Genomic DNA, 144,179 nt, shown 5'->3' with positions numbered 1-144,179 from the left:
AAAACTTTTCAAACCCCCCAACCAAAATCAAACACAAAAGAATCAACAAAATTCAAATCCATCCCAAAATTTAAATAAAAATCAAACCCAAACCCAAACCCAAAATAAATAAAAATAAATAAACAATAAGTATATTAATAATAATTTTCCTTGAAGTTTAAACCAAAAGAATACACCACTTTATATGCCTACTCGGAAAGCCTTCGTGTTGCATTATAATTTTTTATCGTGCTTCATTGTGTGAGCCCACTTGTTCGTATCCCATTTATTAAGATTCTGCATTGCATATTGAATTTCAAATAAAAAGAATACGCAATTATATAGAGTAAAAATTAATACTAACCAACTTCTTTGCCGTCTTCATGAACGAGCATTATCCCCCGGTATGCATCGACTGTGAGTTATTTGCTAAATTGCCCTCGTGTCTGTTACTCTTGACAGTCTTTGACTTTTTTTTGGTATCATTGGAGCTCCAAGCCCTTTTCTACGCATTGAACACCGTAATAGAAATGATCTTATGTGTGATTTTATCTCGCCCACCTCGAATATCGTTCATCCACTTGTTATAGGCCTTTTGTGCCCTAGTATTAAGATTCTTTAAGACCTTTTCCTCATGAGTAGGATCCCACATGATGTACTTCTGCATTGATTAAAATACACAATATAAAAAGATTACCACTACTTCAAAAAATTATCTATCCCAATAATGAAATCCCTATCTAGAATACCATTTTGCATTCTATTGCACATCTAAGATCGGGTAGCAGTACTCATGTTGCAATTATGCTTTGCAGTACTCATGTCACACTTATATTCTACAAAAAGTATAAATTTCTAGAAAAAAATTCAAAAACATACAACACAGCCATTATAAGCAAAAGTTAAAATAAATTTAAACCATTTTAACCATTAAAACAAATTGAAAAAATAATTATGCAAGTTGTATTAAAAAGATCAGTAAGAATTTATTTAGAATGCATTTATTGTTATAAGAGAAAATACCAAGCAATTAAAATTTCACAAAACCATGGAGAATCTCCCGTTTGAATGCAATTAAAGTGAGCAACACCTTACATAGATAACTTGAGCAGCAATCACACTGACACATGGAACATTATCAAGGAAACAAACAATGAGCTATTATACCTCACATACCAGTTTTCTCACTATAGGTTATGAGATCATTGCATGCTTCCATCAGATTAGCATGTGTTCCAATTAAACTAGTTACCTGACACAAATAAGGTGCTTCATAGATTAGCTTGCCGACAAAGGAGAATACAAATATAACTTAAACAACTAAATCTCATTATGAGTTTCAACAAGAAGCATGGATTAACCTTCTTACAGTAAGATATACTGTGACTATTTTTGTTTACTAATTGTTAGAGAATAAGGATCATATTTCCATTGAAATCCATACAACACTCATTGGTTTCATAGAATGCAATCATAGCAAAATAAATGAAAAAGAAAATAATGGGCCTAACAAACTTATGTTTAACCCTACAAGTTAATATTATCAAAAACATATTGAACTAAAAAACAGTGGATAGCATACCCGAGTAAGATAAGAAATTGTTTTTGGCCATTATTTTAACAACGTTATCCACAAAATATTTATTTTCAAAAACTTAAAGATAGAAATGAGCTAGCCACAAGATATTTCACATGGAATGATAATATTGGAATCAACAGTTAATATAAATGAAATTGCCCGATACTCTGCTTTTCTATTACTGCAATACAAACTTAAGTTGTGTAATTAATTAATTAATCAATCAATCAGAGGTATTATTACAACAATTGATTATCAACAACTACTACTACAGGTTCAATTACAAGATAGATGGACCTGGAGGGAGTGAGGGAGAATGACATGACATGCCTACTGATATGAATGCATATCTATTTCCTAAACTATTGCTATTGCATAATAAAAAGATATTTGTAGCTTGTGGGTGAATCGTTGAATATAGATGTCCTAATTTACCTAAATAATTTACTGTAATTTGACTGTATTTTAAAATACTATAGGATATGAATTGTCCCATTGAAATCTTGTAAGTAGAGCTGATTGATTGATTCTACATGAATATTGTTTTTAAGCACAACAGGCACATCAATATCCATCTCAATTCATGATCAAATTTACAGAGATGCATGTTGCGCATATATCCACAAATAAATATACTAAAAGAAAACAATAACAAGATAAAAATGAAGTGACAAACTTTTAATTTGACGTATTTCATTAAACACAAATTTATTTTTTATTAAACCCTGTATTCATTTCCCTCATATCATATTTCATATTTAGCAAACATCAATATCAATTTTAATAATTAGTATAATAATAAAATTGAGTTTCAGTTTTCCATTAAATGTAAAAGTAGTTTCATAATTGGATGATAATTTCTCTTTTGTGCTGCGAAATATTGAAAACGATATTAAATTAGAAACATATGATAAGAAGTTTGTAATGTATGAGTCAAAATTGTTCAAAAGTGTGTAGTTGTAAAGTAAAGACTATAACTAAACTGACCACAATAAATAGAGTTTTAGAGACCATCACCTACTCAGCAATGCTGAGGATCCCCACCACTATAACAAAGGATGAACTCTGCGAAACCGTCGAAAATATCATAACAAAGATGGACCTTCAACACTGTGTTAATCATCCCCTCGACAACTGGCATCTAGAGGAATACGTGGCAACAAAAAGAAAAGGCTCAACATCGTCTTAGCCTTTTAGTTATGTAGAACACCAACACTAACTACCAAGGACAATAACTAACAGAGTCAAATAGCAAAACACTTTATCAACAATGCTTCATTACTTAGAATTTCACATAAACCTTATCAATCGCTTCCCCAGTTGGAAGTACACAAAATTAGAACTCTCCCTCATGTACCAAAACACATGCCATGGACGAAAATAATAATAATAATAAATAAAGAATACATATCACAAATCCGAAACAACACTCCGCTCACAAATCTAAGTTCCTCTAAAAACGTAACCAGTCACCACACTCCCATTCTATATCAAATATAACAAAATAAATCAAAAAAATCGAAAATAAAATAAAATAAAAGTATCTTCAAACTTGACCATTGCAGCAGAAAAGCTGTAATCATTAAACATAAAAATGGTATGTGCGCAAAAACAGATTGTCATATTGTAGGCAATGCAGAGCTTCATAAAGGGACAACTTCCTGATAATTTCGTCCACAATGAGATGGTGGCCATACTCTGTGCAGTATCCAAGGAGTGTCACGATGTTAGGGTGCCTCGAGCACGATGCTTTTCGGATCACATCCAAAAACTGTTGCTCTTCAATGATGGACAGAGGGACTGTTCTAATGTTCTTCAAGGCTAAGACCTGTCAAAAGGTGAAGTATATGATCAAGGACTTCCCCTCCTCACAATTTCAGTATTTGAATTACAAAATTTTATTTTGTGTCATGTCATGATGATACCATGCAATCAGGAACTCTGCTCTGTAAACAGAACCAAGGGATCCCTCACCGATGAGATGTTCTTCGCTAAAACTATTTAATAGCAATTTGAAGCTCTGCCACAGTATATATTTTGGTATCTATCGGCACTCTATTCTTGGTGAAACTTTTTTTCTGAGATATCCATATTGTTTTAGTCCGACTTTACTTCTACAAAACATCTTTACTTGACCATTGCAGCAGAAAAAGCTATAATCACTAGACTTAAAAATGGTATTTGCGCAAAAATAGATTGTCAGATTTCTATGTCAAATGCAATTGGACTAGTATATATATATATATATACATGTATTCGGCAGTTGTAGTTTTGTTCAATAAAAATACACTTAGGTTTGAGTTGAGAGTGACATAAACTATAAGTAATGAAAAGTGTTGGAAATGCCAAATGGAAACAAACTTCATTTGAATTCTCTGCACCTCTTGATTAAGTTGCAAATATTATTGATTGACTGTCATTGGGTAGGTTAGGGTCTGAGAGAACAAAGCCAAAATGAATTTGTGCACAGCTTCCTCCTTCCATCATCCAATCCCAATGAAACCTCATTTATTATTACTACTACCCGCCATAGTGGGGGAACCCAGCCAAAATATCTATTTGCTCTGATATTTCCCACCCTATTACTTGTTATCCATTCAAATTCAAGTGCATATGTTAGATCTTTAATTATGCTATTTCCCACCCTATTATGCTAGAAATATTCAAGGAATGGTCATTTATATTGATGATATACACATATGTACGAAAAACAGTAGAACATATAGCTCTACTACTTAAGTATCCCTATAGACGAAATAAAATCTAAGTCTGAGCGGGTGATCCAATTCTTAGAAAAACGTATGCTTCTGACTTACGAAATTCATACACATACGCATATAACCTTTCACTGCACTACACAAAAGAGAATGCTCAAAACAAATTATTTTCCAAAATTAAGTTTCTGACTTATGAAATAAAAACCCATACGCATAGAAGCTTACACATAAGCCCTTAAAATTCCATCAAGTTCTAAAAAACACCAAAAGTTACTATCGGATAAACTATTGGAGAACTTACCCGAATGCACGCTGTCGTCGAGCTTCAGCCATTGCTGCCGAAGGGATAATCGCAGTTTCCGTCGCCATCTAGAAGGGAATCACAGTCGCCGTCACTGTCGCCACCAAGAAGAGAATCAAAATCGCCGTTGCCGTCGAGGAAAGATTTGCAAATCGTCGAATTGGGGAAATAAAAACGGGGGTAGGGTTTGATTTAAATAGAGTTTTGAGAAGAAATATAAATCCTCGTCAAATTCCTTTGCTAATAATGAGGATTTGAGCGCAAAAAGATATTTCACAAAATTCCTTCGCAAACCAACTATTTGCTGGCAACTTAAATTAACACACGCACACGCTGAGACTAATCCTTCATAAAAAATTTGTATCATCATCACTTGCAACATACTGTCTACTGTCTAGAACATAACTATTTCCCAAAACAATCAAACATATACAATTCAAAGACAAAAAATAGCAACAAACATATAAAAGAAAGTAGAATATTCAGCAAGTTTAACCAATGGAAAGAATAAAATTCCGCTACAAATTAACATTTTTTTTCAGCAAGTTCAACCAATGGAAAAAATGAAATTCCGCTACAAATTAACATTTCTTTTATAGTGAATTAAGTTAAACTAATATTTGAATAAACTAACTGGTCATTAAACTAAACACTTTATCAACCTAATCAACTAACATAACCAAAGGCCGAACTATGTTGGGAGCAAGAGGAGCCTGCCCCCCACCCTTCCCCAAAATATATAATGTGTATATATATATACTACATTTTATTAATAATATAAATAAAAAAATTCAACCAAATTATTGCTGCGTACTGCCAGTTTTATTTTTTTTTATTTTTTTCATTTTTACTATTATATATATGATTATGTTATAAATATATAAAAGATAATCTAAATTATATGTTTAACAGTCTGTTCAGTTTTTTTTTTTCAATTTTTGTTTCTTCTCTTTCTAGTTTTTTTTCTTCATCCTAATTTGGTGTTGGATACTTTAAAAGTGAGAATCCTCAGTAAGATTCATCTTTATTTTCTAAATTTACTTAAAAAATGTTTTTTTGTTTTAAATTAATTTTGTTTTATTATATAGCAACGCAAAAAAATGATGCAGGATTCCACCGACCCAGCACCTGGCGTCGATTGGAGATGTCCTAACATACTATGGAAGAATATCCATCAGTTAAAGTGGTGATTAACCCCCTAATATATTATGTAGAATAATATTATAGTGACACATGACATTTATTGATACCTAAAATATGTGTCACAGCACTAACTTGTACACACAAATTTTTTTTTTCTTTTTATTTTAGTGGCGCACATTTTTCTCGTATTAAGTCTATCGCATTAAAAATATACGTGAAAAGTGACAGAAAAATCGTAATGGACTTTTTTTTTTTAATTATAAACACTCTCACGTATGGGTTACTAAACTTACTATTAGAAAATCAGAATACACTATCGTTATTTAGGAGCAAGGGTTTGACAACATCTTCTAGTTCAGGTTTGACAACATCCTCCTAGGGTTTCAGGGTTTGGCAATATCCTCTTAGGGTTTCAGGATTTGACAATATCTTCCCAGGTTCCAACCTACTAATTACTCGAAGAGGAAGATCTGAAGCACATATTTAATTTTAACAATGGCTGAAGATTTATTTAATTATTCTATTCACTTCCACTAACATATCTTGCTTTGAATCATATTCATATCCAATTCTTGATCAATATCCGATCCAACATTTGAGAAAATCTTATTATTATTATTATTAGTGTGTGAATAAGAATTCAATTATTATTATTAAATGCAATTACCTTCGTGTATGCAATTAATTGAGAAGGTGGATCAAATTCTTGCTGCGGATACTTTATTCATTTATTCTTATTATTATTATTATTATTTATTTCTTATAAACACAAAAATAAATAAATAAATAAACAAGTAAATAAACTTTATTTATTCCTATCCATTTTTGTCTGCTGCAAACATTTAGCTCACTAAATTAATTGCGTTGAACATACATTATTGTTACCGTAAATCCTCCTAGTATGCAGTATAGGTAATTGAGGGGTGTAGAATTATTATTATTATTTTATTATATTCTTAACTAAGCACGTTGCTGGTATTAATATGATTTTATTATACCTCTATTTATTTATGTGAATTTCAGATTATATATTTATGATGTTTGTGATTTATTTTAAATTTTAATTAATTGAAATTAGCCACAGAATCCTTGATTAATTACAATTTATTTATGATTTATTTGAAATTAGGTTAGTAGACATCAATTGTAATTATCATGTATAGTGTGATGAGATCTACCTACATGAGTCTTGTTATATTTATATGATTAATTAGAATAAAATATCAAATTGTATTTCTTAATCTACCCACATGAATTAAAAAAAAGGAACACAATTTCATAATTTTATTGTTAGGTTTTGTTTGAGTGTAATTGAGTAAAACTTTAACCCACAGACAAGTTTTGTGTCTTTAGATTCATGTCTTAACATGTTTACATTGGTAGAACATGTAATTTATTTGTCTCGTTTATTGATGAGCATGTATATTTAATTTTACAGCGTTTAATCCTATGAATTTCTCAGATATTAAGTGCGATATTCCCGAATTGACTTATGATAATTACAAAATCTGGAAGGAGAGGATTCTCCTTTATTTAGGATGGACATTGATTATGCTATTCGGAATGACGAGCCGCCGGGCATTACTGAAACCAGCGAGCCAAATGTTGTGGATCTTTATGAGCGATGAGAGATATCTAACCGTCTTTCCATGATGCTCATAAAGACCAAGAAATTTGCGGGTATCTGTGCATCTTTCGATCAGCATAATAATGTCAGAGAGCTTTTGAAGGCTATTGACGAACAATTCGTCAAGTCTGATAAGGCTCTTGCCAGCACGATGATGATTAAGTTATCCACCATGAGATTCACGGGTGTGAGAGGTGTGCGCGAGCACATAATGCGCATGCGGGATATTGCGGCGCAGCTGAGAAGCTTAAAGGTGACCATGTCTGAGTCCTTTATTGTCTTTTATATTTTGTGCACTTTACCTCATCAATACGGTCCATTTAAGATATCCTACAACACATATAAAGATAAATGGTCCATCAATGAATTGATGGTCATGTGTGTTCAAGAGGAGGAGAGATTGTTGATGGAGGAAGGTGAGAAAGTGAACCTAACGGTTCATGGCAAGAAAAGAAAGCATGATGCAAAGAGGAAGAGACTTATGCCAGCCGAGCGGCTTATAAAGAAGGAGTTTATGTGTTTCTTTGTAAAAAGAAAGGACACATGAAGAAGAGTGCATTAAGTTCAAAACCTGGCTTGAAAAGAAAGATATCTCTTCTGCATTTGTCTGTTATGAATCTAATATGGTTAATATTAATTATAACACATGGTGGATTGATTATGGTTCTACAATTCATGTTTCCAATACCTTGCAGGGTATGAAAAGCCTAAAGAAACCAATGAGAGGTGAACAGTTCATATATTCCGGTAGTCGGATGCATTCACCTGTGGAAGCCATTGGGACGTGCAGTTTAGTGCTTCGTAGTGGTTTTGTTTTGACGTACGAAAAGACTTTTTATGTTCCAGGTTTTCCAAAAATTTAATTTCTATGTCAAGATTAGTATGTTTGGGTTTTTCGTTTCACTTCATGGGTTCTAGTTTTTTTTTTTGGATTTTGAATCTAGAACCGTTGGTTGTGGTGAAATAAATGATGATCTTTATTCGATTAAATTGCAAAACGACACTACTTTTGATTCATTGCATGTCACAGCTGGTTTAAAGCGGTGTGTTATCAATGAGAACTCATATATGTTATGACACCATCAATTGGGACATATCTCAATTGACAGACTTAAGAATGAAGGGATACTTAGTACCCTGGATTACACTTATTTTGAGACTTGTGTGAATTGCATTAAAGGCAAGCAAACTAACAAGTCCATAAAGGGTGCAAAGAGTTCGAATCTTTTGGAAATTACTCATACAGACATTTGTTGTCTAGACATGGATACAAGTGGTCCAAGATACTTCATCACCTTTATTGACGATTATTCACGGTACATGTATCTCTACTTACTTCATTATAAGGATGAAGCCTTAGAAACCTTTAAAGTTTTCAATGCTGAAGTAGAGAAACAATGTGGAAAGCAAATCAAAATCGTCAGATCTGATAGAGGTGGTGAGTACTACGAAAGATACACAAAAAATGGACAAACTTCCGGTCCATTTGCGAGGTTTCTTCAAGAGAATGGGATTGTTGCCCAATACACTATGCTTGGTTCTCCGGACCAGAATGGTGTTTCAGAACGAAAAAACCGAACATTAAAGGACATGGTGAGGAGTATGGGGAGTAATGTGAAACTTTCTCAATTCTTGTGGACTGAAGCACTGGAGACGGCTGCGTATTTATTGAACCGGGTACCAACCAAGGTTGTTTCAAAGACACCTTTTGAATTATTCAAGGGTTGAAAACCGAGTTTACGACATATACGTGTTTGGGGATGCCCGTCTGAGGTGAGAATTTATAATCCACAAGAAAAGAAGCTAGATCTGAGGACTATTAATGGGTATTTCATTGGATATGCCAAAAAGTTTAAAGGATATAGATTTTATTTTACATCTCATTGCGTTAGAATTGTGAAATCGAGAAATGCTAAATTTCTCGAGAATGACTTGATTAGTGGGAGTGATCATTTTCAAGATACTCATTCTGAAAGAGATCACTATAAAGATCAACCTACTGAATCGGGTGATAGATTGATTGTCTTCCACACTCTTCAAGTTCCAATGCGTATTAGACGATCAACTAATGAAGTTCCACAAGCTTCTGAAAATGATCACGTAGATCGAGTTGTTAATGAAGAACATTAAGAAAATCTTGAACAAAATGATGATGAATCAATTGGTCAGCAAGTTCTTCGTGATAATGATGAGACAACATTGAGAAGATCTACACGAGTCAGAAAACCAGCTATTTCTAGTGACTTTATGGTGTATCTTCAAGAATCGGATTACAATATAGAAGCCGCAAATGATCCTGAAATGTTTTCACAGGCCATGAATTCTAAAGAATCCAATTTGTAGCACGATGTTATGAAAGACGAGATGGACTATATAGTATCAAACAAAGTCTGAGATCTTGTCGAGTTGCTTAATGGTGTAAAAGTCATCGGATGCAGATGAGTTTTCAAAACCAAAAGAGACTCTAATGGCAACATCGAAAGACATAAAGCAAGACTTTTGTTGCCAAATGATTCACTCATAGGGAAGGAATCGATCACACCGAGATATTTTCTCGAGTATCAAAGAAATATTCCCTCTGTGTGATCATGGCATTAGTAGCTCAATTTGATTTTGAATTACATCAAATGGACGTGAAAACGACATTCCTAAATGGTGATCTAGAGGAAAAGGTGTATATAAAACAACTTGAAGGATTTACCACTAGTGGTAGAGAAAATTTAGTTTGTAAGCTTAATAAATCCATATGGATTGAAGCAAGCCTCCCGCCAATGGTATTTGAAATTTCATGATGTTATCTCTTCATTCAACTTTGAAGAAAACGTCACGGATCACTGTATATACCAGAAGGTTAGCGGGAGTTGTATTTGCTTCCTTGTGTTGTACGTAGATGATATTTTACTTGCGACTAATGATAAATAGATGTTATATGAGGTGAAACAATTTCTCTCAAAGAATTTTGATATGAAAGATACGAGAGAGACATCTTATGTCATTGGCATTAAGAGAGATAGAAATCAAGACATTTTGGATTTATCTCAAGAAGCCTATATCAAGAAAGTTCTAGAAAGATTTAATATGAAAGATTGTTCACTGAATGTAGCTCCCATTGTGAAGGGTGACAGACTCGATTTGAGTCAGTGTCAGAAAAATAATTTTGAAAGAGAATACATGAGAGATATTCCTTATGCTTCAGCAGTCGGAAGTCTTATGTATGCTCAGGTTTGCACCAAGCCTGATATAGCTAGTATATGCTGTTGGAGTATTGTTGAGATATCAGAGTAAAATTAGGACTTAGAAGGTTGTTTAAAAAAAATAAATTTTAATGAATGAAAAATAAATTGAATAGTTTTTAGATTTGTCTTTTTTTTTTAAATATATATATATATATATATAGCTTTAGCCAAATAATAACATTACAAAGACATACAGACATTTATATATTAAAAAAGGCACACCTACATTCACTATTTCTTTATTCAAAATAAAATTACACAAATAACATATTCCCTCCAACCCGTATTTATATATTCATTTACTTTTTGTACGGAGTTTTAAATATATTAATATTATATTGGAATGTAGTAGAAGTAAAGATAAAAAGACTAAATTACCCTTATTAGTATTGTATGATATAAATATAATGACATTTGTATAATATATTGTAAATTGGAAGGATATTTGCAATGTTAGGTAAATAGTACCGTTACTAAAAAAGAAAATGGATACTTTGTTATGGAACGAACGAAAATGAAAAAATAGATAGATTGTTAAAGGACGGAGGGAAATATATTCAAAATAAATATATATGTATTTATTTTTATATTATGTTTTACTCTACCTTATTTTAACTATGTCATAATAATAGAATACATATATATATATATAATTAAATTATAGGTTTGTTTTTTTTAGACGTATGCATGTTTTTGAAAAAAGAGGAACAAGGGGAGACGAGTCTATTTGGCTTTTATTGATTATAATAAGATGTTTATTGATGATTGGTTTATAATAGCAATATAATTCTTCGTTCGTTTTGCTATAGATGATTCATCTTAAATATATTTAATAAATATAAATTAATTTAATTAAATTTTTAATCTCTTATATGTAGGACACAAATATAAATCAATTTAATTAAATTTTTAATCTTTTATATGTAGCACGCACTCAAAATCTTTTTATTTTCATCTATAATCAATAAATAAATATTACTATTATCTATATTTAAAACTCCTAATTTTTTATAAGATTAGTTTAAATTAATTATAAATAAATAAATATTTAATTTTATTTATTTATATAATATAAAATTTCATTATTTATAAAATAATACTTATATATATTTTATTGAGATATAATGTTAAAAATATTTAAACATATATTCTAAATTTTTTTAATCATATATATTAATTAATATTTTAAAAATATCAACTATAATACTCATATAAAAAATAATATAAATAATATCATATTTTATTATTAATAATTTATTAATATATACTATTTAAAATATTGTGTCATCTTACCTAAAATTGTGAGAATATATATTTTTTTGTTAATAAAAAATTTCAAAATATAATATCCTAAAAATTTTAAAGAAAGTGTATCTATTTGAAATGAAAAAGGTCAAACAAAACCAAAATTGAAAATACAATAAAACCACAAAACAAACAACAAACACTTCCTTAGAATTTGAATTGAATCACCGCAGATTCTATATATTTCATATTTCCAAACAAGAAACTATCCGGCCCGACAACGATTTACAGTTTCTTCCCAACAACGAACAATTCTTCCAAAAAAAGAAAAAAAAAAAAAACATTGATATTAGAAAGGTTAAATTATATAATACCCTCTTATATTTTAGTAAAAATGCACAAAAAAAACTATGTGTTTTATTTATTGCGTAAAATTATTTGTGTTAATATAAAGTTTGTACCAAATACCCTCATTATCAAAAATTGATATTTGATTCTAAATAAAGACCTAAATTACGTAAGTTTTATATAAATAAAAAACACAAAATATCTTAAATGATTTTTTTGAATAAAATAAATAATTGATCAAGATTGATCAATTATTTATTTTATTCAAAAAAAATCATTTAATTGATCAATTATTTATTTTATTCAAAAAAATCATTTAAGATATTTTACTTTTTTTATTGAAAAATAAAACTTGTGTACTTTAAGTTTTTATTTAGAACCAAATATTCATTTTGGACAAGAAAGGTGTTTCGTGCAAGCTTTATATTAAGACAAGGGCTTTCACGCAATAAATAAAACACATGGTTTATACATTTTTACTATAATACAAAAGACTGTTATATAATTTACCCTACTTTGAATTAACGAAAGAGTAAACTAATTTTTTTTGTCCCAAACTCATTTATCATTTTAATCTTATAATTGAACTTTTTCACAAACTAGTCCTATAAGTAAAATATTTTTGCAATTTTAGTCATCTGGCACCGGAGATGTTTACGTGGCATCCGTGTAACTCGCTAGAGGACCCGTGTCCGCCAGATTAATCATACTTGATTTTTTTTTTAAATTTTAATTTTCAATTTCTTTTTTGAAAATTTTAAATTTTTTAAAAAAGACAAAATAAATAAATTAAAAAAAGTCAACATGTTCGTCTTGCGTCGCCGACCTGGCGGACACGTGTCCTCTGGCGAGTCATGCGGTTGCCATATGGGCATCTCCGGCATCGGAGAACTAAAAGTGCAAAATTTTTTCATTTATGTGATTAATTTGCGACAGACTCTAGTTACAAGACTCAAATGATAAAAAATTCAGTTATTGGACTAAAAAATCAATTTACCCCTAGATGGTGTTTGTTTGGGGGATTGGATTAAATTTTTACTATTCATCTCATTTTTTCCCTCCAAAAATATCAAATCAAACACCTATTTTTCATTTTTTATATTATACTAAAAATCAATTTTATATTCAAAACATCACATCAACACCTATTTATATCACATCATACAACTATTCAAATTCAAAATTTTTACTATTCAAATCTCAACTCAAAATCCAAACTCCCAAACAAACACACCCAATCGTTCCCTTAATGTAATGTAACATAAGAGACTTAGATAAAAATAAATATAAATTAAATTAAATTGGTCAGCTAATTACTTGAACTGAATCCGGATCATGGAGCTGAGTTGTGGATCGGGTTAGGCCATCTCCAACCACGAATTCTATTTATGCAGTTTTATCTTTTAAACTACTTTTTATATTTACAATTAATATTATCTTTAAAAAAATAAAAAAATAAAAAAAATTAATTAATTAATATATAAAAAAATTTTAAATTAAAAAAAAATAAAAATAATAATAGTAACACCAAAAATGGCGACACCAATTATGGTGATGGTTGGAGGAAGTCATCTCCATTTCATGCCACCAATCACTATCATTGGTGCAGGTTGGAGATGGCCTTATAAGTCAGGTCAAATAAACAATATGCTAGTTTCAAGTCAAAAATCAACATATCTTTATATTTTTATCCATTCATTTTCATCAGAATTTCATCACTATCGAGTTTTGTTCCTCTACTTATGCAATGTACTATTAGCACATATAAGTATTCATTGGATGATGTTTAAGGTAACGATATTTAATTAGTTAATAGAAATAAATTATGATATTATTTTACTTTATCGGTCCCACAAAGAGATTATCATTTTTTATTTCTCTCCATCCCAAAATAAAGATGTTGTTTCTTAATGTAATAATTAATTATTTACTTAACATAATAAATATTCTTACAACTTACAATATATTAAACGAATATCATTATTTTTATATTACACAATACTAATAGGGTAATGTTTGTCTTTTTATTTTTACAACAAACTAATATAACATTAATATTACAAATTTTACGTGCAAAAAGTAAACGATACGCTTTTAATGGGACGGAGGGAGTATTATTTTTTATATAAATGATATTGTTAATAATTTTAAAATAAGAATTAATATATATATATGATAAAAAAATTTTAAAATATGTATTTAAATAATTTAAGAATTATATCTTCATAAAATATATATAATATGACTATTTGTAAAAAATTAAATTTTATATAATAAAAAAATAAAAAAAATTATTTATTTATTTATTTACGATTAACCTAAACTAATTTTGTAAAAGATAGAGAGTTTAAATGTAATTTTGTTTTTTTATTGAGAAGAAAAATAAAACTAAAGAGATTTTAAGTGTATCTTATGATATTATATGTTATAAGGATTAATTTGATTTATATTTGTTAAATATATTTTAAATTAATGAATTTTATCAAATACAAAATATATTAGAATAAACTAAAATAAAAAAAAATATTATTTGTTATGAAACATAAGGAGTATTATTTTAATGTATTCCTAAAGCAATGTACATTTGATACTTGATACTTCGAAAGTACACTTTGTTTGTTTGGAGGTTTGAATTTTGGATCGAAATTTGAATCGTAAAAAATTTGAATAAAAATAGATGTATGATGTGATATAAATAAGTATTGATGTGATATTTTAAATCTAAAATTAATTTCTAATATGATATATAAAATGAAAAATATATGTTTAATTTGATGTTTATAGTGTTAGTTTAATTAATTAATTAATCATATTTGAATTTTGATTATTTTGAATTATCTTATATAATTAAACTAACCTAAAATTGTGGCCCACTTTTCTCCCATTAAGTCTATCACATTCAAAACATACGTGAGAAGTGGCAGAAAAATCGTTATGGACGTTTTCTCTTTTTTATTATAAATACTCTCACATACGGGTTACTAAACCTACTCTCAGAAAATCAGAATACACCATCGCTATTTGAGAGCCAGGGTTTGACAACATCATCCTAGGATTCCAGGATCTGGCAATATCTTCACATGGTTTCAAAGTTTGGCAACATCCTCCAAGAATTCCAAAGTTTGGCAACGCCATCTTCCTACGGTTCCAATCTACCATTTGCTTGAAGAAGAGAATATCGAGAATAACTTTAATTTTAGCAATGGCTGGAGGTTTGTTTAAATTCCGCTTCCGCTAACATATTTGATTATATGTTTATTTTTCTAACATTTGGTATCAGAGCAATTATTGCCTCTACCTTACTTTGAATTTTCTTCTCGTCAAATTTTTTATCAAGATTCGCTTTAATTTTTTATTTGGAAATATTTTGGTTTTTTATTTTCAACAATTGCTTTGCGATATTTCTTGATCAAGATCCGATCCTGCGATTTGAGAAAATTTCATTGTGTTTTGAAGAAAAATTTTGAATTTTATTTTGAAATTAATTTATGCAAAATATTAAATTTTTGAGTTTTTTATGTGTTTTGATGGAGTGTTCAGATTCTTTTGTAATGTCTTCTGTGCACTTCATATCTTTGTCAACCCGTATGCACAATTAATTACCTTAAGGAAGTGATTCGGTGTTGAATTTTTATGTAAGAAATGAATTAATCTGCAATCGGAATCTGATTTGTGTAGTTCATGGTCGATCGATTGTCGTTTTTTTTTTTTTATGCAACCGACTTTTACTGCGTGCATGTTTATCAATTTAGTGAAATCAAACATGAATCATAAGCATTAAGGTCTTTGCTGCTTTGATGTCTAGATCTTGAATGATACCCACCTGCAATCATTCGGACATAAATATATATATAGATATAAATATCATGAGACGTTTTGATCAGATTGGATGGAAGTTCAATTAAAAAATCAGAATATTAAATTTAATTTTGAATCATCTATGTCTGTTCGGGTTGGGTGCAATATATATATATATATGAATTCCTTGCTATTATGCCCAAGAAGTATTATTAGTTTGAAGTATGTGGGCAGCCTCTTTCTATGAATTTCAGACTTCGATAAGTTCCTCAATATAATTGCTGGATTTATGTGATTCACGTTAAAATGCTTTGTTTACACATATATTATAATTTGAATTAGATGCATGTGTTTGTTGACACCAAAATAAATTATATAGGGGTGTCTATTTATTTATACATTTAATATTTGCATCTATGTTTATTTGACTGCAATCAATTGTATTTGGTGAGCAATTGCGAATTAATGACTATTATTTATTTATATATTTTGGAATCAAGGATTATGTCTTAATCTCTATACCAATTTTGGCATTATGATTAGATTAATTTATTTATTTAATCGATTGTTTGGGTCGAGATTGATGTTTATTTGATATACATGCATTCAATTTAATGATTGCATAATTTATTAATTAATGTGCGTATGATACTGTATCTGCAATTAGATTTAATACGTGCAGAATTTGTTTATTTATTCATTATTACCGAATTATTTTTATGAAATTCAGATTATTTGCACTAGTACAGACCATATTTATTTAATTTATTTCTGATCAGATTAATTTTGATCCATTTGAGGATTAAATTAAATTTGGAATAGAGTAACATGTATTTTCGATAATACTTATTTGTGCAAATTCGACTATAAATATTCATTATATTAAATTTATAGTCTGTTTGGGTGACATATTTTTGTCTGTGTGATTCCGTTGCATTTAGTATTTTCTGGACTATTTAATTATTTTGATGAGTCCATAAATTAATTGTTGTTGTTATAGCTTTCATATGTATTGGATATACATAGTTTATTTTAAAGTGAATTTAATTAGCAATAAAGAGCATAATGTATTTTATGAATTGATTGAAACAGTAATGTTGCCAAAGCAGTCTCTGCTGTGTAGATCGGTTTATTTTATATGTTAGAAGGTTGTGTATGTAATTTATAAAGCTGCTGATTGACCCAAAGGCAAGTTAGCAATTAAGTAGTTACATGTATGTTTAATGACATTGAATGTGGTGATAATAATTTGGTTATTTGTGTGTAAACAATAGATTTGTCCAAAGATGGAGTATTGTTCGACACACTACTTTATTGTCAACTTTCGATTGTCAAAACAAATTTATCACTGGCGAGTCAGTAATTTGTCTAAAGACAATTTCTGATGTTGTTCGATGACTTGTAATAAGATTGCTAATTTATATTATAAATTCACATACGGATGACTCAATAGCTTATATACATGTTTACTTCATATTATATATTCATGATGTCTGTGATTTTTTTAAAATTTTATTTAATTGGGGAATAGCCACAGCATCCTCGATTAATTAAAATTTTATTTATGATTTATTTAAAATCACATTAATAGACATCGATTGTAATTATCATGTACGATGTGATGAGATCTACCCACATGAGTCTTGTTATATTTGTATGAATAATTAGGATAAAATATCGAGTTGTATTTCTTAATTTACCCACAGGAATTGAGAAAAGGAATGCAATTTGATAGTTTTATTGTAAAGTTTTTGATGAAATCTAATTGAATAAAACTTTAGCCCACAGGCAAGTCTTATGTCTTTAGATTCATATCTTAATATGTTTACATTGGTAGAACATGTAATTTACTTGTCTCGTTCATTTATGAGCATGAATATTTAATTTTGGAGCGTTTAATCCTATGAATTTCTCTGACATTAAGTGTGATGTCCTCGAATTGACTGGTGATAATTACGAAATCTGGAAGAATGGATCCTCCTTCATTTAGGTTGGATGGACATTGATTATGCCAGTCATTCAGTTCTCCACCATGAGATTCACGGGTGTGAGGGGTGTGCGCGAGCACATAATGCGGATGCGGGACATTATCCTACAATACACATAAAGATAAATGGTCCATCAATGAATTGATGACTATGTGTGTTCAAGAGGATGAAAGACTATTAATGGAGGAATGTGATAAAATTTAGTCTGTAAGCTTAATAAATCCATATATGGATTGAAGCAAGCCTCCCCAATGGTATTTGAAATTTCATGATGTTATCTCTTCATTCGGTTTTGAAGAAAACGTCATAGATCATTATATATACCAGAAGGTTAGTGGGAGTCGTATTTGCTTCCTTGAGTTGTACTTGGATGATATTTTGCTTGCAACTAATGATAAAGGGATGTTATATGAGGTACCTTCAAGGTACGAAGGATTCCATGCTCATGTATAGACAAACTGATGTCTTGGAAGTGATTGGCTACTCTGATTCGGACTACGCTGGCTGCATTGACACTTGGAAGTCCACATCGGGTTATGTGTTCATGTTGGCTGGTGGAGCTATCTCTTGGAGAAGTGCAAAGCAGTCTATCACTGCTACTTCCACTATGGAGGTTGAGTTTGTTTCATGTTTCGAGGCTAGCTCGCATGGTGTATGGTTGAAGAGTTTCATATCCGAGCTTAGAGTCATTGACTCTATTTCTAGACCGATCAAGTTTTACTGTGACAACTCTGCTGCGGTGTTTATGGTTAAAAGCAATAAGAGTGGGAGTCGAAGTAAACACATCGACATCAAGTATTTAACCTTAAGATAACGTGTCAAGGAAAATAAGGTGGTAATTGAACACGTTAATACAGAGTTGATGCTTGCTGATCCCTTGACTAAAAGAATGCCACTAAAGAGTTTCAGGGATCACGTAGCATGTATGGGACTTGATTCTACAATGTAGTTTATTTGCACACATTGTTATTTGAGACTCTTATTCAGTTTGATGTTTTCTCGCTTTATTGTGCACATATTTGTTTATTATTGAGAAAACTCGCTTATGTTTAACCAGGAATAAATATATGATTTATTCATTAAGATTGTGAATTTAGTTTGAGATGGTTGACATATCGTGATACATGGAAGGTAACATTCGTTTATAGAAGACCTACCGCCATGATTCATATGTAAGGTTTCTCGTTATGTTGTGATGGTTTGAGTGGACCAAGTGGGAGAATGTTAGTTTAATTAATTAATTAATCATATTTGAATTTTGATTATTTTTTAATTATCTTATATAATTAAACTAACCTAAAATTGTGGCCCACTTTTCTCCCATTAATTCTATCACATTCAAAACATACGTGAGAAATGGCAGAAAAATCGTGATGGACGGTTTCTCTTTTTTATTATAAATACTCTCACATACGGGTTACTAAACCTACTCTCAGAAAATCAGAATACACCATCGCTATTTGAGAGCCAGGGTTTGGCAACATCATCCTAGGGTTCCAGGATTTGGCAATATCTTCACAGGGTTCCAAAGTTTGGCAACATCCTCCCAAGAATTCCAGAGTTTGGCAACACCATCTTCCTACGGTTCCAATCTACCGTTTGCTTGAAGAAGAGAATATCAAGAATAACTTTAATTTTTAGCAATGGCTGGAGGTTTGTTTAAATTCCACTTCCGCTAACATATTTGATTATATGTTTATTTTTCTAACATATAGGAGAAAATTTTTGTGTAAGTACTAGATTTCCCCGAAAATCCTTCAAACAAATCCATTCTTATAATTACACAAATTATTTGTCTAAACAACAAAGACACATAGAGAACATATTCATTTTAATTTTAATTTTTTTATGACGTGGGAATCCGCTGTTATCCGAAAATGCGCACTGGTAAATTCCGATCGAACCTAATATCTTAAAAATTAGGCCCGACAAGACAAGTTACACTAGGTGAACTATGTGTGGCAGATGAATTTGGAGGCGTCAAGGTTTGGACTCATGACCTTACAGTCACAAATTCACTTTCCGCACCACCAGAGTATCCTTACCGGACAATATATTCATTTTAATTCATGTATCAGAAGCTAGCTTTAGCACATAGTTCAACATATAAAATATATATTTTATTCAACACCAATAAAAAATACTATCTCTGCCCACTAAATATAGTCCATTTGGGTCTAGTATGAAAAAATAAATATTTTATTGAAAAAATATAGGTAGTTGGAGTTATTTTTGAAAATTTAGTTAGAAATTAAAGTAAATGAAGAAAGAGAATGTAATAAAGTTAGTAGTATTTGTTGTAAATAAGTGTTGAATGAAGGGTAATAATTAAGTGTTAATTTGTTGACTTCACCAAAATTAGTAATGTGATAAATTTTGCGGACGAATAAAAAAAAATAGTGAGAATAAATTTGACGGATAAAAAAAATACAACTTTCAAGCACACAAATTTGCACACATCAATACATGATTTTTCCAGGACACAACTATTACAAACACCAAAGTAATCACGTTAGCATATACAATGCACGGTTCTTACAAAATAAGATCTCCACATTGCTTATGCCACCTAGGGGGTGTTTGGGAAAAAGCCTTTTGAAAAACTTTTAACTTATTAAACAATTTTTAGTTGTTTGATCAGTCAAAAAATTAATTTACGTGTTTGGTAAATTAGCTTTTCGAAAGAGCTTTTTGGATTCGAAAAAATTAATTTCTAAAAATCTAATATGCCCAACGTTTTGGACGAGTTTTTTCACTTTAATTATGCTCTAATTTTTTTTTACATTATTAAATTTTTTTAAAAAATAAAAAGAATATTTTGAGTTACTGCAGTGTGAAACTCAACTAAACCTTCCTATTTTTTATTTTGTATTTATTTATTTATTAATTTTTGAATTATATAAAATTTTATTTTCTACAAAATGGTATATATTGATATATTTTTATTTAAATCCATTTTTAAAAATAAATTATGTTGATATATAAATAAATATATATGTAATATATTTTTGAGATGAAAAAAAAGAGATGATAATATGGAAGTAGAGAGAAACTTTGAGTCGGTTTCTTTGATGCAGATCATCTATATATTATATACTAGTGTTGGGACATTAATTGTTGAAATAATATTAAAAAAATAATTAATTACATTCAAATATTTTGTAGAAAAATACAAATATTCTTAAAATTAATCAACAATTAATAGTAAGTTTACTATGTGACAATTTTTTTTATTATGTCCAGGAAGATATAGTTAGTATTTGTATACACCCAAAGAATTAATTGGGGTTGACTCAGCGTAGGTGCAGTCCAAGGACATTCGCGGCCCAACATACAACCCAAAGTAGCAGACGGACCTTTTGATCCGTCTAGCCCATCGTTCAAGGAGGTCCAGCTCAACTTGGAAGCAGTACAACGGAGGCATGAAGGTCAAAGAAGTGGTTAGAAAGTTGTTGAAATTGTTAGAGAAAAAAGTTGGATAAGATCTTATTCAAACAAATTCAAAAAAAAATTAACTATTTAAAGAAGATCCAAGAGAGCAAAAAAGAAAATGACGTCATTCACCATCTGATCTTCTTCTTCTGCAATTTTTCCATTATTGTAATTTTTTCAAACTTTTACAGTTTTCTTCAATTAATTCCAATTTAATTTCTAGCTTTCGTTCCTGTTTTACTTTTTTCTTTCTTCGTCAATTTTTCGGTTATCGCGAGATAGCCCGGATCCTTTCTTGAAGAGGCCGGGGAACCTTACGATTAAATCAATTTTGACAGGCTTTTCCGATTAAACCGTCGGTGGCAACTTTTTTACGACAACAAATTGACATGCCTGGTGGGACACCGACGTCTCGCGACTTTTACATGCAATTTTGGAAAAAAATTGATGCCGCCGCCGACTGCAGAGATGTTTTAAAAAAAAGGATCGTGGGCGATTCGTTATCGCGCCGTGCACAGCAAGCTACCCCACGCGACGAGGCTTTTGCGGCTGGTGGAAGGCCGGGTCAGATAATTAATCTTTCAGCCAACGTCCTTCATGAGCATATTCATTAGGAAATTCGGTCATCCATTCACGGATCCACCCTGAATCTATCGCGGTACATTACCAACGTTCTGAAACCCGCCATTCAGAATGAGTTTGCGATGCTTCTGGAGAAAGAAACTCGAAAAAGCAAGGCTCAGAAGGTTGATTCCAGCTAGCCAGAGATTTGGCCTCCCGGAGGCCTTACAGCCAGCTTCGCAGCAGATCCGACCTCCCAAACACTTAAGTATGGAGATGTTACTCTGTTAGGTAGGGGTTCCGGATCTGAAGGACCTCCGATCACCATCCAAAAGGTCGGAGAATCTCAGGCGTCGGCAGGCAGGCTTTCTTTGGGCCGCCTCCAACCGACGGATTTGGGATGACCTTCGGGTCAGTCCCATCAACACCACATGGGCAAAATAATCCCCTCTTTGCTGGAACTACTTTCAGCACCCTAGTCCCCACTCCAGGCCTTCGAAGAAACCCAATGGCCGGAAAAGAGATTTTCACTGCATGGGGGTAGGGCGGACAACGATTCCATCACCTTCCTTGGTCCCAAAGCCTTCTGGAATGACTTGGGAAGCAGATGGACCAGTCCCAACACCATCCCGATACACTGGGGGGCAAGGAGCTGCTGGGGAAAGTCGATTTGCTGCTGGTTACGGGGTACAACAGCATTACGAATTTTCTGCCCAAACAGACCCCGCAAATCCACTATTCCAGCAGGTTCCAGTCTTCAGAGAGGTTGCGAAAGGCTCTCGAGAATATTTCCCACAACGGGGACCTGTTCATCAGGCCTTCTTGCAGCCTACAGTGCTCAATCTGTCGCCCGTTCAGGCAACTCCCGAACAGCCTGGGGGGCAGGCAGAAGTGCTGCCACCACCGCCTCCAATTATAAATCCTCAAGCGATCGAGGAGGCAATTCGAAGAATTTATGGTGATCTCATCCGCATACCGGTAAAGCCACACTACCAAAGGCCTTTTCCGGAGTATATTCCCTTGGATCACCCGTTGCCCTATAATGCTAGGATGCCCGAATTCACGCTATTTTCAGGGGAAGATTCCCGCTCCACTGTCGAGCATGTCAGCCGATTTACGGCTCAATGCGGAGGAGAGTACAATAACAATAATTTGTATAAACTGCAATTTTTTCATTATCTTTGACAGGTTTAGTTTTTTCGTAGTACACTTCGCTACCTCCAAATTCCATCCACACATGGGCAGACATGGAGAGGGCCTTCAACGAGCGCTTTTACAGCCCTCTTCTAGAGGTGACCGTCTCAAATTTGACAAAATTACGTCAGTGCAGTGACGAATCTATGGAGCAGTTCTTGGAACTCTTCAGGAGGTCGAAAAGTAGGTGCGAAGTTCGCATACCGGAGAACCAGGTGGTGAACATAGCAATTGACAACATGACGCATTAGCTGCGTGAGAAATTGACCCTCCAAGAGTACCATCACTTCCGGAAGCTAACGTCCAAAGCTGCGAAGGCCGAACAGCTCATAAAAGAGGCACAAGAAGCTTGGATTCATAATTTTCAGTGTGGGAATCACCCTACTCATTCCCAAGAAGAAGGTTCCGAAGCCGAGGATGAACCGAATGAGACTTTTCTGGCTGAATCCTGGAGGGAAGTCATCAAGGAAGGCCGCCAACAACTGGTCGAGAAGAATAAAATGAAGATTGATACTGAACTATTTCCCGTAGCAATAAACACTGTCAGAATACGTCCAACAGGGCCTGGAAGGTCGGAATCAAGATCTAAAAAAATAATATAAAGACGGAACCTAAAAAACCAGTGTTTGAAAGGCTTTGAAGGTCGATCAAACCTCCGAGAAGAAGTTCGGTGTAGGACAGACTTTCCCTCACGAATACGATCGAGGAAGTAAGATTTGAAAAGAGATGCGAGGTTTGGTGAGTAACCTCTGTAGATCAGGTGGTAATCACATCCCATCAGACCCGCCATCATGGGAAGGCTCCAGACGACAGGAGTTGGACAAGGAACCAGAAGGAGCAGATGATGCGACCTCCTACTATGACTCAAAAAAGAAGGATGCAGCAACAACGTTTGGCCGCTCGCCTTTCCCAAGAGAACCAGGCTGGGGGGCAGCAGGCTGATGATCACGACGGTCAGGCCGAAGGGCAGCAGACCCAGGGATCAGAAGGAGTTGTCTCTGGAAGGCTGAAGCTTGGTCGGAAAGACCTTCGTCACCAGCTTCAGGCCCGAAAGAAATGGAGACCAAAAGGAGTTCTTGCAAGAGTTGAACACCCTAACGAACCTTACTTTACTGTGACACTCGGGGAAGACCAGATTCCGGAAGGTAAGCGGATAATCGGTGCCCTCGATTGTAATAAGGCGACGGAGGCTAGCTTAGACATTATTGCCTCCGACCTCGAACGAGCTTCGTGCTGTGAAGGAGATCTCAAGGTCAACATAATAGGGATGCTACCTCGGGAATACGAAGCCCCTCAGGTCCAACCTGATTATCTTCAGAGGGGTGTGATGTTGGAAGGAGCTGGTCCATTATATTGGGTAGAGCAGGATTCCGACATTTTGAAAGAAGGTCCGGAACCAGTAATTTTTCAGGAGTTGGCGGATGAAAATACGCGCCACTTGAAACCTTTATTCCTCATGGTACATTTTGATGGGCGGATGATCAACAAGGTCCTAGTCGATCGAGGAGCTTCCTTCAACGTTATGACCTTGTCTACTCTAAGAAAAATTAATAAAAACAAAAAATATCTCATCCCAAAAATCATGCGAATGATCGACTTCACCAGAAATGTGCATATGACAACATGCGTGTTGGTGGAGAAATCGACGGTCAGAACAAGGACAGACCAGAAGGCTTTCTTCATCAGCGAAGGAAAACCAATTTATTCAGCCATTCTCGGGAGGGATTGGATCCACACTACCCAGTGCATCCCTTCGACATTGCACCAAACATTTATACTTTGGAACAGAGACCAAATCGAGACGGTAGAGGCCGAGGCTGATCCAGCTATGGAGGTGTATTCTGCAGAGGCTGTTTATTATTCCCTCTATGTACACCCGTTGTCCATGATGCTGAAGGACGTTGGAATGAGAAAATATACAATCTAACCATGAAGTGGTTCGAAATTAAAGTCGAGGCCGACGCAAGGCCTAATAACTCAAGTATTTATCATGTCTGACATCTTGATTTTATAAGATTTGGAGGCGAGAGCAAGCAGGTCTGACTGTACATTTATATGGACCGGAAATCATGCCGCCCAACCTCTTGACGGGCAGACGGGGACATCCTCCTAGCCACCTAATTCACCGATTCGAAGAGTTGCTCCACATTTCGAAGCGCAGGACCCGTTGGAGAAGATTAACCTGGGGATGAGGCAACCTCTCGGATGACGCAGATCAGCACCCGGCTGAATGTGAAGAAGAAGGAGCAGGGCCTGCCCCATGAGCTTAATGCCCTGCCCGAAGAGAGACTACACGCATTTGAACGCACTCGACATCAAAAGAATAAGGCCGAATCGACCTTCCAGAAGCGTGTGAGGTCCTAGACTTTTCTGAAATGTGACATGGTATGGAAGGCCACAAAGATGCGAAGTTAGGGAGATGGTCTCCCGCATGGGAAGGACCATTTATTGTATCAGCCAAGTCATCCAATGGCGTGTATAGATGGAAAGCATCTTAAAAGATTTTATCCTTCTCTTTGAGAGCTGAAAGGAACGCATGGTCAGCCGGTCGTCGAATGCGATCTTGCGGAAGGAAGAAAAGCAGATGGACAAGCCGAGTAACTTTTAACAAAATTATCCGTACTACAAGTTAACTTTTGTCCAAATAATTTTGTAGGGGGAATTCGTATAAATCCAAACAATTAATTGGGGCTGACTCAGCGTAGGTGCAGTCCAAGGACATTCACGGCCCAACATACAGCCCAAAGTAGCAAACGGACATTCTAACCCGTCTAGCCCATTGTTCAAAGAGGTCAAGTTGAACTTGGAAGTAATCCAACGAAGGCAAGAAGGTCAAAGAAGTAGTTAGAAAGTTGTTGGAACTGTTTGAGAAAAAAAGTTGTATAAGATCTTATTCAAACAAATTCAAAAAAAAATTAACTATTTAAAGAAGAAAAAAAACGTCATTCACCATGTGATCTTCTTCTTCTTCATTATTTTCTCTGCAATTTTTTCATTCTCGTAATTTTTCCAAATTTTTACAATTTTGTTCAATTAATTCCAATTTAATTTATAGCTTTCTTTCATGTTTTACCTTCTTCTTTCTTGGTCAAATTTTTCGGTTATCGCGATATAGTCCGGATCCTTTCTCGAGGAGGCAGAGGAATACTAAGATTAAATCAATTCCGACAGGCTTTTCCGATTAAGCCGTCGGTGGTGATTTTTTTACGACAACAGTACGATACATATATAAACACAATTTATAAAATGTGTCAATTATATATTTAAACGTGTAAAATATGTCTAATTTTGTAAATTTTTAAAATAGAATAGTTGACATCAAAAAATAAATTGAGATTGTTTCTATGACAAATTTAAATTCATACTTACGGTATCGTCTTTTATTGTCAAATTAGCATCATACCCACATTAAAATTTTTATATAAAATATAAATAAAAAATTGTGATGTATTTATAGTTATATAAGTATACAATTTTTATAAAATTAGTTTCACTTCAAATATTTTTAACATCAATATGGTTCATTCGTCCAATAATACGGAAAACTTAATATTCATATAAAAAAAATTAAAAATTAAAATTTTAAATTGAAAAAATTAATTATAAAGTAACTATATGTTGTGCTATAATTATATAACAATAACATACAATTTTTGTAAAATTAGTTTCAATTCAAATATTTTTGAATAAAAATATGGTTAATTTATCCGGTAATAAGTAAAACTTAATATTCATATGAAAAAATTAAAAAAATTAAAAAAATATAATAATAAGTTGAAAAAAGTAATTATAAAGTAAGTATATACTGTACGATAATTATGAAAAAAGTAATTACACAATTTTCTATACCTCAAATAAAAAATATTTCTTCAAACCATTTTATAAAACACACGCCCAAATGGTCTGACAACCAATAATATTTTGTTTGTCTCACATAATTTGTCATTTTATTTTTTGAATACACTTTAATCACATTTTAAATTTCATAATTCATTATTTTCTTAATTTTAATTACTCTCTTTAATTATCATAATATTAATCTAAAATTATTATTTTAAATAATAATTATTTTTAGTAATACATTTTTAATTACTTACTAATTATATTTACATAAATTATCGTGTTTATAGTAATGCGCCCAACCTATGTCAATCAGATAGTATATTGTTGTTTCATAGATAAGATTATTTAACAATTATTGAGGGTGTTTTTTTTATCAAATAAAAATGTATAAATAATTTTCTATCATAAGAATGCTAATTTATTAAAAAAGATTATTTCAAATATTTTAAAGAATTGATAGTATATTTTTTCATTTGTTTTATTTTTTTTTTAAAATTATTTATTTGATTAAATTCTTAGAAAATTTCATACCGACATAATAAATTATTTGATGCATAAAAATTAATATAGTTTTTAAATTATATAATTGATTTATATTTTTATAATTTTATTAATTTATTATTAAAATAAATATTAAACGAATACGTACATCTAATGTGATAATTTTTTTCAATTTTTAATTTTAATTTACTTAAATTGATTTCAATGCAATTTTATTTTAAAATATATTTTCTTTATTATTGAAATTTATATAAATTATAAGAAGAATTTTTTTTTTTTTTTTTTAATATCAAATCCACCTCCATTCCAGTTACAATAAAATATTGAGTTTAATTCATAGTTTAATAAGAAGAATGCTTTTATATCATCCCTTCATCTTCTTCATCTTCCATTCTACTTCTTTATCTTTTCTTTTCCTCTTTCGATGTTGGTTTCATTAAATACAATAAAATATTCATTGTATTCTTTTATCTTTATGCTTATATAATATTGAAGGAGAAATTTAATCCAAACATTCTAATAGAAAGAATATATATAGACATTTTTTTCTTTTCCAAATATTCCTTTAAAATTTTCTATTATAATTATTGAACTTAAATTTTAGTTAAATTTATATTCAAATTAGATTTTTTAATTTTCTTTTGTAATTATGAAATACAAGGAATAAGACTGTAGAGGTTAGCATTACTAATTACATTCAAATATATTTATAGAATAATATTAAGTAATTAAAGAAAAGTAAGAACAAAAATAATGAATTGATATAGATTTAATATGCAATAAATAAATTGCAAACTCATATAAAAATATTATTGGATTACAATTTTAAAAAAATAACATAATTTTTTTAAAAAAATAACATAATTTTTTTAAAAATACCTAAACCCAAGATGCAAACTAAAATATCATGTGCCTCCTTTTGTCTTTTCCACGTCATGCGCCCTCGACATCCTCTTCGTCTTCTCCACATGCATAGCTCTCATCCACCTTGACCGATGGAAACAAATGACTCTCCTACAAAGCAAACGGCGGTGGAAAATCGTACTCAAATCGTTGAAGCCTATATTTGAACCTAAAACAGCCTTTTGTGCCAGCACCTGCCTACAGTTTCCTGGGCAGTTGAGGGAGATACGGTCCAGCGGACAGGGATTAGAGCCAGGGGTCGTCGATACAATACAGAAGGAAGACATGGTCGCTCAGTAAAACAAACTGCCTCCACCTGCTGGCAGCTAAAAAATCAAATATGCAATTGTATAAATAGATGGATAATGATTACGCCTCTTCTTATTCTATATCTAAAAAATTCAATTATTTTTGTATATTTTTCTTCCTCAATTTATTATTGGTGAAAAATGAAACGACGTTCCAATGATGAACAATATTTAGCGTAATCTATTACTATTAATTTACCTATTATGATTTTAACTTGATATTAAATAAAATAACTCTTCATATTCTTTATATAGTAAAAATCATTTAATATAACCCAGTATCATTAATAATAAAACTTTCTTATTATTAAATAATTTCATTGACATATTTATAACAATGTATTATTAAAAATAAAAAACTTTCTTATACATTAACAAATAAAAATATATATATTGAAAATATTGATAATATATTTTCACAACTTCATAATAATATATTAAAATACTACATATATTTTTATTATAAATTACTTTTAATCTTTAACAATATTTTCAAATTTATTTTTTATCGATAAATTAATTTAAAATAGCGTACGACATATATATAATCTATGTTACGTTTTTAATACTATATATATGATAATAAAAATTATTTTTCCAAAAAACAATTGTACCATTAAATTTAATTTTAAATATATTATATATAAAAAGAAATATAAATTAAATAGACCATTTATTTCATAAATATATATAATAAATAATTAATAACATTTAGTGATAATTGGATTTAAATCCCTTTGCACTAAATAACTTGTGATTCAGTCCCTATTATAAATTTATCATACTGCAACCCTTACTTTTACATTTCAATTGCAAATTACTCCCCATTCTTTATTTTTTTATTATTATCCTTGATTGTGTGAAAAGTCTTTTATATCCTCATCTCTTTCATTTAAATGTATTGAAAGGAATCCCGGTGCTTATCATAGCAATCTAATCTAGCCTATGAAAAATATTTAAATGAACCCACCAATCCTGAAGACAACGTATTGTCGATCTGTTAAATATCGAAGAGACGACAACAAGCTGCCAGAGACGAACAATCCAACGTTGATGGAGCCTAAAATTGTCCGCCTGAAGATGCGCCAGAGTACCGCGGTAAACCGTTGGGCTGGACAATCTTCGTCATCGGTTGTCTTCGATATCATCGATTAAAATATATGCAATCGTAAATGAAATATTTTTCTATTTATTTATTATTTTTGTTTCTTGGTTTTTTTAAAAAATATAAAACTTATATAAGTTCTAATGGAATACATTAACATGTAGCTACAAAACTTATTTGATGAAATTCCTTAGTAGATTGTGTCATTGATTTGCGGCTTGTTCGATTTGTTTGATGTATATAAAATTTGATGCTTTTATCTATGCCAATATAAGTTAGTCTTAAGTTAATTCGATTATGAGTTGGATAGATTTATACATATGGCTATTAATATTTGGCAAGAATAGCAAACAACCAGTACATGCGACTTGTTGCCCTGTTAATTTTTTTATATCTGTCTAAGCTTAGAGTGGTCATCTTCATAATTTTTACATCGATTGAATTGGTTTAAAGTTCCCAAATTGATGATGTTAGAAGAAAATTAGGTAAACTTTTGGTGAATTTGCATGAGAGATTTCAGTCATAGATAATTTTCCACTGACATTAATTTGTTTCGAAAACTATTGAATTAAAATTTTGTTGCAACTGTGATTGTAATTGTTCATATTGATTTTCTTTATAAATTGTAACTATATAGCACTCTCACCTTTGTTGCAGGTAAGGACTTTCTAAACAATATTCGTGTGAAGTTGGATCTTATTTTCCCGGCATGCTTGGCAATATCTGATGGTATTGCATTAGGTCGACTTGAGGGTTGTTGAAATTCATCCACCAAAATCAGTGGATGCCTTTCCAGGAATTGTTTTCAACAATTCCAATGTTATTATGGTCTACTGTGCTTCTCTATGAAATATGTTTGTATGTGTTGGAGTTCACGTTTGTTTTTTGTAGTCATTTAACTATTATTTGTAAGTATATTGATATATTAAGGTGGTTACTATCGAGCAAATAGAGGTTTATGAAATATTTATAAAGGAATGTACAATTATGACATACATATATAAAATTTAAATGGAAGTATATGAACAATGAACAAGAGTATATAGAATCATACAAGTTTTGACATATATAAATTTCATTGTTTTTTACATTATTATCGTAATTTTCAATCAATACACGATATATAGTTTTTGAGCTACGTAGATGACCTTATATGCCAATAGATTGGATCTCAAATTGAAGAATGAATAACCCATGCCAATAGATTATCCACCCAAAGATGTGATGACAAAGGAAAGACAATCACTTGTTACATTTAAATTGTGTAAGTGCATCTATACATAAATAAATTAGCCGAGTCATGCCTCATGCAAATATGCTCATGACCGAATATTGTTGTGTGTGCTATAATGTGAATTACTATGTAATATGTCTAAATATTTTTAATTTGTGGTAGCAATCATGTAATCTAACAATCAGCATAACTCAACTTAGTCATTTATGACTTGTTTAACCATCTACAAATTGAGGTTGAAACTATGATTGTACATATATCATACAATTTAACTAACTTGTTTAGCCATATATACTAAATATGTGTTTTTTTACCTTTTCAAACAATTCAGGGTGTCGTGAAAATACTATCATGATGAATTCATCATTGGTTACCTATAGTAAACGAATACTTCAAACCGAAAATGGTCAGTTTCCCAAGCACAGGTTATCAGATATACTCATTACTTAAGCATATGACACCAATATTATAGGTACGTAAGATTTGCGCCAAGGTATGTCGATATTTGATGCAGGTATGTAAGTATGTACTCTAAATATAAACACCAACATTCAAGGTATGAATGGTGGTTGTTTAGATATTATCCGTGTAGTAGCAGATATCCATAAATGTGGTTGATTTCATTCGATACTTTGACGGAGGGGCCACGTCACAAACTAAAATTTAATAGTAGATTACAACTTGTTGTTTCAAGTAAATACTACATTTGTCTTGCGTTACTTCGTCAATGTGAATTTAGATTGCATCAACTATTTATTAATTTCATAGCAACACGAATGTAGCTTAATAATGAAAAATATTTTAAACAAGTTCTTTATAACATTTATTGTGTATATATGATAATATTCCCCATTTTTTTTTTGTAAATGTGTGGTGTTTGTCATTTCATACTTTCCTGGAAGTTGCAAGAATACTATCATGTTGAATTAATCATCAATTACCGTTTACAAGTGAGTATATGATACTCAATACGATCGATTTTTTTAGTAGAGGTTACTAAGGTATAAGTACGTATTTTCGGAGTATTTGATATCATAATACAGGTACACAACAAATAAACAACGACATGTTGATAGTGTATGTAGTTACATAACTATGCATACTGGGTATAAACACTGACAATAGAGGTATATATAATTGTTTCTAAGGTATTATGTGTCAAGTACTAGGTATCTTTGAGTGTAATTGATTTCTCACAGAGGCAGTCAATTCTCTAAAAATGGAGGGTATAAAGGAACTCGATGAGGGCACACCCTTTTTTTTCCTCTATTATACTTTGTTGAAAAGTTCAAGCATTACGTATATATTCAACAAATCATGCCACACTTTCCATGAGATTGCCGTCGAAATTGTAAGACTATTAATACTTATCTTTTAAGTCCATTACATCTAACTTAGCTTTAGGTATGGATAAAGTTAAACCATCATAAAATATTAATTTACCACCTCAAAGCAGTGTGTGTCATTAAAATTTGGATTGTGGAACAATCATAAACGAACGCACGCTTGATGAGTACATTGACAATATGTATGAACATATATATTTTATTTGGGGGTATTTTCATGCATATTATGCCGGTATATATATTTTTATTGAAAGTACATCATGAGCATTCAGTTATATTTAATCGAATTTATAAAAACTCCAAGAACAATTCTAACTATTCACATGAGCATTAGGAAATAAAATAGGAGAACCACCGTAACCTACAGACAAATATGAACGACAATACTCAGTTTATTTCCCCCAATTCAATCCCAACAACCGAGATAGTTCCAAAAAAGTAACTGGGATCATCAATTCCGCTTAAAAACGTTACATACAAATACAAATTACGAAATGAAGTCTACGTTTTAGATGGTGGACCTTTTAAAATTCAGTCAGCAATTTTACCGTGATAAGTTTTCACATCATTGTAGTCGTTACCTAAGCCCCTTTAAAGATGAACCGTCAGGTTTGCATGAGCGTAACACTAGACAAACATTTAGACCAAAGGATCGTAATATAGCGTGTTACTTTGATGGCGTCATCTTATGGATTCAAGATCATCTCTCACCATGAGCCAGAGATGAGCTGCGTTCAGGTATATGTAAGGTCATCTACGTAGCTCAACAGAAATATAAGAATAACATAAAGAAACACACCTTTTATGATTATATTGACAAACACGTATGAGCGTATACATTTTAATTAGGGGTATTTTCATGAATATTATGACGGTATATATACTCTTATTGGGAGTATATCGTGAGCAACCCATTATACTTTCGGCGAATTTATAAAAACTCCATGCATAACTCTAACTATTTGCAGAATTATTAAGAAATAACATTGGAGAACTACCATAACCTATAGACAGAAATAAACAACATGTACTCTATTTACTTCCTCCAATTTAATCCCAAAAACCTAGACAATTCCGAATAAAGTTACTAAGATCATCAATTCCACATATAAAATTTAAATATTGCAGTATTATTTACTCTAAAATATGCCAAAGTATAAAATCCAACTTTAATAATATAGGCATACATTACCAAAATGGAAATTAACACACAACTATGAACAAACATACATATTGCAATATTCTATTGAATCATGAAAATATTCTACTATTCGATTCGATATGCGATTTGTTTCGAATCTTAAAATGATATATGTATTCGATTCTAAATAATTTTTAAATTACTCCGAATATTCAATTTGATTTCAATATTAAATATTTAATTTAAGATGTGATTCATTTTTGTCTCATCCGATTCGATTCAAAGCTATTCGATTTAGATTTTTAAATTAAAAATATAACAATAATATTAAGACAACTTGATAATAAAATACAAAATTTTATATTGACACATAAAAGATTTTCGTACTTTAACATAAATATAAATATCATGATATAATTTTAATTATATTATTTATTTATTTATATAAAATTTTAAAATTATTATACTTAATAAATTTAGTTTTTAATACATATATGTATGCTACATTTTATACTATGTATGTATTTTTTTCATTATTGAATTGAATATTTACGAATATGGAATCGAATATTAAAATTTTTATCTGTATTCCATTCATATTTGAATCGAATAAAATAAATCTATTCAAATTCGAATCATAAATTTGAATCAAATATCAAATCTAACAAAATTATTTGATTTATTTACAATCTTAGCACGAAAAAGAGGTATAATTTTCCGTCTTACTCCACAATAAAATGTGATTGTAATTGTAATTTTTTTTATCTTTATTTTAATTATTTTAAAATACACAAACAAAAGTATACATAACGTAAACAGAAGTATACCGGTGGAACAACTTAGGTAGAGCGAAATGTAGCATATGTAGAGTGGAATATATTATAAGTATATAAAATAATTTTGAGAGTATTTGAATATATTTTAAAGGTATATCAAATATATACTAGGCTGACAAATGGAAAAATAAAAAATAGATACTGAAATTAAACCAATATTAAAAAGAAGGAAGTGCAGGTCAATTTTTTAGTAATAGAGATTGAATTTAAATCCAATACTACTTACAGGGACTGAAAATCAACTCTCCCTAAAATTTAAATGTTTATATTTAATATATATACACAAATAAAAAATTATGTTGCTCCACAAATATCTAACAACCAATCATTTTTTTAAAAAAAAATAAAATAAAATTTTTATTTTACAAAGCGGACAGTAAATTCAAATATATACATATAATATATATAAGATAAGATAAAATATGTTTTCATTTTATTTTATTATAAAACCGTATGTATAATGTAAATCCTATTTGATTATTAACAATAATTCATTAATTTTAAAATTTATCTATTAATCTTTTATTTGAACGCTTCAAACTGAATAAATATATTATTATTTTTATATGAATTTTTAATTATTGCATGTTATTAGATAAACACAAATAAATAAAAATAAATATATCATAAGTTATAAAGCTTAAAAAATATATACTTATACTTTAAAACAAATAATTAATTACCTATATGTTTAATATAATATAATTTACAAAAATGTTGACATATTAATCATTTATATAAATATAATATAAATTATTTATATAAAATAAATAATAACGTATATCACATATGTTATAATAATTAATTCAAATCTTATACTAATTAATAATTTTATATATAATTCTTAAATTTGAAATATATTAAAAAATAAATATTAATTAATAATAAATTTATAATATTAATATTCTGCACTATAAATATATATTAAATGTATTAAAAATATATTGAAGAAAATAAATTTATAAAGAAACGATCAATAATCAATTAAATTGTATAATTAATTAAAAAATACAAAATATAAAATAATTAAACCAATCAAAGTATACAATCAATAAAAAAAAATACAAAATAACTTCAACCAATCAAATTGCACAACCAATGAAAAACATATTGTCCCACAATGCTTTAACTAATCAAATGATATAACCAATCAAAAGTTAAAGAAAAAAAATTCAAAATTGCTCTAAATTCATGCTTTACATTATGGTGGGAGCCACAATGAGTTCAAATATATATATACTAGTGTGAATCACGTGCTACGCACGGTGGTGAGGTTATGTCGTATATATTGTAACATAGTTATATACAAATATAAATAAAAGTTAAAAAAAACAAAAAAAAAAAATCAAAAAGAAACAAGAAGAAGCTATACAAAATAGTACTCATGCAATGACATAAATTTATAAATCATAAAATTTAAATAAAAGTCATTTTTATAAACTACCATCAAATCTTAAAAGTGCCAAGATAGAAAAATAAAAGAGTTATAATTATAGAAATCATTTTATAGTGCTACGCACGGTGGTAAAGTTATGTCGTATATATTGTAACATAGTTATATACAAATATAAGTAAAAGTTAAAAAATAAAAATAAAAAAGAAAGAAGAATAAGCTATACAAAATAGTACACATGCAACGATATAAATTTATAAATCATAAAATTTAAATAAAAGTCATTTTTATAAACTACCATCAAATCTTAAAAGTGCCAAGACAAAGAAAAATAAAAGAGTTATAATTATGGAAATCGTTTTATAATATGTGCATATTCTTCACACCAAATCTACTTTCATAACTTGAAACACCTGAGATGGAGCATCGGGTCTTGCAAATGTTGGAGGTACACGAACAATGAATGTGAATGCGCGGTCAATAAATATAGTCAAATAATTTTTTAGCATTGTCTTCCCATTTATCTGAAAATATAATAAAACATATAAAATATGTTGACAAATGGATCTTCAACATAAAATATATATTTGAGATGTCTGTCGAATAACTTGAATTTCATTGTCCTACTACTATCATACGTCTTTATGTAAATTTGATATACATAATTAGTTAAAAAGTTCCACATGCTATCAACATCAATTTCTTGGACACGAACAATCATTCAGAAAAATTTTACCTGCAAAAAAAATAGAGTAATTACTTTAAATAATATTAAACATATAGTCGAAGATATATTTAAAATTATACATCCAACCCTATCTTGATGTTTGAAGTCATGTATCCGAATTCGTTTGGCATTTGATATTTTCAATAAGTCTGATATTGAAAATATTTTTGACCTAAATAATGACATCAACTTCTTCGCACAACAATTGCCTCTGAACCTAAATAAAATAGTTAAAATCAATTACAATTAGAAGATTAGGAAAAAAATATATTTGATATAAATATTAAATTTAATTACTCACCAATTATGAACAAGTTTCGCTAAAGTTCGTCGGTGGATTTATATACATTTTAGTATAATGATGTGTGTAAATAAACGTACCTATAAAATTTTGTAAACAATAAGTATGTAAATAAAAAAAATTACAATTTAACATAATCAATGTAAAGATAACAATATAATTTAAATAAAAATATAATAGAAAATTAATTATATATCTTCAAAATTCTTTATCATAACACCACATGCCCATAGAGTAATATTTTTTTAAAATATATTCTTTAGCGTTTCACCGTCATCCATAGCATATTTGATACGTAGAATCATGCGAACGACTGTCATACTTATTTATATATATATATATATATAAAGGCAACAAAAGTAAATTAGTACTAAAATATACTTTAAAAAAACGAAAATAAAAAGAAAACAAAATAAAAATAAAAATAGAAAGTAACAATTTACCTTGTATCAAGAAGAATAATCTCACGCATGGGATAACCATTCTCCGATAAGTACCAATCATCCAAGTAAACAACCAGTCTGAATACATCTGCACAACAATGTAAAAAAATAAATTATAAATTTAAGATTAGCAAACTATTACATATATATATACACGCTTATAGTTCAATATACCAATGAGTTGGTTTTTTCTATTCACATGAGAATCTAATTCATTTAGAGGGACAATGTTGTGGAATTCGCACAGAAAATCTTCGTCGGAATCACGTGAATCTTCGATGGTCACATTATGACGCAATATTAGTTGGTAACGATGAGGTACTAATCTGTATATTTTATCTGCTATTATCACTTGTGCGTTATGAGTATTATAAATAGTCCCTTCTGTAAGACATGAACTGAATCGATCAATATTAATCCCATGAACTATGCCTTGCATGACAAATCTCTGCAGTGATAATTGTCGTAAGAAACAATTATAAATTATTACAATAAAAAAATAATATCAAAACTGTAGATATCTAACTATAGAATGCAATTGCAAATATATATATATATACTTACATAAGCATCAACAAACAACATCTTCAAAACTCTTACATTAGATTTTGGATTTCGCACATCCAATAATCTAATTAATCTAACTTTAATACTAATATTGCCACACTCTGGCGTTAAATTTTTCAATCCATGAACAATTGCATCTGCATCATCGAAATAATTACATGTCTATTGTAAGTTATAAATAAATTTATAGTAGTATCAAACAATAAAATAGCTCAGGTAATTAATAAAGCCGTAACTTATCGCAAATGCGCACAACATTAGCTACATGGTATTATCAAAGATAGAGAAGAAAATGAAGAATAATTACGAAAACAATCAAGTACTTTTGGATACATTATATTCCTGGTAAAATTGAAAGGAATACCACTTCTATTCCAGATGACAATTTTTAATCCAGATGGGTTTGTCACCCGCGACAATGCAACATAAAGCATACTATGAGCAAAAACAGGATTTTGTAGGTATAACCCGACACTATCAAGTGTTTGACCCTGACTTTTGTTTATTGTCATCTCAAATGTAGTGAAAATATTTAACAATTTCTTTATTTTTATTATTATTTTTTTTATAATACCTCTATCTCCGTGACTATTCATGTGCACAATATCTAATCCTTCGTTACCGATGACATGAAAATTCATGCCTGTAAATATATAAAATATATGAAAAAAATTACACAATATATTGTTATAGAAATTATTTATTTTAAGTATATAAATTAGACAAAAGCTGACCGAATAGTTCCATATCTAAAAGGTTGGATATGAATTAATATAATATTAAAATACCCAAATTTAAATTACTCTTAATAAACTTTATAATTTATCAATTCGTAAATAAAATTTTTAATTAAATGTATTTAAATACAAACAGTAAATAAATTTAATATAGTACTACCTTGATTTATATTTACTATCATGTCATTTGCATTTTCTTCTTCACGATGCTCACTACAAAAAAATAGTATATTAGTAACGGAATTTCGTCTCTAAAGTTCACGTAGTTAATGCAATTCCCTCTCTAATTCCGTCTCTAATGTCATTAGTAACGGAAAAATTGAATTTAGGGATGAAAAAATCTTGTTACAAAATTGATATTTTCTTGTTGTAGCTCTTCAATAGACAATGAGATTACTTATCTTAAAAAACAATAATTATAATTAATAAAATAATAATTATATGTGAAGGAATATATAATCTAAATTAAATACCTTCGTGATCATGATCATGATCAATCATATATATCATTTGATTCACTATCATTAACTTCGCGAAAGTGAGTTGAATCACCTATAAAAATAATAATATATGTAACTAATTTGAACAATATATTCTTATGTCAATTAAAATATATTTTTAAAGCAATGATGTAACTAAAATAAAAAATGTAAAACTAATTTAATCTTCTCCAAATAAAATGAACCGTAAAGTTCAATAAATTATATAATTGCATTTAAAATAATAAATAAATTTAATATATTATTACATTGATTTGTATTTGCTATCCCGTCATTTAAATTTTTTTTCTTGACGATGCACTTCAATAGAAGATGGTATTATCTCTTCATCTTAAAAGTAATGATTATAATTAGTAAAAAAAATCATATCTAAATAAAATATATAACTTAGATTAAATACCTACGACTTTAAGGTTAGTCATATGCATATCATTTGATTCACCATCATTGACGTCACAAAAGTTCACTGAATTACCTATAAATTTACATAATATATGTAACTAATTTAAACAATATATTCTTATTATATTAATAAAAATAAATAAATAAATAAACAATGTTAATTTTGAATATGGTATATACCATTTTGCCTACGATTTTGTGGTTGCCAATTTAAACCACGGGTCATTCTTTGTGCCTTTTTGGGTGGTGGTAGATCAGGGTAGAATGGAGTTTCATTCGTAATATTATAAGCAGTACAAATTGAACGAAATTCTAATTCGATGTGTTGAATAACTGCCCTCAACTCGGGATTTTTTCCCTTGTTGTACTGCTTCATTCGCATATGCTTCCGGCATCTTAATCGAGCAAATTTTTTTAAAACTTGATCGTTATCCATCTATCAAAAATAAAAATAAAAAGTTAGTAAATATGAATATAAATATATTCATAAAATATATTTTGATTATGAACAAATTAAATCGATATTAGTAATTTTTTAAATTATATTATAGAAAAAATTAATTTATTTAAAATAATCAAAATAAATAAAATGAAAGAGAGTAATAATTTATAATATTTATTTCCAACTATGTTTATGTCATATATTGGGAACTCATATATATATATATATACACTTTTTATGTTTGTGTCCAACTTTGAACGCATCACATAGCATTTATATATAAAAATTTGCTTTTTTAAAGAAATATTTATATCACTTAACATATTGATCAATTTATTCTTTAGTTAATACTAAATAAATTTATACTTATTATTATAATAAAGATTTTCATTCTTAAATAAATATTATCAATAAAAATTTTGAGTTTAGACTTATTTAACCATTATATAAATAAAAAAGGATACACATTTAAAATGAATATTACAAACAAATTGATTTAGAAATATATTAAATTTAAGGGTAAACTATTTTTTTTAAGTACCGTAACTGAACTCCCTTATCATTTTAGTCTTGTAAGTTGAGTTTGTCGCAAACTAGTCTCATAAGTGAAATATTTTCGTTGTTTTAGTCCTCCGGCGCCGGAGACGCCCGCGTGGCTCGCCGGAAGCCACGTGTTCGCCAGGTGTCCTACCAGGTCAGGGATACCTGGCAGACACATGGATTTTATTTTATTTTATTATTATTTTTTATTTTTTGTAAGTTTTTTTTAATTGGACCAAATAAAAAAAATAAAATAAGACAAATAAAATTTAAAATAAATTTAAAATAAATTTTTTAAAAATTTAAAAAAATGAAAAAAGATAATAAAATCCACGTGTCCGCCAAAATTTTTCACTTATGGGACTAATTTGCGACAAACTCCACTTACGGAACTAAAATGATAAGGGGGTCCAGTTACAAGACAAAAAAACACTTTACTCTAAATTTAAATATATAACACGAACAAACTTAATTTAGAAATATATTAAATTTAAATATATAACACGAACAAACTTAATTAAACTTATTTCTTCAAAACGCCCCACTGCTAATAGTTTTCAAAATCAATTAACTTACCAAACAAATCTCATAAAAGAATATACAAATTTGATTTTGAATAATACAGATCAAAACCGAATGGAATTGAAATGAATTTATAATTAGTACCAAAGACATCGACGGTCTCCAACTGAAGACAAAGACACGCGGGCGAAGGTGGCAATCCACGGTGCCTATAGACCGCAGTTCACACAACTATATTTTGACGTAAACCAATAGCACATCCAAAACACTGACAACTTACTTATCCCGGCGATTCAACGGAAGACGAACTGTGGCGGTGAGCGGTAACTCGGCAAAGGACGGCGGCCCCGAGCTTCACTCCCGAACAATGTCCAACTCCTCCGGTTCCGAACAGATTGGACTCCAACGACTCCGAACGGTTCCAAAGCGCACAGGAAACTGAGGAGAGATGAGAGCTTTAAAAATGGATGCACTTTTTTTATTTGCATACACTTCTTGTATATAAATATTTTATTTGGTAAATAAAGAATCATAGGAAAAATAGAAAATGAAGTATTGCATCGTAAAATGGAAGAGGTGTGCAAAATACGAATGGTTGCCTGCAATACTCATAATTACTTAATATAAATTATAAATAAATTTATAAATCATGAATTAATAATATAAAAAAATATATTTATGACATATACCAATTATGAATCATGAATAAATTTATGACATATATCAATTATTAATATAATACAGAGTATAAAAAAGAAAACAATTTTTTATATAAAATAAAATAAAATATAAATATCTTTTATATATATATACATATAAGATCTTTACATACTAATATAAATTTCTTAATATTTGTACTTAATTCATAATACTTAATATATATTAATATACATATAAAAAATCATTAGAAATAATAATTTATTTAAAATATATATTAAATAAAAAAAGACATAATGATTAATTTTCTAATTGTCAATCAATTATTACAATCAATCATTTTTTTTTTTTTCTAAAAAAACCCCAATATATATATATATAAGATATAAGATAAGATATAAATTTAATTTTGAAAATATTTAAGATAAGATAAGATATATAAAATTGCAATATTGTTTTAAATAATTCAGCTAAATATCAATATTTATATTATAATATAAAGTTAATATGTTAAATTTTTAACAATATTTAATAATAAATTTAAATTTCATTTAAAGCTAATTTAGTAAATTAATTAAAATTATATATTATTTTTATTTTTTAGATATAGTTATACATTGGAATATTTTTTATATTTTTAATAAAAAAAAAAGAATTTTATGAATATTTAAATAGATTAATAAAATCATTTTATCAAATAAAAAATAATTATTAAATTAAAATATATATTTATATTAAAATTGCATATATAAAAAATTATTGGCTCACATTCGTATATAAATAAGAAAAATAACTTTATGGATGTTTAAATAAATTGATAAAATCATTTTATGAAACAATAAAAATAATAATTATTAAATTGTATGTTTATTTAAATTGTATAAAATAAAATAACATAAAATATAATAAATAATCAAATCTATTATAAAAATATTTAAATATATTAAAAAAAATACTATATCAAACAATCAATAAATAATAATTATTAAAAATAAATCATTTATATTTAAATTACAGAATATTATATTATATCTTATAACCAATAAAATAAATATAAAAAAAATCAAAACTATTACCAAAAAAATACAATGACCAATCAAAAATTTTAAAAAGAAATTTAAAACCCCTAAAAATTCTTGTTTTACATTGTGGTAGGAGCCACAATGAGTTCAAATATATATATATATAATAATCATAATAATAATAATAATACAGTATAATAATCCCCAAAACTTTTCTCTGAAAATATCATATCAAACACATATTTTTTATTTTTTATATTATATTAAAAATTAATTTTACATTCAAAACATCACATCAACTCCTATTCATACCACATCATATAACTATTACAATTCAAATTTTTTACTATTCAAAAACTTAGAATCAATACCCCTAATTAAACAAACACACCCTATATATATTTGTATCAATAATTTTATGAAAATATTAATGTATGAACTATGATAAGATTGTATCCATCCGGATATAATTATTTTTGCTACATATGTTTTTCATTACTTTATTCTTTCATTGAGAAAAAGTATTAGAATTTTTTAATGAAGTTAATTATTTTTTATTTTTGAAGTATTCAGATAATTTTTAATAATTTTCAGATAATTCCTGTTAGTCGAAAAAAAAAACATATTTACTATATTTAAAAACTTTCGAATTATTTATATATATATATATATATTTATATTTATTTTAAAATTTTTAGAAAGCTCTATTTTCACAAATATCGATGTTGTATTGTGTTAAAAGTGTTAATTACTTAAATTTGAACTCACATGGGCATATACAACTCTCTCCATTTCAATACAATAGTCATGTTTACTATTTTTGTCCGTCTTAAACTATAGTCTCATTTTCATAAATAACCATATCACTATAAAACTACCCTTAATTTTTCATTATTATTACACAATTGCCATTACTTTTTACACTAATACACTCATAAGGGCAAAAAAGACTTTTACCCGTACTTTTTACCCATCTCATGTCAAACACAACCCAGACTATAGTTCTGGGACGGAGGTAGTATAATTTTTACAAATAAAAATATTATATTTTATTTTGTATTTATAGTTTTTAAATTTTACTTTAAAAAAAAATAAATTTGAGTAAATGTAGTTGATATTTGTTGTAATATTAGTATAATATTAACCAATAAAAATATTAATAATTTGTACCGCTAACCACTATTTTATATATCGTATATAATATATAATATATAATATATGTAATAGGTATATATATATATACTAGAACACGCTCTTGCGTGGTATACCGCGCGACTATTCTATAATGTAATGTAGTGAAACATTATTTATTTGAAATATAAACTGTAAAACAAAAATACAATCGAATTATTTGCGCTCAGGTCGGTTGGTCCTCGGTCGGTTGGTCTGGTCGGTTGGTCAGGTGGGTTGGTTAGCTGTCGGATAGGCAGGTCGGAAGGTCCTCGGTCGGTTGGTCTGGTCGGTTGGTCCTCGGTCGGTTGGTTAGCGGTGGGATAGACAGGTCGGAAGGTCCTCGGTTGGTTGGTCTGGTCGGATGGTTGGCGGTCGGACAGACAGGTCTGATGGTCAGCAGGTCGGACAGACAGGTCTGATGGTCTGCGGTCGGATAAAGTAGGTCGGCTGGTCTGCGGTCGGATAAGCAAGTCAGCTGGTCCGCAGGCGGATAGATTGAGATAAGAAGGGTGACCCTGCATCTCTAGTTTTGAAATGTCAAAAATAGCAAAGATATTTCAACTTTGATAATTGTTACGCACAAATAATAATAATAATAATAAAAATAAGGATAGCAGGATCTTAAAGAAAGTTAGATACAAAGTCGGGTGGAAATGGAGAAAAATTTGCGCTCAGGTTGGTTGGTCGGATGGTCAGATGGGTTGGTTAGCGGTCGGATAGGCAGGTCGGAAGGTCCTCGGTCGGTTGGTCTGGTCGGTCGGTTAGCGGTGGGATAGGCAGGTCGGAAGGTCCTCGGTCGGATTGTTAGCGGTCGGACAGACAGGTCTGATGATCTGCGGTCGGATAAAGTAGGTCGGCTGGTCTGCGGTCGGATAAAGTAGGTCGGCTGGTCTGCGGTCGGATAAAGTAGGTCGGCTAGTCTGCGGTCGGATAGGCAAGTCAGTTGGTCCGCAGACGGATAGATTGAAATAAGAAGAGTGACCCTGCATCTCTTTATGAGTTTTGAAATGTCAAAAATAGCAACGATATTTTAACTCTGATAATTGTTACGCACAAAAAATAATGATAATAATAAAAATAAGGATAGCAGGATCTTAAAGAAAGTTAGACATGAAGTCGGGTGAAAAAGGAGAAAAATTTGTGCTTAAGTCGGTTGGTCAGGTGGGTTGGTCGGATGGTCAGGTGGGTTGGTTAGCGGTCGGATAGGCAGGTCGGAAGGTCCTTGGTCGGATGATCAGGTCGGTTGGTTAGCGGTGGGATAGGCAGGTCAGAAGGTCCTTGGTCAGTTGGTCCTCGGTCGGATGGTTAGCGGTCGGACAGACATGTCTCATGGTCTGCGGTCGGATAAAGTAGGTCGGCTGGTCTACGATCGGATAGGCAAGTCAGCTGGTCCGCAGGCGGATAGACTGAGATAAGAAGGTGACCCTGCATCTCTTTATGAGTTTTGAAATGTCAAAAATAGCAAGGATATTTCAACTTTGATAATTGTTACACACAAAAAATAATAATAATAAAAATAAAAATAAGGATAGCAGGATCTTAAAGGAAGTTAGACACGAAGTCGGGTGGAAAAGGAGAAAAATTTGCGCTCAGGTCGGAAGGTCCTCGGTCGGTTGATCCTCGGTCGGATGATCAGGTCGGTTGGTTAGCGGTCGGATAGGCAGATCAGAAGGTCCTCGGTCGGTTGGTATGGTCGGCTGGTCCTCGGTAGGATGGTTAGCGGTCGGACAGACAGGTCTGATGGTGGTCTGCAGTCGGATAGGCAAGTCAGCTGGTCCGCAGGCGGATAGACTGAGATAAGAAGGGTGACCCTGCATCTCTTTATGAGTTTTGAAATGTCAAAAATAGCAATGATATTTCAACTTTGATAATTGTTACGCACAAATAATAATAATAATAATAATAATAATAATAATAATAATAATAATAATAATAATAATAATAATAATAATAATAATAATAATAAGGATAACAGGATCTTAAAGGAAGTTAGACACGAAGTCGGGTGGAAAAGGAGAAAAATTTGCGCTCAGGTCGGTTGGTCGGATGGTCAGGTAGGTTGGTTAGCGGTCGGATAGGCAGGTTGGAAGGTCCTCGGTCGGTTGGTCTGGTCAGTTGGTCCTCGGTCGGATGATCAAGTCGGTTTGTTAGCGGTCGGATAGGCAAGTCGGAAGGTCCTCGATCGGTTGATCTGGTCGGTTGGTCCTCGGTCGGATGGTTAGCGTTCGGACAGATAGGTCTGATGGTCAGAAGGTCGGACAGACATTTCTGATGGTCTGCGGTCGGATAAAGTAGGTCGGCTGGTCTGCGGTCGCAAAGGCAAGTCAGCTGGTCTGCAGGCGGATAGACAGGTCGCTTGGTGGGTGCGGCCAAGGAGTCTTTTGGTCCACCGATTGGTCTCTGGATTGGTTGGGTGGACTATTTGAGTTCTGGAACTGGTGGAGGCGTTTGGCGAGGCGGTTGATGTAACTGACCTGACGACGTTCCAAAACGTTTCGTCTTGGACGGTTGACGACGGTTCCAAAACGTCTTTTCAAGCTAGTACAAAGATAGGTTAATGGCTAAATTGTCATTTTTGAAATGAGGGGTAAGATAGACTTTTCAAGTGGCAGATCCGTACAAACTCGTATTTATAGGATATAATATGTATGCAGCCGTATATATAGGTTAATATATATGTTGTGCTATATATATATATAATAAGTATATGGGTGTATCTATAAGTATTAAATAATGAGATGTATGTGTAATTAATTAAGAGAGAGGAAATGGCGTGGTGAGACGAAGAAGTAGAGTAATTGTGAGATTGATTTACCTTGTGCGCATATAATGTATAAATGTTAATTTATACCTTGTGCCCCCCCCCCCCCCCCCCCTCCCCAGCCCATACCAATTTTATTTATTTATTTATTAAATTTTATGTATTTTTTATATAAATATATATAATATAGAGAAAATGGATAAATAAAAAAATTCTAAAAGTTTGTATATTTTATCTGAATAAAAAAGAATGCAAAAAAAATATTTATAATACATTGTATAACTATTATTATTGTTATAGTTCGTTATTTGTATTTATTTTTTTCAAAATATAATAATTAGAATGATAATTTTTTGGGATAACAAATAAATATTTATAAATAAAATATATTATTTTATAAATTTTAAAATTAACCTCCCCTCGAATATAATCCTGGATCCGCCACTACACACAACCCTAAACCCTCTGCACACAACACATACGGATTAGCTAGTGAGACATCCACATATTTGCTACATGTTGTATACGTAGCTACATAACAATATTTTCATTTATAATAATTATAAATTCTAATGTGTGTATTATTTTCAATCATTATAAATTCTAATTTGTGTATTTAATTCACTTTTGCTTCTTTATTAATACTCTATCCGTCCCACGTACCATGTCCATATTGCCGTTTCTGTCCGTCCCACGTACCATGTCCACATTGCCGTTTCTGTTTGTCCCACATTCCATGTCACTTTCATTTTTTTGGAAAATGATTACACACTTTAATCTCATTTTAAACTTTTTAATTTTTTTTAAAATTTTAATTAAACTAATTAGTTATTTTAATCTTAATTTATAATTATTTATATTATAGAATAATTATTTTAACTAATACATTCTTAATTATCTACCGTGTAGCAGACACTGTATATAAAATGGAGGGAGGGAGTATCAAATAACAAATTAATATAATTAATTATTTACTTATTTTAAAAAGATTGAAAATAGATTTTAAAAAATAATTTTATTTTATTTTATTTAATAGTTGTTCTAATTTGTATAAATAAATTAATATTGATTTTATTTTTTTGTATATTTAGAAAGTTGATTTATTAAGTTTAATACTTTAGTATTATGTTTATATTCATTCTGTTTATATTTTTACTTATAAAGTATATGTAACAATTTATTATTTTTCTAATTTAATACATATTTGGTTCTGGAACAAATTTTGAAAATTTGGCTGAACATGAAAAACTCATATTCATCGTAGATTTGTAGAGCCAACAACCAACGTGATTGTTTTATCCTGATTTTCAATTAGTGCTAAAACTTCAATTGATTTTTAAGAAAATTTCATTACAAAACTATTATTATTCTAACGATAATTATAATAAAATATATTATCTATTTATTTTATATACAAATGGATACTATATAAGCAAAACAAAAAGTTGCTCGATTACGACGGAAGAAACAGTTTCGTTTGAAGCAACAGAGATATCGACCAATTCAAAATTTGGATTTGATCAGCTACAACATTGATGCCGAATGTTTGAGGTTTTGTTATACCTATAGACTTTTGAATAACCCTTCTCTTATTGTATCGGGAATGAAGACTCTTCAACAAATATTGCATTGCCACCAATTCCTTTTTTAGTAAAATTAAATCTCATATAAATATAAATATACTCTTATTTTAATATCATATTATTATTTTTACACAAAAAAAACTTAAATAAGAAGATTATTAGTGGACGAAACGAGTATAAGATATATACATTTTTATGTGTCATTATTTGATAGTAATATCTTTGGCATGATTTATTTAGAATATACAACGTTATTTTTCTAACATAATAGATTATTTATTTAATATTATTTCAATAATTCATACAAACCATGCAAAATACCGATATACTACTAGTTTTGGTATTATTTAACATCATTCATAAAGAAGAGATTAATATGCTACTATACAATTTATTCGGACTATAATAATATATAGTAAATATATTATTAAATTTGATAAAATAATATTATTTATCATAATCAATCAAGTTCTAAATATATTTATGTATAGTTTTTATATATTTTTTAATTTAATATTATTCATAATAAATTAAATTACTATTTTGATATTTATATTATTTTAATTATATTTCATATTTTATTCCAAGTATATAAGGTAAATCATAATTTATATTATTAGATATTCAATTTGAAGTTTTTAAAATTATTTTTTTTAAAAATTAATTTTAAATGGCAATGTTTTTATAAAAAAGTATTAATTTTTTTAAATTTAATTATTACTATTTTTTATAAAAAATTTATTATTCTTAAGCTTATTAAAATATTTATTTGAAAATAAAAATAAAATTAATAAAACTTCTATAATATAGTAATATATTTTAAAATAATTAATATATATTTTTTTATTGATTGTACAGTATTTAATATGGACATTCCCCTCAATATACTCTTACATTAAAACATTCTTTCTCTTCCATTATGATTTATTTGTTTTTTAAAATTATATTTGTATAATATATTATAAAGATAAATATATTTTTAATATTGAATATAATAATTTAAATAAATAAATACTATATTATTATGAAACAAAAATATATATTTTCTTCAATTTAAAGTATTATTTTTACTATTTTCATATATTTCATTTAAAATATTAATTTTTTATTTTAATAAAAATAATAATACATTAATATCAAATATTTTTAATTTTTATTTAAATTACAAATATATTATTACACATATAATTATTTTATATGTAAAACTAAAAGATAAAAATATCAAACCTCTTATACATTTTCATTAATTAATAAATTATTATTATTTGATAATTTATTATAAAACTCCCAAAAAAATATCCATCAGTCTTATTTCAATTGTCTTATTTTTCTTTTTTGTCGGTCCATTTCAATTGATATATTTTTATTTTTAATAGAATTTACTAAAGATATACATACTTAATAAATATATATCAATTTAATTAACTTAATAAAATATTACATATTAACATTTTTGTTTTTATCTCTCTCCACAATAAACAAATTTTTTTTTATCTACGTTTAAAACTTTTGCCTTTTTATTAATTATAAACTAATAAATATATAATTTTTATTTATTTATATTATTTAAAATTTTATTCCTTATAAAATAATATCTATATTGCATATATTTTATTGAGAAATAATATTTAAAATATTTAAACACATATTCTAAATTATTTTAATCATATACTCCCTCTGTCCTAAACACCGTGCAACATTTGTGTTGGACACATGAATTTAGGTGGGGAGTATTAAGTATGATAATTTGAGATAATTTGGATATTAAGCTATGTGTTTGGAGAGATAAATGATTATTTGTTTTTTTTTATTTGAGTGATGTGATGAGATTTATAAGTGAAATGTATATTAATATATGTATAAAATATTATTAATTATTTCTAAATTTGGAAATGTTGCAGTGAGTTTGAGACAAAAAAAAAATGTTACATGGTATTTGGGACGGAGGGAGTATATTAAAACTATCAGTACTATATTACTCAAATAAAAATATAATAAAATAATATTGCCTCCGTCCGGCTCTAAGAGTCTCATTTACTTTTTACGTATTTATCTTTGAATATTAATTATTATATCGAAATATAGTACAAATTAAAAAAATACTTCCATTAGTATTTTATAATACTAATAAAATAATATTTATAAATATATATACAAATATAAAAATATTTTTAATATTAAATAAAATAATCGTTAGAGACGAATGAAAAAAAAATATATATATAATTCAATATATTAAGTTAATCATTATTTTAACTTACATACATTCTAATAACAGTACGGATAAAGTAAATGTTATGAGAAAGCGAGAAAGAAAGCAAATAAAGAACACAGAGGTTTTACGTGGTTCGGTGACGGTGTGTCAACCTACGTCCACGGGCAGGAACCGGAGAGATTTTATTATACTGATTCAGAGATTTACAATGTGTCATCCGACTAAGAACCATAGTTGTCTATTTATAAGCACCCCAAAACACCCTAAACCCTAAGCCTATTTGTTATTAATTAGGATAAGCCCAAAAGGAACCCTGCCAATTGAAACAGCCCTTTCGCTTTGGTTTAGGGTCGGGTAGACCGCTAAATCCAAGTCACGTTTCAACAATCTCCACCTTGACTTGGAGTTTCTCCAACCGCCAAAGGTTCGTCAGTATCTCTCAGTCGTCTCCTTCCTGCCAGATGCCCCGAGAGGGCTTTACCTCCTACGAATATTCACCAAGTTCAAGCAGTGCTCAAACTTCTCCGTCGGTAGCGCCTTTGTCAACATATCAGCTGGATTGTGTTCTGTAGCTATTTTCTGAATAGAAAACTTGTCTTCTTCCAGAACATCACGGATAAAATTCAACCTTACATCAATATGTTTGGTTCTCTCATGATACACTGGATTTTTAGCCAAACTCAAAGCACTTTGACTATCACAGAATAACACCGGTTTTTCCACCTTCAGACCCAAACTCTGTACCAGACCATATAACCAGATACCCTCCTTAATACCTTCAGTCATTGACATGTATTCCGCCTCAGTCGTCGACAATGCAACCGTAGGTTGTAAAGTAGACTTCCAACTGACTGCACATCCAAACAGAGTGAAGAAAAAACAAGTTAGTGATCTTCGTTTCACCAAGTCACCCCCGTAATCAGAGTCTGCATAGCCAACAACACCATCACCATGGCCTTTATCATCATATACCAGACAAATATCAGACGCTCCTTTCAAATATCGCAAGATCCACTTTACAGCTCCCCAGTGAGCTTTACCCGGATTAGCCATAAACCTGCTCACCACACTAACCGCATAAGCGAGATCCGGTCTCGTACATACCATCGCATACATAAGACTTCCAACTGCACTTGAATATGGAACCGTCTTCATATAATTAACCTCTTCATCTGTAGCCGGTATAGTGTTTCGATCAAGTTTAAAGTGTGCCGCCAAAGGGGTACTTACCGGTTTGGACTGATCAACAGAGAATGCCTGCAAAACTTTCTCAATATACTTTTCTTGAGAAACCCACAACCGTCTTGCTTCTCTATCACGCCAGATCTCCATACCAAGTATTTTCTTTGCCGCACCCAAATCCTTCATCTCAAACTCACCCTTTAGTAGAGCCTTCAAGTCATTAATTACAGCCATATTTTTAGCTGCAATTAACATATCATCCACATACAACAGCAGATACACAAAGGAATCAGTAGAAACTTTCTTCGAGTAAACACAGTTATCAAACTGATTACGAGTATAACCATTAGACACCATGAATGAGTCAAATCTCTTGTACCATTGCCTCGGAGACTGCTTCAAGCCATACAGAGATTTCTTTAACAAGCATACCTGGTCCCCTTTAGAACTGTAGAACCCCTCCGGTTGAGACATGTAAATCTGTTCTTCTAGATTACCATGAAGGAATGCTGTTTTTACATCAAGCCGCTCCAGCTCCAGATCAAAAGCACCCACCATTGCCAAAAGAACCCGAATGGTTTTGTGTTTCACCACAGGAGAAAAGACTTCATGGTAATCGATTCCTTCCTTCTGTGAAAACCCTTTTGCCACCAGTCTCGCCTTGAACCTAGCAGGTTCAACACCAGGAATTTCCTCATTTCTTTTAAAGACCCACTTGCATCCCACTGGCTTCACCCCTTTTGGTAGTGCAACAAGATCCCAAGTCTTGTTCTTTTCAAGAGACTGCATCTCTTCATTCATTGCCATAATCCAGGTTTCTGCATCTTTACTCGCCACAGCTTCTTTATATGTCTTTGGCTCATCAGAGCAAAGATCATCACCAACCGCTAGTGCATAAGCAACAGAATCCATGTCACACGTATTGACACATCCTGCAAACCTAGCTGGTTTCTGAATATTTCTCTTTCCCTTTCTTGCTGCTATGGAATCTTCAACTCCCGTACCAGCGTCATCAGCTTCCCCCTCAACCGGTTTCCCTTGAGGTTTTGACTGATCTGGTTGATCGGATTGATCAGTAGTATTATCCTGCTGCTTTTCCTCTAACACAACTCTGTCAAGAGTCTCAAACTCCACCTTCTGGTTAGCACCACAATCTTTTGTACCTGCAATACTTTCACAACCTCTACTCTGATCAAGCATAGCAGATTCATCAAAGGTTACATCTCTGCTAATAAGAAATTTACCAGGATTTTTACCTTCTGTACACCACAGTCGATAACCTTTTACTCCTGTTGCATACCCTAGAAATATGCATTTTACCGCCCTCGGCTCCAACTTACCATCATTCACATGAGCGTATGCAGGGCATCCAAATATTCTTAGATTAGAGTAATCAGAGGGTTTACCGGACCATACCTCTTGAGGAGTCTTTAAGTCAATTGCAGTTGATGGAGATCTATTAACCAGATAGCTAGTAGTGTTTACTGCTTCAGCCCAGAATTGCTTAGACAAGCCAGCAAATATGCGCATACACCTAGCACGCGCTATGAGGGTTTGATTCATTCGCTCTGCAACTCCATTTTGCTGTGGTGTGTGTCGTACAGTGCGGTGCCTCACTATACCTTCTTTCTTGCAGAAATCATCAAATGGAGCGTTGCAGAACTCCAACCCATTATCAGTTCTTAGAGTCTTGACCTGTTTACCCGTCCGTTTTTCAACCATGGTCTTCCACTCCTTGAACTTCCCAAACACCTCATCTTTAGTCTTTAGAAAGTACAACCAGACTTTTCTCGAATAATCATCTATGAAAGTGACAAAGTAAGAACATCCGCCCTGCGATTTCACCGGAGAGGGACCCCATAGATCTGAATGAACATACTCCAGAATTTCTTTTGAAGTGTGATGACCGGTACTAAACCTCACCCTGCGTTGCTTCCCTTTTACACAAGCCTCACAGAATTGAATTTTACCTATCACATCCCCACCAAATAAACCCTGCTTGCTCAAGACAGACAACCCTAGCTCACTCATGTGACCTAATCGCCGGTGCCACAAATTTGTCCTGTCATCATGTTTATCCAAGGACTGAGATACCGCCGCCGTTCCCATCACTGAACTGCCCTGTAGAAAATAAATTCCATGCTGCAGTTTTCCCTTCATCATTACTAGCGCACCTTTCAGGACTTTCACCCACTCACCTTCACCATGATATTTTAAACCATTCTTGGCTAAGGTCCCAAGAGAAATCAAATTCTTTCTGAGTTCAGGAACATACCAACAGTCAAATTTCCTGACAGTACCGTCATGCAATTTTATCTGCACTACCCCGCTCCCTTTTATGGCTAGAACCCCATCATCACCTAACTTCACTGTTCCATTCCACTCCTTAAAAGAAGTGAGTAGATCACGAGAGAACGTCATATGGTGAGAAGCACCGGTGTCCATAATCCAGGAATCAGCAGTACTAGCACTACACGCTGTCAGAACTTCACCAAAGTCCCCATCATCAGAACTGTCTTGTACCACAGCAGCACTGCTGCCACTGTTACTAGAATCAACTTTTATATTTCCCTTCTTTTGTGGACAATCCCTTTTAACGTGCTCTTTCTCCTTGCAAAGATAACACTTAACTTTGCTAGAGGATTTTGATTTTGAACGCGACCTCCCATTCCCGCTACCCCTCTCATGTGGTCTTCCCCTACCTGCAAACAGACCTGAACCAGAACCCTCTTCCAGAGAAACCTTTCTTTTCAATTCTTTGGACATAAGGGCATCTTTCACATCATTAACAGAAATTGTAGTTCTACCATATAGCATAGTATCTGCAAAATTCTCATATGAACCAGGTAGTGAACACAATAAAATTAGGGCTTGGTCTTCATCATCTACTTTAACCTCAACTCCTTGAAGATCAAGAATGATACGGTTAAAGGTATCAAGATGATCCTTTACCTGAGTACTTTCGGACATCCGGAGGGTGTAAAGACGTTGCTTCTGATATAGCCTGTTCGTGAGGGAGTTGTTTTGGTACTTCTCACACAGTTTATTCCATAACCCAAAAGCCGTTGTCTGATCTACAACCTCCCGTAACACCTCATCAGTAACTGACAACAAGATCGCGGAATGAGCCCTTGCCAAAATCTCCTTATTTACCTCCTCCTTCGTGTCTTTAGGAAACTTGTCTTCTCCCTCCAACGCAGCCGCACATCCTTGTTGAACCAGAAGTGCCCTCATCTTGACCTTCCAGAGCGTGAAGTCATTCGACCCATTAAACTTCTCCAGATCAAATTTATACGAGGACATTTTCAATCAATGGGATATGACTCTGATACCACTTGTTATGAGAAAGCGAGAAAGAAAGCAAATAAAGAACACAGAGGTTTTACGTGGTTCGGTGACGGTGTGTCAACCTACGTCCACGGGCAGGAACCGGAGAGATTTTATTATACTGATTCAGAGATTTACAATGTGTCATCCGACTAAGAACCATAGTTGTCTATTTATAAGCACCCCAAAACACCCTAAACCCTAAGCCTATTTGTTATTAATTAGGATAAGCCCAAAAGGAACCCTGCCAATTGAAACAGCCCTTTCGCTTTGGTTTAGGGTCGGATAGACCGCTAAATCCAAGTCACGTTTCAACAGTAAATGTTTTAAAAATGTTATACTTAATAATATGATCCCCTGATGATCATCAAAAACAAGAGCGAAAGGATCCTATAAAGTGGGTCACTCAAGGGCATAACATAATATCGACACGTGTCCATCAATTAATGCGCAGAGCAGACCAAGTACGAAGTTGTCAAGCTTCATTCTTCCACGAAACTCACCTTCATTCCACGAACTTGGACAAGTTGTACACCATTTCAACTAATTAAATCCAATATACTTTTTATATTTATATATAAAAATTGAGATTAAGTGCACCAAAACTTTAAATTTACACTATTCACCAATAATATTTCTTTTGTTATTTTCCCTTAAATACATCTATTAATGACTCAAGTTTAGTTACAACAACTCACAAAAATATTACTGCAAATCCCCTCGAAAGCAGAATTTACGAAACAGCCCCTATCAAAAATCGCCGCGAAACATTGTTGACATTTCCCGCCATTGCCACGTCACAAGAATGCCGACCAATCACGAGAGGCCACAGCCGACAAGGATGACGTCACCTGAGGTCATTGATGAAGTCATCAATGTCGAGCTCGCCGAACTCATCGGCGTAATTGTTGCCGGCGGAGGCGAAAGTTAACGCCCAGTCCACTTCCGACCCAGCGACGTCGTACAACCTCCCGTCGGACGGCGGCGCCGCCTCGTCGTCGTACCGCAGGACGGACGTCGGCGACAAGACAGCGTCGGAGAAGCCGTCGCTCTCCGCCGTAGTCACGGATTCCGTCGCCGCCGCGGCTCTCGGGAAGTTTGTGACGGCGTCGGGGCCTTTCAGTCTCACTGCGGCTCCGTCGTAAACGGCGGCGGCCTCCTCGGGCGTGTCGTAAGTACCCAGCCAGACCCGTTTTCCCCGGGTCGGGTCGCGAATCTCCGCCGCCCACCTCCCCCAGGGCCGCTGCCTCACGCCGCGGAATTTTTTCCGGCGGGGGGCCTCGTCGTCGGCGTCGGCCGCCGATTTCCACTGCCGTTTTCCGGCCGGAACCAGCCTCGCCGGCGGATCGTTGAACTTGATTTCTGCCACGTGTCTCCTGACTCGGCGCACGGCGCCGTCCGACTCGTCGCCGGACGAATCAGTGGCGTCGGCGTCGGCGATTATTATTCTGACGACTTTGCGGCGACGGCCGCCGGACCTCCGGCGGTCGGCGAGCTTATCTGTTGTGACGACATGCTCGGAGATTTTGACAAAGTTGTGTCCTAATTCTTCCATAAATGAATTAAGAAAAAAGATGAATAGAGAATTGGATGAAAATTTTGTGAGGATCAGTAAAGAGCAGAGCTGCTGCTGCTTCACTGAAGCTCACAAATGGCAGAATCAAATTAAATCGAGGCGTGAGAAAATGAGCAGACTTTAAAAAGAAAGGGGGGCAGAGTGAAGGGATGACTTTGACTTGTGTCTGGGGTCCACACTGCCACGTGGACTTGGCGGGAAACATCAGTCAACAGTGCAGCTGTTCCAATTTTTTATATATATGAAATACTTTGGACTTAGTTCTGTTCTGTCATATATCATGACATGGATATGTTTTTTCTATGTATAATTTTAAATAATGATGGAGGTGTGGAGAGTGGGGAACTTGTGCTGTGTGTACACTTGAATTAATTAATTTTGTAAATAAACATACGATGCGATGGTAGGCAATGATGACTGAACTTTGAAATACTGTGCATGGCTGCATGCTCTATATGTGTGTGATGACGTGGCAGTCACGATCAATTGCCAATGATACATAATATTTGCCAATTTGGTGTAGAGTTGAAAACTCCTCACTATATCTTTTCACCAAACCAGACCAATAATTACCTACTACTGCAATAAACTCAAACTTTGTTCAATCTGTTTATTGCATAATTTAACTCAACGATAAATAACCAATTGCTGGAATCGCTGTGACATTTCTTCCAAATAGAAAATATGGAAACATGAAAACTTTTCCATGTAAACGATATATACATATGTTTATGTAAGATAAATATATATATATATATGTAATATGTTTATATAAGATAAAAATAAAAAAAGAAAAGACCCCACTATAATAAAGTCAATAGGTAATGGATTGACCAATGACTTGAAGGACAAGCAAAGGAATCATTGGTCCACCACCACATGCTAGTACTATTAAACAATATTGCTTGAAAATCAAGGGATCATTATAATATATTCAAGGCCAGGCCAGGCCACCCTATAGTCATTTCCGACTTAATTTTTAATCCCCTAATTGGCAAAAAGATGACATCTAGATCCTAAGACACATATGTTACCTTGAAATGATCACATCCAAGTTCCAACAGTTATTTTTCACTGAAAATGTTATCTAAGAAATCTGATTCTATATTCAAAACAAAAAATCCAAACAACTGTTCAATCAAAAATAAAGTTTCAAAGAAACCACAGCGCTGTTTAATATTCAAAGTTTTTTATAATTCTTACTCTTAACATTTCCATAAATCAAAGCAATTCCAAAACATATATAAACGGGCCGGAAAAACATATCAACACATAAAGAAAGAATTCAAAGTGAAGGAAAGAAAGTAGAAACGTGTAACACATGTACACAAACATAAATTGCAAACAATCAAACAAAACCTGGAATGGATAATCACAGCTCAAAAGTAGAGCGCAAAAGATGCTGCTTAATTTTAACACACTGGCACAAAATGTCAGAATCAAACAGCTGCTAATAATAAGAGATGGATGGAAAATGACCACGTAACTAAGCATATATTTAACAGAGTCGACATTTAGACAAATATTTAGTGAAAGTTGCGCACCAGAATAAGGGAATCATCGCGTGGGGTTTCCTTACGAGTTTAATGTGGCAAGGGTGAGAAGCAGGAGATTATGAGTATGCTAGAAAACTCACTGGATCTCATCAAAATCACTTGTAGAACTCAAAGTCAGTGTCGGGCTTCTTGACATTGGATCTGTACCCCTTCTCGAAATCTTTTGGAAGTATAACGTACCTATTCTTTCTTACTGCGTGCATGCCTGCTTCTTGGCAAATAGCTGCAATCTGCAAGAGTTAAACCATCGATTGGCTTAAATTAATATTGCTTGCCTACTGCACAACAAGCACCAAATAACTAACTACACAAGTAGAAGAGACGGAACAACAACCAAACAAAAACACAGACCTCAGCTGCACTGATTTTATCAGGCCGAGAAACATAGTCCTCCAAATCTACCTCATCGCTCAAATTCATTTTAGCTGTGCACACCTGTATGCCACCAATTTTGATCAACAACCAAAGGGAAAAAAGAAAATGCAGAGAAGTATACAACAGATTCGCAGAGATATAAGCATCGATTTGCATTTGGCTTAGTAACTTCTTCACTTAATTGTTTGTGTTAATGCTTCTCCACTTCGCCCACAAAGGTAGTCCGTTTCTTCTTCAGGTTTATTTTTGAAGGTTAGACATATGTTGGCAGACTAAACAATAGCGGTTTATTGAGAAGGAATGTAACAAAGAGAAAAAATCTGCATCTTTGAAGGTTACCTGAAAGACGAGCCTCTTTTGACGCCTATCTGGCAAAGGAAACTCAATTTTACGGTCAAGCCTTCCTGGACGGAGAAGAGCTGGATCCAATGTATCAGCTCGGTTAGTTGCCATGATTACCTTCACGTTAACAGTCTGGTCAAATCCATCCATCTGCAAATACCAGGAGCATGAGAAAGTCCATAATTTTGAATCAGCACACATATTGAATAAAAGGAAAAACAAAAGAGAATGTAATCTTCATTTTCATGTTCATTTTGTTCCTCTTCAATTTGATGTGAAGCTCTCTGTACCTGATTCAACAGTTCCATGAGAATACGCTGAACCTCTCGATCGGCTCCAGTTTGAGCATCAAACCTAGCTGTAGCTATTGCATCAACCTCATCAATGAAAATGATAGCAGGTGCATTTTCTTTTGCAAGGCGAAAAACATCACGAACCATTCGAGGGCCCTGTAGATTCAAAACAATGACATGTGATCAGTTTACAGTATCATTCTCAATCTGACCTTGATCATAAATTTACCATTTGCCCAGACATTTCATCTCACATCCAGACAACATAAAAAACTAACAATGTGAAAGATAACAAAAATGTGTATATAATGTGTTATATGCACAAACACAAAAATAATACTAAATAAAGAAATAAACAAAATAAAACACTTTCCCTCCTATAATAACTAAGTAACAGAAAAACATCTATGGAAGCAACTTTGCAACAGCCAAATCACCACAAATTCCTTCGACCCATCCACAGGTAGGGTAAATTCCATGGCAATCTTATACAAAATATCGTAAACAAATTATGGCAACTGTAGCATGCAAGATCCGTAGAAAGCAATCACAGGGCATCAGTGATAAATCCATAAATATTAAAAATTTCCTCAACTTAGATCATAAGCAATGATGCACATAAATTGAACCAAATGATCTTACCTCTCCCAAGTACTTTTGAACAAATTCTGAGCCAACTACTCTGATGAAGGATGCAGTAGTGTGATGCGCAACAGCCTTTGCAAGCATGGTCTTCCCAGTGCCAGGTGGACCATAGAGCAACACACCACGTGGAGGATCTATACCAATCTGCTGGTACAATTCATGGTGTGTCAGAGGTAACTCCACAGCTTCACGAATTTCCTGCTTTTGAATGTCACACCCACCAATATCCTGATATTCACCAGGAAGACCAAAGTAATTCCCAAATATCGATTCAGTTACAAAAAGATAAATAATACAATTACCGAATGTAGAGAAAGAGATCAGCCGGGGAAAAAAACATTGAACAAATGGTATGGAATTTGTAATATTCAACAAATTATGCAGATAACAAATATTGAGAGCACCACTAATTACTGGAGTCTCTACTTAAAAGGATTTCAGTACAATAAAGAATTTATAGTAAGGTCACAACTGAACACTGAAGACAGAATAATTTAAGGCCGTTGTTGCAAATGGTCCACCACATGAGGCCTGTGCCACACCATGTCGCACAGCGCAGCACAGCACATGAAATGCACTATAACTTTTAATATATATATATAGATATGCACTACCACATATATAAAATTGAACAAGGTTGAACTTCAATATACACATTATAAAATATAGAATAAATGGAGAAAATAAAGCAGCATATATATAATCAGTAACAGAAACAGGAGGGAAGAGGGGCAGCAGCTGTAAGTGGGAGAAACTCAGAAGAAAGATAGAACAAAGCTTTCATATCCTTATATAACTAATAAAAAAAAATGAACCCAACTTAACAATAATAAATAACAAAAGATTAGGACCAGAGCCTTGCATCAGAGCAATGGTGCCTCAGGCGTGCACGTTTCCATAGGCAAATGACTGAGCCAGTTGCAACTTGCGCTGCGCCTCGCAATGTAGAACTGTTTAGTGGGTGGGGGGGGGGGGTGGAGATCCAAAAGCAAAGGCAATTGTTGCATAGTCTAATTTTTATAATTAGAAGAAACTTACACCCTGTTTGGTTGGGGTGATTTAGACTAAGGGTGTGTTAATTGTCACACTTCTCCAAATTTTTACTATTCATCAAATTTTTTCTCTCCCAAAAACATCAAATCAAATATTTATTTTTCATTTTTTATATTATACTAAAAATCAATTTTACATTCAAAATATCATATCAACACATTTATATCATACAACTATTCCAATTCAAAAGTTTTACCATTCAAATTCCAAATCAAATCCAAACCACCAAACAAACACACCCTAAATGATTTCAAATGATGCCCTTAAACCATGTGTTTCATCTCACAATACAATGGATGCCAAATCAATGAAGTCAACCGTGAATATCAAACCCATCCCTTTTAGCATTTTAAATACCCTTTAATCCAATGCCATTTCAAAGCTTCCTAATACCAAACAATGGATTTAAATTCAAAAGTATTTCAAATCTGAAATAATGCAAATCCATTCATTTGAAGTCCATCCTCACATCCAAATCAATCTTACAAAATGGGGCCTTAGATGTTTCCAAATTCTAGTCACTCCAACAATAGCATTTCTCAAAATTAATTTTACAGCAGAATATATCAAATAAACATGCATTTGATTGTTTATTTATTTATTTATTTTATCGATTATCATTTGGCATCTGCATGGAGCACCTCATTACCTTTCTTAAGAATCACCAAGAACAATACTTTGCTACACCATGACAGGCATGAAAAGGCAATGCTACTTTCCACCAATAAACAGGACACAGATACATATACAAGAGAAACATAACACCTACAATCTTCCCCCCAATTTCACATGGGTGATATACAGCCATAAACTACTTGCACCAGTACCAATTAAACATTCTTGACCAATTGGGTCCTATGAATTGGTCATTAAATAACAAAGTAACAAATCAATTTCAATTTGAACAGTAATCGAGTTCTATGGTTTGGTTTGGCTCAACAAAAGTCTCTGACAATCAAAACACTGCCTTAGGAGTGCTAAGTACAAGAAATAAAACAGAAGCATCTTTCTTATCATTTTACAAGTTAATGCAGTAAAGCAATGATAATGCTCATCCGGCCACACAATTATCAACTAAAATCCAAATATTTTCGAACGAAGCAACACAAATTCTACGGAACAGTCTCTCCTGAAGCGAAAGGAGTTTTAAAAGCCCTAACACAAAATACCCAAAACCAAAACGACAAAAAGGAAAGGTAAATAAGGCAAAGGGAGAAAGAAACTTTACATTGTAGTTAACGTCAGGCTTCTCCGATTGGCTGAGAAGGGAGATACTCGAGTCCGCTTCAGGGGGGAGTACGTCGACGAGGGCATTGGAGTGACGATGCAAAGCAACCGAGCCGGAGGGCTTGAGGAGCTCACGGTTTATGGTGCTGAGGATTCGCACGTAGTAATTGGATCCAGTAGTCGACCCGACGATGGCGTTGTTCTGATCGATCATCTCCATGAACTGACCGATAACGAGGGGCACAGACTGGATCCTTTTCACCTCCTCCTGCGCGCGCAGAAGCTCGCGCCGGAGGTTTTTCAGCTCGTCCTTGACGTACTCTTCCTGTATTTCGAAGAACTCGAGCTGCCGCTGCAGCGTCTTCAGACGGGAGTACAGGTCGTCCTCCGGATCCGTAGACGGCGAAGCGTCGGTTTCAGGTATCGGTCGCGTCGGCGGTGGTTGGGATTGAGATGGCTTAGGGTCGAGAACCATCGCGGTCGCCATGGCTGAATCAAGAATCCAGAGGTGTGATTGTGAATCGAGCTTTGCGAACGATTTGGAATTGAAATTAGAATTGGGAATTGGGAATTGGGAATTCTACAAATGGGGGAAAAATTGTGGCAAATACGACGTCGTAAAGTCGCAACATTGCCGACTTGCATTTCCCTCTACTGGGCCTCTCTGTAAATGACCAATGGGCCGTTACGTTACCTTAAGTTTCTTTTATTTTTATTTTTTAATTTACAATCACTACATAAGCCCAATAGAAAAAATCATATTAAATTCTCTAAAGTTTTTACATCCTCGTCTTATCTTTCCATCTCAACAAAAAATTACATTATATATTTAAATCAATATAATTTATTTTAAAATTTAATTTAAATAAAAATATATCAATATATATTATTTTATAGAGAATTTTTTTTATATAATACAATAATATAAAAAAGATAAATAAAATTATTATAAATAAATAAAAAAAAAAACTTGAGTCTTTTTGGCTATTCAAATAATTAATTGGGGTCGGCTCAGCGTATAGGTGCAGTCCAAGGACATTCGCGGCTCATCATACGGTCCAAAATAGCAGACGGACCTTATGACCCATCTAGCCCATCGTTCAAGGAGGTCCAACTCGACTTGGGCAAGAAGGCCACAAAAGTGGTTAGAAAGTTGTTGGAGTTATTGGAAAAAAAAGTGGAATGAAATCTTATTCAAATAAATTCAAAAAATTAACTATTTAAAGAAGATCAAGAGAGCAAAGAAGGGATGCCATTCACCATGTGATCTTCTTCTTCATTATTTTTTCTGCAATTTTTTCATTCTCGTAATTTTTCCAGATTTTTACAGTTTTCTTCAATTAATTCTAATTTAATTTTCAGCTTCGCTCTTGTAACTGATCGTGTAACTCGGCAACGGTTATGCGTGTGACGCGGGGCTCAAAGTTCATTGTTCCATCAAAGGAATGCCGATCACGTCGCATCCTGTGCCTATCAGGTAAGAAACGCCTATGGCCACAGTAGCAAAATTTGTGCCCATTCTTCAAATATGTAGAGTGCGTCCGTACAGCACAATTTGGACATGCATTTCCCCCGCGTGTTGGCCATCCAGATAACATAGCATAAGCTGAAAAATCACTAATGGTCCATAGTAAGGCAGCACACATTTGGAAGAACTCTTGACTTACTGCGTCAAATGTTCTCACGCCAATGTCCCACAATTCCTTCAACTCAGTCATAAGAGGCTGCAGAAACACATTGATCCGATCTCCCGGCCCTTTAGGACCGTCTATTATTGTAGAAAGGAGCAATGATGGTTGTTTCATACATAACCAAGGGGGTAAATTATAGATCACGAGCACCACTGGCCAAATGCTATAATTAACACTCATGTTACTGAAAGGATTGAAGCCATCGGACGCCAATCCCAATCGTACATTTCGAATGTCATCGGAAAATAATGGATTTCGAAGATCAAACCTTTTCCATGCCAAACTATCAGCCGGGTGCCGCAAAACGCCATCATCAACATGAGATTCAGCGTGCCACCGCATTGACGCTGCTGTTTTGGAGGACAAGAGCATTCGCTGTAAACGGGTAATTAATGGAAAATACCTCATCTTTTTTACAGACACGGTGGAGCTCCCTTCGACGAACCTCCTTCCATCGCATACAACACATGCCTGAGGATCTGCATCCTCTCCGGTGAACAACATACAATTGTTCATGCATGCGTCCATAGTCTTACAAGTAAATCCCAACTCATCTGTTATTTTGTTTGCCTCGTAGTAAGTCTTCGGCAACACCACATCATCGGGTAGAGCATCTCTCAACAAGGTTAGCAGAAGGTCAAATGATTTATTTGACCATTGACACAAAACCTTCAAATGCATAAGGCGTGCGATAAATGATAACCTACTCAATTTCTTAGACCCCGGTATTAGGTCCTTTTGCAGATTTTCTAACATGTCTTTCAATCCCTTCTTACCGCTCTCTAACCCATCTTCAGGATCCACGTCATTTATGTTTGCATGACTATTCTCTGGGTTTACATCATGTGAGAAAACACACTCGCGCAGAAGCAGGTCTAGTTCATCTTCCCGTTGCAAAGTCATCTCACCTTCAACCAAGTTACTAGTGGTCGTCTCACTCCCCGCTTCCCCATGCCAAGTCCACACCTTGTAAGAGGTGTCAAACCCGTACCTGATACAATGGAGCAAGATCTCCCTACGGCTATAACTCGTACGATTGCCACAAATCTTACAGGGGCAGTGCACAACGATAGCTTAAGAATTGGATCACTCCGTCAAAGTATCTATTGGAAGTGTATTCGGATTCTTCTATCCAAGTCCTATCCATCTAATAAACAATTTTGGAAAGAATCCAATCAAGCAGCCACCAATGTAGTTACGGGGTAATGACAACACATTATATGCTAGTTATGTATGTATTGCATGTGCGACAATAATTTGACTTATCTGTTTCAACTTTCAACTATATGTGGATATGAAGATGGCTATCCCTGTAAGAAAACTTGCATGTTCCTTAAACAATTCATAACTCATCAATATGTTCTACAATAAAACAACCGGTAATGTAATACAATGCATAGTGTGTAATGTATCCGCAAGCAAATAAGAAATATAGCCACTTCCGGGTTACGCCCCAAAAATATATACAACTGCAACAAACAGAAAAACACCGCCCTTGCATTAGACATGCGAAAAACACCGTTATGAAACAAATGTTAGTTAGTTGTTATGAACTAACTAATGAAATAAGACATATGCCTCCAATGGGGCCGAATTTAAAGTATCAAAAAATTACAGCCCCTTAAAACCAAAAATGATAGCAGAATCATGTTTGTTCGATCTCTCCAAAAGGAAACTTATCTCCAAACCCATATATCCTATAAGCTCTAAGCATAGTGATGTACCACTTTAATTCTCATATTGTTATGAAGTTCAATTAACACCTTTTAAGGCCATAAAATAAAAGAGGAGGAATGAATAACGTACATAATTTATTTGGCGGAAGTAGGCATAGGTACGAGTACGGTCCTCTACCCGTAGGTGATCTCCAAAGATAATATCGAACCCCTAAGCACCTTCACGCACAAAAATTTCTGCCACACCATTCCTATTGGAGAATCAGAAATACAGTGTGAATTCATAAGCAAATATATATTTACTACTTGCAGTAATCGCATAAGCTCAAAAGCAGAGGGCAAATAGATTGTAAAAAATAAAAGTCAAACTAAATTTCAAAACCTCCAAAATAATGGCAATGAAAGTTACAACACACTTTTTTGTAATTTCTTATCTTCAGAATTGATAAAATCATAGTGTTCTTTTATCACACTAATAAAGAAAGACACATTTTCATCCTGAGGTTGCTGGTTGAGCAGCAGGTTGATTTTGATTTTGATTTCTAAAACCCTTAGAAACATTGTTTTGAGCACTGTTTCTGTGCTGATAAGCTGAACTGACAGAACCAGATTTGACTAAAAATCTAATACTATTGTCATATATAGATTTCTTCGAGGGATCTGAAAGCTTTGAATTCGCTTCATAAATCAACTTAAAAGCACCCTCGGCTCCAGGAAATCGGTTCTTGTCGGGATGGAGACTGAGGGTCAACCGTCGATATTGTTTCTTGATCTTCGATTCATCAGCCAGCTTTTCAACTTGAAGGATTCCATACCAATCCTTTTCAGATCCTAATCTATTTTGAGTTGAACACTGAACATCACAGATGCTTAGCAACTGGCTAGTACTGTCAAGTCCTGGGTAAAGGCTTTGCGCTTTCAAAACAAACTTTGGAGCAGCTTCAAACTCATTCTCTTCCATCTTGTGCTGACCAATTGACCTTGCCCGTATGGCCTCATATTTGTTGCACTCCATTCTCTATATGAATATCGGGAAATTTCAAAGAGACAAGTAATAATGAATTCCTCTCTTTGCTTAAATCAGATGCCTCTGCAATAAGAAAACTGAAGTTCAAAAATCTGTTTGGACTTATGATTGTTTGGAGCAGTGCAATGCCATCCATAGCCAAGAACGTGGCAGTCTGTTGCATGCTAAATGCTGTGATAATCAATTAATCATCACCACCGACTTTCACCAACTTGAATATCAAGCTTGTAGTTTCCCAATTGCAGCTCAAGTGTTTGAAAGGGGTAAACAAATAATCTAGTGTTGGGAGTAGATTGAGACAAGAAAAACTACTTCTTAAACATATCTAAATAAGCTCTGCACTATGAACAAGCTAATACCACGTGCTTTCTTGCGCTCACTCCAATATCCTGTTCCCAGTTCTCCTGAATTCCATGTAGGTGGCCCTTCCCGACTACTGCTACCACTGAATTTTGCTCACGAGCAACTCTAAGTCAATTGATTGACATATATTTGTCGCGCCCGTGGATAATAGTTTCCATAATAGTTGGAAACTCCTTGCTTACTTCTTGAATAGTTGGCATGTGACCATCATCCATTTCCTTTAGCTTCTTATTGATCACTTCAGAACTTGGCGAGAAAAATGATTGAAACATAAAGGTGGAAAACAATTTTATCTTGTGCCTAAGAGGCATCTTCATCCATGTTCTATGTAATGTGTACTGAACAGGTCGATCATCAAGGACAACCTTAACGCCATACTTTTTTGCTTCTTCATACGCCATGTGAAACTCATCCCCAGGTTGAACTTCCAGTTTCGTAGCAAGCTTAAGAGCAAAAAAGTTGTAAATAATGGCAAAAAGTTTCCTGTTTCTCTTCCACATCTGCACCATTTCTCCAATTGTTGGAACCTTAAAAAGAGATGTACGAGCAGGGCATAACTCCAGGAAAACAACCTCTGGTTTTAAGAAATCAATCACTTCTTCAACTTCTTGGCAAGATTCCTTCGAAAGATGAGACGTTCCAACCAAATAAACATAACAGACGCCGCCATCCACAGTTGAATCACAACTGAGCATCACCACATTCTTCCAAAGCTTCGGGTCCAGAAACTCCCCCTCATCATCACTACTTTCAGACGAATCCTCGAAATTCTCAAAATCCTCGCCAAAAAGAGAGTCCCCTTCCTCTGCGTGCACAACACAATCAATCCCGGTAGGTGCCGTTACAGATTCAAACCCCATCACAAGGCGGCGAGAAGGACAAGAGTGCAGGAAAACAAATCCTGCTAATCCCCTCCAAAAATTCAAACATTACAGTAATTCCCTCCAAAAACTTGAGGAAGCCCTGATACCACTTCTTTTATACCTATTACATTTGTGTAATTAGGTACAAAATAATTTCAACCATAAAGATATCCAAACGCCACAAAATCGATTTTTACGGAGTCAATGAAAAACCTAGGTTTTAAATCCAAAAACCTACATTGCAAAAACTTAATCGAACAAATGAACATCAAGTAGATGAGTATTATACTATATAAAAAATCGTCAAACACACAAATACGTTGGGTTAACAAATCGTTTTAACTCACCCGTCGAATTTGCGCCCTAGAACGTAGCCCGAACGACCGCCTTGAAACCTAGGTGATGAAGGTCGCTAGCTTAGGGTGAATTTTGGGCTGCCTTCCACCAGCAACGGCGGCCGAAGGTGGAGGCGACGGCGGAGCGAGGGTGGAGGCAACGGAGGCTCGAGTCTGAGGCTTCTCTGTAAATTCGTCTAGGGAGAGAAACACTTAATAATTTGATTTGATTTATTGTATATGAAACGTTGGCTGAAGACACAAAAGCGCATTGACGCTTTTTAATTTTTAATTTTGTTTTTAGTAATAAGTTTTATATTGAATTTATTTTAATTAAAAAAAAACTTTCCTTAATAATTTATTAAGTAATGAAAAGCTTGTATTTAATTATTTTTTAAATTCTTTTTAGATTTAATTTTCAGAATTTTTTTAATTTATAATACTTATTTTTTTTGTTACGGTCGGTCCACGTAACAAATATATATAAGATAACTTTTTGTCAAAATTTTATTTGGTACGGATAAATTTTTGTAACAAAAGAAAAAAAGGGTTGACCACCGCCAGTTTTTTTTTAATTAATCGAGGATGCTGTGACTATTATCGAATTAAATAAAATTTAAAATAAATCACAAACATCATGAACATGCAATCTGAAGTACACATAAATAAAGATATGCATAGATCAATTACAGTAATGTAACAACCTGATTAAATTATAAATAAATAAATAAATAAAAGTTATGCAGAATTTATTTATTTGTTAATTTATTTACCCCTTTTGAAAATATAAAATTAAACAAATAAATGAACAAATTAAGGAATAATATGTGCAACCAAAAACTTTATCCATAAATCAGTCTGAAGTCGTGGCCCACTTCCTCAAGGTAATTAATTGCGTATACAAGTTAACACAAATATAAAGTGTACAGAAGACATTATAGAAGAATTTGAACATTCATCGAAACACAGGAAAATTTCAGAAATTTAATATTTTGCATAAATTAATTTCAAAATAAAATTATGCATAAATTAATTTTAAAATAAAATTCAAAAATTTCCTAAAAACAGAATGAAAATTTCTCAAATAACAGGATCAGATCTTGATCAAGAAAATATCACAAAACAATTGTTGAAAAAAAAAATTCCAAATAAAAAATTAAAGCGATTTTGATGAGACAAAAATTCAAAGAAAGGCAGATGTAAAAATTGCTCTGATACCGAATGTTAGAAATAATTTTCAAATCAAATATGTTAGCGGAATTTAAATAAACCTCCTACCATTGCTAAAATTTAAATCCGTCATTGAGATTTTCTTCTTCAAGTAATCAGTAGGTTGTAACCACTTTGGAACCCTAGGAAGATGTTGCCAAACCCTGGAACCCTAGGAAGATGTTGTCAAACCCTTACTCCCAAATAGCGATGGTGTATTCTAAATTTTTGAGAGTAGGTTTACTAACTCGTATGTGAATGTGAAAGTATTTATAATTAATAAGAAAAAACCGTCCATCACGATTTTTACATTCAATCCAAGCAACATAAATTTATTTCAGTTCCTTTAGAAGTAAGTGACATTACCAATCACATAAATAGACTAGAATTTTCAGATCACATTGTTTGAGTTTTCTATTAAGTTTTTCTAATTTTTTTCGTGGTTCTAGAGACGAAAAATAGGTTGCTTTGTATGTCTGCCACAATATATTAATGATCACTACTTGTTTATTGAATCTTGCTCACACATTTTAGGTTGAGCCTTTGTTGTCTTTTAAGTAATCCTAAAAAAACTCTTGGATCATCGCATTCTTTTTCGAAATAGAAATTCAAGGCAAACGACTCCCTTACTATCTAATGTTGACTGAAAGTGTTCTTAGAGCAAAACCATTTATCTATTCTACTTTCGTAAGCTTCTAAGACTTCCGATATATCTGTTAGATGCAAAATTTAAGATATGTAGCCTCTATAAATTGATTATGTTGATGTGTATTTTTCGACACAAAACTCATTCTGCCACTATTGTGGCACAATATATTCCCGATCAAAACTTGTTGGGCATGGTTGGAAAAAAATAATTAGTAATCAAATTTATTTATTTATTTATTTTTACTATTTTTACTTGTATCAACAATTATTTTTCTTTGTAAAATATCTTCATTAACTTGCTCTCATTTGCAGCTCGGAGGTTGGACTCTAAAGGAGAAAAGCCTGTTCGGTTGTGTTAAAATATATTTAAAAGCAATATATTATATTTATGGTAGTTATCTTATTTAAGAGATTCGTAGGATTCTTTTCTTATATAGACGACTTGTATATCACTACAAATATGTACGTATTATTATGATTGAAATAGAGAATTTCAGTTTATTATTCTAACATGGTATCATAGCCAAATTCTCTCCGGGTACCTCCATAACCAGTTATATCCCGTATATATTTTTATATTTTATTAATGTATTTGCTTTTATCCACGATCATGCTGTTATTTTCATGTCGTCTCCGTCTCAACTACACCGACAGAGTCTACTTTCGACTCTAACGCCGTTGAGAGTCCTATTTTCGACTCTAACTCTATTGAGAGCGAGGGAGTCCTGTTTCCGACTCTAGCTCTGCTGTGAGCGAGCGAGTCTTGTTTCTGACGCTAGCTCTATAGAGTGAGCGAGTCCTGTTTTCGGCTCTAGTTCCGTTGTGAGCGAGCGAGTCCTGTTTCCAATTCTAATGGTGTTGAGAGTTTTGCTTCTGACTCTGATCCAGTGGACAGTTACACCACTTTCCGTCAATCTTAAGGAATTCAAATTCGTACGTGAAAAATCTCGGCTATATCTTTTTCAATCACTTTTGACAAACTCAAGTTCGTTCCATCATATCTTGAGTTTGAGGAGGAGTATTAAAATATATTTAGAAGCAATATATTATATTTATGGTAGTTATTTTATTTAAGAGATTCATAGGATTCTTGTCTTATTTAGACGACTTGTATATCACTACAAATATGTACGTATTATTATGATTGAAATAAAGAATTTCAGTTTGTTATTCTAACAGATTGCTTGGTTTTCTTGGTATTGTCGAGGCTAGACATTGCATTCTAAGATTTGTATACAACAATAATTTATTAATTTTAAACTACTCTCATCTATTTTGGGCTTAGGAGTGTCCCAGTATTTCATAAAGTTAATGAAAGATGCATACATTCTTGATGTCATTGTTGCATCTAATAGATAACCTATAAAACTATATTTAATATTAGTTGTGCCTGTTGGTTTTAGTCTTGTATTATACCGGTAAAGTTTTGAAAATGTTGAAATATATAGAGATGGATATTTTAGTTGATATTATTTAGATGTGTTAGTTATCAAATAATCATATCTACTATATTAGGTTGTTATTATCTAGATATCTGACTGATTTGGTTGTTATTATTTAGCTTAATCCTTTTGTATAAGGTCTACAAATACACCTTAATTTTATTATCAATAAATCTTAAGAATTTCTCCTAGAAATTTTACTCGGTATGAGAGCTTATTTTTCTCCTGAAATAGACACAGTCTAGTAATTCACATTTTCTTCGAGTATATCGCGTAATGTACCCGGAGGGTTTTCTTTTAAATCTGAGATCCACTACCATTGTCATTGTATTCCTAATTTGGAAAACACCTGCCACCAAATATCATTATCAGACAGTGCATATAAGTTCCCAGTGTCGGTCAATGTCATCGGTCTTACAATTTCTTGAAAATGACGATAAACTTTCTACAGTTTCTTGTAAATGAGAATAAACTTTCTACAACCTCCTACAAACGAGGATAAACTTTCTCCAATATCCTAGAAACGACGTTAAACTTTCTCCATGAGTCTTAAACACGAGAATAAACTGTTTAACAAAAGAAAACTAGTTAAATTTGTTATGAACTATGTTATGACTTGATTCCTTCCCCGGATACGTATAAAACTTGGAATATAATTTCTAGTTTAGTCAATTATGTGTGAAAAAAAAGACAAAAAAAGCCCTTAAAAATTGTGCTTAAAAAAAAATTATTTGGACAAAAAAAAAATCTTGTCCCAAAAAAAAGAAAAACCTTCAAGAAAATATTGGCTAAAAAAAAGAGAAAAATGATAGCCATAAAAAATTGAATTTCAGTCCAAAAAAAATAAACTGACTTGATATTTCGTGACTTCTTTCGAGGGGGCATTTTGTTGGCATTAAAAATTAAATGCCTAAATTAAATTAAATATCATGTATTTTGGAAGAAAATAAAATTCCAATAAAATAAATATATGGTATTTAACTACGCACAAATGTTAATTTTTGTACAATAAATGTCAGCCATTAATGCAAAACTCAGCTTAAAATGGAAGATATCGTACAAATATTACGTACATAAATAGAGCCATAATAAATTTGACTGCAAAATATATTAATCTTGTCAACAAAGGAAGTATATAAATAAATATCTTCCGAAAAAGGAAATGATATAAAGATCTTGACAAGATGGGAAGGCGCGCTATCAAATCCTTCAAAAATGGAAAACAACATATGATGGAAAAAGAAATATTATAAAATCTTTCTACTAGCTAATCAGGACGCGCCATGTGGCATTATTAAAAAAGGAAGACGAGGCCACCCATCCCTAATAAATAGGGTCATGGCCAATTCATTTGACACACCGAAGTTACATCGAGGATTCAAGCAAATGGGTAAATCTCTAGACTCTCTATGTATTGTTCTTCATATTTTTCATGTCATTCGAGGTGTTCTTCGTCGAAAGTCACTAATTTAAACAAGCGATCCAATATTTGTTGACGACTTGATGAAGTTAACATTCTTCGTTGTATACCCAAGCCGGAGAAAGGATCAAAGCTCTAAAAGCCGATGAAGGATCCGTCAAAGCAAAGGAAGAGCCTCCCAAGTTTATTCCAAAGCTTCAAGGTGTTCGTCGCGTTCTTCGCCAAAAGTATCAACCAGGCCCTGTTCAAACCAAAAATCAAAGGGACATACCGACAAAAGTATTATGGAGCACCAAATCCACCCCCTAAAAGATCAAAGCCTCGGATCATCCAAAGAAGACATCAAATCCAAAGCAGATGATCCAATTCGCCTACACAGACACCAAAGCCCTTCAAAAGCCGGTAAAGCTAAACCAAAGATCAAATCCTCGGATCGTCCAAAGAAAATATCATATCCAAAGCCGATGATCAAAACCCCCATATGGAGACCAAAGCCCTCCAAAAGCCGGCAAAGCCAAAACAAATATCAAAACCTCGGATTGTCCAAAGAAGACATCAAATCCAAAGCCGACGATCAAATTGCCCACAAGGAGACCAAAACCCTCCAAACATCGGCAAAGCCAAACCAAAGATCAAAGCATCGGATCGTCCAAAGAAAACATCGAATCCAAAGCCGATGATCAAATCCCTCATATGGAGACCAAAGCCTTAAAAAATCGGCAAAGCCAAACCAAAGATCAAAGCCTCGGATCGTCCAAAGAAGACATCAAATGCAAAGCCGACGATCAAATCCCTGACACAAAGACCAAAACTCTCCAAAAGCCAGCAAAGACAAACCAAAGATCAAAGTCTCGGATCGTCAAAAGAAAACATAAAATCCAAAGCCGACGATCAAATCGCCCAGACGGAGACCAAAACCCTCCAAAAGCCGGCAAAGCCAACCCAAAGATCAAAGCCTCGGATCGTCTAAAGAAGACATCAAATCCAAAGCTGACGATCAAATCGCACACACGGAGACCAAAACTCTCCAAAAGCCGGTAAAGCCAAACCAAAGATCAAAGTCTCATATCGTCCAAAGAAGACATCAAATCCAAAGTCATAGATCAAATTGCCCGCATGGAGACCAAAGCCCTCCAAAACACGGCAAAGCAAAACAAAAGATCAAAGCCTTGGATCGTCCAAAGAAGACATCAAATCCAAAGTCGACAATCAAATCGCCCACAAGCAGACCAAAGCCCTCAAAAGTCTGCAAAGCCAAAGCAAAGATCAAAGCCTCGGATTGTCCAAAGAAGACACCAAATCCAAAGCCGACGATCAAATCGCCTACACGGAGACCAAAGCCCTTCAATATCCGGAAAATCCAAACCGAAGACCAAATCCCTTCGAATCAAAGGAGCCATTCAAATCTAATTTGGAAAACAAATCGATCCGGAAAGAGAAACAAATGACCTATTTAGAGAATATGACTCGTTTTAAATCCAAATTAAATATAATTTGTACAAAATTTTTGTTTATTAAAAATAACACAATTTTTTATCGACAATAATGCCTAGTTCAAATATGTCATAAATTAAATAAGTTAAAAACATTAGACATTTCTTTTTTTTTTTAAAGATAAATATATTATAAAAATTTGAAGTTTATATACAATGCTAAAAAACCATTTACGTCTGTCATACAATATTTCATTTAGTCTGTTGGACAGTTACAAGTTATAAACTAAAAAATATATACTTTTTATATACATATTTGACAAAAATTACTTACTTCATGCTACTTCAATAATTATAATCATTATGTATTTTTTTGATGAATTAAATTTCTATGTACTAACAAAAAATGTATATGATAGGGGTTATATGAATTCTCTTCCGAGGAAAACATGCAGTAAATATTTTACAACATATAACATACACAAGTTCGAATTATTATTATTATTATCATCATTATTATTAATGCAACATTGGCAACCAGGATGTGAGTAAAATGTCAATCAACAACCATTCAGGGCCAGTCCACATTAATACATGAATTGGAGGTTTATTTTTTCAATAACGGATTATAGAAATCGAGTTTTGTAGTCTTCTACCCTAAGACATTATTGCTTCTACTTTAAGAATAATAATATAATAGGTCCATGGAAATCACAAATTTATAATTTGTAAAAGTTAATCACTCAACTAAGTAATTAAATTCATTTTAGGATTATTATCAAATTAATGAAAAATATTATATTTTATTTAACAACTTCTTTCATTAATTTAGTGAATTGAAGATAAATGAACAAAATTTATATGGGCTAGTATAAGTAAGTTATATTTTATTTCAACTGAATTTTGGGACCAACTTTCAAATTTTAGGGAGTTTTTCATGTAGCCCAAAATAAATATAATTCACATAAAAAGCCTCTACCCAATTTTCAATTCAAATTTAGAAACCTAGATTAAATAAAATAATAAAAAAAAGTTGTGGGTTTTCTTTCAAGCCCAAAATTGATTTGCAAATACCTGAAACCCTAGCCTATATAAATTGGTTTACCTTCTTCTTTCACTTACTCAAATCTAATACAGATCTAAGGGTTTGCCGAAATTGTGAAGAAAAAACCAAGCGAGTATATCCTCTGAGGCACAGGTGAGAAGAAAATCATTGTTAATCGTATGGTGTACGATCAATATATGTATGAATAGATTTCTTTTTCACATATGCTTTATTTATTTTGGTTTTTTTAGAAAATTTACAAACAACATAATTTTTAAGATTTTTCTCTAAGAATTACATATTTTTCTTTTTTGTATCAATTGGAAGATTTTATAGTTAAACAAGCTTATAGTAGGATCGATCGAAGCACATAAAAGGCTGAAACTAACTTTGGTACAATAAATTTTTAAATTTTTTAAATTAAGAATCATGTTAAATCTATATATGATATCATATGCCTTAAGTAGAAATTGTATATGCGATATTTATATCCCCGTGTTTCTGCTTCCTCATTCCTTTTGTTTTTACCCTTAGAAATGAGTTTCGACAATGCATTTTTGTGGGGATCTTGTTCCCAAGTTTGATAGGATTTCGTTAGCCATAACTAATTCATCGCATTTCAGTTATGATGTATGATAATATAATATATCATAGTGTACATTATTGCAGATTACTATAGCAATGGAATCAGCTGGAGTTCCTTCAACATCGACGGAGTCTATGGTTTGTCTTGTTCCGGCCTGTCTTTGGTTGTTTTTACAAATAATCATGCCAAACATCTCTTACATAAGATTCTAATATTTTTCATAATGGTTTTCTGATATTTGGCGATGTAAAATATATGTGTAAGAAATTTATATACAACTATATATATTTCTCTAATTTTTCGTTTCGTATAACGTCAAACCATAATTATGTTGATTTGTTATTTGGAAATACATTTACCTATTTTGCCATTTATGTTAAGAAATGGTCAAATGTGTTACTATTAATATTTCGTATTGATACCTATGTCAAATTTCCATGTGTTGGAAAAGACTGGAGCCAATATTTCATCCGGAGACTCTTCTAGTTTTCCAATTTGGTGGCCGTATATGTCTTTGTACCCCACTCCAGTAATTGAACCTCTGGTATGTAATATTTTCCATATTGTGTTAAAAGAATCAGCTATCACTTTAAATTCTTTTTTCTATTTAATTTCGCTTATAGAATGTGTATGTTCACATTCAATAAAAATATTTGTCCTTTTATTATAAGACGAATAAGTATGTGTATCCAACATCCTATTGTTATTTTGGAGAAGAAATCAACAGGAAGTTAAGGAAACAATTTAATATTTAATAAAAATCAAATACTTGGATACGTATTAAACTTGTTATTCTAAATTATAGTACCTCGGTTGAATGAATTATATTGAAAGAAAGCTATCAAGGCATGTCTTATATTCAATGAAGCTACAATAATAGAATAAATTATTCTGTATACCTATTAGCACAAATTTTAACTTACCTTACATTCTAGGTACAAGTAGCTAGTGACAACATATAAAATTATATGATATTCAAAATGTAGAATGAAGTGCGTAGACTCAAAATCACTTCATTAAGAAGGTTAACACTAATGCGGATTCATCAATATTTTCTCCCATTAGTTTCTCTTCATTGTTTTTATATTTTTCTACAATATAGTCATTGACTAATTGTAAAAACCTCTCCTTTATGAATAGTATTTTCATCTATTTTTCTCTAAAAAGTCATCTACCTGATCATTCATTGAAAACACCAACGCTTACACATCTCTTTTATTCTAGTGTTACAATCATGATGTGGAATATTCCTTATAAATTATCAAAATTTATCAACAATAGAAATTAAATTACAGGAGCTACATTTATCCCCGGAGGAAAATACGCATGGTTTATCAACTACCATGATTGAAAAGATATGGAGAATATTCTTTATACTTCTCCAACGTAGTAAGCCCTTACATTGCTACATATTGGATATGCATGAGGTACGCAGGTTACAACATATGAAGTGTACAAGTACAAATTATTATTACTATTATTGTTGTTGTTGTCGTTGTTATTGTCGTTGTTATTATCATTGTCTAATGGTACAATAGGTTGAAAGAGGAAAATTTACTAGGTATCAATCAACAGTCCATGCACATGAAGTAACAACAAAGATTGTAGCCATGAGCGAACATATAACAACAATGCCCATGGTTCTAATATTTAACCACGTCCATCTTCAAAGAAGGATCATGTTAACCCTACATAAACGTTTAGGAAATTGGATAGTGGAGCAGCGCAACTCTAACAATTCAAAACGTAGGGACAAGGTAGCAAATTTATTGCACTTTTTTTCATTAAATTGACATATTATAATCAACATCATATTTACCCTTATAGTTGACTCTTGAAAAACTTATTGCAGCATTACATTCATACTATTATGGGGAAAAAGTTCCGATCAATAAATGAAGTCATGACATTTATATTATGCGATGTCTTTGTTGAAGATTTGAAGATGACATAAGGTAAACCATTAAAAACAGTTCAAAGATTTTGGCTTATCATTCACTTACTTGATTTTACGATGTAACACTTATTTTGTTTTATTTTTTCAGGTATTAGAATTTAAGAAGGTTGCCGATTTTGGGTTCACTATATCTATATAATTATTGTTAAATAACGCTAGCGGTTAAAAAAGGTTTAGGAGAATGTGAATTTTTGTATAACTTATTTACGTCATGTTAATGTTGTTTTATCAACATCTCCAATTAGTTCACATTATTATTGTTGCAATGTAAATTAACTAAATAAAATTTGTGTTTGTTTGGTCTGTTTCAATAATTATTTGAAGAGTGATATTACAACTTTGAAATAGTTTTCATTATTATGTATTTTAGTTGATCACATGAGAATCGATCAGGGAAATTTAATTCCAATAATATAAATTTTAAAACCATTCAAATGTTTTTTGTTTCATCTACATTATTCTTTTCTCCAAACTGTCTTATTTTTCCATATGCTTCTTTTCATTATGCAATTTCCACAGGTGGAAGTAAAGGACTGTAAAAATGATTAGTAACAAAAGAAACCTTAAGTTAATTCCCAAGAATTTTTGAAATTAAATAATTGAACATTTAGATTGAAAGATTACACAATCATCCAATTATAATGCATTATTGTTAAAAAAAAGTAGTATTCAATGATGAAACCACAACCAATATAAGTAATACATATCCATGAGCGCCTAATACATATCTACCTATTTGTTATGTTATGTTGTTGTTAACACAACAACATAGATGATTGGGCATCCATCGCAAAAAAAAATGATTCTCTGTTCCCAGAGGGCAAACCCTAATGGTCTCCAATGAGGAAAAAAGTTGGGTTATCCATTTCCCCATTTGGGATATGATGAAAAGAGATGGATGAAATGGTTACTAAAGCTAATTAAAACACAACTTATCGGCTGAATTTTTTGTCCCAAGTACAATGTAGCTATGCATCCATTTGATGAAACATTTTCAATTTCCTTCTTTAACGAAGAATCAGCAATATAACAAATTGATCTTGGCTTACATGTTTTAACATTTGGAAGATCACTATAATTTCTACTAAATAGTCTAATGCTATTAAAATGGAGTTTAAAAAAATAAAATTAAAAAATACCCACTATTACCTTCAATACAATATGGCCTTAACTTACCAAGAACTAAGTTGGAAATATTAATCTTAAAAAATCCTAGGAATGAAGTTATCCAATCAATGAATGTGGCTAGAGGAAATTTGGTTTGTTGAATGTTAAAGATTACATGAAAAAAGTTGATTAAGAAAGCAAAAGGGAATTTTGTGTCTGCGAATTTTAGAATTTAACATTCTCATAATGTGAATTTGAATAAGTAGAGTATCCATGGAAGAAAGCAAAAGTGAAGATTTCACACAAATATTGCCGTTCCATGAAGAAACCTTAATCAATATTAAGTTTTTACACTATTCGGATATTTTGATATGTACAACATTGCCAGACCTATGGAGCCCAATTAGCTTGTAGGCTTTAATATCCACCGTACGATCTAAGGATTTGATCTAAACCATCCATCACTTCTATATATTTGTACCTATAGAGTAATTGTAGAGTTAGTGTTGCAATATCTTTCTCTTTAGGTAAGAAAATTTCTCTCTATATTTTGCGTTTGTATTTTGCAGTGATATTCTAGTTGTTTTTAATGAATGTTGTATTACGGTTTTTTTGTGATCTTGCGGTTGTTTCAGGGAAAAAGTTTGTGAAGGTATTTCAGTGATATTATGACCCCATTCTGGTGAATCCTTTATTAAAGGTTTCCGGGATGTGGTTGTTTCCAGGAAACAGTTTGTGAGAAGTTTTTTGAGTATTTTTTATACGGCTTATATATTGGGACTCTAGCCATTAATGAAATAAGTGTTTTTTTGTTTACCTTGAACTCGGAAATTAATTTAAGCTAATAAAAAAAATGTATGGCTTTATAAACCAATATACCTTTCCTTCACCTATTCTAACCAAGAAATAAAGATCTTGATCTAATAATATTTATTGACATCTACATAGGTGAATAAGTCTATGATATATTGTTGTGCTACTTGATGCTTTGCACTTAAAATTTCTATCAAATATACCGTGATGCAACACCAAATTGAGGAGATTTCTCTTATTTGTTTCTACTAAGCTGCCCATCTCATAGAGTAAATTCATTTTTAATCTATCTACGTAGTGCTGATATGATATTGTATTATAATTAGTTCCTTATAACAATTTTGAGTGCAAACAATGAAGTGTGTTGATTATTCCAAAGCAAAGGATAGACCAAAAGAGTTTGGTAACATATGTATCACCACCAAGTGGATGCAGGTATCAAATAATTCATTGATATACCAATGCTTAGAAGTGAAATACAAGGAGGTGAGGCAAATGTCCTTTACTTGTTCATTCATTTGATTGATTGTTACAACTAGTGTTTCTATCAAGAATTTCTTGGATCCTGATTGAGAAAGGGTTTTGGTTTATTTTTGTGTAACAATACTCTTAAATAACCAAGTTTTCCTTGCTTTGCAGTGAGAAGAACCACCTTTGTCTGTTTTGCGTGTTCAGTACCCCAAATGGCCCCATCATGGAGTTCCAAAAAACACTCTTGTAGTGCAGACTGTGTAAGAATAGGAGGAAACACTAGATTTGTATCATTTTTGAGTTAAGATGACAGGCTTGCAATCATCCATGATTTTCATAATTCAATAAAAACAATTAGATAAAATTCATAATTTTTAATTAGAACTTACTGTGAAATGTCCAAGAGCATAAGTGGAATATTAGATATGGCAGACATCGTTAAGATGTGATATTTACAATGTTATTCTGCGAAATTGAGGTTGTCAACAATTTATAGTCGGAGTTGATGTTTGTGTATTGACTGACTTAAACTAATAGAAACATGAGAGTTTCATCAACTTTATATGTGTTTCTTTTGAAAGCGTATTTATGATGAAGTTGATAGGGAAAAATCTTAGCTAGGTTAAAGACATAATTTACATGTTTGAGATGTCCTTTGATGTCCAATTACTTCCGTCATGGCATACTAAAGAATTTTAATATTTCGTCATTTGATCGGCATTAATCTGTTGCGTGAAACATGACTTGGAACAAAATATACCTTATTATTGCAGGTTTACCTGAGTCAAATGAATATATATTTGTTGAGGCTAATGGTGGTTGAATCAACAGAGTACATCGGTATATCTTCGTGGATAACAATGTTTATGTATAATGTTAAAAATGTGATTTTTTTATGTTTGTGAGTTATGGAAATGCACTATCTCACTGATTTTGATGTTTCTAGATATGTAATGTTGTAGCTGTGGCAGACTACCTCAATGCAACCCTCATTATCCAAAACTTTCACTTTTACAAGGTTAGTCTTATTATTGCATGGCTAAGAGATATATTTGTGAGCAAATTTTTACTTACTCTAGTCGTTGTTTACTGTAACAAAGATGAAAATTTATGTGCACGCATGCGAATGTTGGTGCTGATATATTCTAACATGATAGTGAAGGCAAACATCAATTATGTTGGGTTCAAAAGGCATCAAACTTAGAGATTTTGGCTCTTGGTTCTGTATTTAATATTTTATTGGTTTACTTATATAGTTTGGATTCACTAGCCATAGACTCAATAAAATTAATAATTTTAGATTATATTATTTTAACTAGACGATTGATGATGTAATTTATCAATAACTTTAACCACCACACTGAACTTTCTCTATTGTATGGTCATTATTTGACTACCGATAAAAAATTGTGTGGCTTAGTTTTGGTTTTCTTATGTATTTCCATTTTAAACTAGTATTATTGTTTCCACTTATGTTTCTAAAATGCTATTCTAGATGTACATGTTACATGTTTGGTTCATCCTGAAATTCACATTATATCATTGAGGGTATGTTTGATTAGTCTAACCTAGTTTGACAGTTCGAAGGCATACATCATAAAATTCAGCAAGCATCTCTTTAAATTATTCTTTCATTACACTCGCTACTTTCTATAGCTTACTTTCTCTATAATATACAAATATATGTTTTTTATCCATTCTCCATTTTCTTCCTTTGATTGACATGATGACTGATAGTTATTTCAATCAATTCTATTTCCATCTATGTAGTGATGTTTTTGTAGTATGATTTTATGGTGCAATAGGTACCAATAATTAATCACTAAATAATTATTTATGATTTTGTATTTACTTTAGCTAACTATCTTCCATGAGTTTAAGGTGGTGATATGTAATGTTCCATTTCAGTGATATTTAAGTATAATGTATGAGTTGAGTTATAAATAAATATTTTTTATTCATCCATGTTGTTTAGAGATATCGTATTTCATCATAACTACCTCTGGTTTTACGTTTTTATATAGATGATACCCTAGCCATTGTCAAGGGATTTGCTACCGCTGTTACGGTCCCAGAGACCGCACTTATTCTTCCAAGTAATGCCGGACGAAGATCCTCGATGAGGTACTTAACGAAGATAACATCAAGTGCACTCATAAGGATGTACATTTTTTTTAAATGTTTACTCTTTTTGGAATTAAATTACTTTAGTTGCTTATATAATTCATATATATCATTGGAAACACATTGCAGTAGGTTTGGTGCCTCTGATTGCTTCCTCTGTGATTTTTCACTCGATGAGCTTGGTCGTTCATAATTGTATTTGTTAGTTGACCTTAGGATAGTACTGCAGTTTGATACCATATCTATTTATTCACGTATTACTTTTGGGTTTGGGGATCAAGTGTTAGCAAGTTGTTAGTTGGTTGTTATGGTGTATGGCATGGTAATTTGTGGAGATGCTTTAAAGCACTCTTGACGCCTAGTATTCTATTTTTGACATGAATACAAATGTTGTTGGATTGATGTCGTTCTGTAGGTATGAACAAGGATTTCAGATTAATTATAATAAATTATGTTCTAAATTATTTGTGATGCATATTGATCCATAACAAATATTTTAACAATTGGATTTTATTTGTGGCGACAAAATCCTTATTTGAGGCATGTATACCTTCTTTAGGGATTTTTAGTTACAAACAGTAGCTGGTACAAAAATTATTTTACGCTTGCATTATTTTTGTATCGAATTTTTGGTTGCGGACAAATTTCGTAACAAACAGCTCTCTGACAGGACACTACTTTTGTAACACATTTTTGTTACAAAAAAATATTGCAACAAAAAGTTTTCTGACAAGATTCCATATTTGTATCGCATTTTTTGTTCAGAAAATATGTTGTAACAAATAGTTCTCTGACAGGATTTAACTTTTGTTCCAAATTTTTTGTTACGGATATATGTTGTTCTAAAAACATGACCGATGCTTTTGTTACTACTACCAAAAAAATGGCTATTTGTAGCGGCTTTAAAACCGCTACAAATGGCCATCTTTCATTATAAAAAACTAGTTGTAATGATTTTGTACCGGATTTTGGCCGGTGCATATACTCAAGTTATAAAAAGTCTATGTACCGACATTTTCCGTAACAAAAAGTGGACAGTCAACGCGCGTGGAAAATCTTTTTGTAACGGTTTTTGTAACGCTAACAATGTTTTTTGATTTATTTGTAGCGGATGTTTCTCGTAATAAAAGAGTCGTTACAATAAATGTTCATGAATTTGTAATGGCTTTTGTTACGGTATAATTGTTGTTACAATAAACTGATTGTCAGAAAAATATTTTAAACGACATTCATAATTTTTTGTACCGGTATTTGTAACGAACACAATTTCGCAACAAAAAGTGTATCCTTATTTTTTTAGTAATAACAAAAAAAATAGTATCGGAACCGAAAAACATAACTAGTTCGCAATACAACCATTAGTAGCACCAAGTACACACTATCTAGGAACATAACTAGTTCGCAATACAACCAACATATACAATCCAAAGGCAAAGCATAACAACAAACACACAAAAGGAAGCAACATATGCAAGTTCAACCTACGTAAAGGACTTAGTCAGTATCAATCCACAAACAAAAGCTATCATCATAGAATTACATGCAACGCTGCATCGCCCCATGCAGCATCAAAGTGAACATACACGGCAGTTATGTGTGACGAACGAGCTGCCAACATTGTGAAAAATTATATAAGAATTTACTTACGAGTTGGTTAAGTTATAATCTAATAGAAATTTATAAAAATGGTTACGTGCATCCTTGAATGTCCAGTCGATTGGCTCGACGTGGACAAACTCACAGAGTGTTTGCACTTCAGATATCGTTCGTGAATTAGCGTAGCCTCCGGAACGGTATCAGCCGTGAAAAGAACCTTTACTATATTAATGGTATAACCTACGTACATATAAAGAAAACATGTGCATATCATCGAAAACAAAATGCAACTCACAAAATTTCATTATCTTAAAGCGAATGATCGATACTGCAGTATTAATAAATATACAAAACAATCATGAGCTAAGATAGTCACATGTGGCTTCAAATGCACACCGAGAAAGTATATAAAACTATATATTATCCAGAAGAAATGCTTGCAAGTTTCTAGATTTCCTACATGAATCGAAAACATAACTTATAATTGTTTTTTACAAAATTGATGGAATGAATAAGAGAATAGGCAAGGACAATAGAAAAACAATGCAGCAAAATTATTCTCACTTAGAAGTTATGACCTCTCTTTATTACCAAACCCAAAAGTGTTGGCATAAAACAGTTAACCAAAGGTAGTATCCTACCGAACTGGAGCCCTTGACTATAATAAATATAGGAGAAACCACTCAGACACATTCATTAGCTGAATAATCCAACTATAAAACAAAATCGCAATACTAAATAATAGACAAGGAAATTATAATTCTACCTTGTTTTAGCATATTATAGATGGACACAATATCACCAGCAGCAGCAAATGCCTTATCTCTCTACCTTTCAAAATTTTCCAACCATATGTTAGGCGAAAACAAGAAAATAAAATACAAGTGACTTGGGAGGTAAAAAGACAATCTTCAAAACTACAAACCCAACATCCGGGTTATCTTCCCAACTTTTGTACAACGTCTGAAGCCTGTCTACCTGTGATGCACATAGATTTAAATATCATGTACTCATGAGAGCGAAGTATTGAATTGATTATTAAGTAGCATTTCAGTATTCAAGATATCTCAAACTTTACCGTAAGCAAATAGATTTTATTTTTTGATAATTAAAAGAAAGTAATTTATAGACATAGTCAAGCCAAGGTTTTAGCTTAAAAAATACGGAACCATTTCTCTAACTATTGATGTAGTTACTCAGCTTGATTCTTGAGGATATACATGATGTTATTCTCCAATGCATTCAACTTAGTTCTGAGCAATATAAATTGATTATGCTTAAATGCAAGACAAACATGTTCAAACAATACAGGTAAATACCAAGCCCCATAAATTTTGGGCAGACAAATTCCCACAAACAAAATAATGCAAAAGCAAACAATTCATTTTCGAGAATCAAAAAATAAATCCATGTAGTAGATTGGATTTTCATAAATCAACCAACAAACTTAAAGACCCACAAATTGGAAATAGATGCATGTAGCTCCTTTCACTTGGCCTAGCTCATGATATAAAAACAAGTCATTATAATGATTACCCATTACACTCAATGTGAAGAAACTTATGAACTCATCAACACAAGCAATCCATAAAGTTAGTGAACAATTTCTATTGTACAAACCAATTGACAAATAATAAGTTGGACTTCAGCTAGCGATAAGTTCAGACATGGCTACTGCAACAAATGAAGAAAAGTCAATCTCCACAACTGAATTGTCAAAACACAAGCTTGATTACACTTTTGCTTTACTACCTATATGAAAGTAATATTTCCTAGTGATTTTGATAATTTTCATACCTGAAATAATGTCAATTATAGCCATACTTCCGTGACTAATCAAATCTGCAAGAAAAATTATGCTAGGAGTAATCCAGTATTGATGTCTGCATCATTGTAGAAATCCAGTAATGATTATAGAATAAATCTGTTGGTAGATAACAATGCATAATTGACAGGAGTAAAAGATCACTTTTTAATTGAATTTGTTGATACATCATAAGAAAACAATCGAGGCAGTGCTTGCTTGCTTAGCAGAAACGTCTCCCTATATACCAGACGAACAGAGGCATAGCATTATGTATTACAAGACATAGAGAGAGTTTAGAGAAAATAACAAAGAAATAATGTTTAAAAAGTGAAATTTTAGTTAATAATAGCTAATTCATAAACGATAACATTCTACACCACAAATCCACATTTCCAAAGAGATAAACAACGAAAACAAATTAAATCTGGAATAAAGTAAAATAAATTCATGAGTGGCACTTCAATCAAAATTGCTCAAGTTCAGCCCAAATTCCTGTTCCAAATTAGATACAATCCTCATATACATAACCCATATCATATGCAAGGATAAACAAATAAAATGAAGAATATGAGTCATGAAATTCATAATTCATTACAAAACCTAACTGTATATGTCACAATATTATCACCAACTGGGGGTTTACCCAGTGCGCACTTTCGGGTAGCGGCTGCGGGTTCTCACGTCATCCAAAAAAAAATAGATAATCTCACACTTGTAATAAAAATAACAAAAAAAGTAATGAAAAATGCATTCAAATCATCATATTAAAAATAAACCAAATTAACAATCATTACCATATAACTATCATAGAATAAGTTCTTTATTTTTTGCAGTAACAAAACAACTCACAATCGTAACCATAGAAACATCCACAATGCAAATCCAAAAGTAAATCAATGACAATAACTATTCTATAATTAATAGCTATTCATTACTCATAGAAAAAATATCCACTAACCTATTATATAATTAATAGCTAACACAATGCATCAAACTAAGATCTACAAAATCAAATAAATACGAAAGTTGGAAAACCATCACAAGTAACCAATAAACTCGTGAACATATAATATTAATTAAAATTCAACAAAAAAACAACACAGGAATACCAACCAAACTAAAAAATAATAATAATCATACTTTAATTTATATCAACACCAAAATACACGTGCAAACCAACAAGTTATTCAAGACATATATTCATATAACCTAAATATTAAAATTATTTATCGATAACTTTGGACCAAATCTAACTTAACAATATTAATATCAACCATAACAAGAAGAAAAATAAAACAACAAAATTCGAAGAAAATGTCTCGTTTTCAGAACTTTTCACTTTCTTGGGACGGATACTAGAAACTGCGATCGATTTTTTCTCATTATACCTCACATGATATTTTCAATATTAATAAGGTTGATAACAAAACAAGAAATGGTGTGCACTAAATGACAACACCACATATCATATGCAAACTTGAAACTAGAACCTTTTGTTTGGAATTGTGAAGCCTTGTCAGTTTTGTCTGCTATTGTAACAGCCTTGTTATTCTCGGGTTTCACAATATATCCAGATTGAACCGAAGAAAATCAAGAATCCAAACCATAATCATAAAACAAGCAATGGTGTTCTATTCTAGATTACCACATAACAGATGCAGACTTAAAACTAGAACCTTTTGCTCGGAATTACAAAGCCTTATTATTGTTACTCTCTAGTTTGATAGCATCTCTATATTGAATGGAAGAAAATTAAGAATTCCAAACATTGCGACAAAAATTCAAAATGATCATAAACTTGTAAAAGTTAAATTTGAAACAAGAAAAGAACACAATATTCATCTATCAACTAATGTGTTATATGGTGAGGCAAGAAAGACACATAAAAGATGCAACAATTCGAAAAAACACACATTCATTGTCTTTTGTTCGAAGCTGCTCAAGATGAGCACCATACATGGCATTTTTAACTAGAATCTTTCTACCTCCAATAGCTGAACAATTCTTCAACTCAATGGAATGATTAGTATCTTCAATGGCAACACTTACAATTGAGAATCAATATAAAACCTAGTACCACTCACAAAATCCAGAAAAAAATTAAAAAAAACAAATTTTACTTACAATTGAACATAGCCAAACCTTCGATGCTCACTTGATCCTAATATAAAACAAACAAAGGCCGACCAAAAATAAAAGCTTAGTCTAGACAAAATATTTTTGCTACAAGAAATAAAACAATCATGATTTTTTGACTTCAAAACAAGCAATTTTTAAATCAATCCCATCCTATATAAGTATTATTCTTTTGGTTGTCCACAACATTTAAAATCATAAACTTGTTTCAGGTGATCCTCAAATTTAACATGGGCACTAGATTAGCCTACCTTTTTTGGTAACCATAAAGCATCTTCTTATTTGTCCGATCTTACTGAAAGTTTCTTCCATCTAAATAAACATCGACAAAAAATAATAAGACAAAAAAATAAATAAATCCAAACTCATGGAAAGATCTAGGATTTGCATTTCAGGACGGTAGGCAGCGGCGACTCGCTATCGACAGGTCGAGGAAGACGACGGCGGAGCGCGATTAACAGCCGACGAAGGTGGAGATGACGTGCCGTTCAAGGGTGCAGGGAGGAGAAATTAAAGGAAGGTGAAGGAGGACGTATGGGAAGGAGAAGAAGAAAAGGAAACAAAAAAAAGAAGAAGAAGAAGAAGAAGAAGAACGAAAGACGAAGAAGAACGAAGAGGACAAAGAAGAAAAGGGAATAAGAAGAACAGAGAAAACAAAAAAGAAGATATGAACTGGGCGGCGCATTAGGGTTTATTTTAAAATGTTTTAGTTTTAATTTTAATTTTAATTTTTATTGTATAGAATAGTTTCAATTTTAAATAAATATATATTTTTTAATTTCAATTTGTATATATTAATATATAAATATTATGTGTATATATATATGATATATATATGTGATATATTAATTTAGATTATTTTAGATTTAGTATGAAATTTAAAATTAAAAGTATTGTAATTGTAACGAAAAAAATACCGCAACAAAAGAAAAATGTTGACCAAATCGAAAAAACTATTTGTTACGAAAATATCCGAAACAAAAAATAGCTTTTGTAACAAAAAAGTTGTAGCGGAAGAGATTTCGCTACAAATGGTCATTTTTTTGGGTAGTGTACGTACAAATTAAACAACAAATACAATTAACACGTGTTTATTTTGAGGGTTGACCACCACTTATTTGTTACGGAATTTTTCGCAACATAGACTTTTTGTAGTGAGATTTTCGTAGCGGTCAAAATCCACAACAAAGTTGACACAAAAGACTATTTTGCACAAAAATTGAATTTTTGTTACGGATTTTTTACCGTTACAAACAGTCATTTTTTTTGTAGTGTCTACAAGAGTGCTTGGGTGCTTGCAAGGAGGTGAGGAGAAAGGTACATGAATTTCGTCTTTCTGCCACCACAAGGGAAAAGATATCTAATTAGTATTCATTTGGAGCATGAGAAAGACTGATAGACCACATGCTTTTATTTTATTTTTTTATCGGCGTTTAAAAAAAATTCTTGAAATGAAGGTGTGTTGAAGCTTAAGCTTTTTCGAAAAAAGTTACAGATTTATTTTTGTGACAATTGAAAAACCATATAGTAGAAAGTTGAGCTGAAAAATCCAAAGGATCTAAGGTGTGAGGGATTCATTGTCGTTTTTTTTTTTTTTGTTACAAAATCTAGAAAGTGTATTAAAATCTATATTGGGATCCTTTGCCATAATATATATTTTTTTTACTTTTTTTTTCAGTCGTTCAAATTTTTGTTAATTATTTTTTAAACTCAAGCTTGAACCTTATTATAGCTATTTTATTTTACTACTCACATAACTATGTTGTTCTTCTAGATATTAGATTTTAGCCTACTTACCATATATATATATATCAATATATCAATAAATACATATAAAAATTGCACCTACCCCATTTCCGATAATGATTTTGTAATTATGAACTAATTGAGAACATAATTAAGAGGACATCAATTATTAAATAAGAGTCTTTTATTCAAATTTGTCAAAAGTATAATATTTTTTATAATCACATTTTACGGTTGATTCAAGTATTGATATGCTTCAATACTCGCAATTTTTTCTCTGAAGGGATAATAACATGTTGTGATCTTAGCTTTAATGTTAAACATATGGTTTCACACAAAAATCCTCTATAGCCAATAAAGGGAAAATATAAGCGCTAATTTTGAACCCATGAATCTAAAATAATTTATGTTAGTAATTGTAGGCATTAAAAATTAAATGCCTAAAGTAAATTAAATATCATGTATTTTGGAAGAAAATAAAATTCTAATAAAATAAATATATGGTATTTAACTATGCACATATGTTAATTTTTGTACAATAAATGTCAACCATTAATGAAAAAAACTGCTTAAAATAGAAGATATCGTACAAATATGACATTGATAAATAGAGCCATAATAAATTTGACAGCAAAATAAATTAATCTTGTCAACAAATGAAGTATATAAAATAATATCTCTGAAAAAGAAAATGATATAAAGATCTTAACAAGATAGGAAGGCGCGCAATCAAATCCTTCAAAAGTGGAAAACGACATCTGATGGAAAATGAGAGATTATAAAATCTCTTTTGGCCAATCAAGACACGCCATGTGGCATCATTCAAAAAAGAAGCCGAGGTCACCACTCCCCTATAAATAGGAGTCATGGCCAATTCATTTTACACACCAAAGTTAAACCGAGGATTCAAGCAAAGGGGTAAATCTCTAAACTCTCTATGTATTGTTTTTTATATTATTCGCATTCTTCGAGGTGTTCTTCGCCGAAAGTCACTGATTTGGACAAATAATCCAGTATTGGTTGACGATTCGATGAAGTTAACATTCTTCGTCATATGCTCAAGCGGGAGGAATGATCAAAACTCCAAAAGAATTGAAGGATCCATCAAAGCCAAGCAAGAGCCTACCAAGTTCATTCCAAAGCTTCAAGGTGTTCGTCGCATTCTTCGTCAAAAGCATCAACCAGGCCCTCTTTGATCCAAAAGTCAAAGGGACACGCCACCAAAAGTGTTATGGAGCACCAAATTCACCTCCTCAAAGATCAAAGCCTCAGATCGTCCAAAGAAGCCATAAAATCCAAAGCCGAGAATCAAATTCGCCTACACGGAGACTAAAGTCCTTCAAAAGCCGGAAAATCCAAACCAAAGATCAAACCCTCGTATCGTCCAAAGAAGACATCAAATCCAAAGTCGAAGATCGAATCCCCCATATGGAGACCAAAGCCCTCCAAAAGTCGGCAAAGCCAAACCAAATATCAAAGCCTTGGATCGTCCAAAGAAGACATCAAATCCAAAGTCGACGATCAAATTGCCCACACAGAGACCAAAGCCCTCCAAACGCCAGCAAAGCCAAACCAAATATCAAAGCTTAGGATCGTCCAAAGAAGACATCAAATCCAAAGCCGACGATCAAATCGCCCACACGGAGACCAAAGCCCTCCAAAAGCCGGCAAAACCAATCCAAAGATAAAAGCCTCGGATCGTTCAAAGAAGACATCAAATGCAAAGCCGACGCTCAAATCGCCGACACAGAGACCAAAAGTCTCCAAAAGCCGGCAAAGCCAAACCAAAGATCAAAGTCTCGGATAGTCCAAAGAAGACATCAAATCCAAAGTCAAGAATCCAATCGCCCTCACGGAGACCAAAACCCTCCAAAACTTGGCAAAGCCAAACCAAATATCAAAGCCTCGGATCGTCCAAAGAAGACACCAAATGCAAAGTTGACGATCAAATCACCTACACATAGACCAAATCCCTTTGGATCAAAGAAGCCATTTAAATGTAATTTGGAAAAAAATTTGACCCAGAAAGAGAATCAAAGAACCCATTTAGGTTATAGGACCCACTTTAAATCCAAATTAAATATAATTTGTACAAATTTTGTGTTTATTTAAAATAACACAATTTTTTGTCGACATATTTTTGGCACGCCGAATGGGACCTTTCTACCTTTCATCTCTCTTTCCGATGAACTTTCAACAACCAATGGTTTTCTACAAGATCAAGACGTCCAACAGTGTGTCGAAAGCTGTTGTTCAAGCCGCCGCCGCCAAAGGAGTCGTTGCATCCACCGCATCGAAAAACTCAAGTGCTTTAACAAATGTTGGAATGAAAACAAGAAGCATGACTAAAAGAGCATTGTCGTTCTTTGAAGACACTCATCCAAAAATCACAGAGCAAAGTTCACCCTATGAAGAAGATGACGACTTCAAGAGTGCTGCCGCATCGTTCACCCCTCAACAAACTGCAAGTCATTCAACCGCATCAAGCTCTGCTCCGGTGATGACTACCAACGTTTCAAATATTGAGGACCCAAAGACCGCGGATCAAAGTCTGCTCTGCAAGGAAGATCAAAACTTCAAAAGCACTTTCTTGCCACCTACTCATCGGTCAATTTCAAGTCATTCAACCACATCAAGTTCTGCTCCGGTGATGACTATGAACACTTCAAATATATAAGATCAACTTGCAGAATTGGCCAAAATCATTGAAGGGATGTCTCAACACATGCAATATCAAGATGCCCTAATCAAAAAACTTCTCACAAAGGTGGACAAGCTTGAAGAAGGCGACCATGCCATCAAAAAGCAACCATCTTCCCCAGCAGCCCAAAATAAAACAGCAACATCTGTGGAGCAATGTCATGGCAAACAAAAAGTGGTGGAATAAAATCCATTTCAAGGATCATCCAACTCCTTCATCCATATATCCCAACTTGACAAATACATTAAGGGGGCACTCAAAAAACAATTGGAAGGGAGTTCACGGCCGACGCACACTTACGCCAAGCCCTACACTGCAAGAATTGATGCTCTTAAAATGCCAACGGGCTATCAACCACCAATGTTTCAACAACTTGACGGCAAAGGCAACCCAAAGCAACATATAGCGCCCTTTTTCGAGACAGGCAATGATGCTGGAACATATGGAGACCTCCTAGTCAAACAATTCGTGCGGTCACTAAATGGCAGCACCTTCAACTGGTACAATGACTTAAAGGCTGATTCCTTCAATAATTGGGAGCAGCTAGAGTACAAGTTCTTAAACCGGTTCTACAGCATGAAGAGAACTTTCAGTATGACCGAACTCACCGATAGCTGCTGCCAATAGAAATATGACCCAGTAATTAACTACATCAACCGTTGGAGAAGTTTAAGTCTCAACTACAAAGACCGTCTTCCGAGGCTTCCAGCATAGAAATGTGCATTCAAGGAATGCAGTGGGGCTTGAAATACATCCTAAAAGGGATCCGACCCCATACTTTTGAAGAACTCGCCACTCGCGCTCATGATATGGAATTGAGCATGATGTCCAGTGGAATATATGAACCGCCTACCCAAGATTTCTCAGACGACGAGACGAAAAATAAAACACTTCAAATAGTGGGGGCAATCATACCTTCAACACTCCTAGAAACGAGTATAAACTTTTTACAATCTCCTGCAAACGAGGATAAACTTTCTACAATCTCTTGGAAATAAGGATAAACTTTCTACAACCTCCTGAAAACAAGGATAAACTTTCTTCAATCACCTAGAAACGAGGATAAACTTTCTGCAATCTCTTGAAAATGAGGATAAACTTTCTACAACCTCCTGGAAACGAGGATAAACTTTCTTCAATCTCCTATAAACAAGGATAAACATTCTTCAATCTCCTAGAAATGAGGATAAACTTTCCACAGCCTCCTAGAAACAAGGATAAACTTTCTAGTTAAAATTTGTTCTGAACGACGTTATGACTTGATTTCTTCCCCGGATACGTAGAAAACTTGGAATATAACTCCGAGTTTAGTCAATTATGTGTGGGAAAAAAGACAAAAAAAGCCCTTAAAAATTGTGCTTAAAAAAAATTATTTGGACAAAAAAGAATCTTGTCCGAAAAAAAAAAGAAGAAAAAGCCTTCAAAAAAATATTGGCTAAAATAAATACAAAAAAATGATAGCCATAAAAAATTGAATTTCACTCCAAAAATAATAATCTGACTTGATATTTGACGACTAATTTTGAGGGGGCATTTTGTAGGCATTAAAAATTAAATGCCTAAATAAAATTAAATATCATGTATTTTGGAAGAAATAAAATTCCAATAAAATAAATATATGGTATTTAACTACACACATATGTTAATTTTTGTACAATAAATGTCAACCATTAATGAAAAATTCAACTTAAAATGGAAGATATCGTACAAATATTACGTACATAAGTATAGCCATAATAAATTTAGCTGCAAAATATATTAATCTTGTGAACAAAGGAAGTATATAAATTAATATCATCCGAAAAAAAAATGATATAAAGATCTTGACAAGATGGGAAGGTGCGCAATCAAATCTTTCAAAAGTGGAAAACATCTTATGGAAAAAGAAATATCATAAAATCTTTCTACTAGCCAATCAGGACGCGCCATGTGGCATCATTAGAAAAGGAAGACGAGGCCACCCATCCCTTATAAATAGGATCATGGCCAATTCATTTGATACACCGAAGTGACATCAAGGATTCAAGTAAATAGGTAAATCTCTAGACTCTCTATGTATTGTTCTTCATGTTCTTCGTGTCATTTGAGGCGTTCTTCGTCGAAAGTCACTAATTTAAACAAACGATCCAATATTTGTTGACGAATCGATAAACTTAACGTTCTTCGACGTATACCCAAGCCGGAGAAAGGATCAAAGCTCCAAAAGCCGTTGAATGATCCGTCAAAGCAAAGGAAGAGCCTCCCAAGTTTATTCCAAAGCTTCAAGGTGTTCGTCGCGTTCTTCGCCAAAAGCATCAACCAGACCCTCTTCAAACCAAAAGTCAAACGAACACGCTGAAAAAAGTGTTATGGAGCACCAAATCCACTCCTTAAAAGATCAAAGCCTCGAATCATCCAAAAAAATCCAAAGCAGATGATCAAATTTGCCTACACGGAGACCAAAGCCTTTCAAAAGCCGGTAAAGCCAAACCAAAGATCAAATCCTCGGATTGTCCAAAGAAAACATCAAATCCAAAGCCGATGATCAAATCACCAATATGGAGACCAAAGCACTCCAAAAGACGGCAAAGGCAACCGAAGATCAAAGCATCGGATCGTCCAAAGAAAACATCATATCCAAAGCCGGTGATCAAATACCCCATATGGAGACCAAAGCCCTCCGAAAGCCGGAAAAGCCAAACCAAATTGAAAGCCTCGGATCGTCCAAAGAAGACATCAAATCCAAAGCCGACGATCAAGTTGCTCACAATGAGACCAAAGCCCTCCAACCGCCGGCAAAGCCAAACAAAAGATCAAAGCATCGGATCGTCTAAAGAAAACATCGAATCCATAGCCGATGATCAAATCCCTCATATGAAGACCAAAGCCCTTCAAAAACCACCAAAGCCAAATCAAAGATCAAAGCCTCGGATCGTCCAAAGAAGACATCAAATACAAAGCCGACGACCAAATCGCCGACACAGAGACCAAAACTCTTCAAAAGCCGGCAAAGCCAAACCAAAGATCAAAGTCTCGGATCGTCAAAAGAAAATATCAAATCCAAAGCTGATGATCAAATCGCCCGCATGGAGACCAAAGCCCTCCAAAACACGGCAAAGCCAAAGTAAAGAGCAAAGCCTTGGATCGTCCAAAGAAGACAACAAATCCAAAGCCGACGATCAAATCGCCCACCAAGAGACCAAAGCCCTCCAAAAGTTTGCAAAGCCAAACCAAAGATCAAAGCCTCGGATTGTCCAAAGAGGACACCAAATCCAAAGCCGGCCATCAAATCGCCTACACGGAGACCAAAGCCCTCCAATATCCGAAAAATCCAAACCGAAGACCAAATCCCTTCGAATCAAAGAAGCCATTCAAATCTAATTTGGAAAACAAATCGATCCGGAAAGAGAAATAAATGACCCATTTAGAGAATAGGACCGTTTTAAATCAAAATTAAATATAATTTGTATAAATTTTTTGTTTATTAGAAATAACACAAATTTTTGTCGACAATAATGCTTAGTTCAAATATGTCATAAATTAAAAAAAGTTAAAAACATTAGACATTTCTTTTTTTTTTAGATAAATATATTAGAAAAATTTGAAGTTTATATACAATGCTAAAAAATCATTTACGTCTGTCATACAATATTTCACTTAGTTTGTTGGACAGTTACAGGTTATAAACTAAAAAATATATACTTTTTATATACATATTTGCCCAAAATTACTTACTTCATGCCACTTTAATAATTATAATAATTATGTATTTTTCTGATGAATTAAATTTCTGTGTACTAACAAAAAATGTATATGATAGGGGTTATATGAATTATCTTCCGAGGAAAACATGCAAGGAAATAATACACTTTTCTCAACAACCACAGCTGAAAAAAAATGAAGAATATTTTCTTGACTCCTACAAAGTAGTGGCACTATATATTGCTAAATATTGGAGATACATGGAGTAAATATTTTACACAAGTTTGAATTATTATTATTATTATTATTAGCATTATTATTAATTCAACATTAGCAATCAGGATGTGAGTAAAATGTCAATCAACAACCATTCAGGGCCAGTCCACACTAATACATGAATTGGAGGTATATTTTTTCAATAACGAACTATAGAAATCGAGTTTTTGTAGTCTTCTACCGTAAGACATTATTGCTTCTACTTTGAGGATAATAATATAATAGGTCCATGGAAATCGAAAATTTATAAATTTTAAAAGTTAATCACTCAGCTAAGTAATTAAATTCATTTTAGGATTATTATCCAATTAATGAAAAATATTATATGTTATTTAACAACTTCCTTCATTAATTTAATGAATTGAAGATAAATGAACAAAATTTATATGGGCTAGTATAAGTAAGCTATATTTTATTTCAACTGATATTTTGGGATCAACTTTCAAATTTTTGGGAGTTTTTCATGTTACCAAAAATAAATATAATTCACATAAAAAGCCTCTACCCTATTTTCAATTCAAATTTAGAAACCTAGATTAAATAAATAAAAAACTAAACAGTTGTGGGCTTTCTTTCAAGCCCAAAATCGATTTGCAAATGCCTGAAACCCTAGCCTATATAAATTGGTTTACACTCTTCTTTCACTTACTCAAATCTGATACAGATCTAAGGGTTTGCCGAAATTGTGAAGAAAAAACCAAGCGAGTATTTCCTTTGAGGCACAGGTGAGAAGAAAATCATTGTTAATCGTATGGTGTATGATCAATATATGTATGATTAGATTCTTTTTTCATATATGCTTCATTTATTTTGGGTTTTTTTAGTCAATTTTACAAACAACATAATTTTTAAGATTTTCCTCTAAGAATTACATATTTTCCTTTTTCGTATCAATTGGAAAATTTTATAGTTAAACAAGCTTGTAGTAGAGTCAATCGAAACACACAAAGGGCTGAAACTGACTTTGGTACATTAAATTTTTAAATTTTTAAAATTCATTTTGGTTTTACCCTTAGAAATGAGTTTCCACATTATGCATTTTTGTGGGGATCTTGTTCCCAAGTTTGATAGGATTTCATTAGCCATAACTAATTCATCGCATTTCGGTTATGATGTATGATAATATAATATATCATAGTGTACATTATTGCAGATCATTGTAGCAATGGAATAACTGGAGTTCCTTTAACATCGACGGAGTCTATGGTTTGTCTTGTTCCGGCTTGTCTTTGGTTGTTTTCTTAAATAATCATGCCAAACATCTCTTACATAAGATTCTAACATTTTTCATAATATTTGGCGATTTAAAATATATATGTAAGCAATTTATATACAACTATATACATTTCTCTAGTTTTTCGTTTCGTAAAACTTCAAGCCATGATTATGTTGATTTGTTATTTGGAAATAAATTTACGTATTTTCCTTTTTATGTTAACAAATGGTCAAATGTGTTACTATTAATATTTCGTATTGATACCTATGTCAAATTTCCATGAGTGGGAAAAGACTGGAGCCAATATTCCATCCGGAGATTCTTCTAGTTTTCCAAATTGGTGGCTGTATATGTCTTCGTACCCCACACCAGTAATTGAACCTCTAGTATGTAATCATTTCCATATTGTGTTAAAAGAATCATCTACCACCTTAAATTCTGTTTTTCTATTTAATTCGCTTATAGAATGCCTATGTTCACATTCCATAAAAATATTTGTCCTTTTCTTATAAGAAAAATAAGTATGTGTATCCAACATCCTATTGTTATTTGTGAGAAGAAATCATCAAATAGAAAGTTAAGGAAACAATTTAATATTTAATAAAAATTAAATACTTGGATATGTATTAAAATTGTTGTTTGAAATTATAGTACATCAGTTGAATGAATTATATTTAAAGAAAAGTTATCAAGGCATGTCTTATATTCTACGCAACTACAATAATAGAATAAATTATTGTGTATACCTATTAGCTAAAATTTTCACTTACCTTACATTCTAGGTACAAGTAGCTTGTGACAACAAATAAAATTATATTATATTTAAAATGTAGATTGAAGTGCTTAGACTGAAAATCACTTCATTAAGAAAGTTAACACCAATGCGGATTCATCAATATTTTCTCCCATTAGTTTCTCTTCATTGTCTTCATATTTTTCTACAATATAGTCATTGACTAATTGTAGAACCTCTCCTTTATGAGTAGTATTTTCATCTATTTTTCACTAAAAAGTCATCTTCTTGATCATTCAACGAAAACACCAACGCTTACACATCTCTTTTATTCTAGTGTTACAATCATGATGTGGAACATTCCTTATAATTTTTCAAAATTTATCAACAATAGAAATTTAATTACAGGAGCTACATTTATCCCCAGAGGAAAATATGCATGGTTTATCTACTACCATGATTGAAAAGAGATGGAGAATATTCTTTAGACTTCTCAAACGTAGTGAGCCCTTACATTGCTACATATTTGAGATGCATGAGGTACGTAAGTTACAACATATTAAGTATACAAGTACAAATTATTATTACTATTATTGTTGTTGTTGTTGTCGTTATTTTTATTGTTATTATCATTGTCTAATGGTACAATAGGTTGAAAGAGGAAAAATTACTAGGTATCAATCAATAGTCCATGCACATGAAGTAACAACAAGGATTGTAGCCATGAGCGAACATATAACAACAATGATATTGTGTATACCTATTAGCTAAAATTTTCACTTACCTTACATTCTAGGTACAAGTAGCTTGTGACAACAAATAAAATTATATTATATTTAAAATGTAGATTGAAGTGCTTAGACTGAAAATCACTTCATTAAGAAAGTTAACACCAATGCGGATTCATCAATATTTTCTCCCATTAGTTTCTCTTCATTGTCTTCATATTTTTCTACAATATAGTCATTGACTAATTGTAGAACCTCTCCTTTATGAGTAGTGTTTTCATCTATTTTTCACTAAAAAGTCATCTTCTTGATCATTCAACGAAAACACCAACGCTTACACATCTCTTTTATTCTAGTGTTACAATCATGATGTGGAACATTCCTTATAATTTTTCAAAATTTATCAACAATAGAAATTTAATTACAGGAGCTACATTTATCCCCGGAGGAAAATATGCATGGTTTATCTACTACCATGATTGAAAAGAGATGGAGAATATTCTTTAGACTTCTCAAACGTAGTGAGCCCTTACATTGCTACATATTTGAGATGCATGAGGTACGTAAGTTACAACATATTAAGTATACAAGTACAAATTATTATTACTATTATTGTTGTTGTTGTTGTCGTTATTTTTATTGTTATTATCATTGTCTAATGGTACAATAGGTTGAAAGAGGAAAAATTACTAGGTATCAATCAATAGTCCATGCACATGAAGTAACAACAAGGATTGTAGCCATGAGCGAACATATAACAACAATGCCTATGGTTCTAATATTTAACCACGTCCATCTTCAAAGAACGAACATGTTAACCCTACATAAACGTTTAGGGAATTGGATAGTGGAGCAGCGCAACTCTAACGATTCAGAACGTAGGGACAAGGTAGCCAATTTATTGCACTTTTTTTACATTAAATTGACATATTATAATCTACATCATATTAACCCTTGTAGTTGACCCTTGAAAAACTTGTGGCAGTATTACATACATACTCTTATTGGGAAAAAGTTCCGATCAATATATGAAGTCATGACATTTATATTATGCGATGTCTTTGTTGAAGATTTGAACATGACATAAGGTAAACCATTAAAAACACTTCAAAGCTTTTGGCTTATCATTCACTTACTTGATTTTACGATGTAACACTTATTTTGTTTTGATTTTTCAGGTATTAGAATTTCAGAAGGTTGCCGATTTTGGGTTCACTAATTTTTCTGATATTTTTTATATGTAAGAAATTTATATACAGCTATATACATTTCTCTAATTTTTCGTTTCGTATAACTTCAAACCATGATTATGTTGATTTTTTATTTGGAAATACATTTACCTATTTTGCCATTTATGTTAAGAAATGGTCAAATGTGTTACTATTAATGTTTCGTATTGATACCTTTGTCAAATTTCCATGTGTTGTAAAAGTCTGGAGCCAATATTCCATCCAGAGACTCTTCTAGTTTTCCAATTTGGTTGCCGTATATGTCTTTGTACCCCACACCAGTAATTGAACCTCTGGTATGTAATCTTTTCCATATTGAACCTCTGGTATGTAATTGTACCTTGGTTGAATGAATTATATTGAATGAAAAACTATCAAGGCATGTGTTATATTCAATGAAACTACAATAATAAAATAAATTATTGTGTATACCTATTAGCACAAATTTTAACTTACCTTACATTCTAGGTACAAGTAGCTAGTAAGAACAAATAAAATTATATTATATTCAAAATGTAGAATGAAATGCGTAGAATAGAAATGACTTCATTAAGAAGGTTAACACCAATGCGGATTCATCAATATTTTCTCCCATTTGTTTCTCTTCATTGTCTTTATATTTTACTACAATATAGTCATTGAGTAATTGTAGAAACCTCTCCTTTATGAGTAGTATTTTCATCAATTTTTCACTAAAAAGTCATCTTCCTGATCATTCTATGAAAACACCAACGCTTACACATCTCTTTCATTCTAGTGTTACAATCATGATGTCGAACATTCCTTATAAATTATCAAAATTTATCAACAATAGAAATTTAATTATAGGAGCTACATTTGTCCCCGGAGGAAAATACGCATGGTTTATCAACTACCATGATTGAAAAGAGATGGAGAATATTCTTTAGACTTCTCCAATGTAGTGAGCCCTTACATTGCTACATATTGGAGATGCATGAGGTACGTAGGTTACAACATATTAAGTATACAAGTACAAATTATTATTACTATTATTGTTGTTGTTGTTGTCGTTATTGTCGTTGTTATTATCATTGTCTCATGGTACAATAGGTTGAAAGAGGAAAAATTACTAGGTATCAATCAACAATCCATTTACATGAAGTAACGACAACGATTGTAGCCATGAGCGAACATATAACAACAATGCCCATGGTTCTAATATTTAACCACGTCCGTCTTCAAAGAAGGAGCATGTTAACCCTACATAAACGTTTAGGGAATTGGATAATGGAGTAGCGCAACTCTAACAATTCAGAACGCAGGGACAAGGTAGCAAATTTATTGCACTTTTTTACATTAAATTGACATATTATAATCTACGTCATATTTACCCTTGTAGTTGACTCTTGAAAAACTTATTGCAGTATTACATTCATACTATTATGGGGAAAAAGTTCCGATCAATAAATGAAGTCATGACATTTATATTATGCAACGTCTTTGTTGAAGATTTGAACATGACATAAGGTAAACCATTAAAAACACTTCAAAGCTTTTGGCTTATCATTCACTTACTTGATTTTACGATGTAACACTTATTTTGTTTTATTTTTTCAGGTATTAGAATTTCAGAAGGTTGCCGATTTTGGTTTCACTATATCTATATAATTAATGTTAAATAATGCTAGTAGTTAAGAAAGGTTTAGGAGAATGTGAATTTTTGTATAACTTAGTTATGTCATGTTAATGTTGTTTTATCAACCTCTCCAATTAGTTCATATTATTGTTGTTGCAATTTAAATTAACTAAATGAAATTTATGTTTGTTTGGTCTGTTTCGATAATTATTTGAAGAGTGATATTACAACTTTGAAATAGTTTTAATTATTATGTATTTTAGTTGACTATATGAGAATCGACCAGGGAAATTTAATTCAATTAATATAAATTTTAAAATCATTCAAAACTTTTTTGTTTCATCTACATTATTCTTTTCTCCAAACTGTCTTCTTTTTCCACATGCTTCTTTTCATTATGCAATTTCCACAGGTGGAAGTAAAGGACTGTAAAAATGATTAATAACAAAAGAAATCTTGAGTTTATTCCCAAGAATTTTTGAAATGAAATAATTGATTCAACATTTAGATTGAAAGATTACACAATCATCCAATTATAATGTTGTTACGTACGAAATTTATAATTAGGGTAAAAGGCCCAAAATAGAAGAAGATGTGGGCCCGTCGTTAGGCCCACCAGTTGATTAAGGGGTTTCTCGAGGGAGTCAGTTGGCCTGCGGTCCGTCTAAGGAGCTAGGGGTTATTGTGGGCGGCTGAGTAGTCGGATGGGCCAGCTGCCCATTTAAGGAGATAAGGTGTTCAGAAGCGGTCGGTCGAGCTAGTTAAGTCCTGTAATTGACAGGAGCGGTTGGCAAGATTGTTAAGACACGTGTCAATGGAGGAGGAATTGGTGGGCGGTTGATGGCGGTTGCTGTAACCGACCAGACGACGGTTCAAAACGTTTCTTTAGGGAATATTTAAGGATTTGGGTCTATTCTGGGAGGGGATCTTCAATTTTCAGAAAAAAGCAAAAATTAATTGCAAATTTCCTTTTGGGGGTCACCTTTTATTTTTATGTATTTGAGTGCTTTATGCTACAAATAAATTCTCTTTTCAAATTCGATAATATTTTTGAATTTTACTTTGTTTTGTTGAAAAAATCAAACAACAAATGCATTATTGTTAGAAAAAAAGTAGTATTCAGTGATGAAACCACAACAAATATAAATAATACATATCCATGAATTTGGTATATATCACTCTCCAATTGAGCACCTAATTACAAAATCATCTATTCACCCGAGATAGTTACAACGTTAACACAACAACATAGTTGATTGGGCATCCATCGCAAAAAAAAAATAAAAAAGTAAAAAATGATTCTCTATTCCCATAGGGCAAACCCTAATGATCTCCAATGAGGAAAAAAAGTTGGGTTATCTATTTCCACATTTGGGATATGATGAAAAGAGATTAATGAAATGGTTACTAAAGCTAATTAAAACACGACTTTTTTGGCTGAATTTTTCGTCCCAAGTACGATGTAGCTATGTATTCATTTGATGAAAGATTTTCAATTTCCTTCTTTAACAAAGAATCAGTAATATAACAAATTGATCTTGGCTTACATGATTTAAGATTTGGAAGATCACTATAATTTATGCTAAATTTTCTAATGCTATTAAAATGTAGTTTAAAAAAAATAAAATTTAATGATACCCATTATTACCTTCAATACAATATGGCCTTAACTTAACAAGAGCTAAGTTGGAAATATTAATCTTCAAAAATCCTAGAAATGAAGATATCCAAACAATGAATGTGGCTAGAGGAAATTTGGTTCGTTGAATGATAAAGATTACAGGAAAAAGGTTAATTAGGAAAGCAAAAGGGAATTTTGTGTCTGCAAATTTTAGAATTTAACATGCTCATAACGAGAATTTGAATAAGTAGAGTATCCATGGAAGAAAGCAAAAGTGAAGATTTCACACAAATATTGCTGGTCCATGAAGAAACCTTAATCAATATTAAGTTTTTACACTATTCGGATATTTTGATATGTCCGTAAACATAGCCCGACCTATGGAGCCCAATTAGCTTGTAGGCTTTAAAATCCACTGTAGGATCTAAGGATTTGATCTAAACCGTCCATTATTTCTATATATTTGTACCTATAAAGTAATTGTAGAGTTAGTGTTGCAGTGTCTTTCTCTCTAGGTAGGAAAATTTCTCTCTATATTTTGTGTTTGTGTTTTGTAGCGATATTCCAGTTGTTTTTAATGAATGTTGTATTATGGTTTTTTTGTGATCTTGCGGTTGTTTCAGGGAAAAGTTTTTGAAGGTATTTCAGTGATATAATGATCCTATTCTGGTGAATGCTTTATGAGAGGTTTCCGGGATGTGGTTGTTTCCAGGAAACGGTTTGTGAGAAGTTTTTTGAGTATTTTTTTTTTATACGGCTTATATATTGGGACTCTAGTCATTAATGAAATGTGTTTTTTAGTTTACCTTGAACTCATAAATCTATTGAAGCTAATAAAAAAAATTATATGGTTTTATAAGCCAACATACCTTTCCTTCACCTATTTTAACCTAGAAATAAAGATCTACAAGAGTTCTTGGGCGCTTGCAAAGAGGTGAGGAGAAAGGTACATGAATTTCGTCTTTCAGCCACCACAAGGGAAAAGATATCTAATTAGTATTCATTTGGAGCATGAGAAAGACTTATAGACCAAATGCTTTTATTTATTTATTTTTTTTCGGCGTTAAAAAAAATTCTTGAAATGAAGGTGTGTTGAAGCTTAAGCTTTTTTGAAAAAAAATAGATTTATTTTTGTGACAATTGAAAGGCCATATAGTAGAAAGTTGAGCTGAAAAATGCAAAGGATCTAAGGTGTGAGTAATTCATTGTCGTTTTTTTGTTACAAAAACTAGAAAGTGTATTAAAATCTATATTGGGATCCTTTGCAATAATATATATGTTTTTACTTTTTTTTTCATTCGTTTAAATTTTTGTTAATTATTTTTTGAACTCAAGCTCCAACCTTATTTTATAGCTATTTATTTTAGTTCTCATCTAACAATTTTGTTTTTCTAGATATTAGATTTTAGCCCACTTACCCCATATATATATATATATCAATGTATCAATAAATATATACAAAACTTGCACTACCCCATTTCCGATAATGGTTTTGTATTTAAGACCTAATTGAGAACATAATTAAAAGGATATTAATTTTTAAATAAGAGTCTTTATTCAAATTTTTCGAATGTATAATTGTTTTATAATCACGTTTTACGCTTGATGCAAGTATTGATATTCTTCAATACTCAGAATTATTGCTGAAGGGAGAATAATATGTGGTGATCCTAGCTTTGAAGTTAAACATACAGTTTCACAAAAAATCCTCTATAGCCAATAAAGGGATAATATATACGCTAAATCTGAACCCATGAATCTGAAATAACTTCTGTTAGTAATGCTTAGGTCAAATATGTCGAAAAGTAAATAAGTTAAAAACGTTAGACATTTTTTTAAAGATAAATATATTATAAAAATCTGGAGGTTATCTACAATGGTATAAAACCATTTACGTCTGTCATACAATATTTCATTTAGTTTGTTGGACAATTATAGGTTATAAACTAAAAAATATATATATTTTCCATATACATTTTCGACCAAAATTAGTTACTTCATGCTACTTTAAAAATTATAATTATTATATATTTTTCTGATGAATTAAATTTCTATGGACTAACAAAAAATGTATATGGCAGGGGCTATGTGAATTATATTCCGAGAAAACATACCAGCAAAATAATACACTTTTATTAACAATCACAGTTGAAAAGAAATGAAGAATATTTTCTTGACTCCTGTAAAGTAGTGGCGCTATATATTGTTACATATTGAAGATACATGCGGTATATATTTCACAACATATAATGTATACAAGTTTGAATTATTATTATTATTATTATTAATGCAATATTGACAACGAGGATGTGAGTAGATCTCAATAAACATCAATTCTGGCCCGTCCACACTAACACATGAGTCTTTGTAGTCTCTATACTCTAAACATATTCGTTACTACTTTGAGGATAATAATATAATAGGTCCATGGAAATCAGAAAATTCATAATTTTTTAAAAGTTAATCACTCAGTTAAAAAATGAAATTCAATTTCATATTATTATCAAATTAATGAAATATATTATATTTTATTTAACAACTTGCTTCATTATTTTAGTCGATTGAATATAAATGAACAAAATTTATATGGGCTAGAATAAGTAAGCTATTTTTTTATTTCAACTGAATTTTGGGACCAACTTTCTAATGTTCGAGAGTTTTTCTTGTAGTCCAAAATAGTTATAGCTCACATAAAAAGACTTTTCCCTATTTTCAATTCGAATTTAGAAACCTGGATTAAATAAAAGAAAAAAAAAAGAAAGGGGAAACAGTTGTGGGTTTTCTTTCAAGCCCAAAATTGATTTGCAAATACATGAAACCCTAGCCTATATAAATTGGTTTACCCTCTTCTTTCACTTACTGAAATTTGATACAGATCTAGGGTTTGCCGAAATTGTTAAGAAAAAACCAAGCGAGTATTTCCTTTGAGGTACAGGTGAGAAGAAAATTATTTTTAATGGTATGGTCTATTCAATTTTACAAACAACATAATTTTTAAGATTTTCCTCTAAGAATTACATAATTTTCTTTTTCGTATCAATTGGAAGATTTTATAATTGAACAAGCTTGTAGTAGAATCGATCGAAGCACACAAAGGGCTGAAACTGACTTTCGTACTTTAAATTTTAAAATCTTTTAAATTAAGAAGTATGTTAAATATATATATGATATCATATGCCATAAATAGAAATTGTATATGCGATATTTATATCCCCGTGTTTCTGCTTCCTCATTCATTTTGTTTTTACCCTTAGAAATGAGTTTCCATATTATGCATTTTTGTGGGGATCTTGTTCCCAAGTTTCATAGGATTTCATTAGCCATAACTAATTCATCGGATTTCAGTTATGATGTATGATAATATAATATATCATAGTGTACATTATTGCAGATCACTGTAGCAATGGAATCAACTGGAGTTCCTTCAACATCGAGGGAGTCTATGGTTTGTCTTGTTCCGGCCTGTCTTTGCTTATTCTTACAAATAATCATGCCAAACATCTCTTACATAAGATTTTAATATTTTTCATAGTGGTTTTCTGATATTTTATATATGTAAGAAATTTATATACAGCTATATACATTTCTCTAATTTCTCGTTTTGTATAACTTCAAACCATGATTATGTTGATTTGTTATTTGGAAATACATTTACCTATTTTGCCATTTATGTTAAGAAATGGTCAAATGTGTTACTATTAATATTTCGTATTGATACCTATGTCAAATTTCCATGTGTTGGAAAAGACTGGAGTCAATATTCCATCCGGAGACTCTTCTAGTTTTCCAATTTAGTTGCCGTATATGTTTTTGTACCCCACGCCAGTAATTGAACCTCTGGTATGTAATCTTTTCCATATTGTGTTAAAAGAATCATCTATCACTTTAAATTCTTTTTTTCTATTTAATTTCGCTTATAGAATGTGTATGTTCACATTCCATAAAAATATTTGTCCTTTTCTTATAAGAAGAATAAGTATGTGTATCCAACATCCTATTGTTATTTTCGCGAAGAAATCATCAGATAGAAAGTTAAGGAAATAATTTAATATTTAATAAAAATTAAATACTTGGATACGTATTATACTTGTTATTCTAAATTATAGTACCTTGGTTGAATGAATTATATTGAAAGAAAAGCTATCTAGGCATGCCTTATATTCAATGAAAGTACAATAATAGAATAAATTATTGTGTATACCTATTAGCACAAATTTTAACTTACTTTACATTCTAGGTACTATAGCTAGTGACAACAAATAAAATTATATTATATTCAAAATGTAGAATGAAGTACGTAGACTCAAAATCACTTCATTAAGAAGGTTAACACCAATATAGTCATTGAGTAATTGTAGAAACCTCTCCTTTATGAGTAGAATTTTCATCTATTTTTCACTAAAAAGTCATCTTCCTGATCATTCAATCAAAACACCAATGCTTACACATCTCTTTCATTCTAGTGTTACAATCATGATATCGAACATTCCTTATAAATTATCAAAATTTATCAACAATAGAAATTTAATTACAGGAGCTACATTTATCCCCGGAGGAAAATACGCATGGTTTATCAACTACCATGATTGAAAAGAGATGGAGAATATTCTTTAGACTTCTCCAACGTAGTGAGCCCTTACATTGCTACATATTGGAGATGCATAAGGTACGTAGGTTACAACATATTAAGTATACAAGTACAAATTATTATTACTATTATTGTTGTTGTTGTTGTCGTTATTGTCGTTGTTATTATTATTGTCTAATGGTACAATAGGTTGAAAGAGGAAAAATTACTAGGTATCAATCAACAATCCATGCACATGAAGTAACGACAACGATTGTAGCCATGAGCGAACATATAACAACAATGCCCATGGTTCAAATATTTAACCACGTCCATCTTCAAAGAAGGAGCATGTTAACCCTACATAAACATTTAGGGAATTGGATAGCGGAGCAGCGCAACTCTAACAATTCAGAATGCAGGGACAAGGTAGCAAATTTATTGCACTTTTTTACATTAAATTGACATATTATAATCTACGTCATATTTACCCTTGTAGTTGACTCTTGAAAAACTTATTGCAGTATTACATTCATACTATTATGGGGAAAAAGTTCCGATGAATAAATGAAGTCATGACATTTATATTATGCGATGTCTTTGTTGAAGATTTGAAGATGGCATAAGGTAAACCATTAAAAACACTTCAAAGATTTTGGCTTATCATTCACTTGATTTTACGATGTAACACTTATTTTGTTTTGATTTTTCAGGTATTAGAATTTCAGAAGGTTGCCGATTTTGGGTTCACTATATCTATATAATTATTGTTAAATAACGATAGCGGTTAAGAAAGGTTTAGGAGAATGTGAATTTTTGTATAACTTATTTATGTCATGTCAATGTTGTTTTTATCAACCTCTCGAATTAGTTCATATTATTATTGTTGCAATGTAAATTAACTGAATGAAATTTGTGTTTGTTTGGTCTGTTTCGATAATTATTTGAAGATTGATATTACAACTTTGAAATAGTTTTCATTATTATGTATTTTAGTTGACCACATGAGAATCGATCAGGGAAATTTAATTCCAATAATATAAATTTTAAAATCATTCAAAATTTTTTTTTGTTTCATCTACATTATTCTTTTCTCCAAACTGTCTTCTTTTTCCACATGTTTCTTTTCATTATGCAATTTCCATAGGTGGAAGTAAAGGACTGTAAAAATGATTAATAACAAAAGAAACCTTAAGTTTATTTCCAAGAATTTTTGAAATTAAATAATTGATTCAACATTTAGATTGAAAAATTACACAATCATCCAATTATAATGCATTATTGTTAGAAAAAAAGTAGTATTTAGTGATGAAACCATAACCAATATAAATACTACATATCCATGAATTTGGTATATATCACTCTCCAATTGAGCGCCTAATTACAAAATCATCTACTCACCCGAGACAGTTACAACATTAACACAACAACATAGTTGATTGGGCATCCATCGCAAATAAAAAAAAAATGATTCTCTATTCCCAGAGGGCAAACCCTAATGATCTCTAATAAGGAAAAAAGATGGGTTATCCATTTCCCCATTTGGGATATGATGAAAAGAGATTGATGAAAAGGTTACTAAAGCTAATTAAAACATAACTTATTTGGCTGAATTTTTTGTCCCAAGTACAATGTAGCTATGCATCCATTTGATGAAACATTTTCAATTTCCTTCTTTAACAAAGAATCAGCAATATAAGAAATTGATCTTGGCTTACATGATTTAAGATTTGGAAGATTACTATAATTTCTACTAAATTTTCTAATGCTATTAAAATGGAGTTTAAAAAAATAAAGTTAAAATATACCCACTATTGCCTTTGTGTTTCTTTGGGTACCCAATTGTGTCACATCGCTTCGGTCTCTCCCTAGAATTCGAGTGATTCACATCTTGGTTGTGCAACATTTGTTTTCCGTCCACCTGTCGTCAGCTGGTGCCGGGCCGGCTTATTGTGCCGGTTTGTGGCTCTCCATTTCCTCGTCTGGTCTCCCCCATCGTTTTGTAAGTATAGTTGTTAAAATATTTTGCGGAAATCCTAGAGTTTGCTTTTATTGATAATCAATATAAGGGGCCTATATATAGGCAATCTCAAACAGACTTTATAGACTCAAATCTAAATAATCTAATTTATGAATAAGATCAAATCTAGATATAAATCTACTAAATCTAAAACTAAATATCTAAAATATCTCAACAATATTATAATTTAGCTATTCTTTGACACTCCCCCTCAAGCTGAGGAATAGATGTCTTCCATTCCCAACTTGGATACAAGATCATGGAAACTCGAACTGTTCAGCCCCTTTGTTAGAACATCGGCTAAATTGTCTCTCTGATAGAACATAGGACATACATACTAACCCTTCCTCCAGTTTTTCTTTGATGAAATGTCTATCAATTTCAATATGCTTTGTCCTATCATGTTGTATAGGATTATGAGCTACATTAATAGCTGCCTTATTGTCACAGTAAAGCTTCATAGAACCCTCCCATTTGACTCTCAAATCATCCAAAATGATCCTTAGCCAAAGTAATTCGCATAATCCTTGAGCAATTGCCCTAAATTCTGATTCTTCTGATGACCTTCGCACTACATTCTGCTTCTTGCTCCTCCATGTCACTAGGTTACCTCCAAGAAAAGTACAATACCCTGCAGTTGATCTTCTATCCACTAGGGAGCCAGCATAGTTAGCATCGGTGTAGGCTTCCAAAGTAAGAGTGTCATTCCTTTTGAGCAAGATTCATTTCCCTAGATTACCTTTCAAGTAGTGCAGTACCCTGTAAGCAGCTTGAAGATGAGGTTCTCTTGGATCATTCATGAATTGGCTGATCAAACCTACAGAATATGCTATGTTTGGTTGAGTGTGAGCAAGGTATATAAGTCTGCCAACCAACCTCTGGTACATTCTTTTATCCACAGCTGGTTCTTCTTTAGCTTCTCCCAATTTATAGTTTGGATCTATTGGAGTAGAAATCGGCTTACACCCAATCTTCCCTGTTTCTGCCAATAAATCAAGCATGTACTTTTGTTGAGATATGAAGATCCCTTGTCTAGAATATGCCACCTCAATATTGATGAAATACTTCAATTTCCCTAGTTCTTTTATTTCAAATTCTTTCATTAGTCTCAGCTTTAATTCATGCTTCTCTTTCTCATCATTTTCAGTCATTATGATGTCGTCCACATAGACTAAAAGAACAGTCACTCCCCCTACAGCTGAATGCTTAATGAAAAGCGTGTGGTCACCTTGGCTTTGATTGTACCCAAATTCCTTCATGAGTTTTGCAAATCTGCCAAACCATGCTCTAGGAGATTGTTTAACCCATAAAGGGCTTTTTTCAGTTTGCACACCTTGTTACCAGTGTCCCCTTCAAATCCTGGTTGAATGTTCATGTAGATTTCCTCATTTAAGTCACCATGGAGGAATGTGTTCTTAACATCATATTGTAGCAGTTGCCAATTAAAGTGAGCAGTCAATGATAACAAAATTCTTACTGGGTTCATTTTTGCAACTGGAGGAAATGTTTCTTGATAATCCACCCCATAAGTTTAAGTGTATCCTTTGGCTACTAACGTTGCTTTATATATTTCAAGGGATCCATCAGCCTTGTACTTCAATGTAAAAATCCATTTGCAATCAACAATGTTTTTCCCTTTGGTTTATCAACGATCTCCCATGTTTTATTCTTCTCTAATACATTCATCTCTTCTCTCATAGCATCCCTTCATTCCCTTTTTGACAATGCCTCAGACACATTGTGAGGGATGGCGATAGGCGCTTAAAAGAGACATAGTGAGATAGAGGATAGAGTGGTCGTTTAGTGCATTCTCTGGTTTCTTTTCTAACAACAATGGGAAGATCTAGAACAGTAGTTGAATCAGTGGACTGTTCAACAGATTGTGTGTGTAAAAGTGGATCTGATCTTACCTTGATTTCTTTCTCAGAATTTGGATTGGATTCTTGGACTTGTGTCAGTTCAGGAACGATCTTTCTCCTTGAATTGAATGCACAAATAATCTCATCTCATTTCATAGATCTGTTCTTTTGCGCCTTGGTTCGGTAATATATGAGATGAGATGATTGCAGCATATATATATGATTTATATAGTTTTATTTTATTTATTTTACAGCATAATCAATTTACTTTTTTAGAAAAAATTCAAAATTAAATGCCTTTTTTTGTGTAATTAATGTTTGAATTTTTCAAAAATGTATTTAGGGATGAATAAGTTTTTGTTAAGAAACATAAAAAATTAAATGGTTTTAATATACCTCTGTTTTTTTATTATAACATTCGATAAAAAAAAAATCTAGTAGCAACCTAAGTATTATAATTTTTAACATATAAAAGTAGTGAGTATTATGCAATGATCATAATTATTTGAAAGTCTTAATTAATTCATTAATTTTGCTTTACTTGCTATTAGTTTTTGTTAATTTTCCTTTTAAGTATTACATTTTCAGTGAGATTATCAACTTTATGTGCATATCTTGTTTATATATTGCTTTCACTTTAGTGCATGTGTATTTGTATGCATGCATTTAAAAATTGGTCATTTTATCGGCTAAAATGAATAAAAATTGTCAGTGTCATAATTAGTTGTGTTTAATAGTATTTAATTTTTATTCAATTCTTAGATTCTAATATTTTAAATTTGATTTTACTATTTTAAGATGTTCCTAAAATTTGTTGTAGAAGATGAGTGGCGTTCAAAGGTCTTGGATGTACAATAGAATGTCTAATGGCATTCTCAATGCAAAGTATATTTCCGGAGTTGAGGGCTTTATTCAATATTGTCTCACTAACCCAAGGCGTCACAAAGTATATATGGGAGGATTAAATGTCCTTGTAAAAGCTGTGAAAACACAAGGTTTCTACCTCCAGGCGACGTACAATTTCATTTGTTGTCGAGGGGGTTCGTAAAATATTATGAGAGGTGGAGTTGTCATGGTGAGCATCATGATGGTAGTGGCATATCGCATGCATCAGATAACTCAACGCGTGATGGAATGAATGATGCTAGAATAGGTAATTACACACAGATGGTGATGGATGTTGTGGGGCCAGAATTTGTTTCCTGAATGGATGGTGAAGAGCCAAACGTAGAGGACAAAATATTGTATGATCTTTTGAGTGCTGTAGGTAAGGAATTATGGCCAGGTTGTAAGAAAGCAACCTTGCTCTCTACAGTTGCTCGAATGCTTACCATAAAGGTTGACTTCAATTTGCCTGAGAAATGGTTTGATGTGCAATGCCAACTAATGCGTGATATAATGCCAGTGGGAAATTGCTTTGTTAATAACTTTTATGAAGCAAGAAGTTGATCGAGGGATTAGGTCTCCCCATGGAAAAAATTGATTACTATCAATTTGGATGTATGTTGTACTAGCGGGATGATGTTGGTTTATATATGCAATTGCAAAATATGTGGAAAGCCCCGATACAAAAAAAAAAGAATGGAAAATGTGTACCCATTCATTATATGTTTTATTTTACATTGACGCCAAGGCTTAAACGGTTATATATTTCCGCTCAGACAACTTCTTTAATGCGGTGGCATGCAACTCATCGACATGCTAGTTTGGATGATATGTGTCATCCTTGCGATTCTGCGGCTTGGAAACATTTTGATATAACATATCCTTCATTTGCCTCTGAGACTAGAAATGTGAGTTTGGGACGTTGCACAGATGGGTTCCAACCATTTGGGCAATCTGGGAAACAATATTCATCGTGGCCTGTTGTGATTACTCCCTATAATCTTCCTCCGAATATGTGTTTGAAGGACGATTTTCTATTTCTATCACTTGTTGTACCGGGTGGTGCTAATACGAAACAAAAAATAAATGTATATCTTCAGCCATTGATAGAGGAGTCGAAGAATCTTTGGAATGTTGGTATTGAAACTTGGGAAGCTTCAAGTAAACAAAATTTTAATATGCGGGCTGCCTTAATATAGATGATTGGTGATCTACCAGCATATGCGATGATGTCCGGATGGGGAACATCGGGGAAAACAGCTTGCCCAGTTTGTCAAGATCAACTTAAATCTTTTTGACTTCCTACTGGTTCTAAAAAGTCTTGGTTTGATACACATCGATAGTTTTTTCCCGAAGATCATCCATATCGACGTGACAAAAAGAAGTTCAAAAAGGGGCTAGTTGATTTCAGGCCGCCGCCTCGTCGGAGAACTGGAGTTAAGCAAATTCATGAACTTGAAAGCCATGGCTTTAGAAAGGTAACATAAATTACATCATAACACCTTCATTTGCATAACTTTCTTAATTGTTTTCATATAGTAAAATATATATTTTGATTTGTATAAAGGTAACTGAGAAAGATGCTGATGAAACCGACAAGAAGTTATGTTGTTACTAGTAATGTTTCATCCTATTTTAATTTTAATATCATTAAATGTTTCAGCCTATTCTGGCCACGTAGTGTTACTAGTAAATTTTGTAAAGTGTTTCGATGTAACGTGGATAAGGACGGAATCCATGGAGGAAAGTTCCATCAATCACAAAAGAATGGTATTGGAAAGAATTTAAGGTATGTAGGTATAAGTTTTAAATATAATGTGGTTGTACTTTATTAAGGGATATTAAAGTATTTTCATCTAACATCAAATATGGAATTATGTTGTTTAGGACTCTTTAGTGGAGGGTCAAGTCAATGAGGAGTTCAATTCCAAGGCTGCCAATGTATATGGTCAGTGGATACATGATATTAAATCTAAACGGGGGAGAAAGCCGGAGGAGCAAATTGATGTGACAATACTGTCCGAGTGGTGGAGAATTCGGTCATCTGATGTTGCAAAACAAAAATCTGATACAACAAAAAAGAATAGGCGTCATGGGAATATAACTGGTAGTGCTGAGTCAACGTACACTGGTGGGTCGCGATCTTTTATGGAATCAGCGCAGAAGCTGGTGTTTCTTTGTTTAGTTATTAACATTGATTAATATTTTTTAGATTTAATTATTAACTTTTTTATCACTTGCAAATATTTTTTAGATTTAATTATTAACTTTTTTATCACTTGCATGGATTAATTATAGTTTTAGACAATCATATTTTGTATTTTCTTTGTCATGCATTCTTTATTATTAAGTTGCAGATGAATTTTAGTGGGATTCTTATCATAACTTAAATTTTTATTTGGTGTTATTATTATGTTGGTTGGCATAAGTTTATTATTCATCTTTAAGTTGGTTGGTGGGTTAAATTGGTGTTATTATTATGTTTGTAGTTTTGGTATTAAATGTGTTATGTTTTTAGTAAAACTGGACATGTACTTTAGGTTAACTCTTCTTTGATGTTGTAAATTAAGTTGCACCAAAAGCCACTACCAAAAAAATGGCCATTTGTAGCGGTTCAATAACCGCTACAAATGGCTATTTTTTGGTACAAAAAGCTATTTGTAACGATTTTGTACCGGATTTTGACTGGTGCATATACTCGAGTTACAAAACGTCTATGTACCGACTTTTTCCGCAACAAAAAAGGGGCGGTCAACGCATTTATTGTAACAGTGTTTGTAACGCTATCACTGTACTGTCGATTTATTTGTAGCGGACATTTACTGTTATAAAAGAATCGTTACAATAAGTGTCCATCCACTTGTAACGGCTTTTGTTGCGGTAATAATTTCGTTACAATAGTTGGTTTTCAGTAACTTATTTAATATTTTTTGTACCAGTATTTGTAATGGCCAATTTTTTGTAACGAAAAAAGTCCCCTTATTTTTTCAATAATAACCTAAAAAAATAGTTTCGGAACCGAAAAACCTGTACGCTATGAGAAAATACGGCCAAATGATATTACAAAATATGGAAATATTACGGAAATTCAGTATCACCATGAATTGTAGCAAGTACGCACTGTGTAGAAACATAAATATTTTGCAATATAGCCTAACATATATGGGAAAGCGTAGCAACAAACACACAAAATGTAGCAGAGACAGCAAGTTCAACCAACATAAAGGACTTAGTTAGCATCAATCCACAAACAAAAATCAATCAGCATAGAACTACGTGCCATGCTGCAACGCCCCATGCAGCGTCAAAGTGGCCGTACACCGTAGTTACGGGTGACAAAAAAGCTGCCAACATTGTGCAAAATTATATAAGAATTTATTTGTGAGATGGTTAAGTTGTAATCGAATAGAAAATCTTGTAAATGTGGTTGCGTTTATCTTTGAATGTCCAGTCGATTGGCTCGCTGCGGACAACCTCACCAAGTGTTTATGCTCCAGATGTTGTCCGTAGAATAAGCGCAGCCTCTGGAACAGTAGCAGTTGTAACAAAAACCCTTAATATGTCAACAGTGTCACCTACGGACATATGAAGAAAATATGTGCAAATCATCGGTAAGAAAATAAAACTCATGAAATATTTAATCAATATAAAAGATTAAAGATATTAACTAAAACATTATAGCATACGTAAGAGAAAAGGTCAGAGATGATCGCCTAATTTAGCCATCCATACAACAACGTAATCAAAATTGTAAAACATAGATTAGTATAAATATAATTATAGCATGGATCCTATCTTGATGACATCCGGACCAACATCTGTACACCCCCACAAGTATAAAACAACCAGCAACGTGATCAATTTATTTTATACATGTGAAAGCTGTTTGTTTAAACAACCAACTTAACCATGTACCAATTTAAAAACAACAATTAATTGAGTGTTAATGTATCCAAATACCTAACAAATAAATTAGATCAAAAATCAAAGTGGTTTGGGGAAAAAAAATCAATTAACCCACCATCCTACAAATCTATATTTAATTATAGATTTATATGCTATCCACAAGGTCATACAGAGCAAACAACCACCCGATTACAGTTCCACATAAGTAGCATTGTCACCATATCATGTATTACTATTTTGACTTACTAATAACAATAGAATATGTTTTACTCAAAATGGCTGTAACCAGAACTGATTTCATATAGAAAATATAACTAGGTTGACAACAAACCTGGGGTAGGTCAGATAGCAACACCCCCTCACCAACAACGCGTTTTTCCAAACCACGAGATATGAGAAGAATACGAGACCCGATCTACATGAAAAACGTTATCATATGTCAATCATGTAATCTACATGCATGTTCTCGAAGGTGGTGGTGATACGTTAGTAGTGGATGTTATTATCTAAAGGGTGATTCAGTTAACAAATACAAATAAAATTAGCAACGAAAAATTACTAACCGTCAACGGGTTAAGGACATCAGTCCCAGGCGTTCCTGACCTTCCATCTGTGCGGCTAGAACACTGCAAGACAGGTGAGTATGAAAACGACATGACTCGCCCCAAATGGTACAATGTAAAACTAACTAATACACGAGATATGCATTCTTACAGGGCCCCGTATCGAGGCACGCGGGGAAGAATTCAACAAAGCAGACATCTCAGCACGGATGGTTCTAATTTCAGACATCTCAGCGCGGGCACTCCTAAATTCAGACATAAATTCCCTAATCTCAACAAGGCCTTTCTGATAATCCTCAGCAAGCTTTCAGAGATCAGGACCATCGGGCCCTCCAGTCATATGACTTTAGGGGTAGGCAGAGCTGGTAGCACTATCAACAGCTGTTTTTCTATTCTTTTTCCCCCCGAGTGCACGGCGGTACAAAGCCTCACGAGCCGCCGGGGTTCTTTTATCAACATGAATTTTATTAAGTTCATCATTCAAATAAGCCTACACAATATCAAACAAATTAAAACTATGAGGAAGAGAAGTACTATAATTCCATTCGACAAAAGGTGAGATAGGTTTGCATACCAAAATATCATCAGTCATCTCATCATCACCACCACGTCCATTCGTGCGAGACGACATCCAAATTTCCAAATTATCAGCCTCTTTCCCGGTTGCCTTTATCTAAGAGTTAGCCAAATAAGAAACCGGTAGTTAACTTAAATGCCACATAAGAAATGGGGAGTCATAGTTGTTGATTAAATTATTGCACAAAGAAGAGAATGAAGGATCTCATCCGCCAACGCTGTGAATGGTTTCCGGCCAGTCCTGTGCGGAAACTTTCTTTTGATGGAATTATTGGTATTTCTCCGTGCAATATCCTGCGAACATCGACCCATATGAATTGGAGTAGTATAGGTAGGATGGCATGAGCATAGAAAGATGAAGGAAGAGATGTAACTTGCCTTAACCTTCTCCTCCTTCCAATATTGGACAAGCAACGGCCATTCTTCAGCGACAATCCGATCTGTGGGGACTTTCTTCAATGCTTTGTTGTCGTTCTGGTGTGGTGCGAAGTATGTAGACTTCATGATGCATTTTCAATGGCGCCAGACATCCTTCAGGTCACTCATAACACCCTTCTCTGCCGAATCCGGAAGCCCACAATTGTCCTAAGATAATATAAAGTGTTAATATGTAAGCTTGCTCTACTCAAGGAAGCATGTACAGTAAACAGAGGTTTAATATAAGGGTTTCTCATCTTTATTATATAAAACTTACCCGTATCTCAATCCATGCACCTTGCCGCAACTGTTCGGGAATTGCTTGGAAACTCGAATACCGTAACGGAAGACGCATCCCATTTCTGGTGATGACTCCAACTCCACTTTTGTAATCCTTCGCATCTGGCCCGATGATGCTTCTGCCATCCCTAGCCATAAACACAGCCATTGGGATGTCCCCACCCCATCCACGAGGCATCTTAGCCGCTCCCCGGCCCCTCTTAGTTTCTGTCATTGGACCTACGAATATATTTGAATATTGTGTTAGTATTCCTATGCTTCAACACTTACCTTGTTAGTGAGTACTAGAAATCATATATGTTGTAATATGCTACCTTCCGTCTCAGCTGGTTCATCCCTTTGGGTGAGATCATCTTCATCCATTTCCGGAGGTTCTTCGTTTTCAGCCACCGGTGCATGGTTTATTACCAACGTAATGGGCCCAGTTGTCTCCATCCCCTGCGTAGGGCCTATCGTATCATCATCAATCACATCGCTGATCACCGTCTGCAATATTTTACTCATGAGGTGTCAGGAGTTTCGATGTATCATTGTACCAAGGCAAGGAATTTATTAGGCGTATCTAACAATCAATATTACCTGCTCTGGCTCATGTGAATCCTGCAGTAAAGGGCGTCGAACAGAGGATGCATCTGCCCTTGCTGCTGTCTGAGCATCCCGCTCTCTCTCCCACACTTTGGTAATTGATTTTAAGCGGTCCAAAAGAGGTGAGACATGGGCACCCTTGCGTCTAGTGGTGATCCGTTTATGACCAACTTGCTTGACGGAGAGGGTGCACTAACCTCCGGATGATTGGTTGTCTTGGGGCTGCTGCGTGCAAAGGCTCTTGTGACCCGTCGGAGTGGTGAACCACCAACCTCTTGCAATACAGATTGCCTTTCACGGTTGGTTCTTGCCATTACCTAAAAGGAAAGAATTCAAATTTTCTGTTAGCAACATATATGCAAGAATGTATAAATAAATTAGGAACATCATGCTTTCAACGACAAATGTAGGATGATAAGATAACTATTTCGTAGGAACTACAGTTACTAAGCCGAGAATATATTAAGTGTGAATGATTCTATTTACCTTATTTAATTCAAAATCGTCTGCCGTAAGTAAAGACTACTATAGTAATGTTTCCACTTGCCAAGTCCGTTCATCTTTTCCAAAAGTCAAAAAGTATATAAGAACCCAAAAGTGAAGCCAGTTACTACACCGACTCATCTCCGCTAAATCGGAGCCCCATCGGTGTCCTCGTCCGAGGACTCACCAAGGTGGCTTTGTATACCAACGGATACATTCCCTAGCTGCTCTCCTTCTATTATCGTACCTCCTACGCCCTCTCTCATCCAATAGTCACGAGATTCCCGAGAACAATACCCATCATCTAAGGGGAACCTATTACTGAATCTGTCATCAATCGTCGTGTAAACATCGTAGTTATCTCTCTTTACCATTGGCACAACGACGCTCCATGCTCCATCAATTGGATGATCGATGTACCAAACTTGTCCTGCTTGTGTAGCTAGATAGAATGGTTCATCCGTGGGAAGATTTTTTGTGTACATCAAATGCGAGAAGTTTACTAACTTGTACCTAAATTCGTCTTCTTTCACGCCCCTCTCTGGGTCCACCCAATCGCATTTGAATAGAAGGTGTTTATTCTCGTTGTTGTACTACATCAACCGTTGGAGAAGTTTAAGTCTCAACTGCAAAGATTGTCTTCCAAGGCTTCCAGCATAGAAATGTGCATTCAAGGAATGCAGTGGGGCTTGAAATACATCCTAAAAGGGATCCGACCCCATATTTTTGAAGAACTCGCCACTCGCGCTCACGATATGGAATTGAGCATGATGTCCAGTGGAATATATGAACCGCCTACCCAAGATTTCTCAGACGACGAGACGAAAAATAAAACACTTCAAATAGTGGGGGCAATTATACCTTCAACACTCCTAGAAACGAGTATAAAATTTTTACAATCTCCTGCAAACGAGGATAAACTTTCTACAATCTCTTGGAAATGAGGATAAACTTTCTACAACCTCCTGAAAACAAGGATAAACTTTCTTCAATCTCCTAGAAACGAGGATAAACTTTCTGCAGTCTCTTGAAAATGAGGATAAACTTTCTACAACCTCCTGGAAACGAGGATAAACTTTCTTCAATCTCCTATAAACGAGGATAAACGTTCTTCAATCTCCTAGAAATGAGGATAAACTTTCTACAGCCTCCTAGAAACAAGGATAAACTTTCTAGTTAAATTTGTTATGAACGACGTTATGGCTTGATTTCTTCCCCGGATACGTAGAAAACTTGGAATATAACTCCGAGTTTAGTCAATTATGTGTGGAAAAAAAGACAAAAAAAGCCCTTAAAAATCGTGCTTAAAAAAAATTATTTGGACAAAAAAGAATCTTGTCCGAAAAAAAAAAAGAAGAAAAAGCCTTCAAAAAAATATTGGCTAAAATAAATACAAAAAAATGATAGCCATAAAAAATTGAATTTCAGTTCAAAAAAAATAATCTGACTTGATATTTGACGACTAATTTTGAGGGGGTATTTTGTAGGCATTAAAAATTAAATGCCTAAATAAAATTAAATATCATGTATTTTGGAAGAAATGAAATTTCAATAAAATAAATATATGGTATTTAACTACACACATATGTTAATTTTTGTACAATAAATGTCAACCATTAATGCAAAATTCAACTTAAAATGGAAGATATCGTACAAATATTACGTACATAAATATAGCCATAATAAATTTAGCTGCAAAATATATTAATCTTGTGAACAAAAGAAGTATATAAATTAATATTATCCGAAAAAAAAATGATATAAAGATCTTGACAAGATGGGAAGGTACGCAATCAAATCTTTCAAAAGTGGAAAACAACATCTAATGGAAAAAGAAATATCATAAAATCTTTCTACTAGCCAATCAGGACGCGTCATGTGGCATCATTAGAAAAGGAAGACGAGGCCACCCATCCCTTATAAATAGGATCATGGCCAATTCATTTGACACACCAAAGTGACATCAAGGATTGAAGCAAATAGGTAAATCTCTAGACTCTCTATGTATTGTTCTTCATGTTCTTCGTGTCATTCGAGGCGTTCTTCGTCGAAAGTCACTAATTTAAACAAACGATCCAATATTTTTTGATAAATTGATAAAGTTAACGTTCTTCGCCGTATACCCAAGCCGGAGAAAGGATCAAAGCTCCGAAAGCCGTTGAATGATCCGTCAAAGCAAAGGAAGAGCCTCCCAAGTTTATTCCAAAGCTTCAAGGTATTCGTCGCGTTCTTCGCCAAAAGCATCAACCAGGCCCTCTTCAAACCAAAAGTCAAACGAACACGCTGACAAAAATGTTATGGAGCACCAAATCCACCCCTTAAAAGATCAAAGCCTCGAATTGTCCAAAGAAAACATCATATCCAAAGCCGGTGATCAAATACCCTATATGGAGACCAAAGCCCTCCGAAAGCCGGAAAAGCCAAACCAAATTGAAAGCCTCCGATCGTCCAAAGAAGACATCAAATCCAAAGCCGACGATCAAATTGCTCACAATGAGACCAAAGCCCTCCAACTGCCGGCAAAGCCAAACAAAAGATCAAAGCATCGGATCGTCTAAAGAAAACATCGAATCCAAAGCCGATGATCAAATCCCTCATATGAAGACCAAAGCCCTTCAAAAACCAGCAAAGCCAAACCAAAGATCAAAGCCTCGGATCGTCCAAAGAAGACATCAAATGCAAAGCCGACGATCAAATCGCCGACACAGAGACCAAAACTCTCCAAAAGCCGGCAAGACCAAACCAAAGATCAAAGTCTCGGATCGTCAAAAGAAAATATCAAATCCAAAGCCGATGATCAAATCGCCCGCATGGAGACCAAAGCCCTTCAAAACACGGCAAAGCCAAAGTAAAGAGCAAAGCCTTGGATCGTCCAAAGAAGACAACAAATCCAAAGCCGACGATCAAATCGCCCACCAGGAGACCAAAGCCCTCCAAAAGTTTGCAAAGCCAAACCAAAGATCAAAGCCTCGGATTGTCCAAAAAGAACACCAAATCCAAAGCCGGCGATCAAATCGCCTACACGGAGACCAAAGCCCTCCAATATCCGAAAAATCCAAACCGAAGACCAAATCCCTTCGAATCAAAAAAGCCATTCAAATCTAATTTGGAAAACAAATCGATCCGGAAAGAGAAACAAATGACCCATTTAGAGAATAGGACTGTTTTAAATCAAAATTAAATATAATTTGTATAAATTTTTTGTTTATTAGAAATAACACAAATTTTTGTCGACAATAATGCTTAGTTCAAATATGTCATAAATTAAAAAAAGTTAAAAACATTAGACATTTCTTTTTTTTTAGATAAATATATTATAAAAATTTGCAGTTTATATACAATGCTAAAAAACCATTTACGTCTGTCATACAATATTTTATTTAGTTTGTTGGACAGTTACAGGTTATAAACTAAAAAATATATACTTTTTATATACATATTTGACCAAAATTACTTACTTTATGCTCTGATGAATTAAATTTCTGTGTACTAACAAAAAATGTATGTGATAGGGTTTATATGAATTATCTTCCGAGGAAAACATGCAAGGAAATAATACACTTTTCTCAACAACCACAGCTGAAAAAAAAAATGAAGAATATTTTCTTGACTCCTACAAAGTAGTGGCACTATATATTGCTAAATATTGGAGATACATGGAGTAAATATTTTACACAAGTTTGAATTATTATTATTATTATTAGCATTATTATTAATTCAACATTAGCAACCAGGATGTGAGTAAAATGTCAATCAACAACCATTCAGGGCCAGTCCACACTAATACATGAATTGGAGGTATATTTTTTCAATAACGAACTATAGAAATCGAGTTTTTGTAGTCTTCTACCGTAAGACATTATTGCTTCTACTTTGAGGATAATAATATAATAGGTCCATGGAAATCGAAAATTTATAAATTTTAAAAGTTAATCACTCAGCTAAGTAATTAAATTCATTTTAGGATTATTATCCAATTAATGAAAAATATTATATGTTATTTAACAACTTCCTTCATTAATTTAATGAATTGAAGATAAATGAACAAAATTTATATGGGCTAGTATAAGTAAGCTATATTTTATTTCAACTGAACTTTGGGATCAACTTTCAAATTTTTGGGAGTTTTTCATGTTACCAAAAATAATTCACATAAAAAGCCTCTACCCTATTTTCAATTCAAATTTAGAAACCTAGATTAAATAAATAAAAAAATAAAACACTTGTGGGCTTTCTTTCAAGCCCAAAATTGATTTGCAAATGCCTGAAACCCTAGCCTATATAAATTGGTTTACCCTCTTCTTTCACTTACTCAAATCTGATACAGATCTAAGGGTTTGCCGAAATTGTGAAGAAAAAACCAAGCGAGTATTTCCTTTGAGGCACAGGTGAGAAGAAAATCATTGTTAATCGTATGGTGTATGATCAATATATGTATGATTAGATTCTTTTTTCATATATGCTTCATTTATTTTGGTTTTTTTTAGTCAATTTTACAAACAACATAATTTTTAAGATTTTCCTCTAAGAATTACATATTTTCCTTTTTCGTATCAATTGGAAAATTTTATAGTTAAACAAGCTTGTAGTAGAGTCGATCGAAACACACAAAGGGCTGAAACTGACTTTGGTACATTAAATTTTTAAAATTCATTTTGGTTTTACCCTTAGAAATGAGTTTCCACATTATGCATTTTTGTGGGGATCTTGTTCCCAAGTTTGATATGATTTCATTAGCCATAACTAATTCATCGCATTTCGGTTATGATGTATGATAATATAATATATCATAGTGTACATTATTGCAGATCATTGTAGCAATGGAATCAGTTGGAGTTCCTTTAACATCGACGGAGTCTATGGTTTGTCTTGTTCCGGCCTGTCTTTAGTTGTTTTCTTAAATAATCATGCCAAACATCTCTTACATAAGATTCTAACATTTTTCATAATATTTGGCGATTTAAAATATATATGTAAGCAATTTATATACAACTATATACATTTCTCTAGTTTTTCGTTTCGTAAAACTTCAAGCCATGATTATGTTGATTTGTTAGTTGGAAATACATTTACGCATTTTCCTTTTTATGTTAAGAAATGGTCAAATGTGTTACTATTAATATTTCGTATTGATACCTATGTCAAATTTCCATGAGCGGGAAAAGACTGGAGCCAATATTCCATCCGGAGATTCTTCTAGTTTTCCAAATTGGTGGCCGTATATGTCTTCGTACCCCACACCAGTAATTGAACCTCTAGTATGTAATATTTTCCATATTGTGTTAAAAGAATCATCTACCACCTTAAATTCTGTTTTTCTATTTAATTTCGCTTATAGAATGTCTATGTTCACATTCCATAAAAATATTTGTCCTTTTCTTATAAGAAAAATAAGTATGTGTATCCAACATCCTATTGTTATTTGTGAGAAGAAATCATCAAATAGAAAGATAAGGAAACAATTTAATATTTAATAAAAATTAAATACTTGGATACATATTAAAATTGTTGTTCGAAATTATAGTACATCAGTTGAATGAATTATATTTAAAGAAAAGTTATCAAGGCATGTCTTATATTCTACGCAACTACAATAATAGAATAAATTATTGTGTATACCTATTAGCAAAAATTTTCACTTACCTTACATTCTAGGTACAAGTAGCTAGTGACAACAAATAAAATTATATTATATTCAAAATGTAGATTGAAGTGCTTAGACTGAAAATCACTTCATTAAGAAATTTAACACCAATGCGGATTCATCAATATTTTCTCCCATTAGTTTCTCTTCATTGTCTTCATATTTTTCTACAATCCAGTCATTGACTAATTCTAGAACCTCTCCTTTGTGAGTAGTATTTTCATCTATTTTTCACTAAAAAGTCATCTTCTTGATCATTCAACGAAAACACCAACGTTTACACATCTCTTTTATTCTAGTGTTACAATCATGATGTGGAACATTCCTTATGATTTTTCAAAATTTATCAACACTAGAAATTTAATTACGGGAGCTACATTTATACCCGGAGGAAAATACGCATGGTTTATCAACTACAATGATTGAAAAGAGATGGAGAATATTCTTTAGACTTCTCCAACGTAGTGAGCCCTTACATTGCTACATATTGGAGATGCATGAGGTACGTAGGTTACAACATATTAAGTATACAAGTACAAATTATTATTACTATTATTTTTGTTGTTGTTGTCGTTATTTTTATTGTTATTATCATTGTCTAATGGTACAATAGGTTGAAAGAGGAAAAATTACTAGGAATCAATCAATAGTCCATGCACATGAAGTAACGACAAGGATTGTAGCCATGAACGAACATATAACAACAATGCCCATGGTTCTAATATTTAACCACGTCCATCTTCAAAGAAGGAGCATGTTAACCCTACATAAACATTTAGGGAATTGGATAGTGGAGCAGCGCAACTCTAACGATTCAGAACGCAGGGACAAGGTAGCCAATTTATTGCACTTTTTTAACATTAAATTGACATATCATAATCTACATCATATTAACCCTTGTAGTTGACCCTTGAAACTTGTGGCAGTATGACATTCATACTCTTATTGGGAAAAAGTTTCGATCAAAAAATGAAGTCATAACATTTATATTGTGTGATGTCTTTGTTCAAGATTTGAAGATGACATAAGGTAAAGCATTAAAAACACTTCAAAGCTTTTGGTTTATCATTCACTTAATTGATTTTACGATGTAACACTTATTTTGTTTTGATTTTTCACGTATTAGAATTTCAGAAGGTTGCCGATTTTGGGTTCACTATATCTGTATAATTATTGTTAAATAACGCTAGCGGTTAAGAAAGGTTTAGGAGAATGTGAATTTTTGCATAACTTATTTATGTCATGTTAATGTTGTTTTATCAACCTCTCCAATTAGTTCATATTATTACTGTTGCAATGTAAATTAACTAAATGAAATTTGTGTTTGTTTGGTATGTTTCGATAATAATTTGAAGATTGTTATTACAACTTTGAAATAGTTTTCATTATTATGTATTTTAGTTGACCACATGATAATCGATAAGGGAAATTTAATTCTAATAATGTAAATTTTAAAATCATTCCCGCTTTTTTTGTTTCATCTGCATTATTCTTTTCTCCAAACTGTCTTCTGTTTCCACATGCTTGTTTTCATTATGCAATTTCCACAGGTGGAAGTAAAGGACTGCAAAAATGATTAATAACAAAAGAAACCTTAAGTTTATTCCCAAGAATTTTTGAAATTAAATAATTGATTCGACATTTAGATTGAAAGATTAAACAATCATCCAATTATAATGCATTTTTGTTAGAAAAAAAAGTACTATACAGTGATGGAACCACAACCAATATAAATAATACATATCCATGAATTAGGTATATACCAATCTCCAATTGATTGCCTAATTACAAAATAATCTATTCACCCGAGACAGTTATAGCGTTAACACAACAACATAGTTGATTGGGCGTTGATCGCAAAAAAAATGATTCTCTGTTCCCAGAGAGGGCAAACCGTAATGATCTCCAATAAGGAAAAAAGTTGGGTTATCCATTTCCCCATTTGGGATATGATGAAAAGAGATGGATGAAATGGTTACTAAAGCTAATTAAAACACAACTTTTTTGGCTGAATTTTTTGTCCAAAGTACAATGTAGCTATGTATTCATTTGATGAAACATTTTCAATTTCCTTCTTTAACAAATATTCAGTAATTTAACAAATTGATCTTGGCTTACATGATTTAAGATTTGGAAGATCACTATAATTTCTCCTAAATTTTCTAATGCTATTAAAATGGAGTTTAAAAAAAAAAAATTTAAATATACCCATTATTACCTTCAATACAATATGGCCTTAACTTAACAAGAACTAAGTTGGAAATATTAATCTTCAAAAATCCTAGATATGAAGATATCCAAACAATGAATGTGGCTAGAGGAAATTTGGTTCGTTGAATGTTAAAGATTACAAGAAAAATGTTAATTAGGAAAGCAAAAGGGAATTTTGTGTCTGCGAAAGTGAAGATTTCACACAAATATTGCCGGTCCATGAAGAAACCTTAATCAATATTAAGTTTTTACACTATTCGGATATTTTGATATGTCCAGAAACATAGCCCGACCTATGGAGCCCAATTAGCTTGTAGGCTTAAAATCCACTGTACGATCTAAGGATTTGATCTAAACCGTCCATTATTTCTATATATTTGTACCTATAGAGTAATTGTAGAGTTAGTGTTGCACTGTCTTTCTCTCTAGGTAGGAATTTTCTTCTCTATATTTTGTGTTTGTGTTTTGTAGTGATATTCTAGTTGTTTCTAATGAATGTTGTATTACGGTTTTTTTGTGATCTTGCGGTTGTTTCAGGGAAAAGTTTTTGAAGGTATTTCAGTGATATTATGATCCTATTCTGGTGAACCCTTTATGAGAGGTTTCCGGGATGTGGTTGTTTCCAGGAAACGGTTTGTGAGAAGTTTTTTGAGTATTTTTTTTATACGGCTTATATACTGGGACTCTAGTCATTAATGAAATAAGTGTTTTTTAGTTTACCTTGAACTCGGAAATTAATTGAAGCTAATAAAAAAAATTATATGGTCTTATAAACCAACATACCTTTCCTTCACCTATTTTAACCTAGAAATAAAGATCGACAAGAGTTCTCGGGCGCTTGCAAAGAGGTGAGGAGAAAGGTACATGAATTTTGTCTTTCAGCCACCACAAGGGAAAAAATATCTAATTAGTATTCATTCGGAGCATGAGAAAGACTTATAGACCACATGCTTTTATTTATTTATTTTTTTCAGCGTTAAAAAAAATTCTTGAAATGAAGGTGTGTTGAAGCTTAATCTTTTTTGAAAAAAGTTAATAGATTTATTTTTGTGACAATTGAAAAACCATACAGTAGAAAGTTGAGCTGAAAAATGCAAAGGATCTAAGGTGTGAGTGATTCATTGTCGTTTTTTTGTTACAAAAACTAGAAAGTGTATTAAAATCTATATTGGGATCCTTTGCAATAACATATATTTTTTTACTTTTTTTTTCATTCGTTTAAATTTTTGTTAATTATTTTTTGAACTCAAGCTCCAACCTTATTTTATAGCTATTTATTTTAGTTCTCACCTGACAATTTTGTTTTTCTAGATATTAGATTTTAGCCCACTTACCCCATATATATATATATATCAATGTATCAATAAATATATACAAAACTTGCACTACCCCATTTCCGATAATGGTTTTGTATTTAAGACCTAATTGAGAACATAATTAAAAGGATATTAATTTTTAAATAAGAGTCTTTATTCAAATTTTTCGAATGTATAATTTTTTTATAATCACGTTTTACGCTTGATGCAAGTATTGATATTCTTCAATACTCAGAATTATTGCTGAAGGGAGAATAATATGTGGTGATCCTAGCTTTGAAGTTAAACATACAGTTTCACAAAAAATCCTCTATAGCCAATAAAGGGATAATATATACGCTAAATCTGAACCCATGAATCTGAAATAACTTCTGTTAGTAATGCTTAGGTCAAATATGTCGAAAAGTAAATAAGTTAAAAACGTTAGACATTTTTTTAAAGATAAATATATTATAAAAATCTGGAGGTTATCTACAATGGTATAAAACCATTTACGTCTGTCATACAATATTTCATTTAGTTTGTTGGACAATTATAGGTTATAAACTAAAAAATATATATATTTTCCATATACATTTTCGACCAAAATTAGTTACTTCATGCTACTTTAAAAATTATAATTATTATATATTTTTCTGATGAATTAAATTTCTATGGACTAACAAAAAATGTATATGGCAGGGGCTATGTGAATTATATTCCGAAAAAACATACCAGCAAAATAATACACTTTTATTAACAATCACAGTTGAAAAGAAATGAAGAATATTTTCTTGACTCCTGTAAAGTAGTGGCGCTATATATTGCTACATATTGAAGATACATGTAGTATATATTTCACAGCATATAATGTATACGAGTTTGAATTATTATTATTATTATTATTATTATTATTATTATTATTATTATTACTATTATTATTATTATTATTATTATTAATGCAATATTGACAACGAGGATGTGAGTAAATCTCAATAAACATCAATTCAGGCCCGTCCACACTAACACATGAGTTTTTGAGTTTTTGTAGTCTCTATACTCTTAACATATTCGTTACTACTTTGAGGATAATAATATAATAGATTCATGGAAATCATAAAATTTATAATTTTTTAAAAGTTAATCACTCAGTTAAAAAATGAAATTAATTTTCATATTATTAGCAAATTAATGAAATATATTATATTTTATTTAACAACTTGCTTCATTATTTTAGTCGATTGAATATAGATGAACAAAATTTATATGGGCTAGTATAAGTAAGCTATATTTTATTTCAACTGAATTTTGGGACCAACTTTCAAATGTTTGAGAGTTTTTCTTGTAGTCCAAAATAAATATAGCTCACATAAAAAGACTTTTCCCTATTTTCAATTCGAATTTAGAAACCTGGATTAAATAAAAGAAAGAAAAAATGGAAAATAGTTGTGGGTTTTCTTTCAAGCCCAAAATTGATTTGTAAATACATGAAACCCTAGCCTATATAAATTGGTTTACCCTCTTCTTTCACTTACTCAAATTTGATACACATCTAGGGTTTGCCGAAATTGTGAAGAAAAAACCAAGCGAGTATTTCCATTGAGGTACATGTGAGAAGAAAATTATTTTTAATGGTATAGTGTATAATCAATATATGTATGATTAGATTCCTTTTTCATATATGATTTATTTATTTTGGTTTTTTCTATTCAATTTTACAAACAACATAATTTTTAAGATTTTCCTCTAAGAATTACATATTTTTCTTTTTTGTATCAATTTGAAGATTTTATAGTTAAACAAGCTTGTAGTAGAATCGATCGAAGCACACAAAGGGCCGAAATTGACTTTTGTACATTAAATTTTAAAATTTTTTAAATTAAGAAGTATGTTAAATCTATATATGATATCATCTGCCATAAATAGAAATTGTATATGTGATATTTATATCCCCGTGTTTCTGCTTCCTCATTCATTTTGTATTTACCCTTAGAAATGAGTTTCCACATTATGCATTTTTGTGGGGATCTTGTTCCCAAGTTTGATAGGATTTCATAAGCCATAACTAATTCATTGGATTTCAGTTATGTTATATGATAATATAATATATCATAGTGTACATTATTGCAGATCACTATAGCAATGGAATCAATTGGAGTTCCTTCAACATCGATGGAGTCTATGGTTTGTCTTGTTCCGGCCTGGCTTTGGTTATTTTTACAAATAATCATGCCAAACATCTCTTACATAAGATTTTAATATTTTTCATAGTGGTTTTCTGATATTTGGCGATTTAAAATATATATATATATAAGAAATTTATATACAGCTATATACATTTCTCTAATTTTTCGTTTCGTATAACTTCAAACCATGATTATGTTGATTTGTTATTTGGAAATACATTTACCTATTTTGCCATTTATGTTAAGAAATGGTCAAATGTGTTACTATTAATATTTTGTATTGATACCTATGTCAAATTTCCATGTGTTGTAAAAGACTGGAGCCAATATTCCATCCGGAGACTCTTCTAGTTTCCCAATTTGGTTGCCGTATATGTCTTTGTACCCCACACCAGTAATTGAACCTCTGGTATGTAATCTTTTCCATATTGAACCTCTGGTATGTAATTGTACCTTGGTTGATTGAATTATATTGAAAGAAAAGCTATCAAGGCATGTGTTATATTCAATGAAACTACAATAATAGAATAAATTATTGTGTATACCTATTAGCACAAATTTTAACTTACCTTACATTCTAGGTACAAGTAGCTAGTGAGAACAAATAAAATTATATTATATTCAAAATGTAGAATGAAATGCGTAGAATAGAAATGACTTCATTAAGAAGGTTAACACCAATGCGGATTCATCAATATTTTCTCCCATTTGTTTCTCTTCATTGTCTTTATATTTTACTACAATATAGTCATTGAGTAATTGTAGAAACCTCTCCTTTATGAGTAGTATTTTCATCAAATTTTCACTAAAAAGTCATCTTCCTGATCATTCTATGAAAACACCAACGCTTACACATCTCTTTCATTCTAGTGTTACAATCATGATGTCGAACATTCCTTATAAATTATCAAAATTTATCAACAATAGAAATTTAATTATAGGAGCTACATTTATCCCCGGAGGAAAATACACATGGTTTATCAACTACCATGATTGAAAAGAGATGGAGAATATTCTTTAGACTTCTCCAACGTAGCGAGCCCTTACATTGCTACATATTGGAGATGCATGAGGTACGTAGGTTACAAAATATTAAGTATACAAGTACAAATTATTATTACTATTATTGTTGTTGTTGTCGTTATTGTCGTTGTTATTATCATTGTCTCATGGTACAATAGGTTGAAAGAGGAAAAATTACTAGGTATCAATCAACAGTCCATGCACATGAAGTAACGACAAGGATTGTAGCCATGAGCGAACATATAGCAAAAATGCCCATGGTTCTAATATTTAACCACGTCCGTCTTCAAAGAAGGAGCATGTTAACCCTACATAAACGTTTAGGGAATTGGATAATGGACTAGCGCAACTCTAACAATTCAGAACGTAGGGACAAGGTAGCAAATTTATTGCACTTTTTTACATTAAATTGACATATTATAATCTACGTCATATTTATCCTTGTAGTTGACTCTTGAAAAACTTATTGCAGTATTACATTCATACTATTATGGGGAAAAAGTTCCGATCAATAAATGAAGTCATGACATTTATATTATGTGATGTCTTTGTTGAAAATTTGAACATGACATAAGGTAAACCATTAAAAACACTTCAAAGCTTTTGGCTTATCATTCACTTACTTGATTTTACGATGTAACACTTATTTTGTTTTGATTTTTCAGGTATTAGAATTTCAGAAGGTTGCCGATTTTGGGTTCACTATATCTATATAATTAATGTTAAATAACGCTAGTAGTTAAGAAAGGTTTAGGAGAATGTGAATTTTTGTATAACTTAGTTATGTCATGTTAATGTTGTTTTATCAACCTCTCCAATTAGTTCATATTATTGTTGTTGCAATGTAAATTAACTAAATGAAATTTATGTTTGTTTGGTCTGTTTCGATAATTATTTGAAGAGTGATATTACAACTTTGAAATAGTTTTAATTATTATGTATTTTAGTTGACCACATAGGAATTGACCAGGGAAATTTAATTCAATTAATATAAATTTTAAAATCATTCAAAACTTTTTTGTTTCATCTACATTATTCTTTTCTCCAAACTGTCTTCTTTTTCCACATGCTTCTTTTCATTATGCAATTTCCACAGGTGGAAGTAAAGGACTGTAAAAATGATTAATAACAAAAGAAATCTTGAGTTTATTCCCAAGAATTTTTGAAATGAATTAATTGATTCAACATTTAGATTGAAAGATTACACAATCATCCAATTATAACGTTGTTACGTACGAAATTTATAATTAGGGTAAAAGGCCCAAAATAGAAGAAGACGTGGGCCCGTCGTTAGGCCCACCAGTTGATTAAGGGGTTTCACAAGAGAGTCGCTTGGCCTGCGGTCCGTCTAAGGAGCCAGGGGTTATTGTGGGTGGCTGAGTAGTCGGATGGGCCAACCGCCCATTTAAGGAGGTAAGGTGTTCAGAGGCGGTCGGTCGAGCCAGTTAAGTCCTGTAATTGACAGGAGCGGTTGGTGAGATGGTTAAGACACGTGTCAATGGAGGAGGAATTGGTGGGCGCTTGATAGCGGTTGCTGTAATCGACCAGACGACGGTTCAAAACCTTTCTTTTGGGAATATTTAAGGATTTGGGTCTATTCTGGGAGGGGATCTTCAATTTTTAGAAAAAAACAAAAATTAATTGCAAATTTCCTGTTGGGGGTCACCTTTTATTTTTATGTATTTGACTGCTTTATGCTACAAATAAATTCTCTTTTCAAATTCGATAATATTTTCAAATTTTACTTTGTTTTGTTGAAAAACTAAAACAACAAATTGACGACCACAGTGGGAGTCGAAGCGAGATAACTAATCCTACTTCCAATAACGACTTCATAAGTATGCGTTTTGGGAGGATTGTTAGTAGAAATACTATGGCGGGCACTCAATCTCAGAACAACACCACCGGTGTCGGAGTTTCTGCAACGACATCAAATCCAACCACAGTTGTTCCTACTACAAGAGGAACGTCTCAAATGCAACCTGAATGGTTGACTTATGTTCAAAAATTGAACAATCGGCAGATGACTACGATACAAAGAATGCTGCACGATCAACAGAATTTGATGCAGAACATGTTGGATCAGGCGTTGTCCAAAGTCACATTACATTCAAACATGCTCTAGCCTTGTCACCTTCTCGCTTTCAGGCAACCTTTCTAGGATCAACATTTGCAGGGCCATCATATGTTGATAGTACAATACCTAGCACCACAACTCTTAACCGAACAGATAGGGGGAAGATTCCTCTAACTTTCCCAAATAATATTCCTTTGGGACCAAGAGTTGATAATACTCATCCGAATATCGTAAGGGAGGACAGACAAGGAGGACATATACGTGATCCCATTCATATCCCTAATCATCAACACCCTCGTTTGGATCTTGAAGAAATTGAACATGTTTTGAGGGTTCATTTCGGTTTGAATCCTCATATGGCCAACCACCCTGCCTATCAAAGACCTTTTCTAGAAAGGATCATTAATGATTATCCGCTCCCAAGGAATTATCGACCACCCAACTTTCATGCTTTCTCAGGAGAAGATGGATCCTCCACCATAGAACATGTGGGTCGTTTTACAGCACAGTTAGGAGAAGTCGGTAATAACCCTTTTTATAAACTACAACTATTTGGTTTGTCTCTTACCAGGATAGTTTTTTCGTGGTTTGTCAATTTGCTACATGGACAAATACAAACCTAGGAAGGTTTAGAGATGGCATTTCATGCTAGATTCTTCAACCCTTTACCAACCGTTTCTCTTACCGATTTGTTGGAAATGAAACAATGTCCATAAGAGTCAGCCTCGAAATTTATCAAAAGGGTACGATTGATGAAAGGACGATGTCCTACAATAATCAATGAAAAAGATATGACCAATTTAGTGGTCCGCAATATGCATGTTCGCTTGAGAGAGGCACTTACTGCACATGACGTAGAAGATCTGACAAGTCTCGCATCCAAGGCTGGACGTTTAGAGTCTCTTTTCAGAGAAAAATATCAGAATTTTAGGCGTAATAAAGTTCAAAAAATGGCTAGTATTGAAACGGAAACATATAGCCCTGATTTTGATCAAAAAGAAGAAATGGCAGCCAAAATCATCTCTGCAAAGCCTTATGTGTGCTCCAAATTAAAGCCATTACTAGGAACTGAAGGAAGAGATCAACCCACATTCGACAGTTTGAAAGCTGACGAAATCTTTGATATTCTACTGACAGATGGACATATCCGAATTCCAAAAGGGCAAAGATTGGCCACTAAAGAAGAAATCAAAGGAAGACCATATTGTAAGTGGCATAATTCCTTTACACACAATACAAGCCAATGCACACACTTCCGAAAGGAGATTCAAAAGGCCATCAAGGCAGGACGACTCAAATATATTACTCTGGACGTAGAACAACAACCTTTTCCAAAAGTAACCACAGCAATGGTTGACGTACGAGCAAATCCCAGACCGAGAAGAATAGATAAGTCAAACAATTGCCAACAAAAAGAAATATTCAAGATTTATGAAAAGCCAGTGGCAGAAAAATGGATAGCCAAGATGGTTCTTTTGATGTGGAACTAAATGAACAAGCATTGGTCCGAGACCACCCGATTAGAAGGACCGATTTGGTCGGAAGCAATTGGTCCGAAATAAAAAACCACCATCAGTCGATATTGATCCTCGATTTCTAGGTATGAATCATACCCAAATTTGTAATGCCAAACGCAGATATGCAGCAAGGTACAGGAAAGGAGTCCCTTCAACAAGACAGTGAAACGACTTCCAAACCGTTTCTGATGAACAGGCAAGAAGTCGGAATATACAGAAGAAAGGTAAAGAAGCAGCAGACGAGAGAGTTGAAGGCTTCAGATGTCGGTATCGTGAACGAATAAACATTAATCCATCTCTTGAAGAATTTTGTTTAGAATCATTGACATCTCAACTTGGAAACGAGGCGGGAGAAGAATTTCGTACAACAGAAGTGGATACAAGATCCGTCAAATCTCGGCTGGGTCCAAGAGTTCCCTGCCGAATGACAGAAGTTCATTGGATTGAAGAAGAACCTTTTTGGGCAAGTCTGGTGGATGTATCTATGGAAGAACTAGAATGGGCAAAAATTTCAGATCCTGATTTTCAGTCAGAGGTTTCTCCGATAGTTTTCCCTCCTATCCGAGAAGGTACATCATCCCATTTGAAACCTCTGTATGTTAATGCACACATATGCGGGAAACCGATTACAAAGGTTTTCATAGATAACAGAGCCGTTTTCAATGTTATGCCGTTGAAAAACATCAAGAAGTTAGGGAAAGGAATTCACGATTTGTCTCCAGTGGATTTTGAGATGACTAGTTTTACAGGGCAACCGACCAAACCAGAAGGTATGATGGTAGCCCCAATTGAAGTTGGACCAAAAAAGATTTCTTCCGTGTTCTTTGTAGTGGATGCATACACTACTTCTTCGGTCCTACTAGGGCGAGACTGGATTCATGCATCTCAATGTGTGCCATCATCACTGCATCAACAATTAATATTTTGGGAGGGTAATCAGGTCTTTAAAATGGAAGCAAATAACAACCCGTTCGGCGCATCGGAAAAGGTTAAGGAATCAGTATTTTATTTCCAGCCACCCAACCCCAATGTCTCAGGCATTTATGGCTAATGAATACCCAATGAAGGGTTATAGATTCACCAGCCAGAATTCGATGTTCTTCTAAAAAGAACAACCCTCATATGTGGCTCGTAAGGAAGCTAAACCTATCTTATAATATATGTTTTATGGATAGTACAAATTTGAAAGATTGTAGTTTACTTATTAATCAGTTTTACTTAAATCAGCTTTTGGATAAGGCAGAATGTATGATGTTCATTAACAGGAAGATGAACAATTTTGTTGGCCAAATTTGTTAGAGAAGACAGAACCAGCCTTTCTAGCTCAAGACCCTTTTTTAGAATTCAATATAGGAACTAACCTGGTTCCAAAAATAATAAGAATAAGTGGTTATTTGTCTGAAGAACAACAGGTAAAGATACTTGAGGTTATAAAAAATAATTTTGATTGTTTAGCTTGGGATTATTCAGAAATGCCTGGTCTGGAAAGAAGTCTGATAGAGCATTGGTTGCCTATTAGAGAAGGTTTTAAACCTTACAAACAGCCCCCAAGGCATATGAGTCCTGATTTGATACCTCAAATCAAAGAGGAAATCCAGAAACTTCTTAAAGTGGGTTTTATTTGGTCTTGCCGATATGCAGAATTGTTGGCAAATATTGTACCAGTGGTTAAAAAGAATGGTAAGATCATGATATGTATTGATTTCAGGGATCTTAATATAGCCACTTCTAAAGACGAATATGTGATGCCTATGGCCGATATGCTGATTGATTCACCAGCAGGACATAAAATCCTCAGTCTGATGGATGGTTATGCAGGTTATAATCAAATATTTTTGGCAGAAGAAAAAGATATTCATAAGACAACATTCAAGTGTCCAGGAGCTTTAGGTATTTACGAATGGACGGTTATGCCATTCGGTTTAAAGAATGCTGGGGCAACTTATCAAAGGGCCATGAATTCAATCTTTCACGATCTTATTGGAAACTCTATGGAAATATATATTGATGATGTTATCGTCAAATCTTCCAGTTTCGAGGAACACTTGAGGGAATTGAAAGATGCCTTCAAACGAATGAAGAGGTACAAGTTGAAAATGAATCCAACTAAATGTGCTTTTGGTATATGAGCTGGAAGTTTCTTAGGATTTCTGGTACATGAAAGGAGAATTGAAATCGATGCCAATAAAGCCAAAGCAATTCTATCCGTCCGATCACCCAAAACGGTTAAGGAAGTACAGAGTCTTTTGGGCAAGGTAAATTATCTAAGGAGATTCATTTCTAATGCTGCAGGAGAACTCAGGCCAATTACTAAATTATTAAAGGGCAGGGCAAACGCTTTCGATTGGAGACTAGATCAGCAGACAGCTTTAGAAGCTATAAAGCGAGCCTTGATTCAACGACCTGTGTTAATGCCTCCCAAGGAAGGTCGACCCCTCAAACTTTATTTGGCAAATACGCATGAAGTGATCAGCTACTTACTAGCACAAGATGGTGATGATTGAAAGGAAACAGCGATTTATTATCTGAGTAAGACCCTCCCAGGACTAGAAATAAATTACACTATGCCAGAAAAAATGTGTTACTCATTGGTGTTTGCATGCACAAAACTTGAGCATTATATGCTGCCCAGGAGAATAGAGGTTATCTCAAAGGTAGATCTTATCAAATTAATTTTGCAGAGACCTACCATGCAGGACACACTTATGAAATGGGCCATTAAACTGACTCCTTTTGATTTGCAACATTCTCCATTAAAGGCAGTTAAAGGCCAAACAATAACAAATTTTTTGGCAGACTTTTCGGAGGATAATCAAGAACAGATCGGATGCATATTTTATGTGAGTACCCGAAATTGGTTAATGTTTTTTGATGGTTCTACTTCTGGAAATAGATCAGGTGCAAGGGTTTTATTGAAAGGACCATATGGCCAAAAGATCAAATTACAGCTGTAATCAGAAGCCATGACCCACAATTTTGACAGAATATAAGGCTTTAATCTTGGGGTTGGAAGCCTTAATAGCCACAAATGTCCAGTCGGTGATCATAAAAGGAGATTCTCAATTGGTAATCAATCAGGTAACCAAACAATATGTTTGCAACTATCCTCATCTACGCAGATACAGGGATATTGTATGTCGTTTGTTATCAAAAATCTCAGAGGTGATAATTGAGTTCATCCCTAGGAAGGAAAACTAACTTGCAGATGAGTTAGCTCAAAAAGCTTGTAAAGGAATCCCGAAAGATATCTGTGCAGAGATCGAATAGGAAACAGAAGATGGGAATGACTGAAGGACAGAAATTGTCATGTATCTACAAAATCCAGGAACGAATATGCTGATAGGGATACGGTTAAAGGCTCTACGATTCCAGTTGATAGATGGAGTCTTATACAAAAGGACGTTCGAAGGATTACTTTTAAGATGTTTAGGGTCTAAACAGGCTTTGGAAGTCATGAAAGAAGTATACAGTGGGATCTGCGGAGCTCATCGAGCAGGCTTGAATATGAGATGGGCTATTCATCGTTTGGGTTTCTTTTGGCCAAAGATTTTCGAAGATTGTATACAATTTGCTAAAGGTTGCCAAGAATGTCAAAAACATGGACAGTTGAATCACTTGTCAGTCACTGAATTGCAAGCTATGGTAAAACCATGGCCTTTCAAGTCTTGGGGCATGGACATCATTGGTAAAATTCATCCCCTTTCATCCAACATCATTGTTTTATTTTGGTTGCAACAGACTATTTCACGAAATGGGTCGAGGCGGTTGCTTTAAAAAATGTGGATAAAAAAGGAGGTGATTGATTTTGTGCTGAATCAGATCATTTATAGGTATGGTATTCCTCATTTTATAACCACCGACCAAGGTTTAGTTTTCACTGGGGAGAAATTTGTAAGCTTCTTGGCAGAGTTTGGTATTTGGATAAACCATTTTTCACTTTATTATCCTCAAGCTAATGGGCAGGCAGAGGCGGCCAATAAGATTATTATTGAAATTATAAATAAGATGGTTGAGGGGAATCCAAGAAATTGGCATATGTTGTTACCTCAGGCCTTATGGGCACACAGGAATAGCAGAAGTTCGGTCACGGGATTCTCACCACATCAACTTACTTTTGGGCAAGATGCTGTGTTCCTAGCTGAAATTCAAGTATCATCTGGACGTACAATTTTTACTACTGGAGAGCTTACTGAGGAATATCAGCAAGTTATGTTTCTGCAATTGGAAAGTCTGGATATTAACCGACTTCATGCAATCGATCAGATTGTAAAGCATAATGGAATCAGGGCAAAGTCTTATGGAAAGAAAGTCCTTTATAAGATTTTGTTTGGAAGACCATTCTTCTTACGTATAAGAAGGTCGATCAATTAGGAAAATGGTCTCCGAATTGGGAAGGGTCATTTATTATTCATAAGAAAATTGGAAATGGTGCCTTTATTATAATAAATCAAGAAGGTAAGAGAGTACATAATTGTATTAATCCTAGATATCTTAAGAGGTATTTTTCTACCTTTTCAGATAAGAAGAATGCATGAAACAAGAAATTTTATTCAGAACCCAAACATAAAGGGTTCGGACCCAAAATGGAGTTCATTCATTATCAGATATTGATATGTGTGGGGGACCTCCTTCTTCTGAGTCAGAATCTTCATCCCAGTGATTAGAGCTTAATTCTGGTTCCTCATCAAGAAGGTCTTCTAAATCAGGTCGGTATCGTTCCCATTGATTTTGCATTTCTTCTAAGTCGTGATTAGTACGAGCTTTCATGTCTGTTATGGCCTGTCGTTCATGATCAACAAGAGTGCGTATTCTTGAAAAGATTGTGCACTGATTGGAAAATATATGATTCCAACCAAGGTTTGCAAGTATGGCTGTCATGTGATGTTCAATCAAGTCCATATGGTGATCAATATCAAGAAGGCGGCTTAGGATATCATGAAGAGTTTCATATCCTCCCAAAACATTTTCCATCAGGCGAATAACACGTTGAATGGTCTTTCCTCCTCGTTGGAAAAATCTGAATTTGAAATCCAGTTGCTTAAGTATGTGTAACAAGTCTTCAGCATGGCCACCGATGGGATGGTTACCCACAAAGCAGGGTTGAATGACACCTTCCCAGTTTTTTAAGGAATATGGGGTCGATTCTATGAAATTTTGATTAATACTTCAGGTATGTCCCAATTTTAGGTTTTTTTTTAAGTTTGTTCATTTTACCACAAAGGGAAATGATTTTTATAAGGGAAGTAAGTTTGATTTGGTCCCTGGAGATTCGGAGTACGGAAAGTGATCCTTGTCGATAGGGGAAACAAAAATGTTTACTAAGTCAGAATTTACAAAAAAAATTACAAAGGGCCCCTAGGGCAGTTTTGATTTGGGACCATTTATCTTCGGCCCTGGACAGCCGTCAGTTGTCAGCAGCCGCCTGATATCTTTTGATAAATTGAGACCGGGCTTGAATCTTTAATTCTTGATCCAAGTCGGCCTCATTCTTCTTGTATCGCTCAATTAGGCGCTGTTCGTCAGCCACGTGGCCCTCCAGGATGGACTGTTCTTGACGAAGTGCCCTCAATTCTGCCTCCTTCCTCTGGATCGACTCATCTATTTGAGTCTTGGCGCTGAGGAGTTCTTCCAACCGTCTAGTAGCTTGCTGAAGGGATTCCCTAGTTTTGGCCAAGGAAGCCTCCAGACTTATCTAATCCGCACTTGGCTGGGATGGTTCGGCTGATAGGAGTCAGACGAGTAAGATGTCGTTTCGAAGTTCAGTCAATCTCTCCATCAGCCGATGCAGAATTGGGGCGGCCGCCGATTCCGAAGGAGTTTGAAATTAAAGGCCACCAACCGCCTGAATGAGACTTTCTAGGAAGTCTGACCCTAAGTCGGGGAAAGGTTGGTTGATGGCCTAGGCAAAGATGGCCTAAATATCCGCCGTCATCGGAATGGCCGACAGAGGGGCTAGATCAAGATGTCCCTAAGAGAGAGTTCAAATGTTTAAATTTCATGGAGAGAATATGTTAAGGATCGCTTATGGGAATTTTTACTTACTTCCAGGCGGACCGTGGTTATGGAGGGCGCAAGGAGCGTCGTCGGTCGGGGAGGACGGGCAACGGGCACCGCAATAGCCGACTCTTCGGCTGCTGCGAAAGGTCGCTGCGGTGCTGACCTGGCCCCTAAAAGTTGAAGTATGAAGTATTTAATATTTGTTGAAATTGGTTCTTAGTAATGAAAGAGGAGCCTGAAATTTCTACCAGGTTGACAGAAGTCTCCGAATCAGAAGAAGAAATCTCTTCTATTTCCTGCAAGGGACCTCTTGGCTGGGCGGCCGTAGGTGGTTCTACTGCCTGTCCTGCCACCTCCGGAATTGGGACTGCTGCCATCGGGACAGCTGCACCTGGGGCGGTTGCAACCAGTGCGACTTGGACGGCCGCAGTTGGGACATTTCCAGCAGTTGGGCCGGCCGCACATGAGAGATCTCCAGCAATTGGAGCGGCCGCGATAAGGGCGGCTGCAGCAGAGGCGACTGTAGCAGGATCGGCTGTAGTTGGGGTGGCTGCAGAAGGTGCGAATGGTTCCTCGCTACGAAAGGAAGAGTCCGAAGCCTCAACTGGCAGTCCGCCCATCTGTGAAGCAGTTGCCTCGCTATCAGAGGAGACCCCTGTTACTACCGGTTCGGGTGGTGAAGGCGTCTGCAATAAATATGTTAGATACTTATTCCAAGTGTGAATTTTGAAGTTGTGAAAATTGGGTGTTAAGGAAATTTACCGGGTCTCTGGGTGGTACTGGCAAGGATTGCCTCCTGGTCGGGGCCCCTTCCCGACCACTCATCGGCTAAGAGGGAAGGGATTGCCTCCTAGTCGGGTCCCCCTCCCGACTGATCATTGGCAGAGCAAGTAAGGGTGCATGCGTGCGGATGGGTAGAACCTGCGATTAAATGACATGGGTCAGTGCATGAATTGTTTAAATGGGAGGAAAGTAGTAAACATGAGTCGGTTACTTGAGGCTGGTCGGTTTGCAAGCTTGGTGGTTCGGCCGGGGCTGGAGTCAGTTGGACGGTCGGTGCTGCCAAGGTCGGGCCTGATAGTAAGAGTAATATAAGTTAGGAAGTTAAGGAAATATCAGAATAAGTCAAGACTTTTTGAACACACCTAAACGGGGCCGGGTCCTTACTGGCATCCAAACCGATAAGAAGTCCTTCGGGGCCTGCTGGTCTATTCCAGAGGTCGGGACTGTTTGGATCTGGGAAGCTTTCCTTTTCCTTTTTGGGGCGCTTGACCCAGCACCTGGGGCGGCTATCTTTCTTCGGGCACTGATAGGTCGAGCCGCCCCTAACACCAAGGCAGGCTGGGGCAGGAGAACACCCAACAACCGATCTTTTTCGGGGGCAAGCAGGGCCCATGTGACCGACCACCATTCGCGGAAAGTCTCGACAGTTTCGGGAGAAGAATGGAAAGGAATGTAAGAGTTGGAAGTTAGATATGTGGTAAGTCGGTAAAGATAAGAAGAAATCAACTCAGGGATGACCTGCCCGTCCGGACTTTGAGGTATTAGGTGGGGACGGGCGATAGGGCCAGGTAAGCCTTGGCGGCAGCCGAATTGGCGTGCCAAAAATTGAGCCTGATAACTAAAAGTATAAAATGATTTTTGGCCTTTTTTATTAAATTTTTTACTAACAAATAAGGACCTGGGTTTAAAGGCAGAATCCCAGGCGAAAGAATAGGTCGGATGAGGAAGAGGGTCAGGTTCGGCCATGGGTGAAGACACAGGAAAACGCCAAAAAAGACAAGACGTGTAGCCAGCATACCTCCTATATACGTAAAATCGGGAGTTTCTGCGGTCGTCGGCTAGAATAGCGGTTATGATGGGGTCTGATGATTGTAGGTTGTCGTGGCCTAGGCAGAGTCGGTTAAGGGCTAATCCCAAAGATTTGTCGGGTGTTGGAGAAATAGGAGGACGGCCAACTTGGAATGCGTCAGGAAAATAAAGCCGGAACCTAAGTTCCAGGAACCAAAAAGGGCCCGATGCGGCGGTATCTAATTTCTTACTATCACTATCTACAAGATGGGTACTAACCCTAGAAAGACCTTAAAAAAGATTTGCTAAGAAAAGGGTGCCAAACGAAAAGAAAAGACCTGAGGCTATATGAATAGCTAGGTTAAGATGGGAAGAAAGGACGCATTTGGAAGGAGAGACTATGACATACCACAGAGCCAGAAGAGAAGGAAGACGACATGTTCGCGGTCGGTCATTGGAGTCCCTGCTGTCCCTTGTTGGTCGGTCGCGAATTTGGTCCAACCCCATTCTTTTATCCAGCTAAGGACCAGCCCAAATGGTCCGCCTCCGGCTCTTGCCCATCCAGGGCTCCTATCACAGGGTCCTCCCCCACGACGGGAAGATGGGCGATCATGGCCACATCCATGAGATTCGGGCTTATGGGGCCCGTTGGTAGGAAAAAGACACCCATTTCTAAGTGCCAGAAGGCCGCCATCGCTAGGAGGACCTTCTCGTGCAAATGGAATGGCAAAGTGGAAAGGAGTATCGCCTGGTCGATTTGTTGGCATTTCCATTGCTCTTGGAAATGTTCTGTCACCTTGTTGTACCAAGTACGATAGGGGTCCTTAGGGTCCGTCAGATGTCTTTTGATGCTACTCGTGGATTCTGATGGCATTGTAGTTGGGATTGTTAACGGCGATGGGGTTTCCCGCTTCGAGTACCTCCCTCATCCGACTGGAGTCTTCGGGAGTCATACAGTATGGGCGGATGGTGGGAGTCAGTACCTTCGTGGCAACAAAAAGCACTTCTGGGGCGGTTGCAAAGAGGTGAGGAGAAAGGTACATGAATTTCGTCTTTCAGCCACCACAAGGGAAA

The 144,179-nt window shown here is 33.1% G+C and overlaps 4 protein-coding genes, 2 long non-coding RNA genes and 1 pseudogene across 16 annotated transcripts; 2 read left to right on the top strand and 5 right to left on the bottom strand.

Annotated features, from left to right (window-relative positions):
* Nucleotides 1-55,403: 55,403 nt before the first annotated feature.
* Nucleotides 55,404-57,133, bottom strand: LOC127239256 (pathogenesis-related genes transcriptional activator PTI6-like). The gene has a single exon (XM_051257334.1). The coding sequence runs from the start codon at nucleotides 56,412-56,414 to the stop codon at nucleotides 55,707-55,709; it is 708 nt and encodes a 235-aa protein (XP_051113291.1). The 5' UTR covers nucleotides 56,415-57,133; the 3' UTR covers nucleotides 55,404-55,706.
* A 617-nt stretch (nucleotides 57,134-57,750) lies between these two features.
* On the bottom strand, nucleotides 57,751-62,508 carry LOC127239255 (26S proteasome regulatory subunit 6B homolog). Its single transcript, XM_051257333.1, has 6 exons — nucleotides 61,928-62,508; nucleotides 59,644-59,874; nucleotides 58,999-59,157; nucleotides 58,706-58,858; nucleotides 58,343-58,426; nucleotides 57,751-58,221 (listed from the first exon to the last, which is right to left on the bottom strand). Exons 1-6 carry the CDS (start codon nucleotides 62,411-62,413, stop codon nucleotides 58,087-58,089), a joined length of 1,248 nt encoding a protein of 415 aa, XP_051113290.1. The 5' UTR covers nucleotides 62,414-62,508; the 3' UTR covers nucleotides 57,751-58,086.
* A 3,278-nt stretch (nucleotides 62,509-65,786) lies between these two features.
* On the bottom strand, nucleotides 65,787-66,308 carry LOC127239170 (uncharacterized). The gene has a single exon (XM_051257200.1). The coding sequence runs from the start codon at nucleotides 66,306-66,308 to the stop codon at nucleotides 65,787-65,789; it is 522 nt and encodes a 173-aa protein (XP_051113157.1).
* Nucleotides 66,309-66,661: 353 nt separating this feature from the next.
* LOC127239169 (uncharacterized) lies at nucleotides 66,662-67,543 on the bottom strand (annotated as a pseudogene).
* A 7,576-nt stretch (nucleotides 67,544-75,119) lies between these two features.
* Nucleotides 75,120-131,670, top strand: LOC127266667 (uncharacterized). Of its 7 annotated transcripts, none has more exons than XR_007842197.1 (11): nucleotides 75,120-75,231; nucleotides 75,748-75,801; nucleotides 76,116-76,208; nucleotides 99,184-99,315; nucleotides 99,593-99,645; nucleotides 99,742-99,844; nucleotides 99,935-99,996; nucleotides 100,189-100,281; nucleotides 100,814-101,275; nucleotides 101,371-101,473; nucleotides 101,564-101,767. XR_007842197.1 is itself a non-coding variant. In XM_051297010.1 (9 exons), the coding sequence occupies exons 2-8, from the start codon at nucleotides 75,760-75,762 to the stop codon at nucleotides 101,240-101,242; spliced, it is 810 nt and encodes a 269-aa protein (XP_051152967.1). In that variant the 5' UTR covers nucleotides 75,120-75,231; nucleotides 75,748-75,759; the 3' UTR covers nucleotides 101,243-101,275; nucleotides 108,295-108,330. The 7 variants fall into 7 exon arrangements, 1 of the variants encoding a protein (XP_051152967.1); XR_007842196.1 differs by having other exon boundaries at nucleotides 99,427-99,645; XM_051297010.1 differs by lacking the exons at nucleotides 99,593-99,645; nucleotides 99,742-99,844; nucleotides 99,935-99,996; nucleotides 101,371-101,473; nucleotides 101,564-101,767 and adding exons at nucleotides 98,437-98,568; nucleotides 108,295-108,330 and having other exon boundaries at nucleotides 100,814-100,945; nucleotides 101,057-101,275.
* Nucleotides 80,105-82,396, top strand: LOC127266669 (uncharacterized). The gene is made up of 4 exons (XR_007842206.1): nucleotides 80,105-80,272; nucleotides 80,786-80,852; nucleotides 80,959-81,030; nucleotides 82,037-82,396. It is a non-coding gene; the product is annotated as an uncharacterized LOC127266669 (long non-coding RNA).
* LOC127266668 (uncharacterized) lies at nucleotides 83,364-88,306 on the bottom strand. Of its 5 annotated transcripts, XR_007842205.1 has the most exons (8): nucleotides 87,927-88,306; nucleotides 87,664-87,700; nucleotides 85,702-85,776; nucleotides 85,530-85,615; nucleotides 84,658-84,710; nucleotides 84,499-84,563; nucleotides 83,830-83,972; nucleotides 83,364-83,744 (listed from the first exon to the last, which is right to left on the bottom strand). It is a non-coding gene; the product is annotated as an uncharacterized LOC127266668 (long non-coding RNA). The 5 variants fall into 5 exon arrangements; XR_007842203.1 differs by having other exon boundaries at nucleotides 87,664-88,306; XR_007842204.1 differs by having other exon boundaries at nucleotides 85,702-87,700.
* Nucleotides 131,671-144,179: the final 12,509 nt, after the last annotated feature.

This window comes from Andrographis paniculata, unplaced genomic scaffold, assembly GCF_009805555.1.
Source record: "Andrographis paniculata isolate CXL003 unplaced genomic scaffold, ASM980555v1 Contig77END, whole genome shotgun sequence".
NCBI classification, from domain to species: domain Eukaryota; kingdom Viridiplantae; phylum Streptophyta; class Magnoliopsida; order Lamiales; family Acanthaceae; genus Andrographis; species Andrographis paniculata.
The sequence above is the reverse complement of the archived record's forward strand: the minus strand, read 5'-3'. Positions and strand labels throughout refer to the sequence as shown.

Excerpts from the sequence above, each read along its gene's own strand:
- LOC127239256 (XM_051257334.1), bottom strand. The coding sequence starts at position 56,414 with ATGGAAGAATTAGGACACAACTTTGTCAAAATCTCCGAGCATGTCGTC.
- LOC127239255 (XM_051257333.1), bottom strand. The coding sequence starts at position 62,413 with ATGGCGACCGCGATGGTTCTCGACCCTAAGCCATCTCAATCCCAACCA. Across the intron at positions 58,859-58,998 it reads TCATGGAACTGTTGAATCAG|ATGGATGGATTTGACCAGAC; the intron begins GTACAGAGAGCT and ends TGGTATTTGCAG. Across the intron at positions 58,427-58,705 it reads AAAAGAGGCTCGTCTTTCAG|GTGTGCACAGCTAAAATGAA; the intron begins GTAACCTTCAAA and ends GGTGGCATACAG.
- LOC127239170 (XM_051257200.1), bottom strand. The coding sequence starts at position 66,308 with ATGGAGTGCAACAAATATGAGGCCATACGGGCAAGGTCAATTGGTCAG.
- LOC127266667 (XM_051297010.1), top strand. The coding sequence starts at position 75,760 with ATGGAATCAGCTGGAGTTCCTTCAACATCGACGGAGTCTATG. Across the intron at positions 98,569-99,183 it reads ACATATTTGAGATGCATGAG|GAGCTACATTTATCCCCGGA; the intron begins GTACGTAAGTTA and ends ATTTAATTACAG. Across the intron at positions 100,282-100,813 it reads CACCAGTAATTGAACCTCTG|GAGCTACATTTGTCCCCGGA; the intron begins GTATGTAATCTT and ends ATTTAATTATAG.